Genomic DNA, 104606 nt, shown 5'->3' on the forward strand with positions numbered 1-104606 from the left:
CAGATTGAATTAACTGGGTTCGCTTAATTTTATCAGGTTTACCGTCCCATATGAAATTAAATATTGCTGATTGTATATCTTTAATAATATCATTTGGTGGGTTTGGGAGGACTGTTAGTGTATAAATTAATTTAGGGAGTGCAAACGTTTTCAACACCGTGTTTTTTCCAATTAGTGTAAGTTTACGATGCTGCCATGATTTTAAACAATTTTTAAATTTTTGTAATTTAGGCAATATGTTTTTTAGAATTGTTTCATTTTCATTGTTTGTAAAGGTTATTCCTAACGTTGTTGCTTCATCTGATGTCCAGTGGAATTTCATTTCTTTTTTAAGTTGAATATTACTTTGTTTAAATTTACCTACTCGTAGCACAGTGCATTTACTTGTGTTTAGTTTTAGACCTGATGCCGTTCCATAAAGGGTTAGCGATTCTATAAGGTTATTGAATGAGTCACTATTGTCATTTAAAAAATAAGTTGCATCGTCAGCAAATAAGGACTGTTTAATTTCGTCGTCAGGTTCTAGCGATATTCCTTTTATATGTTTATTTGATTGGATATAGTGTGATAGATACTCGATGCATATAATAAATAGCGAGGATGAAAGTGGGCATCCTTGTCTTACCCCTCGTTCGATGTTAAAACTGTTTGAAAAAAATCCATTGTTAATAATAATGCTGTTTATGTCGGTGTAAAATAGTTTTACCCATTTAATTAGACTTTCACCAAAATTCATATTTTCTAAACAAGAGAACATAAACGAATGATCTAGTGAATCGAAAGCCTTTTCGAAGTCTGCAAAGAAAATAAGGCCTGAATTGTTTGGTTGGTTGAAATAATGTATGCATTCTTGTATCAGACGTACATTTTCACCAATGTAACGTCCTTTTATGAAGCCAGATTGAGATCTTGAAATGATTGATGGTAATATTTTTTTAATTCTGTTGGATATACTTTTTGTTGCAATTTTATAATCATTGTTCAGTAAACTAATCGGGCGCCAGTTTGATAAGGATTCTAAGTTTTTTCCAGGTTTTGGAATGAGTGATATTATACCTTGTTTTTGTAGCGTAGTTAAGTTTTCGTTGTTAAATGAATAGTTAAGTGAATTAATTAAATGTGTTTTAATATCGTTCCAGAATATTTTATAAAATTCGATTGTGATGCCGTCAGATCCTGGACTTTTGTTATTTTGCATTTCTTTAAGTGCTAGTCCACATTCATATTCATTAAGTAATCCGTCACACAATATTTTTTCCTCTTGGTTTAAAGCATGATGTGTATTTTTAAACAGGGTGTTAGTTTCAATATGTTTTCGTTTATAGAGGGTTTCGAAAAATAAACGTTGTTCCTCTAGTATTTGTGTTCTGTTTGTTATATCTTTGCCATTGACTACTAATTTGTGTACAGTTTTTTGTTCACTTCTACGTTTTTCGATGTTTGCGAAGTATTTTGTGTTTTTTTCATTGTGTTCAACATGCTGTGCACGCGCTCGTAGTAATATTCCATTGAGTTGTGTATGATAGATTCCTTCTAATACTTGTTTGTTTGATGTTATTTCATCTTCAATGGCTTTGGTATCATTTGTAATTGTGTCATGCAATTGTTTTTCAAGTGTTTCAATTATTTTCATGGTCTCAGTTTCAAGTTTTTTTGTTTCTTTTTGTTTAAATGATGTGTATCGTATTGTTGTGTTACGTATATTACCTTTAATTATTTCCCATAATGTGTTGGGGCATTGAAATTTTATCAATCGCCATACACAATGATCAAAACATAAGTGGGATAAAAATAGGTAATATAGAAACAAAACAGACACTTTTCGCTGACGACGCTTGTTTTCTAACAAACGGTTCACACAAAAAAATTGAAAAAAAAATATTACAACGTTGGATAACTTTGGAAAAATATCCGGCCTTACATTAAATAGAACGAAATGTACCAATTTGCGCTTAGGATCTTTAAGGAATACTGAAATTAAATTTTGCAAAAAGAAACAATTTCATTGGAACTCAACAACCCTATTTAGGGTTCTAATTAAGTCAGAACTTTGCTTTGTCTGTTGTTGAATACTACTACATTAGATACATGTATAGGTTGGTTGCGCTACATGTTTTTTTTGTTTACGATTGGAAATCATAATTGTTAACATTCATATTGTACATGTACTTGTTTTCAATTTTGAAAAATAAAATGTGTCGACTTGGCACTGGCGTTCAAGTAAGCACTAGGCCTTCTAAGGACCTCGGACATTGGCTCCAAAAGTGTTACTTCCTATTTAACTCCACGGTACTAATCCGGCACTGCCTGTCTTACGGGATTTTAGTTCTAATGAGTTGCAATATCAGTTTTTAAGAGTTTATTCAGTTCTAATGAGTATAAAAAGCAGTTTCAAAGTATGAAAATTGCAGTTCTGATGTGTAGGAATCACAGTTTTCATTGCTTCTAAATTGAAGTTCTGATCAGTTATTATTGCAGTTCTGACGTCTATTAATTGCAGTTTTTAAGCATCAAAATCGTAGTTCTGAGGAGTAGATAATGCCGTTTGCAGTAAGGCATTCGTATTTGACCGGACTTTGTACACATTATTACAAACAAACTTCTTCTGTCGCTCTTATGTCTTTTATGTGCAACGGTGATCAACTTTATGCCACCACTCAGTTAAAGAATATTCAAGGCGTCCGTTTACGTCGCGACATCCTTTATATCAATATTTTGACGGATCGTTTTAAGGTCCCATCTGACATGAAATAGAACTTGAACTGAAAATACGCTAAAGTACAGGTGGCTGATTATTTAAAAAACGAACATATATTTAGGAACGGTAGGGCGAGTTAACGATCATTTCTTTCTCTGTCTCCATATTTTATCACCGTCTAATATACACCTCGAATGGCATATCGATTGATTTACAACGTTCATAAATGCCAACACGAAAAACTCTCGCATTTTCAAAGCTAAGCCTTTAACGCGCTATCTCTGCTTAACAACATGCAATTTTCCAACATAAAACTTTTATTTTAATTTATATTGAAATATATGTATAATAAGTTTTTTACACATTTTATATTATAAATTCAGAAATATTTTACAAAATCGTATAATCTCCCTTTTAAACAGATCAGTATTGAATAGTTCCCTCGATGTAAGCATTGAATTTTAAGAGCACTTAAGCTTTGCCGGTGGGACAAAATAATGGGGAAAATGGTGTATATTTACTTCGACCAAGTGTACATTTCTTTGAATTTCATATCACTTTTTGGAAATTGATGTTCATATTAAGATTGAATAAATGGTTCCATGGAGTAAATGATGGTGATGATAATGATCACAACGTTGATAAAGATGATGATTATGATGATGATTGCTTTTCTGTCATTCGTAGGGAACTAGTTTTCTTCGAACTCCGGTAACACCAGTCCACAGTCGCAACAACAAGCCTCGACACAGATGACAAGTGGATACAGTGGCGGTAAAAAATACCTTTTACCGTCAGCCAAGATAAAATAGTGCTTAATATTGTAAAACTATGTACAAAAGAATTAGCTACACGTGTCAACTGTCCAGCAATATTTAGGAAAATGATAAACCTCTTCGTACACTTCAAAGTTTAATTTATAGCTAATCAGTTTTATTACCAAACTTGATTCTCGATTTTAAGCAGACCTTCAAAACAATTTCAACACGTCAGACATCTCGCAATGTGTCCTATAAATGCATCAATATTTAACAGTTAATTACTTTTGATACAAAAAGCGTTAATGTTAAAATAAGCAAAACATATAACGTAATAAGTGTTTGAAGTTTTATTTTTTAAATGAATAAAGTTCGTAGTAAAATTTAAAAAAAGTGAAGTTTTGTTCTGTTAATCGTGTGCATACATGTACTTATTGCAACGTTCACCGGAAACTTATTTCACAGATCTTTTTTCAATCATGAAGAAACACAAGAAATGCAACAACTATACACACAATTAAAATGTAACATAGATAATTGTTATTCTTGTTGTATTGCATGTGTTAATTAGTGAACGTTTTCGTTTGAGTCGCGACTATAATTTTAACTTCACTCACTTTTGATAACAGATTAATAATCACACGAAATAACTGGACGCAGAATGTTAGAAACTGTTGATGACTTTATCAGATTGGACTTCGAGCATCGCTTTGATCACATGGAAAACTGCACTTTGAATAGTTGTAACTATTGAAGTTACTCCATTAGAGTGTATATAAAGCAGCGATTTGATCGCATGAAATTACTGTTCACTAAATAGTTAAAACCCTATGCGTCACATTACATGAAATAACTTTACGTTGCATAGTAATAAGAATAGTTAATGTTTTGTAATTATCATATTGTGTAGCAAAAGTCGTAATTATCCAAGTGAATAAACTGGAAGCTACCTGTGTGTATCTACCTGTATTCACCAGGTGCGATGGCGGGTCTCGCGTTCGCAATGCTGATCCCGGGCATTGTTATAGGTGCGGCCCTGCTATACTTCCTGCGCACCAAGCGACTCGTGCGCGAAGAACAACTGCGCATGGGCTTCATCCCCAGATTCGGAACAGGCGGCCGACGACTAAACGAGAAGATTGACGGCGATATGGAGCCCATCGATGATCCCCACGACGCCCCGCCAGCACATGTACACGCGTACGATTCGCCGCAATGATATTACCTTTTGTGATGTACGTGTATGGTGGTTAATACATAATTACGCTCATTCACAAAACACACTTGATGTTAAAGTTTATTTGCTTAAAGGTGATAAATGTTTCGGTTAATAACGCGATGTTTGTGATGGTGGATTTCGAAGAAAGACATCATTTTTACAGAAACTCTTTAAAATTGATTTCGTTCGTTCAGTAAATGAAGAAATTTGTGTTTTGGTTAACAGCATTACACCATAAAAGTATAGATGCGTTCTTTTGTTAATGTTGCAGACAATGTTTTATGCATTTAAATGGTCTTTCGGTCGTTGATATAATTTTTTGGGGGAACCCCAAACATGTCCGATATTTGTGTTTAATTATAGCTTATAAAATAGTAAAGTGCCAGATCCGAAGATTCCGATGCACAAACCGTCTGTCAATAAACCGATACAAAAAGAAACGTGTTAAACAATTGTGGATGAGCCTGTGATCTGTGATCAAGTCGCATTTGTGATGCATTTGCTATATTAACTAATTGTATTATTACTTTGACATTATTTTTCGAATATAATTAATTTTCTAAATTGTATAATAATGTTTCAGATGCCATATGCTATGTTTGCTTATTATGATGTGTGTTCGTATAACTTGTATTAAAAATTTCAATACTTTCACGTGGTATTATTAATTGATATGTCACAAATATTCACGTATACACACACTCTTTTTTACTGTAATCGTTGATTGCAAAGTTAAGCTGTTAATGATAGGACACATTCCAATATTTTAAAAGAAATCGATATTTGTTGAGGCGTCGACTACAGCACAACTGTAAGTGTCTATATCGATTATTGAGTCAATAAGCATACATGTACAGTCAGAGCTACAGATTAGAGGCGTATCTGCGTATTAACGCATTGAAAAAAATAAAAAAAAACGCATTAAAAATCGTTCCAGTACGTAACAAAACGCAATACAAATCTTGGTACGTATTTTTATTCAAATCGATTAAAGTGCGTAACCGGTTAAACCAATACTCCATTCGAGTTTTTATTGTAAGTTAACCTTTGAATCAAAAGTAAGTCAATCAAAATATGTTGATAATTTTTTTTTTATTGCGGCCGGTCATGTTTGTGGATCAAAAAAGGCGCGTTTAAAGCGACCAGCGGCTCCTGAGGGAATATTTTTAAAGAAAGTCTGTTCATATCTTCATTTTAAATTTATTCTGTTTGCATTTAATAATATCAATAACAAGTAATAATATTTCTAGATCAAACACGCATTTTACTTTGTCAGTTTTCTAAAAAAAATGGAAAATACCCCTAAACATTCCTAAATACCCTTTATGGCTGAAACAAAGGAGTAAAATACGCTTTAACAATAATATCAGGGGTTGAAATACCCTTTAGACTAAATCCTTATCTGGAGCTCTGCATGTACATTCATTTTCTATTCCACAAATAGTAAATTAACGGCACATCAAACATTAGCATGTAAAATGAAGCATCGGTCGAAAATGAATAACAATAATGTAATGCATACATCGATTACACAATATTATTAATAATTGCATAACCTAGACAACAGCAATACTTCAAAAAAGGATGTCGTGTATATTTTTAAACACTATGCTAGAATTTATTTTGAAGTATTTTCAGGGTTTAAATAAATGAATCAAGTGTGTTCTCAAAGCAAGTCCAATGAATCCGTTTATCGCTGTGTATATTTATTGCAATTCAATTCTAACACACCTGCATATATCCGTTTACATATATAATACGTCAAATTTCATTTTGTTGCAAAAATTTCCAATGTTAAATTCGGGAAATTTGAGGCAATCATTTTATTTGCAAAAAGTGTAAACCTCTGAACGTTTATATCGTTACAAAACGTACGTGATTTTAAAGCAATCAAGAACATATTTCATAAGCAGCAACATCAATGCTAGAGGGGAATTTGATCCTATGTCTAATTTAACTGATCATTTGCAGTCATTTTGTCACAACGAATTTTATTGCGTTTATGTTCGTATCGTAAGCAGAAACAAACAGAGCCTTAATCAAATTGGACACATAATGCTAAAATTCTAATCATGCCCGTTGCTGTTGAAAATAACGCTAGTGGAATGATCGTATTTGTATTGATAGAGTGTGAAGATTACCTAAGCATAATTTATCCTACTCCAATTTCGTATTTAAATATTAAGCTGTCAACGTTAAAATCCAATCATTTATTAATCCTTTATCTCGACTGTATACAGGTGCCAACCTGATAGCCGGTTTATCCATGCTGACTACAATATAAACTGAATGTATAGACGGTCGATGTATATTTACACAATTATCCCATTTTAATTCTTTAAGCTGGAGAATGTTAAAGAAAAAGAACCTAAGTCCTCTTTTGAATAAGATATACATAGAGAGAACATTAAATAACAATGTGGATCTTTTCAATAATTGAGGAACATTGGTTTGTGCGTGTTTGGGTTGGGATATAATTGAATCGAACAGTCGATAATTCGGTGTATAAATATTTAAAAACGTTGTAACAGGCAGTTTGCAATATCTATACGATTGTTAGATGAAGGCGTATTATTTGTTGAGCATTTTAGACTGGTGGCATGTATTTATATAAAATATATATGAAAACATATGTTGGTTGTTCCATAAATAATTAACGTTGGATACAACTCTCATTATTGGATCTAAATAATTTTCGGAAGGTTCGGAGCCAATATAATATCGGTGATAAATTGTTTTATTAACAAGACCGCTCTCGGAATAAATATACGCAACCATTAACGTTACCATGGAGGTTGCTATGCGAACAGACGTGACGTTACGCGAGGAGTACGTGTTGAAACTCTGGGATACGTACATTAACGAGAACTTGGTGCAATCAACGCCTTGCAAGGCGGCCATTTATGACGCCTGCTCACTAAGACTGATAATCGCCAGCGACGGATTCTATCTCCTTAACAACGAGATTCACAACATTTCTGAAGGAATGAGGTACCCAGAGGTAGCGTATAGAAACGGTATTGACATTCAAAGCCGCCATTTTGACGTCAGGTTAGCCGACGGCAGAAACGGCATCTACGCTAGAGATGGATCAGACGGCTGTACCGTGTGCAAGACGTCCACGTTGTTGATAGTCGGCGTTAGTGACAACAAAGTTAAAAGTGAAGAAAGTAATGAGCAGATAATGAAACTCGGGGATTACTTTAGAAAAATTGGATTGTAGTATCGGAACGATTCGTTCTGTTTGTAACTGTAGATATCAAGAGTATTCTTTTAAAATCGTGTGTGAGAAGACCACATAGTTAGCTAATAATCTATAGGATCATGATTGCTAGCGAAAAAAGAACAATCAGACTTAAAGATGAATAATATAACGAAATCATATACCGCTAATCCAATTTTCATACAATTATTTGAGGAAAGCTCATGCATGAATGCTGGGTTCCATAATATGAAATGTAGAACTTTTAATTGTACTAAATGAACCAGTATTAAACCTTTCCTTGGCATTTTGACTTGCTACATCTATATCTATATACTGTTATGTACGAGATTCAATAAAGGATTATTTCCTACCATGATTCATCTAATGATGATTTAAATAACACAGGAGTCCATAAATAAACAAATTGTATAACTTGATATTCCTCCTCGCGTGAACCGTTTTGTCACAAGATTTCGATCGTGATCGTGCGTACGTCGGTATTTTAGTCAAATATACTCTCGCTAATGAAGGTGTGAGACCAAGATCGAAGTATTGGATACTTGTACTACGAATGCATGTCTAGTCCAGTTCTCTTTAACAGTTTTTTAAACAGTGTTATAAATGCAGATTTAATGTAATTTTATAATTAGTTACCATGCGTAGAGTTTGGATAACGATTTTCTGTTCTTGTTTACTTTGAACGGTGTTTGCACGTGTTTAAATCGCTCGTTTATCTGCATGAATTTAGGTAAAAACAAATAATGCGAATTAAGTTAAAATATATGTCAATGGTGACAAAATTTAATCATTTTATTCAACTGACAAGTTTGGTAAGGTAAGTAGAACCATTTGTTAATACTTAATCTAAACATGTATGCGCACTTAGCACCATACAAAGTGTATTGACATTAAACAAAATGTACATACAGTCGATGTTAATATACGCGATTATCCCATTACATTGTTTATACTGGCAAATATTATAATAAAATTTATTTAGTTCTCTCAAAATCAAATGCTTGTACCGATATTACTATTTAATGCAATCTTCTGGATAATGATAAAACTAAGCGGTTTCGTTGAGAAAGGAAATAGAAGAAAATGGCATATATACGGTGGTATTAAGGTGACATTCACTGCTTGCAGTGTTGTTTATATACCAACATTAAACTGACCATGAATTAAATGGTACGCCGACAACGATACATATTTTGACTCCTTCAATTGCAGTTAATGCTAGTTTTGTAGAACATACTTTCTATCCATCGAGATTGTCAATACAACTTAATTGTATGATTGAGCGACACATGTTGCTGTGATCAATATAATATTGACTTATGTCTTATCTCAACATGTATGCCCAATTAGCAGCAATTTGGTATGTTTAAATAAAACACAGTTGAATTCATATGGCTGTTTTAAGCCAAAGCCTTCAGCCGTTTTATGTCAACCCAGAGCTTTGGGTTTTTCGATGAAAGTTGTAAACAACCTAAATTCATTATTATCAAAAGTTTGTATGGAATAGAAGAATGTTTTAACCAGTTACAATTGTACGAAAATAATCTACGATGTCATGCTTAATGTCAACTTAAGACAACCTTGGCTTGGGTTAAATGCTCAAAACATCTGATTTCACGTGCGACATTGCTTACATGGTAAACCAATAGACAAATTTGTTAAAGCGTGGTACAAAAGTTTAGCTGAATTCTTCTTCAATTAAAAAAGCTTCAAATATGACAAAAAAGCCTTGCTCGCATATCTAATAAAAGTCAACAATCCGAATGAGACAATTCCGATTAGGTTCCCATGGCCTTGAAATACGATAACGTTCCCATGACCTTGAAATAGAGGTTTGAAGATATAAAAGGTTGCCCCGGGTAAACACTATAACCAGAATGTTTGTGAATCCCATTATCACTTTTTTATGTTTCCCATTATATAACGAGTTTTATATAAAATATATTATTCGGACTCCATGGCCTACCATTTGTCAATACATATCAATGATGACATGCTAACAAATATAGTTGTATTTACACACATTTATTCTTTATGATTGTCATATTTTCTCATCTTTAATTGTTTTATTGTATGATTCCCTGTCTTTGCCATATTACTTTTGTATATATGTTCGTATATATGTTCTTGGCCAAAGGCAGAATGCCGGATTGCAAATAGACTTTGAAACGTGAACTAAAATATAATCGATTGTTTTAACATGTGTGTATCTGGTGTTGGCATATTTTAAAACCACATACAAGTCGATTTATATTTATAATAATACGTGGGTATTTTTAATATTTCGTATGTTATTAACTGTGTCATAACAATTTTTTTCACACCTTTATCGCTTTATTTTACAATGTGAAATAACCCTTTGCAATAAGTGGCACCATACAAGAGAAAACTCTAAAATATTTCGTTGTGGACAGGATTCGAAACTGCGCGGGAAGATTCCGATGGATTTCTTGTCCATCGCCTTAACAACTTGACCACGACAAATTTGAACTTTCACATTGAAATCTTATATACATAATGTCGATGCAAAGCTCTTAAACGTGTGTGAAATACGGACATCATGCAGTACCAATATAAATTATTGAAGAAAGTTTAGGGTTAAGGTTATTGTGCATAGCGAGTCTCCTAAATAATACATGTATGTACAGACCATTGACGTTTCATGTTGAAATGTTATTTACTTTCAGAGATATAGCCCTGCACAATTTGTAACAGCCGGACGGATGAACGGATAAAGCCCCAACGATATCTCTCTGCCTTCGTCAGGTGCTAATAATTCACAATTATATAAATATGATTTTACTAAAAGTATGGTTCTTCTGACCGAATCCGAACGCTGAGGTCAATAAACAGTTTGTTTGGGGCTGCCTGGCAGGTCACCATGATACCATTAAGAAAGGAGAGAAATCTTCTGTTTCTTATATTTTACCGAACATTCTGCTTATCAACTATTGAGTACGGAACGATATTTTCAGCACTAACACACATTAACAAAAATGCACAAATATTTTAGTATTCAAGAACATATTTTTCACGTTGGAATATGTGTCTTATACGATGTTTGATTTTAAAAATATTGTAAGTAATAGCTTATGATTTTTATTTTAGGGATAACATAAAAAATATATAAATCGCTGCCGCGTTTTCGAAACCTATTGAGATCTTCCCCACAAGTACGAATGCTGCCTACATGTTTTGAAACACCGCTTAACTGAATCGATTAAAAGGGAACAATGTCAAAGACATTACACGTTGTCCACGCAAATAAAGTTTGTTATTATGTAACTTTTATTTATAATGGTATTTTTAAATAATCCAAATTTCATATCTGTTTAATGAATTACCAAAATCAGTTTTGATGCAAAATATCTTGAGCATTTAATTTGGACTGTTAGCTATTCGATATTTATTTACACTTATTTACGTAAATATAATGTTTGTTATAATGAAAACTATATCTGTATAGATCATGTGTATATATTATCTGGTTTTGGCATATTTTAAAACCACGCAAATGTCGGTTTTAGATACTAGTACGTGATAAACGATTAACTAAAGAATGTTTCAATCAATATCTTGAATATTATCAACAGTGTGATGCACTTGATGTTATAATGTGTAATGACACTTTTAAACAAATCACACTAAAACATTTCGTTGTCGGCAGGAATCGAACCTGCGCGGGAAGATCCCAATGGATTTCTAGTCCATCGCCTTAACCACTCGGCCACGACAACTGCTTGTGTAGGTAAATACAACGGTAGCTCACACTAATATATAATGTTACATATATTTAAACTGTTACGCTATCATTTAAATATACTCTGGATATACTCTGGATATACAGCATGATCATAGTTGTCGTTGCCGTTCGTTCAGACCGATATAATCACTGCAATATGACGGTGGTGATAGCATCCTTACAAATCAGACATTGACATAAACTTAAAGAATCCCAGTTTTGCCCATCAGGAATGGAAAAACATAGTTTTTTTTTAGTTCATACAATAACATAACATGTGAGCCATTATCATTTTAAAAAGGTGAGTGTGGCGGATCAGTTAATTTAATTGAACGGTTTGTATACTCCGGAGCCTACAACGACTACATTACCTAAACTTAGAAACTTGAGCAAACCAATCAGAAGAAAAATTATTTTAAGATTTATCTGTTGCTTACTTGCCGCCTCCTGTAACAATAACCATGAAAACAGCGAAACTGCTAATTGCTGCAAGACTTGAAAGACATAAAGCAACTCCTTGGATCATGTAGCTTATGTTCTTCCACGTGATATTTTCTTCAACAGATAAATCGGATGATTGTTTCTCAAAATATTTAGCCTTAGAGATTGTCTTTACCGTTTGTGTTCTGATGGCTTTTGAAGTTTTCCTTTAAGGGACCGTCAACCACAAACGACGAAAAAAGAAAAGTTCTATAACACCGTATTTTTTACAATTATTAGTTTATATTGATTAAAAGAATATCACGACTGGATATTACATTACTTGAAAAAGTTGTTAAGTTTTCATATTTTCAGTATATTCGGTAACAATTTTTTTTACTATATATATATATAATGATCATTTTGCTTGCGTTATTTATAGTGTGTATATCGTTATGTCACATATTATTGCGATGTACTTTTCTTTTGATTTCACATCGCGTAATTTTATTACCGAATATACTGGAAAAAAATTCAAGTAATGTAATATACATCGATGTTGACAGTTACTGAACAAACACATTTGTAAGAAAAGTAGAACAATTCATGAAATCTTAATATGAACTTCAATTTCCAAAAAGTGATATGAAATTCAAAGAAATGTACACTTGTTCGAAGTAAATATACGCCATTATCCAATTATTTTGTTCCTACGGCAAATCATCAAGTTGATTAAGCTTAAGTGCTCTTAAAATACAATGCTTACATCGATAGAACAATTCAATACAAATCTGTTTTAAAGGGAGATTTTAGGATTTTGTCAAATATTTATGAATTAAGATAAAATGTCCAAAAAAAGTATTATTAATATATTTCAATATAAATTAAGATAAAAGTTAAGAAGAACATGTGTCGAAAATTGCGAAATAAGCCAGATATTTAATTCTTAAATCGAACATGTATGTACAGTCGATTTCGCCAGCATGTATATCATGCATGTACGATGTGAAACTAAATTTAGTTTTACGGATCATTTTAATTTTCTGCAACAATATCTATTCATACAACACACGAACACTAACTCCGATCCTACTAAAAAGACGAATGCTTCGGTTATTGTAGGAAAATATGTACGAAATGTCTTCGTCGCAATCGACTCGGGCGCTAATTTGTCTTTACTGCATTTATGAAATTCGTTTTCAATGTATATTTTTTCTTGCCTATTTAGAGTTATTGTTGGCGTCGCACTGGAGTGCGACGACTAATATGTAATGCGTTTTTTTTTTCGCTTATCGGAGGAGAAGTTATTTTACCGATCAATGTATATATTTTTATTTTAAGAATATCTTGCATAGTGGTGATTTTTGTGTAAATTAGTGTAAATAAGTACTGCATTTGTGACTATTACATTAATTACAACATGTTTTGCCAATAATGCAAAGCTAATTGTTTTAAATAATAACTGATCACAGGGGAAAGATCACAGAGACTGGGCAAATACGCGAAACTTTCTGGTTTTGTATAAAAACAAAACATAATCAAAATATATTAATTTTGTGGTTTTTCTAACAATAGCGCAGACTTTTGCTCTTCGAGTCTTGGTTAACGCGTATTTTCTTCAATTTTACAAGACGACAACTATTACTGTAAATACACGGTTTATTGCTCTATTGATAACCGTTACACTACAGTCACTTATTAAGGCAGTAGGTCCTAGTGAGATCGGGAATAGTCGGTCGATATCGCCGTATTCGGAAAGCGTTTTGGCTATAAGCGATATCTACGGTAAAGTCCGGAAATTATACTAAATACACGAAATAAATTTGTATTTTTTATTTAAGAGTTAAATTTGCTTATCTCTTTAAGATTTAATAACTATACAATACAAATATAAGTAAAATTAATTCTTTTCATAAAATATTTGTGTTCATGACGTCACGGTTGTTGACATTTTCTTAGCAAAATGAAAGTGCGAAATAAAAGCGAGCGATTTGCAAAATCGAAAAAGAAACAAACACCGATCGACAACGTTGTGTTCGATAACACGTATTCATTTACCGAGTTCTGCGATGGCGATTTTGTGAAAATGACTCACGTAAAAGCTATTCGCATTTGCTAAATGGCGTGAAAAGAGTAAGCAGAAGTGGGTGGGGGATGGAAGAAGATTGATTGACTCGTTGAGCTGGAGGTTTTGCTAAACAAATTACAGTATGGTCAGTTTTTTAATCTGCGTCCCATTCCTTTGACAATATAAAACATTGTTCGCGAAATACAAAATGGCCTCAGTGGTTATTTGTACGTTGTTTGTGAAAACCCTGACTGTACAGTAGAAAAGTAAACCGTGTTGCTTATGGAAAGCATCACCATCTCAAGATCAGGGGAATGCCATGCTTTGACGTAAATACCAAGCTTGGAACAGGTATGCATGTCTTCATTTTTCAACCTGCCATTTCTATCAATGTTTAATCATTGTACAATTGCCATTGATCTTTGGACTTTTTACACATTTTCAGACCCCTTAAAATTCCAAGTGTCATTCCCAGTGAATATTTGCTTATCATGTAATATATAAGGAAACATTCCGGCGTCCATCATATTCAGTTTTCAAATTTAGTTTCGCCTTTTTGTTGTTAAATCCAATTGATTGCTCATTCATGTTATTTAATAATGTAATGATGATATGAATGGATTTTATGAAAATACATTGTGACGTCATTATTAAGTAACTACGGCCTTATTTTGTTTTCATGTTCTTATCATTTTCAATTCTCTTTTCAGCAATGAAAGTCAGTTTGGGCTGGCCGGTGAAGGTAAATAACTTCCTAACCACTCTAAACATAACGCTTATTGCAAATAGAAATCTTAAGAAGATGGAGGCTCGTGCTGGGCAGGCCATCAAGAAAATCTCAACTGCGTCGTCTAACAAGGCTGCAATTGATGCTTATGAGAAAGAAATGGAGTAAGTGTAAAAACTAACTTTTAATACAATGTTATTGACTATACTAGTGCCAAATTATAGTATATTTTCTCATCAACTTTCTTTTGATTTCCTATTCCAGATAAGCATGAAACATATTAATAATAATTGTTTTATTAAAGGCACTGTGTTCATAGTTTGGTAAAATTATTTTTTTTAAAGATTTTTGGTTAGAGCCCCAGGGCAGGCACATTATTAAAAATATTTGTGTTTGTTTTTATAAATATTAAAAGCTGTTCCAAATATTACATTTTTTTAAAGAAATGCATTACTTTTAGAAATAAATCTTATGAAGGAGCAAAGGTATATTAAAATTCTTAAAATTCTGAGCTATTCATATAAATGGTGAATTCTTTTCACAAGCGATAATTTGAGTTCAACAACTTGTCAATATGTAATGTGCTTGTTGGGCTAAACATTGATTTTTTCTTATAACAAACGATCATATAAGGCGTCAGAATGAAACTTAAAGGGGAATAATAAAATTCATGAAATAAGCATTGTGTGAATTTAATTTTGTATTTCAGTTCGAGGTACAGTAATGCCTGATATTACTCAAATTGCTATTGTGCATTTGAAGACGGGTTTAAAGTTCTCGACATATGTGAAGACAACAGTGCCAATTTCTTCCGAAGCTCAGAAAGTGATTGGCATCTCTGTTGATGATCATGGCATAATGCGTGTAAATGGTGGAAGTGTTTATAGTGTATCAATTAAAACTTCTCTACATGATTGTATGATGTGGCTTGCAAAGTTTCCCAGAGCCATTTTTGTTTCTCATAATGGGCGCAGGTCTGGTTTTTCGGCTTTGGTTAGTGCATTGCTGAACACACACTGTTTTTTTCCATAACATTTTATTTCTGAAAACATACAGTCATAAAAACTATCATAGATGTTTGAGAATGTAATTTCTAACAATTGTAACTTTAAAAAGTGGTTTCAGAATATTATGGTGTGGAGAAAAGAAAGGAGTAGGCGGTCTTGATTCAGTTGGGTCTATTAAAAGTTTTATGTTAAGAAGAGATTGGCGTGTTCATACGGCTGTATTTTCTAAGAATAAGCTCCATCGTTGACTACATAAATTCATATGTGTGTTTTTGTGTGATATTGTTTCCTCTATTTTTAGCCTATGGGTTAAGTAGCTCATATATTGTGGGAGTTTAGGGGCGGTGCTTTCGCATTTACCTTTAAAGATAAAGTATTTGGCTAAAAGAATGATTAAATTAATTGCATTATTTTTTGTACCTGTGTGCACTTAAGATTACAAAGGGAAATAATTTCAAAGGTAATGTGCTTGTTATGTTCCAAACCAAATTTGTTATGTATTATGTGTCTTGTGATCGTATAAAAAGAAGAAAGCGTTGTGTCTAGTTCTGAATCTATTTCAAATTTTAATGTATATAAACAACAAACTCAACATACTCGGGGCCGCAAAATGTGAATAAACACATAGAAATACATCAATATGCACTTAAAATATCGAAGCATTTAACAAATAATTTTATAAATTCAACATTAATGTTTTATCAGGGACGAAAATACATTTTAAACAAAAACGTTCTTATCACGATTATTGTCTTTCACTACAACATTTATCAGTCAATTTATGACACTGTTTCGTCTCCGACCTCCAATGGATATAGTTTGGTAACTGGGCGATTCGTAATTCGCCCGTCAGTCCGAATGTTTGCGGCTCGTACTCGTCCGTCGTTGCCTTGGATGAGCGCCTCGACCCTTGCCAATTTCCATCTTGACCGTGGACCTTCATCGTGTACCATGACGATGTCGCCGACTTTAATCGTCTGCTCATTATGCCCGGAAATCCGCTGGTTTTTGCGTAAAGCTGTGAGGTATTCTCTTCTCCATCTAGAGCGGAAATCGTCGATGAGATTTGCTGCATTCGCGCTCGTTTGGAAATGTTCTCTCTGGTGATATTTTGAGAATCCAAATCCACGTCACAGCTGTAGGGGAGCACTGTGATTCAGAGACCGGACACAAGATGAGAAGGGGTCAGCGGCTGCAAGTCACTCTGCGCGGTGCTGATGTAGGTCAGAGGTCGATTATTTATAACAGCTTCTATTTCCGTGATTACAGTCGATAACATATGGTAGTAAACGTAAGAGCGTCCTAGCACTTTCTTGATAGACGTTTTCGTTACCCCAATCAAACGCTCCCACCAGCCTCCTTACCATGGAGCACGTTTGATGATAAAGCGCCATTCTGTTCCTCTTCTGCTTAGTTCCGTATCGATTCTCTCGGACGCGAAAAGATTCTTAATTTGGTTCGCTGCACCTACAAATGTTGTTCCTTTGTCTGAAATCATCATCCGTGGTACTAAGCGTCGACTACAGAATCTGCGATAGGCTTGTAAGAACGTCTCTGTGGACAAATCGGGTACCAGCTCCAGATGTACTGCATGGGTGGACGCATATGTAAACAGGCAAATGTATGCCTTCGTGTCCTGACCGTCTGTACTACGTACATGTAACGCTCCGGAATAGTCAACACCAGTCACAGTGAATGGGTCCGCTTCTTCCACTCTCACAGCGTTTAACGGTGGTGGATCCGGTGCAGAGTATGGCTTGCCTACAACTCTTTTACATTGCACGCATTTCTTAAGCACATGCTGTACTCATCGTCTAATTGCAGGAATCCAGTATTTCTGACGTATGAAAGTCACTATCGAGTTTGGGCCAGAATGTAGAATTCTTTCATGAGCGTCCATCACCACTAGTCGAGTTAATAAATGTCTCTGTGGTAATAGATACGGAAACTTCACAGTCTCTGTAACTGGGGCATTATGTATACGTCCTCAACATCGCAGTAAGACCCTATCATCAATGAACAATATCAGTTGTTTTACCAGTGTCGCTCGTGAATGACCATCTCGAAGACATTGAATTTCTTCTTTATATGAAGAGAGTTGAACACTCGATATCCATACTTTCTGCATCAAGTAGCTCAGATGCGGTCAATGATCTAGACTGTGATAGGCTTTTGTTCTTGCATCTCTCGATAAATCGTAATACATATGCTGTCACGTGCAGTAACTGCTGTAAATTACCGTATTTCTCCATGCAGATAATCGCTTGAACTCCATGAACGTCCGGTTGATCTGGTTCAATAACCGCTTGCATTGATGGATGGCAACATGTTCCCATATCGGTCAACTTCCGGGTTCCGTTACCCAACGTGGTCCTTTGACCTAAAGATCGCTTTGCATGAACTTCTCTGCTGAGATTCCGCGGGTTAACAAGTCGGCGGGATTATCTTGTGAAGGACAATATCGCCACTCATGATTTGGAAGAAGTGAACTTATTTAAGCAACACGGGTTTTCACAAATCTTGGTAGAGCACGTGTAGAAGCTAACCAGTGCAATACTATTTGACTGTCAGACCATAGTTGTACATTCTCAATCTGCAATTCTTTTTGTACGTGTTTGGTTAGTTGCGCCCCATTGAGGCCAGCCATCAGTTCCAATCGTGGTAGGGTAATGGATTTGAGAGGAGCGACGCGGGACTTCGCAATCAACAGGGTGCATTCATGTCCGGTACAGATATAAACTGCAGCACCATATGACGTCATACTTGCGTCACAAAACACTTGAAGAGAAATGTGTACATTATTTCTTGATGATGTGTTATTTAACAAGTAACGATTTACGCCAAGTCGCTCCACTACCGGTATAACTCTGGTGATACTGGAGTGTCCCATGAATACTTCATTTTCCACAGTTCTTGTAACAATATCTTTGCACGAATAGTCACCGGTGAAAGAATGCAAAGGGGGTCGTAAATTTTCGAAATATGCTGTAATATTTCTCTCTTTGTCACAGTTTCAACAACAGGAATGAGTCTTAGTGGAAAGCACAATGTGTCCTCATCTGAGTTCCACCTCATTCCGAGAATATTTGTCTGTTCATCAGTGTCGAGTACACAGTCAACACTAGCTATGTCACGCAAAATTTTGCTATTGGAGTTCCAGGAGCGTAGATTGAAGTTTGCAGTTGACATCAATTCCCGTGTATCGTGATAAAATTTCATGATGTCACTCTCCTCCTGGAAACCGGAAACGACGTTATCAACATATTTATCGCGGCGAACATGGTTACTCACCCAGTTTTCCTTGTTGTAGTCTAGGTGTTTTAAGATGGTCGCACACAAAATGAAGGGCGAGCATGTTGCGCCAAACAAAACCGTTTTAAACCGGTACGTCATCAATGGACTGTCTGGATCTCGAGGATCTCGTAACCCTAGGAACCGGGTAGCATCGCGATCTCCCTCATCTAGGGCAATATTCAGGAATGCTTTTTCCATGTCCGTTGTAACGGCGTACTTGTTAAATCGGAAGCGCATTAGAATACCAGTTTGGTCGTTCAGTTCCGGTGGAATCGATTGAAGACAGTCGTTAGGGCTGGGTTCGTTGGACGATCATTGACAGCTACAATCGTAAACGATTCGTATCGGGGTTGTCAGTGATTCTTTTCGCACGCTGTGATGTGGAATATAGTGAACCGGTTGGCCTGTCTTTAAATTTTCGTCAACGGTTTCTATAAATCCACGTTATCGCTGTTCATTTATAATATCGTCGTATTTCTGGAACATGTACGGGTCTGTTCGTAGACGTTTTATCATGTTCTGAGTACCACTGACGGCTACATCGTAATTCGTTGGTAAAAGTGGTTGGTCTTCTTTCCATGGCAGTTTCACGCTGTATTGGTTACCCTAGTAATATATGCAGACATCCATATATGTCTGAAGTTCTTTCGGACCAAAAGTCACCTCCTCTTCCGGCGTAATTCCTATGGACTCTAATTTCCAAAATCGCTTGATGTCAACGGTTTTCAAAGGTGACGTCATAATGTTCAGCATATGGTGTATTGTCCCTGCGCTTGTATATATCAGCGGGCCAGAAAGAAGATACCCCAGTTTTGATTGTACTGCCGTTGGTCCGTTGCCTCTAACAACGTGATTCTGAACTATCTTCAAATAAGCATCTGCACCAATCAGCATCGCAATATCAAACTTCTCATGAGCAGTAACTGGGTGTGCTAATTTGTAACCTCGAAGGTACTGTAAGTTCGGAAGCGGGACGTTTGGTGGTCGTAATAAGGACGTCAATCGGGAGCCGCTCCTTCCGGTCAGTGATAACGTGCACTGTGGCGGTTTCCATTATTAGTATATTTTGAGATGAATGACCAAATGCTGCCAAGTAGATTGTCTCTGTACCAGTCTCTTTAACATTAAATTCATTCGCAAGTTTCTCTGTGATAAAATTTCTCTGAGCACCTTCATCGAACAAGATATTTGCTTCAATAATACAGTTGTGGGTACTTACTTTGCCAACGGCGGTCTTCATGAGAACATAAGATCTTACCTGTGTGGAAGATTGCAGAATCGTATGTCCCGTAGCGCTGCCTTGGAATGGAGAGGCATCCGGATTCAGGGAAGAGCTCTCATTCCTCTGCTCACAGATTGCGGTATGATGTTTTCGCTGACAGTTGCGACATCTGTGGATTTACACAATGATACTTGGTGTGAGTTTGACAGACAGTTGAAACACAATTTGTTCTGTTTAACAATTTGAACCCTGTCGTTGGTTGTCTTGTTACAATTTGTTGTAAAATGTTATCCATCGCAGAAATGACAGGTCACCTTACGATGTTTAATGTCTTCATTTGATCTTGACGGCATGAGTTTTTTCCTCGGACATCTTCTTCCGGTATGGAATGACGCAGTCAGCATATGTGAGTCGTAAACCGGAAGTCTCCGTGTGTCGCTTTCTCGCATGATGGCAATCTCTTTCTCAATAGCACATCGTAGGTCGGGAAGCTTCCAGCGATTGGTCCCATGATCACGTGCCATACTTTGACGTACTGCGGTCGGTAACTTGTCTCTTATGATAGGCACCAACAGATTCCCATATGTCTGTTGGCACTCTTCTAGTGATTCTAATCCTCTTACGCTGGTCTCTAGTCTATCATAAAATGCTTGAAGACTATCCGGATTGTTCTTTGGTGGATCTTATTGGATCAGCGATTGCATCAGCACCTCTACTATATTTTCTGGCTGTCTGAATCGTTGTTTTAGTAGCTCGATAGCTTTCATATAGTTCACGTTTGTTAACTGGAATCCCGCTATACATGAACTCGCTGCGCCATGAACTAATGCACGAAGATATGCAAATTTCTGCACGTCTGATAATGCCTGGTTTTTGTGTACAGAACATTCGAAACTGTCCCAGAACGTCTGCCACTCTACTTTATCCCCGTGGAACGACGGAAGAGATAATTTCGGCAACTTTTGAAACGAAACACTGGTTGGTCATCTCCTTCGTGGTAAATACCTCAAGTGTGTGCCGATTCAATTCTCGAAGACCTGGTTGTATTTTGACTAATGCACAAACAATTTCTGTATCGGATTTCGGTTGCCAACTGTTGTTTTCGTCTTGTGAAACGTTCGATGTAATTTCTTTTTTGTTTCCGATACGTTTATTCAGATTATCTCTAAGTCTTTGTATCTTTAACTCTAGGTCGAATGAATATGATTTTCCTTCGACAAGTTCCGATAATAAATCTTCGATATCGTTATGGTTAACGATCTTATCGTTCAGCGTTCTCACTTCTTCTGCTCCTTCCATAATCAGGTGAAGTAATCTCTCGAACTCTGATGTCGTTAACTCGGTTGAGTCGAATCTCTCTAATTCTTCTCTGGATATAAGGCGACGATGACCGTCGCGCATCGCAATGAGCTTGTTCAGCTGCATATTTCGACTCTTGACTAGTTTGTAACGGCACCAAAATGTCTTGTGATCGTATAAAAGGAAGAAAGCGTTGCGTCTAGTTCTGAATCTATTTCAAATTTTAATGAATATAAACAACGAACTCAAAGATATGACGTTAACGTCACGTGACGTTCCGCGCAATGGCGCGAAAGCAACGTACCATATGCACATTCCCAACATCATGAGTGTTTCTTCCGACCAGAAATGTTGAATTTCATTGCATTCCCAATGTAAAAAGATTTTTTACATAAGGGTAAAATTCTATACTTTTGTTGTCGTAGGTAATCATAAACGGTACATGTGAATCATTTTTTTGTCAGTTATCGTGTTTAACTGTATAACAGGACTACGGCGTGCTGTGTTACTCCGGGATGCTGCGACTCATAACGGAAGTCTCTACCCCGCCTGTTAACCAAAGGTACGTCTTCTAGTAGCGGAAGTCTCTACCCCGCCTGTTAACCAAATGTACGTCTTCTAGACCAAGGCCCTCCTTAACCATACAGAAAAGTGGAGGTTCAAGTCCATATAAATTAACATTTTTTTTTTAATTTGCAATAACGATTTTTTTCAAATTAGCATTAGAAAGAAAATGTCATAACTGAAGTTAACATATCATAGATGTATGTGTTTAGCAATTTTACTTAAATAAAAAATTATTAACGCTTATTACGATGGTATATGAGACGGCATTGTACTTATATAGCACCATTGTCTTATCTTATACCCCCACAAACGAAGTTTAGGGGGGTAAATAGGAGTGAGCTTGTCGGTCGGTCGGTCGGTCGGTCTATCGGTCGGTCTGTCGGTCTGTCGGTCGGTCCGTTTTAAGTTTCCGCTCTCTAATTCAAGTTTTTTTCATCCGATTTTCACCAAACTTGGTCAGATGTTGTATCTAGATGATGTCTAGGTCAAGTTCGAATATGGTTCATGCTAGAGCAAAAACTAGATCATGGGGTCTTTTAGTGCGTTTGAAACATTCAGCATGGTGTCCGCTCTCGTATTCAAGTAGTTTTCATCCGAGTTTCACCACACTTGATAAGAACTTGTATCTAGATGATGTGTACGTAAAGTACGAACATAGGCAATGCCGGGCAAAAACTAGGTCACGGGGTCACTTAGTGCGTTTTAAACATTAAGCATGGTGTCCGCTGTTTTATGTAAAGACAACCTGGAAAATATTGTGTCATTGCCGCATGTGGGGGTATTCGTCAAGTCTGTTACAAAGCTCTAGTTTTTATTTGTTTTATTCCCAACAGCCAATCGTGTTTATTGTAAAGAAGTTACCATATCATTATTCTTAATTATTTTGATACTATGGAAGGTGATACTTATACATGAATGTTGTTATTCACTTAAAATTGCATGATTTCAAAAGTGCGGAGGTTAACATGTGTTTAGGCAAGGGTCAATTCTTCTTTTTACAATATGTTGCCCTCTAAGATAATTCCGGCGGCTTGACTTCAAGCTGTATTTGTGTCATGCGTCGGCGCGGAACGCCTGAAATTCGAATTCGTTGCAAGAACGAAAATGTACGATGTGAATCTAAATTTAGTTTTACGGATCATTTTAATTTCCTGCAACGATATCTATTCATACGACACACGAACACTTACTCCGATCCGAATAAAAAGACGAATGCTTCGGTTATTGTAGGAAAATATGTAAATATCTTCGTCACAATCGGCTCGGGCGCTAATTTGTGTTTGCTGCCTTTAATGAAATTCGTCTGCAATGCATAATTTTTCTTGCCTATATTGTGTTACCGTAACATATTTTTATCATTATATTACAATTTAAAACATATAAAAATCGTGCAGTCCAACTATTAATAACAACACAAATAATAAATTCATTGTCATTTTACCTGGCTTGTTCGCTAACGCTCCAGGTGGTTCTTCGACATTCTAGACGTCCCGCGTTCTAACTGCTGCGTACTGCTCAACGGACTGCTGATGGTGGCGACCTTTTTCTTCTTCCGAATGGTCACCATGCCGATATACTGGTACCAGATCTGGCTGATTACTGGCACAGAGGCTGTCTTAAAGCTTGGACACATCCAGCTGATCATGTACATACCATGCTTCGTTCTGGACGCGCTGAATCTGTACTGGTTTTACAAGATGTGTCGAGGATTCATCAAAGCGATACAATGCTTGAAAAAGCCTGTTGCAAACAATGGCGCGAAATTCAAAACGGTGTAGCTGCGTTTGAATTAAATTAAAGAGCATTAGAAATAATTTGATAATTTCTCTCATGATGCATGAAATTATTCACAAATATACTGTGTGACATTGCCGCATTCAAACTCTATGTATCGGGTAACATTACACATGTATGTATTTGGTTGCATAGACATATATATGATCCATATTTCCGTTGTATCAGTTAAGCTACTAGCGAAATATCATTGCGTAATATTCCTAAATGCAATGAATAATTTCTGTTATGTTCAGGGCATAATACTGTTATTTACAGCTATGATAAAATACTCTGTATATACGTTTACAATTGGTACATAATGATATATAATATTATACAGTTTAATACACTCTATGTGCTATATATATATTTATATATAGTACATAAAGTATATAAAAGTCAAGCTTATTTTAAATTAATGACTATAATGAAATTGTATAATATATATATATATATATATATATATATATATATATATATATATATATATATATATATATATATATATATATATATATATATATATATATATATATATTTATCACATGCGATGTATTTAATCATTAAATCATGTACGTAAAACCTGTGCAACACGCGCCAAATGTTAACTACATATAATTTTTCGTTCAAAAATAAAGTACTAAACGACAACATTCAAGACCTCACCATACATTTACATCATACTACGCCGAAAATTCAGGAACGTCTTTCCACAATAGTAGAGTATACACGAAATTATAAATGATGTATTTAAACTGATTTTTTAAAGACAACGTTTTGATAAAGTGATTTAAATATCATCAAAAATTGAATGTTTCAATTTTTGAATTAAAAGTGTTTGGGATTAATCTGTTAATGACTTGTTTACAGATTTCATAGCATTTATACAATTTTCATTAAGTTTTCGTTAAGCAATAACTTAGAATAAACGACTTTAGATATATCCAGTAAAATAACAGGAACAGAATCTTAAATAATGTTTTTTTTATATGAAATGCAAAGAACATCGTTGTTTTGTACCTGCTTACACATCCACCTCCAAATCGAAGTAAATGCACACTTTTTGCAGTATACATAATGGGTATTTATAATACAACTGAGTGCATGTAATCCTGCTCGCAGGACTTCCGCTTATCGCATGTTTAACCTTAACTTGACCTTGTTAAACATTGTAAGTTGTTCGCTTGCGAACAACTAAGGTTAAGAGCAAGTTTTGCAAGACAGCTTTGATCATGACCCGAAACCCGATCACTGACTGCATACGCGCCGAGAAATAATTTGCGGCGTTGTTTCAGTTCTTGAACTACAATCAGTTACAAAATGAAACATAATAAGCATATCGTGTTAAATGAAATAATTTTGAAAGGATCGTTCACATGGCTCAGGATCACGTGACTTTATGGGGTTCCCCTTTGAACTTTAATGGATGTTTACACGACGATAAGTGGTGCTTTATTTCAAATAAATTTTTAAAATTATGTTTCTTAAGAATTTCAACTTGTGCAAAAAAATATTTGTATGCAGCTTATGGCAATGTGAAATACATCGGAGTAACTTTAATAAGCCTTTGCTCTTGTTCACAAATTCGGTATCTACTGCATTCCTTGAAAACGGATATGCTTCACGCAACGTGAAATGTTGTCAACAATTTCAGACGTATTCAAGGATTTATTCCTATGCATTGATATAGCGGAACAAACCGCAAGAAAAGCTATTTTGTATGCACTAACGAATTTTGCAAATGCTTTTCAATAACTTGAGATATCTGCAAAAATAAAGTTCTTAACGGTGTGTTTACATTCTGTCCTTCCCGTGTGTAAAACCCGGGAAAACCCATTGATTCTACACCCTGTTTAAATTAATCAAAATAAGTATATAAGTCAAAAATCAATTTTTAGCTATACGTGTCGCGGAAGAGTATGTGTATGAATTATTTAAAAAGTCCACTGGGTGCTACGTCATTCAAGTGGTATTTTTGCGCAGCACAGTCCATTCCAAAGCAGGAGCTATTAATAGATCTGGGAAAATAAAACTACTTCTGTCGAGATTGCAATACATTATCATGCGTCTCTTGCGTAACCAAGCTGATAGCGCTTTACTGATTTCTGGTAGTACAGCTTGGGGTGGAAGGGAGATCTGATTTGGCTGCGAAATCTGCAGCAGGACTTTGAAATTCAACACATACACGTGCAGATATGAGGCTATTGGTTACCAACCCTAATAGCGGTCGACATTTGACAAGCCACTTAACAGTAATTTGTGCTGACAAAAATGCGTAACGAGAAAATCGCAGCAATCTGAACGCATCGGACAGTGGGCTACACCACACCGTCTCTCTGATGTACGTAGGCGGCCGTCATATTGGATTTGGAACTACTTTAGAAAACAAGATGGCGGCCCCCTCGTAAAGATGAAAAATTAAACGTGTGTTTTAGCTCGTCTTTTTCAAGATAACATTCTTTAAGTAATAATTTATTGTAGATCTGTGAATTCCCACAAAGTACTTAAAAACTTGTTGAAATTTAAAGATGCCATTACTGACATACGTGTAACTGATAGGAGTACTTATAAGTTATAGTATTGACATCGAGTAAATTTTAAAATTAAATCGACTGTTTTCGTTATATTTTGCGAGGTACGAGGATTGCTTACCTAAACTTGATTAAGTATGAAACACATCACTCATTGTATGAGCATGGATGGCCGAGTGGTCCAAACGGTAGACTCCATGGTGTCAATGGTTCGAGCCCATTTGACGTTTACTTTTGCTCGATTGGTCATTGTCGGCTCGGGTACTACTTACATGTACCCCGGGTACTCTTAATTATACTTACATGTACCCCGGGTACGGTAAATATACTTAATCGTACCCGGTCGATTTTAGACTGTACCCGAGTTATATTCCCGCCCAAAATCCGATGTCGTAAAACGCGCTACCGATTACCTTTAAAAAACTTCTCTTTTAACAAAACTGCATCAACATGCTTTTGAAGTATGAGTTTCAATAATATAGAGGCCATCTTAAAGAAAATTGACATACATGTGAATATAATAATTTTCAAAAAGTAGCCGACAAAGACCGATTTAGCGTTACATTTTGTGACCCGCGGGTCAGGGTCAAATTTGACCCAATGGGCATAATTTGAACAAACTTGGTAGAGGACTATAAGATGTTACTGCATACCAAATTTGGTAGCCGTAGTCCGAATGATTTTCAACAAGAAGATGTTTAAAGATTTCACAAAATGGGCGCTTTATAAGCGTTTACTCAATTTTGTGACCCCTGGGGCAGGGTCAAAGTTGACCCCAGAGGCATTATTTGAAGAAATTTGGTAGAGGTTTATTAGATGCCACTACATACAAAATTTGGTAGCCCTAGGCCCAATGGTTATGAACAAAAAGATTATTAAAGTTTTCACAAAATAGGCCCCATATAAGCGTATGTTCAGTTTTGTGACCCCCCGGGCAGAGTCAAATTTGACCCAAGGGGCATAATTTGAACAAACTTGATAGAAAACTATTAGATGTCACTACATACCAAATTTGGTAGCCCTATGCCTTATGGTTAAGGACAAGAAGATTATTAAAGTTTTCACAAAATAGGCACTATATTAGCATATAATCGATTTTGTGGCCCCTAGGGCAGGGTCAAATTTGACCCGTGGGCATAATTTGAACATACTAAGTAGAGGACTATACAATGTCACTACATACCAAATTGTGTAGCCCAAGGCCTAATGGTTATGGACAAGATTTTTTTTTAAATTTTCACAAAATAGGCATAATATAAGCATATGTTCAATTTTGTGACCCCCGGGGCAGGGTCAAATGTGACCCCAGGGATAAAATGTGAATAAATTTGGTAGAGGACTATTAGATGTCACTACATACCAATTTTGATAGCCCTAGGCCGGATGGTTATGGACAAGAATATATTTGAAGTTTTCACAAAATAGGCCTTATATAAGCATATGTTCAATTGTGTGACCCCCCGGGGCAGGGTCAAATTTGACCCCAGGGATACAATTTGAACAAATTAGGTAGAGAACTTTAAGATGTCTCTACATACCAAATTTGGTAGCCCTAGGCCGGACGTTTATGGACAAGAAGTTTTTAAAGTTTTCACAAAAAAGGCTCCATATAAGCGTATGTTCAATTTTGTGACCCCCAGGGCAGGGTCAAATTTGACCCCAGGGGCATAATTTGAACAAACTTGGTAGAGGACTATAAGATGTCACTACATACCAAATTTGGTAGCCCTAGGCCCAATGGATTTGGACAAAAGATTTTTAAAGTTTTCACAAAATAAGCACTTTATAAGCATATATTCAATTTTGTGAACCCCGGAACAGGGTCAAACTTGACCCCAGGGGCATAATTTGAACAAACTTGGTAGAGGACTTTATATGCCACTACATACCAAATTTAGTAGCCCTAGGCCCAATGGATATGGACAAGAAATGTTTAAAGTTTTTACAAAATAGGCCTTATATAAGCATATGTTCAATGTTGTGACCCTCGGGACAGGGTAAAACTTGACCCCAGGTACATAATTTGAACAAACTTGGTAGAGGACTATAAGATGCCACTAAATACCAAATTTGGTAGCCCTAGGCCCAGTGGTTATGGACAAGAAGTTTTTAAAGTTTTCACTAAATAGGCCTTATATACGCATATGTTCAATTTTGTGACCCCCGGGGCAGTGTCAAATTTGACCCCAGGGGCATAATTTGAACAAATTTGGTAGAGGACTATTAGATGTCTCTACATACCAAATTTGATAGCCCTAGGTTCAATGGTTATGGGCGAGAAGATTTTGAAAGTTTTCACAAAATAGGCCTTAAATAAGCAATTTTCAATTGTGTGACCCCGAGGCAGGGTCAAATTTGACCCAGGGGCATAATTTGAACGAATTTGGCCAGTGGAGCTAAAAACTGATTCTTTGTTTAGCATGCAAAGGGGATGGAGGAACATTTGTTGGTGCCTTTTTGAAAAGTTGTTTCATTGTGTGGAAAATTGAGTTTAAAAATGTATACACAATGCCTTATATGTGGCAAATTCCAACAATGTCTGTGGTTTTTCATGTAAAAATAAGAGATGTGTTTGTCAGAAACATAATGCCCCCAATTGCGCCGCTTTGAAGCCATACATTTGACCTTTAAGGATAACCTTGACCTTTGAGTACTCAAAATGTGCAGCTCCATAAGATCCACATGTATGCCAAATATCAAGTTGCTATCTTCAATATTGCAAAAGTTATAGGAAATGTTTAAGTTTTCGGACAGACAGTTAGCACATATAAGTTGGTTTTAAAAATTCACTGAGTGTAAACATTGGGCACTTATATAGCTCAAAGTGACCGGGAAACAAATTCTTGTGTTCTGATTTACATACATGTATTTACACTTGCCAAATTCAAAGTTAAGAATGGTAATTGTTCTCTTATTGCCAACAACTGCATAAATCTTAACATTGTAAACTGGTTGTTTTGTCTTTATTACTACTTTTGTACATTCTTTTGTATTGCCCTCTTTATATTAACTTTCAACATATATATTATATCCAGTAATTGTAGATATCAGATGTTTTGTGATGTAAATGTGTAGGGTTCTTGTTACTTGTCACACCCATTTCCATTTCATAATGCCTTAACACTGATATAGGATATTAGTGATTTTTTATTATTGTATTTATGTAAACTTATTCTATATGCTGATGAAAGTGTCATCCTTTATTTTTACAAAGATCCTTGTGTCATCAGTAGTGTTTTTTTGTAAAGGACTTGAAAATTGTATTAAATGGTTAGTGGATAACAAACCGTCATTACACCTTGGAAAAACTGAATGTATAGTGTTTGGTTCCAAAAGGAAATTATCTAAACTTCATAATTTTTATGTAAAATCACACTATTGTTTCTCAATCATATGTTGAACACCTTGGTTCAATATTCGACACTGATTTTTCTGCTACATCTATTGTTAATAATATTATTAAAAAGGTGAACTCAAGAATAAGATTATTCAGGGGCGTAGCTAGCATTTTTTGAGCTGTAGGCCCGAATATGTTACATGAAAACATACATCTAAATGTGATAACAAGATAATAGTATAACCAGTGCTCTCTAATAATACATGCTAATTACTATTTGATCTCAAGACTATCGTCTCAAGTTTAAATGAATGATTTTTTATGTGTATTAATGCCACCATTTTTGTACATTTGTCATCCATATATAGGACCCTATTGGAAATAAGTCGCAAAACTTTCATGGGACATCCTGTGGTATATATATCATGTCTTGATTTCAACATCTTGAAACTACTTGTTATTTCAGATCTCTGCTAAATACATTGACTAGTTACTTGTAACTGAATTTAACTGATTAACTTTGACTGTGATATTCAAAATGTGATATATCAATGCATTGTGATCCAAAACCTGTGATGATTGTTTTCCAATTGTTAAATGTTGTAAATTTATGATCGTATGATCTGTACTTGTATGACATATATATACATATGCATGAATAATTCAATATTTAGAAAAGTGTGACTGACACTGTTTCCAGACATATTACAGTTAAATTACTTCATGTCAGTAATGGCAGTCAGGGATGGAAAATATCTTTTTACAATTGTTGCCTGCACTGTCGACCATATTTAGTGTTTTTGTTTCCCATCTAAAGAGTACCGACCCAAAACCATGGGCATGCCTGTGATATGTATCTTAAAGTTTCTTTAAAGATAAATAATATAAATTTTAACAACACCACTGCTCAGTTTTAACATTTCCGATACAGTATGTCTTATTTTGAGAGGCCATTCTGAATTGAGTTCCTTTCCAAGGGCAAAGTTATGCCTTAATATATTAATATTACCAAACTGAACATTGTTACACTGTCCCTAATTTTAATGGTACTGGATTGTTTAAGGCTTTGAAAAGCTAGTTGCCTGGCCGGGATAACAACATCTGGAATTAAAATGCCTAGGATAAAATATAAACAATATCTGCCAGAAGTAATGAAGGGTTGCCATCATCAAATGTACAGAAAGAATCGTTTTTCAAATTCAATCAAGCCCCACACGATTAGTTCTCTGACATTGAGATACAGTTTGTGACTGTCTGGCTGGTCACTATAATGCCATTGGGAACAACGTAGAGTTTACTATTTCTTATATTACACCGAAGAGTTTTCTCTGTACCACTTTACAGTGTTGTACGATTGTTTATGGTATAAAACATAAACATATTGATTAAATCTCAAAGTTTGTCGCCTGAAGCCGAACATCAGCAATGTTGCAATGAATATAATTTAAGAAATACTGATTCTTTAAAATTTGAATAATGTTGTTGTTTTCACTTCAATAAACAACTAATTGGCTTTCTTAACATTTTATTAAAATTTGAATAGTTTGCATGCAATAATATCTAATTTTAAACAATAACATTAATAAATATTCTATTTTATTACTCCTTAAAGATATTGGTCCTTATATATCTTTATTATCGGTTATTTTAGTGAAAATTTACTGGTGTGTAACCCGAACTATATTTTCAGTGTAATATCTTCCGCCTAGAGGCGTTAGACATATCCTTCCACCAAATACACCCGAGAGACGATCGCCGTTATGGCGGAATTGTCCGAGGAGTCCCGATTGAAATCGCAGGTTACTCTCTACTATACAAATAGCCAAAACTTTAGATATAACAATTAAATATGGGTAACATCTCCATAATATAACGGCATAAGTTATGGTTCTAGCACTGTGCTTCCTTTTAATTAGGCATATACATATACGTATGGATTGCAGTTATGCTGATGAGTAGGAATTGCAGATCTTACTATTTGGAATCGCAGCTCTAATATGCAGTTCGTTATAATGTGTTACAATTTTAGTTCTAATGAATTATGATCGCAGGTTTTAAGAGTTTTTATTTCAATTCTGTTGAGTTTTAATTGCAGTTAAAGTTGAGGAAGTGCAGTTGTGATTAGTTTGAAGTGCAGGTCTTGTGAGGTTGCATTTCAATGTGTAGGAATCACAGTTTTGATTGCTTTGGATAGAAATTTTGATCAGTTGGTACTGGAATTCTGAAATGCATGATTTGCCGTTTTTATACATAAAAACGCAGTTCTGACGAGAAGGAGATGGATTTTGCAAAGAGGCATTCTTGATTGTATCTGACCGGACTTTCCACACATACATTTAAACAACATTCTTCTGTCGCTCTTGTGTCTTTAATATCTTGAAGAATCTTCAGAGGGTCCTTTAACGTCCTGACGGCAGGATTCGAACTGGCACGGAAAGATCACAATTGATTTCATATGACCATCGTTCATTCGTTTATTGGTGTGATGCCAATAACATATTTATATCGACTTTTTTCGACTATGTATTTATCTCAATTGGCACAGACATCTGGATATACAATATTTGTAAGATTTGCGCATAAATCTCGCAAGAATGCATTTGACGTTTGCCTTTGACTGATTTGCGGTAATATCTGGCGGTCATCTAGAACCTATATTAATACATAACTGAAGGCACGGTGAAAAAAATCTCTGTCGAAATTCCAACGTCAACAGTTTGTACAATACAGGTAAATATTTAAGAATTTAAATTCGCAAAAGATTATCATATATTTGTATACATTTATTCATGAATTGTTTTTTCCTGATCTATATCATGAATAATTGATGCATCGCATGTTCAATTGAATTCCGCCGTCTAAAGTATCATATAAGCAAGACAGTGCAGATTGTATCAGACAGATATGCACCCAAAAGTCAAGCACCGATATAGAAAATTTAAGAGTATTTATGTAATACATTATAGGGAATGTTTTAGACTCGTTTTCACATACATTTCACACAGAGTAATACAGAAATCAAACTCATTTGGTCATTTGTAGCATTGAACAACGGAGATTTGATTCAACTCATGAAGCATAACGTCAGTGTTATAAATATCCAATCTAGATAGATGATGTTGCTGTTTCAATACAAGTCGGCAAATCACATTATTTTGCCCCCAGCGCTCAGTCCGACCTCTGGGTATTTCAACGTGTTATTGATTGAGTTTGTTTAATTGGCGTGAGTAAAAAGCCGGTCTTAAATAGTTTGCAAAGGGATCGAATAGACAATTATTAAAGGGATCATGAACTAATAAACTATTCAAATAATTAATCTAGATCGTTATTCGCGTTAAACGTCAAAAAGCGTGAATATCTTTTTAAAAGATCACAAAGGCTTTGCACTGAGATACTAAAATCAGTATTATTTGACGTCCAGACACTGTCGTTGACGTTTGCGATTTTTATTGTAGTATTTTTTTTCAAAATACTAATGTTAGTGTTATATGTTATGCGCCGAGAACAAACTTGGCATACGATTGTTATAACTGAATATTAAAGTAACTGACACATACAAGAACGCTACTAAAGGTAAATGTGATAAAGGTTCTTGTTACCGCTATGATCATAAAGCCTGGAAACTATCGAACACGAAACTTACTTAAATGACGTTTTTTGTACACTGACAATATAGCATCAAAACATACAAGCATACGCAATATAACCATGGTAAGGGTTTCAGGTATCGCCTTGTTTCTCTGTGTAACATGCATTAACCGTGTTTCTGGAGCGATGATAGATGACACAAAGACTTTATTACGATACCTGCTTAGCGGGTACAACAAAAATGTGCGACCTGTACGAAAACAGGATGACAATGTTAACGTCACCGTTCAAATGTACGTCAAGTCGATTCAGGAGTTCGATGAAGTCAGTGAAAAGTTCTCGGTTGTGGCTGTTTTTTTGATAATCTGGAAGGACGAAAGTATGATGTGGGACCCTGCGTGTTATGGTGATGCTTATCAAATTCTGACATCCTATTATGACGTTTGGGTGCCAGAACTTATTTCGACGTAGCCGTCAGACGACGTCGAGAGCCTAGGGGCGACTTGGAATCGCATCCGGTATTATGCCGATGGAACCGCAGTTTGGAGTACGGTCAAATTGTTAAGGCCACGTGCGCAGTAGACGTCGAAATTTACCCGTTCGATATACAGATGTGCAAGCTCTCGTTTAGCGCAAATGGGTACGAGTTTAATGAAGTATTCGTCATTCCAGAATCGGACCAAGCTAACATGACGTTATTTACAGAGCACCCTATGTGGGACGTATTTGACACCCAAGCCTCATCCGAACAATACAGGCCAAGTTGGCAAGTGATTTTTGGTTTCAAACTCAAGAGAAAACCGGAATATGTTATCGTGAATGTATTACTGCCCATTCTTTTCCTAAGCGTCCTGAATATGTTGGTGTTCCTTTTGGTGCCGGAGTCAGGTGAGCGGATTGCGTACTGTATTACCGTCCTCCTTTCCATCGCGGTCTTCATGACAATAGATAGCGCTATGCTACCAAGAACCTCAAAACCCGCTACGATTATCTCCTTCACACTTATGATAGATATTGCTTTAAGTTCGGCTATTACCGTTATGGCCATTCTTAACCTTCGTATCTACATCAAGGATCCGGACAGTCCCGTTCCGAAATGGATGATCGCAATTTACCGGATATTGACCTGCGCCCTTTGTCGCAAGCGAAAAATGGGACCTTTGTAGATGAGAAAGTTATTCAGGAAAACATCAACAGCGATCAGGATACAAACTGTAAAGGCTATCTCTAAGGCTGAAAATGACAATATTTTTGAGAAACAACCAACAGATCTAACTGTTAGAGAGAGTATCACGTGGAAGAACATTAGCTACATGATCGACGGAGTTGCTTTATGCCTTGTCAGTCTTGCACCAATTGGCAGTTTCGCTGTTTTTATTATAATTGTTACAGGACGCGGCAAGTAAACAACCGCTAAATGTTCCAAGAATATCTGTCCTGATTAAGTTTCAAAACTTTCTTAGTTTAGGTAAGCTAGTACCGTAAGGCCTCGGAGTAAACAAACTGTCAAATTTTATCACAGTGTTATAGTGTTATATAGACTGAAAACAAAATCATTGAAATATCTAGTGATGATGAACAGAACGTGGACTTGAATACTTACTGTCCATGTCTGAAGTGCAAGAATGCTATCCCCACCGTCATTTTTCAATGATTATATCGGTTGTAGTCATATCTAAGTGATGTAACATTGCAAATAAATATAAATGCGACTTATAGTTAATTTAAATGTTCATATGTGTTGTTAGTTGCGTTAATGTTGCCATTCTTACAATAACTATTTAGCCGTGGCATAATTTAGGATATTTTGTTCCAGAACTATTTCCTCTCTGTCATAACTTAAAATGTACTTACGTTAGATGAAAGTTTAATTGTTTATTGTTAAATGCCTAATGTTTTGTTTATCTGCATATGCTCTTAAAATGGTATTGTTAGTTAAAATATTATGTTATTATTGAATATTTAGAGAACTATTGTTTAAGATTTGGGATTAATAAATGCATTTGATTGATTGTTGCAATCCTAAGTCAATATGATTGGATCAGCAAAATACTAAGTCATTTTCACTTCGGATTCGCAGAATCCTAAAATATAAGTGCTAGCGACATTTAGAATAATAAAGTGATATAATTCGTATTTAGCTACGTCCATGACTGATTTGTTATTGTATATCTTGCCATACACAGCAAATTATCAAACCCCTTTATCCCCCATTTTTTCAACGTGTACTAAAAAAAAGATTCCGGTGCAAACAGACTATACACCATTCTAAATAAAAATAATGAACAACCATTAGGTAAAGCACAATAGTGTGCAAACTTTAATAACATAATTAATGAAAAAGAATAGCATTGCTTTTTTAGCTATCCTTTTTAATAGACAGTGATGTAAAGGTTCAGTGGTTCTAATATAGGTTAATTCACAGGATATTGGGAACAAATAGTCTTTTGAATAAAATTAAAATACTGATGGCCTTTTATGTTCATTTTGCAAACAAAGTCAGGGCAATTTAGAGCATTAATTATCAGAATGTAAGATATCTAAAGCAGTTATTGATGAAATGTAACCAGAACATTTTTTTCCTTTCATTAACATGGCAATCTTTACATGGATATTTAATTAAGTCTTAATTAAGAGACATACATAATTTTATTTGGTTTATTAAGTTATAATTGTACAAGTATAAATTGAAAAAATGCATTCACGCATTAAAGGAGCAATGATTTTAATTAAGTATGAATATGATAACTTGAGAAAATTATCAATTTAAAAAAAAAAGTAAGATTCTTTTGACCGTGAATGGGAACCTTTAATGCTATTTGTCTCACAAACTTTAAATTCCAATTTGATGATTGTTGTAGTTTTAAGCACTTTTTACAAATTCTATTTAAAGTGCAAAGTTACTGTAGGACCTATTTAGTATAAACTATAACTATATGCACCTATTATTGCTTTGTTATGCCTTTTCTATCTGTTATTACAATATACACATTATGTGTTGTCCTTTCAGACTGGATGATGTTTGTTTCCTTTTTATGTACTTTGTACATGTTTGTTTTCAACACAAAACTTTGCTTTGTCTGTTGTTGAATATTACTATATATAACTTTAGATATGAGTTGGTTGTACTACATGCGTGTTTTTGTGTTTACGATTGCAAATCATAATTGTTAAAATTCATATTATACATGTACTTGTTTTCAATTTCGAAAAAAAATGTGTTAGAAAAAAAACACGAGTGAAATCGACTTGGTACTGGCGTTCTAGTAAGCACTAGGCCTTCTACTGACCTCGGACATGAGCTCCAAAAGTTTATCTGTCTATATACCCCCACGGTACTAATTCGGCACTGCCTGTCTTACGGAATTGTAGTTTTAATGAGTTGCAATCGCAGTTTTTAAGAGTTTATTCAGTTCTAATGAGTTTAAATAGCAGTTTCCATATATAGGAATTGCAGTTCCGATGTGTTGGAATCACAGTTTTCATTGCTTCGCAATTAAAGTTCTGATCAGTATTTATTGCAGTTCTGACGTCTATTAATTGCAGTTTTTAAGCATCAAAAACGTAGTTCTCATGAGTAGGTATTGCCGTTTGCAGTAAGGCATTCGTATTTGACCGTACACACTATTACAAACAAACTTCATCTGTCGCTCTTATGTCTTTAATGTGCAACGGTGATCAACTTTGTACCACCGCTCAGTTGAAGAATATTTAGAGCGTCCGTTTACGTCGCGACATCCTTTATACCAGTAATGGAACGGATCGTCTAAAGGTCCCATCTGACATGAAAAAGAACTTAAACTGAAAATAAACTTAAGTACAGGTGGATGATCATTTAACAGACGAACAAATTAAGGAATGGTAAGACGGTTTAACTATCATTTCTTTTTCTTTCTCTATATTTTATCCCCGCCAAATAGACACCTCGAATGGCATATAAATAGATTTACAACGTTCATAAATGCCAAAACGAAAAACCCCAGCATTTTCCGCGCTAAACCTTTAACACACTTAATAACATGCACGATTTCAACATAAAACCGCATTTTCCGAATCGAGAAAGTTCATTCTTCATACGCCTTTTTGAATAACTAGAAAAGTGTATAATTTTATAATTATTTGCATGTGCTTGATCTGTCAAAACGTTTATCGTTGTCGGTAGGTTTCGAACTTGCGCAGGAAGATCCCAATGGATTTCTGGTCGATCGCATTGACCCCTCGGACACGACAACTGATTTATTAACTTTTTTGGGTATGTTCACTTCAAAGTTTTTGAATGTGGAATTAGATCGGTTGAACAGAATTACGTCCTTTTCTACCGCATTTATGATGTATCTTTATATTGAGCGAATATCTTTGAGAAATAGTTGTCGTGGCCGAGTGGTTAAGGCGATGGACTAGAAATCCATTGGGATCATCCCGCGCAGGTTCGAATCCTGCCGACAACGAGACTAATTTTGACGTATTGTTACCAGCAGTTTATTGTAAATCAAGTATAAATAGTGGACATTCAAACTATCGCGTAGGAAATATACACTCATTATCTAAAATCAAAGTTTCTATTTCGAAATAAGCGACTTTCAGGTGAAGCGCACATATTATATTTAATCATTATCTTAAATTCAAAAGTTTAATTATGCCCAAACCACACGCATTAAAACACTGTTTATTGTGTGCGGACAGTCGTAAGATGTATAAGAATCTTCCCGCGCAAGTACGAAACAGTGGGGCTTACTATCGATATGTCATGTGTCTAATTCAACTTATGAGACATCACTTCCGTCACTTAATTTAATAAACCACGCCTTGGACATTTTACATCCCCATCTGTCTATAATCGTTAATATTGTTATTACATTATTTTGTCCTTTTTTATCAATGACCAGTGAAGGGTCGTAAAATACAATTAAGGCAATCAGGAGTATATGGACCGGTCACTAGTTTTTATATGGACCGCGCGTTCAAAATATTTAAGTGTGACGTCATCGCCCGGATCAAAAAAAGCATTATAAGTGCATTGTATGGAAGCGTTCGATATTTCAATGACGATTGTTTAAAACTAAAATAAAAGCATATTACTGAAAGTATTCTTAAAATCTAACATGTTATATGAAACATTTCAAAGCTTTAGTGGGTTATGAATTACTAAGATAGTTATATATAATTTTGTGATTTAGTGAATATGCTTTAAAACGTATTTTTCACATTTTAATAAAAAAATATATAAACATATAACAAGAACAAGCAACTTTATGTGTCTGACAGCATAAACATTTGTGTTCTGTATTCCCTATAAAGAGATTCATTTTTAGATTGTATTTCAACATATGTATCGTTGTCGACAGGATTCAAACCTGCGCGGAAATTTCGGAAATGATTTCTAGTCCATCGTCTGAACGAACGGCGGCGTCAACTATGATCATGCTGTCTATCCAGAGTTTATTTACCTGATATTTTAACAACTTAAATAGATGTAACAGCATTAATATTATATAATATAATAAAGTGTGAGATACCGTAGTGTTTACCTAAACAAGCAGTTGTCGTGGCCGAGTGGTTAAGGCGATGGACTAGAAATCCATTGGGATCTTCCCGCGCAGGTTCGAATCCTGCCGACAACGTAATGTTTTAGTGTTCACTCTTGTATGTAAAGATTTGTTGAAGAGTGTCATTACACATTGTAACATCAAGTGCATCACACTATTGATAACATTCGAGATATTGCTTGAAAATGGCTCAATCGTTTATCACTTACTAGTATCTAAAACCGATATTTGCGTGGTTTAAAAAAAGCCAACACCAGATTTTATAAACACATGTAATGTATAGAAATAGTTTTGATGAAATAAAAATTACAAAATAAGCAACTTTATTTGCGAAGAAAACACATTATGTCTTTAACATTGTTCCCTTAAAATCGATTAAGTTACGCGGTGTTTCAACACATGTATCGTTGTCGGCAGGATTTGTACTTGCGGGGAAAAATCTCAATAGGTTTTGAAAAAGCGGAATCAATTTACTTATTTTCTACGTTGTCACTAAAAACATTCTTCTTAAATTATTACTAACAATATTTTAAAAATCATACATCGTATAAGACACATATTCAATCGTGAAAATATGTTCTTGATTAATAAAAGATTTATGCAAGTTTTGTCAATGTGTGTTAGTGCTGAAAATATCGTTGCGTACTCAAATAGTTGATAAATGTTCGGTAAAATATAAAAAATAGAAAATCCGTGGTTTACGATATCATGCTGACCTGCAAGGCAACCCCAAACTGTATATTGACCTCAGCGTTCGGATTTGGTCAGTAGAACCATACTTTTAGTAAAATGGCATTTATATATTGTGAATTATTAGCCCCTGACGAAGGCGGAGAGATATTTTTGTGGCTGTATCCGTTCGTCCGTCCGGCTGTTACAAATTGTGCAGGTCTATATCTATGAAAATATAAGATTTACACATAAAACGTCAATGATCTGTCGATATAAATTAGGAGACGTGCTATGCACAATAACCACAACCCTAATCTTTCTTTAATAATTTATATTGGTAATGCATGATGTCCGTATGTCACACACTTTTAAGAGCTATAAAACGAAATTATGTATAGAAGATTTCAATGTTGTTAAGGCGATGGACTGGAAATCCATTGGAATCTTCACGCGCAGTTTCTAATCCTGTCCACAACGAAATATTTTAGTGTTTGCTCTTGTATGGAGCCACTTATTGCAAAGCGTCATTTCATATTGTAAAATAAAGCGCGAAAAGTGTTTAAAAATGATGCAATGACACAGTTAATAACATACGAAATATTAAAAATACCCAATCGTATACCACGCACTATTATAAATAAAAATCGACTTGTATGTAGGTTTTAAAATATGCCAACACCAGATATGCACATATTAAAAACAATATATTATATTTTAGTTCACGTTTCAAAGTATATTTGCAATCCGGCATTCTGCATTTGGCCAAGAACATTTATAAAAAAAGTAATATGGCCAAGACACCACTGAAGTATGTTCTTTTAATTCTTTTATCAACAAACCCGCTTGGTATAATACTTGTAGTGAAGATCTGTATTTAATTGTACTGTCGATAAAAAAAAAATTATTTCAATCGAACCTTTTATGTCCTTTCAATCCAAATTTTGCTGGTAATTTTGTAATGATATAATGGCGTATATTTGCATCGACCATATGTACATTTTTTAATGTCAACATAGTTTTGGATGCTGCTAATTGGGCATAACTATTGAGATCAGAGATAAGTCAATGTTCTACTGATCATAGCAAAATATGTCGCTAAATCATACAAATAAATAGTTGACATAATCGTCAATCTCGATGGATAGAAACTATGTTCTACTGAACTAGCATACATTGCAACCTTAGATTAAAGGAGTCAAGTAAGCAACCTGTTTTGGAAAAAGTTTTAGTTTATACCATTTCAAAATATCTATCGTTGTCGGCGGGATTTGAACCTACGCGGGAAGATCCCAATGGATTTCTAATCCATCGCCTTAAGCACTCGGCCACGACAACTAATTTATACTTCCTTTGACGTGTTGTCAACTCTTTGGAGTTCTTACAGCGTGTCTTGATCTTTCAAGTTGCAAAAGAAGTGTTTATCTAATATGTTCGCCGTATGGTTAGTCGGACTAGAAATCTACTAGGGTTGGAAGACATCGACTTTGCCGACGATCTAACTCTTTTCTTTCACTCAACAATAGATGCAGGAAAATACTTACATGATACTGGACAACTCAGCTAGACAGGTCCTAACCATCAACACAGGGAAGAGCAAGGTGTTCACGACCAACGCATCGAACGACACACTATCAATGGCCGAAGCAAGGCACTGGAGGAGGTGGACATCTTCCTGGACAACCATGGAGGAACGGATGCAGACGTCAGAACCAGCATCAGTAAAGCACGAGCAGAAGTCCATCAATTAAAGAAAATCTGTGGATCCAGCGATATCGGCATCACCACCAAGACTTGACAGACAGCAACTCCAACGAAGAATTATGGAGAAGAATAAAGCAGCAGGCGGTTATAGAAGACATCCTCCAGTGACATTGGCGATGGGAGGGTCACATCCTTGGCAATCCTGCATCCAATACTAAAGGGAAACTTTTCAACTTGAACCTCCAAGTGATAAGGAAGACATTGCAGCATAGAAACACGTGGCGCCGCGACCTGCGCGGATGCAGATGCTAACCAAAAGAAAAACGTGGAGGGGCAGCTGAATAGACTCGCCAAGAACCGAGACGCCTAAAAAAGCTGGTTGCCGGCCAGATGAGAACACATGCGAAGATGACGTGGTGATAAATTGTTAAAAATAATTCAACTTTAAATATTATAAAACGGTGTAATAACATTCGATAAACGCATGAAACATACTCAACCGCAGATCTTTCATCGGCTATGAAATCGGCTTTTACGTTGTTTATAAATATGCCAACGAGGGTATAATCCACAGATACAATAACATATGATTTATAATTTAAAACGTATAATCCATTATAAAGTCATATTTTCATAAACATATGTATACAAACACCAGATGTGATGCACACATGGCCTAGAAGCATGATGTATTATATAAAATATGTATCATCGAATTATAGATATACATGTCTGTAATTTTCTTTTATTTCTTTTCTCAACAAAACCGCTTGGTTGTATCATTATCCTCAATTTCTGCATTAAATAGTTATCTCGGTGCAAGCATTTTATTTCAAGAGAAATACATCTATTTTATTATAAATTTGCCATTTTAAACAATTTTAATGGGATAATCGCGCAATTAACATCGACTGCATGTACATTTTGTTTAATGTCAATACACTAAATGCGCATACATGTTTAGAATAAGTAATAATAAATGGTTCACCTTATCATATCAAAATTTTTCATTGAATAAGATGAATAAATACTATTGCCAAAATCGTTACCCTCGACATGTATTTTGACTGAATCCGCATGAATTGCAACCTAAACTTAACGCAGATAAACGTCAGATTTGAAGATACTTGGCATTATAACGTTAAAAATATCGAATAAAATATACTCACTCTTTTGAGTTCGTTATTTTAATTGTGTATTTAACACGTGCAAACATCGTTCGTAGTAAACAAAGCATATAAGCGTTATCCATACTCTACGCATGTTAACTAATTTGATTAATTATTATAATGCATAAAAGCAGCATTAATAACAATGTAAATTAAAAAATATTTTTTTTAATAAAACTAGATTAGACATGCATATGTAGAACAGGTATATTTTAAATACTTCCATTTTGGTCGCACAACTTCATTAACGAGGGTATATTTGACTTTAAATCATCATTAGAATTAATCATGGGAGTGAAATATCCTTTATTAAATCTCGTACATAACAGTATATAGATAAAGATGTAGAAAGTCGAAATGCCAAGGAAAAGTTTAATACTCGTACATTTAATACAATAAACAGTTCTACAATTCATATAATGGAACCCAGCATACAGGCATGAAATTATCTAAAATAATTGTATGATTATTGGACTATATGATTTCATTATATAATCGACTTTTAATTGTATTGTAAAAATAGCCAGCAGTCAGGATCAAATATATCATTAGCTTACTATGTAGTATTCTTATACACGACCTTAAAGAATGATATGATATCTACATGTAAAATCAGACCAAAGCGTTCAGATACTACAATCCAATTTTTCTGAAGTAATCCCCGAGTTTCATGATTTGCTCATTACATTCTTCACTTTTAACTTTCTGGTCACTGACGCCGACTATCAACAACGTTGACGTCTTGCACACGGTACAGCCGTCTGATCCATCTCTAGCGTAGATGCCGTTTCTGCCGTCGGCTAACCTAACGTCATAATGGCGGCTTTGGATGTCAATACCGTTTCTATACGCTACCTCTGGGTACCTCATTCCTTCAGACATGTTGTGAATCTCGTTGTTAAGGAGATAGAATCCGTCGCTGGCGATTACCAGTCTTAGTGAGCAGGCGTCATAAATGGCCGCCTTGCAAGGCGTTGATTGCACCAAGTTCTCGTTAATGTACGTATCCCAGAGTTTCAACACGTACTCCTCGCGTAACGTCACGTCTGTTCGCATAGCAACCTCCATGGTAACGTAAATGTTGTGTATATTTATTCCGAGAGTAGTCTTTATATATCCTTGTTAATAAAACACTTTATCACCGATATTATTAGCGTGCCGAACCTTTCGAAAATTATTTAGATCTAATAATGAGACTTGCATCCAACGTTAATTATTTATGGAACAACCAACATATGTTTTCATATATATTTTATATAAATACATGCCACCAGTCCAAAATGCTCAACAAATAATACGCCTTCATCTAACAATCGTATAGATATTGCAAACTGCCCGTTACAACGTTTTTAAATATTTATACACCAAATTATCGACTGTTCGATTCAATTATATCCTAGCCCAAAACACGCACAAACCAATCTTCCGCAATAATTGTAAAGATCCACATTATTATTTAATGTTCTCTCTATGTTTATCTCATTGTAAAGAGCACTTAGGTTCTTTTTCTTTAACATTCTCCAGCTTAAAGAATTAAAATGGGATAATTGTGTAAATATACATCGACCGTCTATACATTCAGTTTATATTGTAGTCAGCATGGGTAAACCGGCTATCAGGTTGGCACCTGTATACAGTCGAGATAAAGGATTAATAAATGATTAGATTTTAACGTTGACAGCTTAATATTTAAATACGAAATTGGAATCAGATAAATTATGCTTCGGTAATCTTCACACTCTATCAATACAAATACGATCATACTATTAACGTTATTTTCAACAACAACGTACATGTTAAAACAATTATTAGAATTTTAGCATTATGTGTTCAAGTCAATTAAGGGTCTGTTTTTTCTGCTTACGATACGAACATAAACGCAATAAAATTCGTTGTTACAAAATGACTGCAAATGATCAGTTAAATTAGACATAGGATCAAATTCCGCTTTAGCATTGATGTTGCTGCTTATGAAATATGTTCTTGATTGCTTTAATATCACGTACGTTTTGTACCGATATGAACGTTCAGAAGTTTACACTTTTTGCAAATAAAATGATTGCCTCATATTTCCCGAATTGAACATTGGAAAATTTGCAAAAAAATGAAATTTGATCAGCCGTATTGTATTTGTAAACGGATATATGCACGTGTGTTAGAATTGAATTGCAATAAATATACACAACGATAAACGGTGTCATTGGACTTGCTTTGCGAACAGACTTGACTCAATTATTTAAACCCTGAAAATATTTCAAAATAAATTCTAGCATAGTGTTTAAAAATATATACGACATCCTCTTTTGAAGTATTGCTGTTGTTTAAGTTATGCAATTATTAATAATATTGTGTAATCGTTGTATGCATTACATTATTGTAATTCATTTTCGACCGATGCTTCATTTTACATGCTAATGTTTGATGTGCCGTTAAATTTTACTATTTTTCGAATAGAAAATGTATGTACATCATCTGTACATGTATGCTTATTGACTCAATAATCGATATAGACCCTTACAGTTGTGCTGTAGTGGACGCCTCAACAAATATCGATCACTTTTAAAATATTGGAATGTGTGTCCAGTAGAGGTAAAATTAGGCTTCTGGCTCACGGACGTTTTCCGGTCGTTTCCCGTTCGTTTCCCTTTCGTTTCCCTTCCGTAAAGAAATATACTAAAGCAGTTTTCCTTTCATGTCAACATGAAGTAACCTCAAGTTTATAAATTTATGGTCTTTCCTTAACCATACATTTAAAACAAGAATTAAAACTTTCGAATAACACCTTAACCATGAAAATTCAATTTTCTTATTATCGTGACGGGGCGGCTGGAGGACTTTCGACCGTTTAGGCCTATGCAAAATATGTTCCTTTTATATGTTTAATTTCAAAGTCTTGGTAAACAATGTCGTTTTGTTTGATCATACCGAGTAAGAATGCCGTAGTAATAGCACATTGGCGATATTTTTTCTCCTTCATAACACACTCTAATTTTAATACGTATTTATTAATCAACCTTAGTTGATCCCGTTTTTTAACTTTGTTCCCCTGTGTTATTGACTCTTTAATGGTTGCTTCCATCTTTTCAAACTCATCTTGTTTTAGTCCAGAGCATTTGATTAAGTTCATCACGCAGTTGGACGCTGTATGGTTTTGGTATTTTAAACGTTTTATTAAATTTAATAAGGTAGACGTTCCATCGTCATTTTCAATAATCATACCACATTTTCCAAAACCAAGAAGTTCCAAATACCTCTTATTTTCCTAATCAGTTTCGCGCTTACTACATTCTAGAAAAAAACGGATAAAATTTCATTTTTTATATTAAATTTTGGTACTCTTAAATCAGGTTGATAAAACATGCAACTACATAACTTGAACTCCAAGATCTCCGGCTCCAGAACTTGCTGTTATATTGAGTCTATAATACTGGTATGCTTTAGTAGTTGAAACATCGAAAAACAAAGGAGCATTAGCAGATACAAACAATTTAGTTAGATGTCAACAGTGGTTCAAATTATTTTCCATGATGGCTTCCACTAATAGTCCATCAAGTTTAATTTTTACCATCTATAGCTCTAGCTTTTAACGCCACTCTCCAAATTGTCACGGGTTCAGGACATTTAATTTGAAGCCGACCAGGTTTTTAAGGTGTAACCAAGCTTCCATTGGACCCATCATCGTTAAGACTATTAAATGCACCGTTTGCTCTAAATTTATCATCAGTAACTGAACTTGCAGTTGTTACAAATCCAGTTCTACTAATATTATCCTCCAAAATTTGAACATAAACCGCATAACATTTTTTAGTTAAATTATTAGCATAATATTAAGTAACAGCATCTTGATCATCTATATACTGTTTATTATTATTAGTTGCTTCATCCGACGTTGTTAACATACATTTTTATATACACATTTCTTAATATAATGATTTTATTACATGTTGAAAGCTTACGCTCTCACATTGTTTAAGAATGTAAAGACACAGGTGTCCGCAAAACACCTCACCATCCGTCTGTACTCTTTCGCTATTATAATACACAGGATTCCTTATATAGTTAACGAGTTCAACTGGCGGTGCTAACCCATAACTGTGAAAGTACAGTTTTTCATGACCGGTTTTTAATCCATACAGTCCAGTGTGTACCATTTACTCGCGAGTCGCATACATTTAGAATTCCACATTCTACCTTTTTTGGGGCTTTTCGGAAGCTCATCGCGACATAGACACCTCTAAAGTTTTAACTTTTTAACTTTTTAGCAGCATCTATCAACTGAAAATTGGATAGAGGTTCGTTTGGTAATACAACTCCTTCAACATTAATATATTTTTCAGTATTAAAACTCATTGTATATAGTGCTATCAATGTTTTATTTTCATTTGATCGTTTAGATACACGTTCAAGTGGTGGCTCTAAACTATAAGTGTCAAAGTATATTTTCTTCATTACCGTTTTTGATCCATGCCGTCCAGTGTGTACCCGGCATATTGGGATGACGTGGATGGTTGTCACGTATATACCTTACTCTAACGTTTGAACTTTTTAGTTGCTTTGCAACGTCAATAAGTTGTGATGTGCTTGAGAACGTGCTGTAAATGGGTACGACACGCCCATCCACGCTCTTAAACTTCTTCATTATCTTCTGATCGTCTGTGAGATTATTGCTCATTTTGTTTTTTTCTTAGGAATTTATTTCCATAAGCCAGTGTGTGAATACCGTCTTTTTTGTATAATACGTTTATCATCATTTGCGCTTAGAGTTACTTTGTTAACCGTTACAGTATACATTTCATGCGCGTATGATCTGATAACGTTCATTGACCTTAGCAATTCTTGGCGAGAAACAGCGCGTTCTTATAATCGTCGTTTGTAATGGTGTTTTCGACAACGCTCTTTTTTACCCCCTTACACTTTTTGTTTTTCTTCCCTTCATACATTTTACACGAATATAGTTTAGCTCGGAATCCTACAAATTCCTCTATTTGTTTTCCAGCTGCCTCATCTTTGAACATTCCGAGAACCTTTTTGTTTACACCAGTTTTTATTCTGGAGGGGTGATCTTTTGGATACTCACTCGTATCAAACAGTTTTTTCAAAATTGTTTGAAATGTCTGCATAAAAATCTTTAGTTATTAGTTATAATTTCGCAGAGAAGACTATCTGTGTCCGTAAACAATAACTTTGCTCTATTTCCAAATTTAGCCTTGATGTAGTTATAGTGGAACTCGTACATTATTGTCTTGCTTAAGTCTGGAATAGACCTTCCAAGATAAATGGGTTTGTAATAACATAACTTGGTTCTTCTCATATGTAGCGCTGTTAAATTTTCATCAAATATAGTACAGCGTTTATAATTAACCTTTGCAGCGAGCTTTTTCGCTTGTGCATTATTGGTAACCAATCGGATATCAACACGATTCTCGATGTTCTCCATTGTTTTACCAAACACACTGTTGTTCATCAACTTGAAGAAGTCTTTTTCAAAGTTGTTAGTTGCAGCTGTTTGCAATTCAGTGTTCAAGTCGATATATGTTTTCAACCAAGGGCTTTCAACAAACTTAATTCCTATATGAATGTAGGTAACTATGAGCCCTAGCTTTTCGTACTGCTGCAAATTTTCATAATGTACTACATACTTTTGTTGTTCAAGTTTGGAATAAGCTTTTTAACTTTTGATCCCTCAGGTATAATGTTTTCAGGGGCTAGCGGATAGTCATTATGAAGATCATGTAATTCATCAGGATATTCCAAGTCAACTTCTAAAATACACCACTTATCTTCTGTGCATGAAATGTTTTTCCAATTGTTAAGCTTATTTTCATTCATCCACTTAAACTCCCCTGTTGGAAGTGGCTTACTGATCGCGCAGCCGTAGAGATTGTTAGCATCCAGATAAATTATAAAAGATGGTTCTTTGCTTTCATCATAATCATCATCCATATACTTATTGTTTCCACAACCAAGACGCGTTGAAATTGTACGAAACCCACCTCGAATACCTTGCCTTAACATTAGCAACACGTCATAATCGTTTACAAGCTCAAGTTTTACCTTTGTCAACTTAAGACACGCATCCATAGATACTTCTGGCGATGTATAATACCATGCTAGATCTAGTTTATACTATTTATTGCTAGCATCTCTGAAGTTTTCGAAAACGTCGGCTAGCAGCAAGACATCACTCTTTATGTAGATTTCAAGGTAGTCTCTTATTGTTTAACAGTCAAAAGCCTTCCATACTTTGTTTGCAAATTCATAATCATCATTACTTATAGCTTTACCCGTGAGCATTGAGTAGAATGCTTCCTTCGGGGGTAGTGATGTTTCTGCGAGTTTTTCAACAGAGCTCACATAATCATATGGAAAGAATCCTTTTTGTTTCAAGAGTGTAAACTCATCACCGCTATAGACCTTAGCCAGTTCAGGAAACTGATCGTCGGTAAGATTTCCTGATAAAGCATCCAAACTCGATTGCATAAACCTAAAGCTATCGATAAATCTTATTTTACGATAAATAGGCGTTTGTTTCCTTTCCTTTTTTGTTTGTATACGTCTCAACAACAATCTTCTTACAGAACGAAATATACTTCTCCTCGTTATTTGGAATGCAGCTAATTTGTCCTCCATTACCTAACTTTTAATAAATAAAAGACTGTCATATCCAGAAAGATTGTGTAGTAATACAGGAATAAATTTAGGAATTTTATACCCTAAATTACATTTTGAATGTGCTGCTCCTCTAAACTTTCCAGTCAAGTGACAATGATCGCTAACCTTTATATAGCTATCATTGTTGCCTTCTAATCGGAACTCCCCTTCAGCACCGTCGCATATATGACATGTGGTCGCAGCATCGTATTCAGTTTTATCATCTTTTGTAAATATCATTTCCTTGGGAAATTTAAACGTGTTGTAAATATCCTTAGTGGTTTGTTCAACAGAATTAACAAATAATTGCGCGACATCATCTGTTTGATTCTAAGCTGAATATGCTACAGGCTCTCGACTATACAATGAGCCATTATAGCATACTACGTGATAACAAAACGCGCTCGGTGTATGCTTCTGGAACTTGTGTGTAAACGACATCGTTGAATTTGTGTAACAAGAACTAATAGGCTCGATAAACGATTCGAAGTCTGCATATATCACACACGGAACCCTCATTGATCTACAGTTATGCTTGAAATACTCTGCGGTTCCCTCTGCTGGCATTACTATTTTTGTGTGCTGTGTAATGAACAATATTCATTGTGTCTTTGAAGACCCTATACTGTTCGATGTCCTGTTAAGCATCTTTTACAATAATACATTTTATTGTGACCGGTTTTAGTTCGTCCCGATGCAAATTTGTTAAAATTTCTTATCAAGCAATAATGCTTTGTTTTTCCATTTGAAATCAACAATCAATCAATAGCTTTTTCATTTTTGTTTTTACTAATAATTAGTGGGTAAATATCATTTTCTTTAGAATCATAACCGAATATATTGATGCTTAAGTTGTTGTTTCTTTCAAATTTACTTATAACATTTTCATCCACTGCAACTGGAAATTCAATACCATCCTAATGAAGCAACTTTGCTTGTTCTTTTAATTGTTCGGTTATTCTTTCGGAGTTTGTTACAACTGGATTTAATGATCTCGCGACGCACCACTTGAAACATTCGTCATCTTCATTCTTCATGTTAATAATTGCCTTTCTAGCAGCCAACTTACCCGGCAATGAAATGTATGATTTACCTTTTATTGGCTTATACGTTACGGTGTTAACTACCAGTCCAATGACGGACTTTAGTCTCCAATTGCTTCCTTTCATTTAAACATTTGCAAACGATTCCAAAATCCTATCTATCATTTGGGTAAATAATTCACCGACATCAGTTCCCTCCAATACTATTTTAGTTTTCGAAACAAACGGTATTTCTTTGATTTCACCAGTCTCAAGTACCATGGAATGCCGCTCCATTTTACACATGAGCACTATATTCATTTTTATTTGACGATGTTTACAACTTCAGGCCTAACAATATCTAAAAATGTTGGAGCATCAGTTCCTTCAACTCCATCAATAACATATTGTCTTGCAAAACGTCTAAGTGCATATTCACTTTCTCTAATTACTATAGAACTTTTACTAATTTCAATATCACGTTCACTTTTTTCGCGGCTTCTTATGGTAATATTTATTATATATAGATCTGACTTCTGCTTTAAACGCCTCAGCCTTTTTGCTTATCGTTCTCTTTACAGGCTCTGGTGTATGCTTAATTATCCAACCATAGCTATTCTTTACAGCTGTCTTTACAGGTCTAACAGCCCAATTAAATAACCTATTTATCATAGTAGGATTTTGAGTTGGTTCAGCCCTTGCATCATCCCTCGCATCTTCCCATACATCATCAGCCCTTGCATCACCCCTCGCATCTTCCCATACATCATCATCCTCATCGTTACGTGCGCTCAGCCTCGCTATCAGCTCAGCTTTTGTGAGCTTCGAATATCCGCGCAGATCTTGATCTTCTGCGGCTTTTTTCAACTTTTTCACAGTTTTGGTATTCATTTTATTCATATTAAAAATTATTAAAGTTTATTCCATTTTTATAAGCATATATTTTGCTTATAAAAACGTTACGTCATACCTCATTCTATTTACCACTTGTCCGTTGTTTTTCTTTTTTATATTACAACCAAGCGCTTTTATTGCTTGGTATTTTGAACTATAGGTTGTTTCCTCTCCAGTCTCAACATTCGTTAATATAACAATTACTTTTGGCGAAAACTCTCTAAGTCTACCTCGCGGTCTTTTTTCATCGGCATTAGGTTCTGGAATAACAATATCCTTTCGAGTCCAATCTAATTCGTTCTCCTTTGCAATCAACATTAACTCCATTATACTCTGATTAGTCGTTGCAGTAATGTTGATATCATTTAACATGATAATTAGCACTTTCTTCGTGTATCTTATTTTTTATAATAAAAATAAAATACTTTAAGTCGTTTTCATTTTTTAAGCTGCTTCAGCGATTCTACAGTACCTTCATCTTCATCTTCATCATCTTCATCATCATCATCCCATCTTTTGTCTTTTTCTTGTTGACATTGGTCGTTGTATGCCCAATCTTGCTATTCAAAATATAAATCTTTGTTCTTGTTTAGCCAATCCAAATATTCATCGTTTTTCTTGTCTAGCCAAACATAATATTATTTTTTGTCCCTTTTCTATATGTTTGTTCGTTCTTTTTCTTTTCTAGCCATTCCAAATAGTCATTTTTTCTTTTCCAGCAAATCCAAATATTCATCTTTTTCTGTCATGGGTCTGCCCCCGTCTAGCCATTCAAATATTCATTTTGTTTTTTTTTCTAGTATTTTTTTCACTTCCATTTCCCATTCCCTACATTTCCAATCATCATCAAAACATATGGAAGACCACATATACCTCGACGTGCTTCAGACCGTTGACGCTACACCACGCAAACTTATTACAATTCGATTCATTATTTTATAATGGTAAATAAATTACTTTAGTCAATTCAATTTTTTATTTCATCACTATATACATTTTGAAATCCGTCAGAGGTAAATTTTATCATTTGGTCGGAAATAACAACTGCGTACGCTTCTGTTCCCGCTGGCACATTCTGGTGAAATGTCGTTTGGATTTGCATTTCTACCGATACATATTTTAACCGCTCACTTTGTTTGCTGACATCAAACACCATAATTGGAAATAGGTCTTTGAAATCCGCCGGTGTAATGTTACTTTGTGTTATAAGCGGATCCATTCCATGAAACTTTTCGCTAAATCTGGCCGCATCATAGTAAGCTCGTGAGAACTTTTGGTTTGGAAAAGAAAAGTTGTAATCAGCTTCAGGGTATCGCTGATTGTTAACAGTCACATATATGTTATTTAGATTGCAATGATCGAATATCGATGTATTTCTTGTTTGATTATTTTTGCGATCAGTTTGGAATCCTACCAAACTGTATCGCGGTTCTTCGGTTGGTGTTCTATCACTAAGTCTCCAGTTGAACGACGTAGACTGTGGAACTGTCATTCTTTCATTATGTCTAGAACTTAAAGCGACGGGTACTGTTACCTTTGCTTGAATGGATTTGTATCGCTGCAAATTTTCCATATCTGCAGGTAAAATCTGAGGCATAAACCATTACATTTTATCAAGGCTTACTTAACCGTCATCTTCTCCACCTTCTCGAAAGATGGAATCGTTGTCAGGTTTTCTAACAAGTGCTAGCGTATGTTTAAATCAATACACAATCTTGTCATAGCAGTCGCAAAAGCCGAAAACACCCTCCCCTGGATGGGTATCAGTTTGCTCAAACTGGAATATGCATATGAGAGAGGCTTATTCGCAGCGTATAATTAACAAGTAATAAAACTGACCCCAGATTGTGCCACATGGCTAATTTATAGCATTCTGCTCTGGGAGCTTAGGAAACAGAACTCCTATGTTCTGATAACAGTTGCAGATAAAAATATCATAATTAAGTTCATACAACACTGGACAAGACAAATATGAATGCTCAGTCTCAAACAATAAATATGTGATTTTCATTTTGTTTTCATTTTGTGTTCATGATGAGAATGCTACATTTGAAGATTCAGCAGGTAAGTGCTTATTCAATATTTCTTTTTGCAAACTTTAATAGTAGAATTTCAATTACTGAATATTTAGCCTGATCGGATTTTTTTTCTTATTAAAATGAACAAGATTTGTTAATTTTAATGATTTCTCTTTAAAAACTTTTACCATATAAGTAAACACCACCAAGTAACATACTTTTAACGGATATTCCTTTCTATAGGTGGTTTCTATGTACATTTATAGAAGGAATTCCATGTGTCGTATTCGAATATTTAATATGATAAAATAATTGTAAAGTAAAATTATTAAGACTAACAAAACTTGTACATTTGTTATGAAATATATCTTGAATGGGCTGCATTCAGTAATTGAACCCCATGCAGACTGTGTTCAAGTACAACTTTATTTCAAATACAATATGACAGCCAGTATTAAGCCTGCATTAAGATGCGTTTAAATATGTTTGTAAATTTATTATCAGTAAAAACAAATCGGACATTAGCATAACTATATCTTTTCCGAAGTTAATAAATCACATTTTATTAACCAATATGCAAAATCATTGATTATCATTGTTTATGTTTAATTATTTCAGTTTTTCTGCAGATATCATAAGAATGAAATTCGCAAGGACTTTTGAAGTGTTTAGTGTTGAAAACAGTGATCAAAATTACATATATTGTGAAGATTGTTTTGATTTTTAAAAACAGAAAGATGATAGTGTTAGAAAATTTAATGTAAAGAGAACACTAAAAGGATAAAAAGGGGGAATAGACACAGTCTGCGGTAGAGAGGTGGTCAGTGTACAATCTATAATCAAATAAATATTTAATTACGCAGAATCGTGAACAGGATGTAAATTACTTGCAACTTGTGTTGAACAGGAGCTTGTGTGAAATCAAAAGAAAAACGAAGCTAAAAAACGTCGTTTGACCTTTTCCAGAAAATAGCAAAATGTGATTTCAAACAATCACAATTTCCAAATGAAAATATCAAAATAGAAGAGTCTATAATAGAAACATTAGTAGAACACCATAAATCATCATTTACATCACTTGAGTGGCATAAGATATGTTGGTTCGAATACCACTTTAAAAAATCAGCAAAGCAAACTTTATATCGCGTGAGCATGAAGACGTTATTTCCCTGAAATATTCTAAGTTTGAGTGTCTTCTGAGAGCCACGAAATGTGCTCAGACACTAAAAGGCATAACCCTAAAAAACATAAAGGACAGCTTGTGTCGAATTGAAAATCAAATGTTTAACATAGAGTAGATTTAAATTGCGAAAAGACACATATTGCCCATACACTAGGTAATGGCATTCTCTCTGTTTTACAGAAGTATTGTGGCAACAAAATACAGAACATAGTCGCATTTGACACAACTCAATCAGTCAAAAACAATATCATCCAGGTTGTTATTAAATTGTGTGATTCCAATCTTTGATTTGAGCATGACGATATATGTAAACGAATGTTTTACTTTGTACAACAACGACATTTTGTGAATGCTGAGACAATATTTTGTGTGTTTAATGACAGTTTGAGTGATTTCTATACTGGTGGTGATATATCCAGGTTTCATTAAAGGGATGAATTAGAATCAGGCGTTCAAGGATATTTTCATTACATAGCATGCTTATGACCTGATATACAGTGAAACACAAACGCATGAAAATGGTAGCTGTGAATCGTGCTTCCAGAGCACTACAATTTGGCCTCTGTTGCTGCGGCAATTTGACATTCTGCAAGAGTGGTACTTGGAAATTCCTCCAGAAATACAACTTCTACTTGGTGTATTTGCTAACAAAAAGCTCTCTTATCAAAGCCAAGGATTCAACTATTTTTTTGAACCAACAATTGCAAAAGTTATATCGCTTGTATGATGGATTATTTCATGTGTACAACAAACATTTCATAGGTATTTTCCAACAAGCAAATACTGACAGTCTGTTGATAGAACATAAGCATGTGAATTCTGTTTTCGATATTACAGCACAATCTGGAGCGACAACCTGCTTGTCAGTAGCTGAACAGAAAATTAAAGAAAAGGCAAATGAAGATTTGTGCTACTACAATACATATTTCAAAAAAACATGAGCTTTCATAAATATCCACCACTGGGCCTAAAGACCAAGCACGGCTCAGGGACTGTCATCTCATACTTATGCTTGACATCCTTGTTCGGTGGCGGTTTAAGACCGACCCACTTCCTGGGGTGGTGAGATCGAACCAGCTTTGCACCCTTCCTATCACACTACAAGGTCTCCCGTTTGACGCAAAAATCAGAATCATGGCACCAGGAAGACTGTGATGGGACATACAACTGTGTTTGTAAACATCAGAAGAATGTAATATACTTAAAAATGATTTGATATTATGGCACAGTCTAGAGGTTAATATTTTGCTTTATCCTGTCACATGCCTTTAAATCAGCCCGATAACCAGGTAACCTAATATCCCAAAAGATATTAGGCTAGATGACCACGTGACCTCGAATATCCGTCAGTTGCTATCCGCGCATGCGCATGGTTCGCATGCATTTACTATTTTCTATTAATAAAATATACATTTTTCTATTCATAAAATACCAAATTAATAATTATTAATTACAAATTACAAATTATGAATTTAAAGAACTGTTTGTTTAAACATTATTATTTAACTAGCATAATTTCGTCTTTGTGTATTGAATTAATAACGAGTTACTCGATTTCTGTGTGTCTTAACAAGATGGAAGCTAGCCTAAGCGCTTTGCCTGACGTGACGTCACCATGTTTTTTTCGCGCGTGATGTTTACCATATTAAATATTTAAACACAAAATACTCGAAAACTAGATATTTTAGAAACATTTCAACGAATGTTGTAAATGTGACACGATAAATAGAATAATATGTTGGTGACGTGGATGGAGAATGGTTATCTGGCTCGTCGGAGGATCTTATCAGGTTCGCCTTCGGGTCACCCGATAAATTCGTCCGACTTGCCAGATAACCATTCTCCATCCAAGTCACCAACCTATTATTCTCTATGTCTTTACTAAATTCAGTTTCTCTTACAACTAAATATATTTTTTTAACTGAAATTATATTTCACATTTTTCACTTCTTATGAACTAAATACCAGTAATCAAAACTTTTAAAATAATATGTTAAATATTAGTAGTGCTCGATTAGTCATTGTCGGCTCGGGTACTACTTACTTGTACCCGGGTACTCTTAAGTATACTTACATGCACCCCGGTAGCGGTAAATATTCTTATTCATACCCAGTCGATATTAGACTGTACCCGAGTTGTATTCCGTTGTCGTAAAACGCGCTACCGATTATCTTAAACAAACTCCTCTTTTAAAAAACTGCATCAACATGCTTTTTGAGTACGAATTTCGATAATATAGAGTCCATTTTACAGAAAATTGACATAAATGTGAATAAAATTGATTTAAATAAATAGCCGACAACGACCGATTTAGCGTTAAATTTCCCGGGTACGTTTTAGTATATTTACCGTACCCGGGGCACATGTAAGTATACTTTAGAGTACCCTGGGTACATGTATTACCCGAGCCGACAATGACCAATCGAGCACTAAAGTAGTATATATTTATTGACCAATCGAGCATTAAAGTAGTATATATTTATTGTTTTGTTAAAAAAGTACAACTTACTAGAAGTACAATGTGGCAAAATTACATACTTTACCTAACAACTGTATGTAACTACTGTTTAATATTGAATGTTCATTGTGACATTATTTTCATTGCTTTCACTGTACATCCGTGTAACGTCATCTATTAATTTAAATTGGATATTAAATTGTTCTAAAACAATTTCTTTGGTTTCAAATTCCTGCACATTTCATGTAAAATATACTCTGAGATCTGGAGAAACGCAATTTTCAAGAAAATGTCTGCTTGATAAGAGCATCTGGTAATCGCATATGGCCCTAAGTAAAAAAAATATGCCAACTGTCTTTATGGCGTGTTAATTATACGCTAATAGGACACTGCTGATAAGCCTCTCTCATATGCATATTCCAGTTTGAGCAATCCTTATACCCATCCAAGTTGAAGTGAAAATGTGTTTCAGCGGAACAACGAACGAGAATGTTCCCTTGGGGTTTGGCTTCTGAATAAAGTATGCCTGCCTGATAGCAAAGCCTATGTTGTCTGCAATAACCGCTGTTGCCGTCGAATCTTTAGTCCAAAGCTGATTGAGTCCTTGCGCTTTTTCAAAACCACACGGATACTTGAGCATTCCAATCATGGTCGTAGCCTGTCCAAGATGATTCAACGATTGTACATTGTTGATCGGATAGCTTATACGTAATATTGGAAAACAAATGCGTCCATTGTTTGTTAACGTTACTGCATTATCGTCTGCGTATGCAGTCCCATTAATTTTAGTTAGTCTACCTTCAATGAGTAGGTACGATTCCACAGGATGAGCAGAGGCATCATAAAACCCGATATCGATAGTTATGGTACCCGATGAATTTAAATTCGTACCATTTACAGGCTCATACGCCTTAAACTCATATTTTTCAATGGATTCGTCAATAGGTGCAGCTTCCGTAAAATTTAAAAATCGCTCGATATTGTTGCTATTTTAATTATAAAAGAAAAACATTCTTAAGCCAGACGAAGACCGGATCCTGTGTTCAACCATTTACAAGATCTAGAATTGCGTTTGCCCTTGCAGTACCTTTCTTCACCCCAACGCCGGAACCCGCAATCAAGTTGTTAATGTTTGTTGCTTTATTAGAACCCATATTTATGAGAGACGCTAACGCGTCCCTCGATTATTGCGTTATTTCGCGATTTTTTTGGTGCATTATATCCATCAATCAAAGCTTTAGCTTTGGCTATAGCTACATCTTTTCCAACATCAATAGCTTTTAAACCAACTTCTTTTACAACCGATTTTCCGGCTTCGATAGCCGTTTTACCTATTTCTGTTTTCGATGCGCTACTCACTTTTGATGCCACCGTTTTTGCGACATTAGCAGCAGTTTTCGCCGCTGTTAACCTACCATTCGCTTAAATTAATTTGAGACGGTAATAAACATTCCAGAACCGCCGATAACGGGTTTTTTTATATACCTTCGTCTAACAATCATTTTTTAAATACGTAACATTATTTTTTTTATAATATTCTTTATCTATTACCGCTTGTCTCAACAGTTCATCTGCTATGTCTATGATTTCATTTTTTACTCCAGTATTACCTGCATTATAACTATTACTCGTAATGTAAGCATTTCAACGAGTCTGTTTGGATCAGAAGGCATTAACGCCATTCCTTCTCCTTTCTTTTTGAATAATGTCGTTGTTTTAAGTGCCTTTTTAGGTTTTAAATATGCTTCATAGATTGGTTTAATAATTTTTCTGTACTTCTCTAACCTTACCCGTGTCAAGATTCACAATAGCATTGGTGTTTAGTAAAATTGTTTTGTAGGAGTCAATGTCTTGTGAAGTATAGTTATCAAAATCAGAATATTTCGATGTTCTTAGCTCCCAAAGTTCTAGGGTTCCATTACATTTTGTTTCTCCAACAATATCATCTCCAGATAGTTTAACCTCTGAATCTCCAATATAAAAAGCGCACCTTTATCATACAGTCCAAATGTGTTATCGGTTAATTGTTTGCCTGCCATCGATCTCAAGTATTCAGTTGCTATTGAACCTAGTTCTATTAATGTTTCTTTCGGTCTTTTATCCTCTTCTGCTTGTATGCTTAGGTATTGAGGGAAAGTAATGGCATTAGGTGTTGTAGCTGCTAATGCTGTTGGCAGTGCTTGTATCGCACTTGACGCTGCTTCTTTTAATTCTCTTTACGAATCGGTGATAGGTTTGTTAAGTTTTGTTAGTTCTCTGTCTTGATCAATGTCTCCTATCTTTTCAGATAAAGAGTCTTGAAGAATTTTATTTCTTAACATAAGATACTCATGCACCATGGAGTCCCTTTTTCCGGATCTGTTATCTTTAAAACCGACATTTTTAAAAAGAAATAATAATGTTTTTAGACGTGATTTTAGACGTAATTTTCAACGTGATTTTAAACGTAATTTTCAACGTGATTTTTGACGTGATTTTAGACGTTATTTTCAACGTGATTTGAGACGTTATACGTTGATTGAGAGGTGTTCGTCTTTTTTCTACTTAACATGTTTTGAAACGATAAATTGCATCTTCATGCCCATTTGCAATAAGAGACTGTTTGTCTCCTCGTCTATACCTACTCGTATTTTAGATCTTATTCCCTCTTTCATTTGATTGAATTTTTTACTTAGAATCAGTGAGTATTCTTCAGCCGAAATTTGATCGTCTGCTAACGCCTTTGATATAAGATCACTTATTGTATTCAACTTTGCATCTGCAAGTGTATTGAATTTTTTCGTGTTTTTCAGCTTTCATTGATAGCTTTTTATTGGTTTGAACTCCAACGATAGACAATAGTCCTAAACCTAAGGCAGTACCTTCCATTGCTATTGCAACTGGCGCTGCAATGATTGAACTCAATACTCCTATCCCCGTAGCACCTAACACCATTAAAGAAACAACAAGAGCGTTGTCTACTCCTGCTACAATTCTCACTGCTCTCTGATACTTTTTAGACAAGTTTGCACGCTTGTCTCTTTCTGCGGCAAGATCTTTCTGAATTTTGTTAATCTTTTGAAGTCTGTATGACTGAGCACTTCCTTCAACTCTAATAAGTTCGGGAGCCGACGCAACGACAACTGGTGGTAGAGATGGATATAGTTTAGCGTCACTAGCATACGTATCGTATGCGTTACATTTTAAATCTTTGTACTCCATTTTAATATTTTAAAAAATATTTTTTTAAACGACTGATGTGTAACAAAACATAAAGATTCACCTTCATCAATATCTACTGCAGCGTCTGAGTTGTTTTGAATTGTTACAATTATGTCGTTAACAGATTCCGCAATAGTTCCATCTTGTAAACTACATCTCTTTTCTTTTAAACTTTGTCTGAGCGATACCGAACAAACACCTTGAAAAAGCTTACACCTATTCCTTATGCAATAGTTAGTGCTGCTTTCGGTTGAATAGTGATCGATAGTTGCGCAAAAATGATCCACTTACCATACAGAGGTTCTGCAGGATGTGCAAGATTCTCGTGTGGTAACCATTTAACTGACGCTAGTGGTGGTCGTTTAGACTTGTGGATAAATTTGTGAATTGGCATACTATATCTTTGCATTTAATATATGTAAATATTTGTATAGAAGCATCCCTAATATTGGAATACTGGTAAATGGTGAATTCGGTCCTAGTAGCAATCCTGTTCCCGTTCTCATGTATATTCCTTTTCCAGATTTAAGATACAGTCCCTCTCCTAACGAACTACCTTTCTTCCATGGAGTTAAATACAATCCTTTACCTGCTTGTGTTACTTTACAACCTCTACCTTTTTTCTTTAAATACAAAACACCCGATCCACTTATTTTGTCGACAACTTTACTACCGGCTGCGGCGCCTACGCCGGTTAGTAAGCCGGTTGCAAGTCCTGGTAAAACGCTTGACATAAGAAATTTACCCGCGGTTGCCAACATCGGCAAATAGCTCCAATAAATCCCCCTTCAACTTTTCGTTGTGTTCTTTTTGTGTTTTTGACATTTTAATCGTCACTCCTTTTCCACTTTGGTACGCTTTTGTTATTTTGTTGATCTGTGCTTGAGTGAGGGCTAACACATCTTCTCCGGATATATCCTTATGTGATAAACGGATAGACACTGCCTCTCCTGCTAGAATAGCTTTTTTAATTGTTTCCCTCTGACCTTCGCTAATATTTACTTTTACATGCTCGTAACGACTCATTTTATATAGGATTTAATTTATTTTTATTTTTCTATTATATGAAATCTTATCGAAAGATCTTCACCGCGTAAATTTACAAGTTTCTCGTTTTGATCAGTGAGTTTTGTCTCAATTGACGAAATTGTCGATAAATGAACAGGTAGATGAACCAAATTAACTGGTGTTTCCATAATTTTATAACCAGATCCGATTGATGGAAAAAAAAACTATGTATAACGTTGTCAGTGGAATTGTAAACATATGATGAGTAAATTATATCACAAGTTACTCTCAAGCTACTAATACTTAATATATTTACAATATTTTCTGACTCGTGATATCCTGATGCGTGTACTTCTTCATTAAACCCCAATACCGTTCTGATAGAGTTTGCAGGTGTCAGGTCTATTTTATAATTTGGTGCTATTTTTAGTACTGTTTTAAGTTTGCTGTCGTTTGACTCTAGCGTTATAGCGTACTCGTCCCAGACAGAGTTGTCATGTCCATTTTTCCTCATTATTCGTTGGACGTAAAAGTTAATATCATCAACTTCGTATGAACCTTTGGGAATATTTATATCAACCCAAACTCCGTTGTCAGGACTATAGCGAAAATTGTTGTTTAACGAGTCTATATTTGGAAATGAATAGAAGGTCTCCAAATTAACTAAGGTCATTTCGTATTTTTTGTCTACATCTAGTTGAATTGTTGGACTTAATGAAGTACAAATTCGAGAGCTATTTCCTCTCGATATAATGTGAAAAGAATTCTTCGGACTTGTATTAATCCTAATTTGTTTTAATTCTGATAACATGTGTTCGAGCACTCTTGTTTCCATTTTTATATAGAAAAAAATATTAGTGAGGTATGTAAAAATAGTCAAATCCTGGTCTATACTTACCATTATTTTTTTCACTAGTAAGATCTATAACAGCAAATCCACGAGGACGGTACCAGGCTACTTTACAAAAATTTCTAAATTCTTCTTTTGACATATCAGTTGAAACGTGATCGTTGTAGATGTGATTAATATTTTTCATGTCCTGTGGGAACAAACATTTAAAGTTTTCATTTCCACGTATTGTTTGTCTTGGAAGTTTAAAGTAGTTTTGTGCGAGATAAAAGCAGTCTACATTGCTGTGGCGTCCTCTTATGTAATAAGTTTCACATTTGTTTTGTTTTTCCAACTGAAGGTCGTCAAAAATCAGTAAATTCTTTTTAGAGCTACACAAGTCTCTAGGATCAGGTACATCATCAGACGTTTCAAAAAAATTACATTCAATATCAGCTGGCCTATCGAAACATTTAGCCATTTCTTCAACTAAAAGAGCTGGTGAAACGTCATTCTCTATTATATAGTCTTGTTCGGCAAACAATTTCATAATCTCTTTATTCGGCAGCTTTTCTTCAAACGCTTTCTTAATAATTCTGTACTCCGGCTGAAATAGCGACTTGCCAAAATCTTGCAAGTTGTTGTAGTCTAACCATCCTGGTCGTAGTAAAAGGTTTAACAATAGTATAGTTTTTCCGCATCCGCTTTTACCAATAATACGACCTCGTATTGATCTCGGTAAAAGTCTACTGTTACATCTTTTTGAAATTACATCATTCCACGAAAGATCTGTAACTTCCATTTTAAATATAAATTATTTTTTCATTTAAAAATGTTTTGCGTAAAGTTCAAAAGCAAAACTGAAACAGTTGATGTGCAAAATGTTGTAAGTAAAAACACAAAACGAATGCTTCGCGGAAAGCGCGTCGTTTGCGGTTGTGTTAAAACACAGTTTGTAAAAATGCATACTAAAACTGGAGGAGACTTGGTTTCTTCGTTGAATTCGGTAACTAGTGAAGTAAAGCTTCCCTGGGCTAAATTTCCCGGTGAAATGCATATTCCAGGAAACTTTGCAGGACCTGGAACTAATTTAAACGAACGATTAACTTCAACGGGTGCTTATAAAGACTGGATTAAACCAGTTGATTGAGATTGATAATGCTGCCTACCATCATGATTTAGCTTACCAACACTTTCCAGATACAGCAAGTAGAAACGCAGCTGATAAAATTATGCTTGAACAAATGGATGCTATTAAAGACCCAACGATCCGTGAAAGAATTGAGCGTAGTATAATAAAGCCAATAATATCTACCAAGGCAAAGTTTGGGTTAGGTTATAAGGGGGAAAAAAGTCGTGGCTTAATAACTAAAATGGACTGATCAGCACGCAGACAAACTGCATAGACCCGTTGTAAAAAGTTTTAGAAAAAGAATAGTCGTTGCCCTTAGCATTGATAAAATATGGGCTGCTGATTTAGTAGACATGCAAGCTTTTGCTAAGTTTAATAATGGTGTAAAATACTTGCTAACAGTTGTAGATGTATTTTCAAAATATGGGTAGATTGTTCCATTAAAGAGTAAAACCGGAGTTGAGGTTGCAGAAGCATTTCACAAAATATTAAAGGAAAGGCAACCCCAAAAGTTGTGGGTCGATAAAGAAAAAGAGTTCTACAATAAAAATGTAATGGCTTTGGGAGTCGAGTTGTATTCCTCAGAAAACGAAGAGAAAAGTTCCGTGGTAGAGCGGTGGAACAGAACAATAAAGGAAAAGATGTTTAAATATTTTTCAGCCAACTCTACCAGAAAATATATCGATGTCTTAGATGAAATGATCAATGATTATAACAACACAAAGCATTCATCAATCAAACTGACACCTGTTGATGCTAGTGATAAAAAGAACGAAAGCTTTGTTTGGTTCAATTTGTATTCCAAACACCCTCAAAAGTACGGTAAGCCACTATTTAAAGTCGGCGATAAGGTGAGAATCACTAAGAAAAGGGGAATATTTGAAAAAGGAAATACGCCTAGATGGACTTAGGAAATGTTTACATGTGTCACAAGTTCAATATACGGATCCGCCAACGTATAAAATCACTGATCATAATGGTGACGAAATACAAGGTACGTTTTATAAAAGAGAACTTCAAAAGACAAGTCAAGAAGTATATAGAATTGAAAAGTTATTCGAAAACGCGAAAACAAGTCTTTAGTCAAGTAGCTCGGTTATCTCGACTCGTTTAATTCATGGGTTGACAATAAAAGCCTTATAGCCTTGTAATAGTCATTTTCAAACCCAGTTTGGGTTTGGAAATGAACCTTAATCCCTTTTATAATCTACTAAAGTCATAATACGATAATCATACATACAACTGTTTGTAACAGGTTTATGACTTTTGAATGTCATGCTTTTTGTGCAAATTTTAAATTTTGTAAAAATGTATTAAGATGCTCATCTTGTGGTGGTGGATTTCCAAATCCAAATACGACCCAGATTTTTTCAGAGTTTACGGAGATATGGCTTAAACAGAATGTTACTCCGTGGGTTGAAGCTAATGGAGGGTGGGAGGGCATAAACACGTTTCTTCAAGGTCTAAAGTCGATAGGCGAATATCTAAGGGAAAGCTTAACCTTTCTGTGGAACTGGAATAAATAATATCTTTTCAAGATACCCACGCTTTTTTACTCGGAATGATCAAACCAAACGACACTGTTTACCAAGACTTTGAAATTAGACATATAAAAGGAGAATATTTTGCATAGGCCTAAACGATCGAAAGTCCTCCAGCCGCCCCGTCACGATAATAAGAAAATTAAAGTTTCATGGTTAAGGTGTTATTCGAAAGTTTTAATACTTGTTTTATATTTATGGTTAAGGAAAGACCATAAATTTATAAAATTGTGGTTACTTCATGTTGACATGAAAGGAAAACTGCTTTAGTATATTTCTTTACGGAAGGGAAACGAAAGGGAAACGAACGGGAAACGACCGGGAAACGTCCGTGAGCCAGAAGCCTAATTGTACCTCTACTGTGTCCTATCATTAACAGCTTAACTTTGCAATCAACGATTACAGTCAAAAAGAGTGCGTGTATACGTGAATATTTCTGACATATCAAATAATAATACCACGTGAAAGTATTGAAATTTTTAATACAAGTTATACGAACACACATCATAATAAGCAAGCATAGCATCTGAAACATTATTATACAATTTAGATAATTAATTATATTAGAAAAATAATGTCAAAGTAATAATACAATTAGTTAATATAGCAAATGCATCACAAATGCAACTTGATCACAGATCACATGCTCATCCACAATTGTGTAACGTGTTTCTTTTTGTATCGGTTTATTGCATCGGAATATTCGGATCTGGCACTTTACTATTTTATAAGTTATAATTTAACACAACTATCGGACATGTTTGGGGTTTCAAAAAAAATGTATATCAACGACCGAAAGACCATTTAAATGCATAAAATATTGTCTGCAACATTAACAAAAGAATGCATCTATACTTTTATGTTGTAATGCTGTTAACCAAAACACAAATTTCTTCATTTACAGAACGAACGAAATCAATATTAAAGAGTTTCGGTAAAAAGGATGTCTTTCTTCGAAATCCACCATCACAACCATCGCGTTATTAACCGAGACATTTATCACCTTTAAGCAAATAAACTTTAACATAAAGTGTGTTTTGTGAACGAGCGTAATTATCTATTAACCACCATACACGTAAATCACAAAAGGTAATATCATTGCGGCGAATCGTACGCGTGTACATGTGCTGGCGGGGCGTCATGGGGATCATCGATGGGCTCCATATCGCCGTCCATCTTCTCGTTTAGTCGTCGGCCGCCTGTTCCGAATCTGGGGATGAAGCCCATGCGCAGTTGTTCTTCGCGCACGAGTCGCTTGGTGCGCAGGAAGTAGAGGAGGGCCGCACCTATAACCATGCCCGGGATCAGCATTGCGAACGCGAGACCCGCCATCGCACCTGGGGAATACAGGTAGATACACACAGTTAGCTTCCAGTTTATTAACTTGGATAATTACGACTTTTGCTACACAATATCATAACTACAAAATATTTACTATTCTTATTACTATGCAGCGTAAAGTTATTTCATGTAATGTGACGCATAGGGTTTTAACTATTCATTGAACAGTAATTTCGTGCGATCAAATCAGTGCTCGATAAACACTCTAATGGAGTTACTTCAATAGTTACAACTATTCAAAGTGCATTTTTCCCTGCGATTAAAGCGATGCTCGAAGTCCAATCTGATTAAATCATCAACAGTTTCTAACATTCTGCGTCCAGTTATTTCTTGTGATTATTAATCTGTTATCAAAAGTGAGTGAAGTTTAAATTTTAGTCGCGACTCAAACGAAAAAACGTTCACTAATTAACACATGCAATAAAACAAGAATAAAAATTATCTTTGATACATTTTAATTTTATATATAGTTGTTGCATTCTCGTGTTTCTGCATGACTGAAAAAAAACATCTATGAAATAAGTTTTCGGTGAACGTATTTATTTTCTAAATACCTAACCAAACGTGCAATAGGTACATGTATGCACACGCTTAACAGAACAAAACTTTACTCTTTTTTTAATTTATCTATAAACTTATTCATGTAGAAAATAAAACGTCAAACACGTGATACATTTTATGTTTTTAACATTAACGATTTTTGTATCAAAAGCAATTTACTGTTAAATGCTGACGCATTAATGCTACATATTGCGATATGTCCGACGTGTTGAAATTGTCAATGTTTTGAAGGTCTGCTTGAAATCGAGAATCAAGACTGGTAATAAAACTTATACGCTATATTCCAAACTTTGAAGTGTACGAATGAGGTTTATCATTTTCCTAAATATTGCTGGACAGTTGACACAAGCTATTCCTTTTATACATAGTTTTACAATATTAAGCACTATTTTATCTCGGCTGACGGTAAAAGGTATTTTTTACCGCCACTGTATCCACTTGACATCCGTGTCGAGGCTTGTTGTTGCGACTGGGGACTGGTGTTACCGGAGTTCGAAGAAAAGTAGTTCCCTACGAATGACAGAAGAGCAATCATCATCATAATCATCATAATCATCATCTTTATAAACGTTATGATCATGATCATCGCCATCATTTACTCCATGTTATTCTGCAATCATCAATTTCACCGTCATCAATATCAAGGTCTTAGACAACATAACCTGCGTTATCCTTACTTTAATCATCATTATCATCGCCACAGTTATCGTTATAATAAAATAATACTAAAATAATGATACTATTTAATAAAAATTATCATCATATTCACCAACATAATCACCATCACCATCATCATCATCGTCATCATCATCATCATCATCATCATCATCATCATCATCATCATCATCATCATCATCATCATCATCATCACCACCACCACAAGTCTCATCTACTCTTGGTGGAGTGAAAATATAGTCCTTGATCACGCTAGTAAAAAAGGCGATTTTTTTCCCTGAAACAAACATATTCTCAGTAAAAATAGACGTACTTGTGTATACATCACAGGAAGCGTTCGCGGAGATATTGTTCCGGTTAAGTTTCGGGTCAAGCGCTGTTATCACACAGACGGACGAACTCATACAGTACGTGAACGCCCGACAAGCGTCAGCTGTGTACTCCATGCAGAGTTTCGCGCATGCGTCCTTTGAGACGTTGCTGAACTGTAGGTCGACGGACGTTGTGAACACGCGGCCCGTGGTTTGGTCAAAGTCGCTGATGTATTTACCTGTTATGTATATAAACTGATTGAATTTATTATATTGGCTACTGTGAAAAATGAATTTCCAATTCTAATAAAAGAAAGTACACAAATATGTCATGGCAATCAGGCCTTGAGCGTTATATGCATCGATACGATGCCCTTATAAACATCATAATGGGAAAATTGCATACCGTATTATTTTCCCAAAACGAACAGTCAAGTTTACGGACACGCTCAAAACTTTCAACAATCGACAAAAACAACAACAAGATTCAACATGATGAATCTTAAGCCAGTCTGTGTTATCAACTTTTACATGGTCTGTAAACACTTCAGCCAAAAATCTTTAAATGTTGCTGATCGAAAATTCAGCTACACCTGACATGTAGAATTTGGAAATAAAAAACGTTAAACAGGCAAAGAGGTAGGTCTAAATTGCTTCATAATACACATGAGTTTAATTTCTCTGTAAAAACTCAGACAATGTATTTCCCCTTAGAACAGATTTTTATGACACATGCATGTAGATTAAATGTTTTAGAACCTCACCATGCGGACTTCTGTAATTTGTGAAACAAGCGTCGCTTCGAACAAAAAATAACATCGCCAATGCTTACAGGCCGTACAATCGTTTTAATTAATAGAACGTACGTGAAAAATGTGAGCACGAGCCACCGGACGATTTGAGGGTCGAGGATGCCATGTCCAGGAGATGCTTGCTTTTAAGAATGCACACGTTTGCCTGATAGCAGTAGTCGAAAGACTTGCACGCGATCCCGTCCCCATCGGCGGTGGTACTCTTGGAGCATCTTTCTGCGCAGAAGTTCACCGATTGGACGTCCGTGATGGTGACGTCACCTTGCGCCTGCAGCGTTTGTCCAGGGTAGGGGACGTAATTGTCGACGTAGGAGCCTATGAATTTAAAAACATTATAAGATTAATAAACAGAATAATGAACCTTTATTCGACACAATGAATTTCAACAAGCGAAGCTCTGAGCAAATTCCTGTCCTCATAAAAAACATGTGATTATTTTTTCGTATTTTTTATGGTCTTAATTTGTTAATTTCTGTTATTTGTTTTGTTTTTCATTTTTGATTGCAAATTATACATTTACAAATTTGATTGAGCATAAATGTTAAATCTTTTTTATTAAATAATTAACCAGATACAACAAAAAACATCAGTCAGTGGTAACCGTTAATCTACAGGGCAGGCCCGATGCGAGGAGTTTTTGATTTTTTTAAAGATTCTCTGACGTTTAAAAGTAAGACTTTGTGCCGGTTATTAATGGGATATACACGTGCGTGTACGTTGGTCAAGGTAGAGCTTAAACCTACATCAGCAGCGGATAAATGCCAATGTCAAGTGACAAACATTTGACAAATCAGCGCTGGCAAATTTTGATGACAATATGATCGAAGCCGACGATATCGTTTGGTCACAGACAAATCAGTTTCGAGGATTGTTGGCAGTATTGTTAACTTCACAGGAGTTACAAACAGTTACAAAGAAAAGGGCCCAAATGAACGCTGAAAATAAATTATTTTTTTCTCCATATACAACGAGTTAAAATCGCGGCATTATAACTTATCTAGCTTAAGTATGTGAAATTGAAAGTCGATCGACACCGAAGTTAAATTTGCGGACATTATCAAATCAAAGCAAAAACTATTTATCGAAAGATTTTTTTTACAGCGACGTGTTTACAGAAAATATTAAATACATACTTTACAATGTTATTATATAAATTTATGTTTAGCAAAATATTTCAATTAAAAAATATGTTCAAACGTCCGTCTCAGCTAGAGTCCTTACGTGAGTACAAATCACAAGGCATGCGCGTCTGCGTCACGTTCATTCGCTGATCCGGTCGCTGAGTGCTCAGGTAGCAGCGTCCGGTGTCGAAGCAGTATCCGAACGACTGGCAGTCGAACGTCGCCTCGGAGAGACACCTGGCGGCGCACTGGTCCACGGAAACGCCCGTCAGTTGCGCGTCTGGTGACGTCACTATGACACCGTGGCGCGCGGGAATGAAGTGCGCGAGATTTGTACCTGAAATAAGATGTTATTATTGCATTTTACTGTATTTTTGACCTTTTCTTTTACATGTTATTTGTTATGAATCATAGGACATTGTTGGTATAGTTCATACTGTTGATGGTTGTTCTCTCGGCTACTGTAAGAAAGTTCAAGATATCAGCAAACAAAAAAGCTTATGAATACAATACTCGTATAAATTGTAACTAAGACAACTATGTTTAGCAAAGGGCCTGCTTCTTATCATGATGCAGATTCTGACCATGGAAAAGAAGAAAACAATTGATGACTATGGCGATTATGAAGAATATGGCATGATTATTTATGAAAATGACTGTTGTTTTATTGTTGTTGTTGTTATTTTTAGTTTTTCATCGTTGTTGTTTATGATGGGGAACGCGATATTTACTTGTGGTGGCAGTGCTATCAGGTCTCAAGATGTCCTCGTCAAATAGAAGCGCTTTGTACACAACGTTCTGAAAGTTTAAAATGCAATGCTGTAAATTGTACTAAGCAAAAAGAGTTTAATCTTTGTGAAATCAAATGTAATGCAGTCACCATGCAGTACACACTGATAGTTTATGTTGTTGTATTTTATAATCTGAATTCAAAATAGTAATGCTTACATAGCTTGGAATACCAGAATATTTAAAGGACTTGTTCACAGAATTTTGTAATCTTAAAAAAAAATCTGTTTTACCTTCAAAACTTGAATATTTAATATAGTAGAAATTTATTATAAAATAATGAAGAAGAAAGTTTTGATAAACACTCTGCATTATTCAGGATTCGAACAATGGACCATCGGTAGAGAAAACAAGAGGCCCATGAGGGCCTGAATCGTTCTACTGCTATAAACACTGTGCAAGTTTGGAAATAATAAGATGGAAACTGTGTACTTAATCGCGCAAACAAGGAGTATTTTCTCAAATTCAAGGGGAGATTATTGTGCACTTATTTTTCCGATACTGCTCATATTCAATAGAGTTCAAGTCCTCATTGATATAAAGATACTGTGAAAATTTGGAAATAATTGGATGAAAACTGTGGAATTAATTGCGTAAACAAGCGGGATTTCAAAATTTTCTCATATTCAAGGGAAAGTCATTCTGGACTTATTGCTTCGATATTGCACTTTTTAAAAAAGGATTTGAGTCCTCATTGATACAAAGACACTGTGCAAGTTTGCCAAGAGTTGGATGTAAATTATGGACTTAATCACATTAAAAAAACTGAATTTTCATTTTTTTTTCTCAAATTCAATAGGAGATAATTCTGGACTTCGATATTGCTCATTTTCAATAGGGTTTGACTCATCATTCAGATAAAGACACTGTGCAATTTGGGAAATAATTGGATGAAAACTGTGGACTTTATTGCGTAAACAAGCCTTATTTCACAATATCTCAAATTCAAGGGGAGTTAATTCTGGACTTTTTACTCTGCTGTAACCCATTTTCAATAGGGTTTGAGTCCTCATTAATATGAAGACACTGAACAAGTTTGAAAAGAATCGGATGAAAACTGTGGACTTAATCGCGTAAACAAGAAAAAGTCTAACGCACGCACGCACGGACGGACGGACGACGGAAACCACGCCATGACATAAGCTCTTCAGGCCTTCGGCCAGTAGAGCTAAAAAAGCTACTCGTCATCACTGGAACATTTAGGCTTTTAAGTTTCCCTAAAAAACAGTCTATTTTAAACGCTATATAATAAAAAAGCGATGTGTTTGTGAAATACTATATCCCCATATATTTGACCTTTGACCTTGAAGGATAACCTTGACCTTGACCTTTCACCACTCAAAATGTGCAGCTTCATGAGATACACATGTATGCCAAATATCAATTTGCTATCTTCAATATTGCAAACGTTATGGCAAACGTTAAAGTTTGCACAAACAAACACACAAACCAACCAACCAACCAACAGACAGGGTAAAAACAATATGTCCCCCACTATAGTGGTGGGGGACATAGAAAAACCTTTTTTTATTGTCGACGAATAGCGTTGCAAACGCTTTATTGTTTCGCCGATTTCGATTGATGATTATTTAAATGACAGAAGAGACCTTTTATAACATTGTTCATAGTTAGACCTGTTATTTCGCTAGTTTGCATATAATGAACAATTTGTCTTGAAAATTGTCATTTTGCCAAACAGTGAACGAATTCTTTAAAAGCCCTTAAATATCATACCCCGTATATCACGTCTAATCATACATCATTATGTACAATAAATAAATAGAAATAGACTTTAAACTTGTAATTTCACATACTATTGTAATAAAAGTCAAGATGATTGCCGTCCATTTCAATCAAATAAGTTTTATATACGTCATAAGAACACATGACGTCGATGGTCTCACCTGTCCCGTGACGTCATCGTGTACGGTGACGTTGAGGCCAATGCCGTAGACGACGTCCTTGAGAATGATGAACGCCTCACCGACTGTCGGCTCCACTGGGGCAACGTTATCCACCGTCTCTACAAGCGAATGGCAACGCAAAAAGATTTTACTAAATTTGTTTTATAAAAACATCCTTTGCCTAATGGTGCTATTACCGCTTGTTAGTCAATGATTTTTTTCCACTTACCAATTGATATTTCATTGGGCAAAAATGGCTTATAGTTAAATAATACTCAATTTACTTAAAATTAAAACAACATATAATGCGGGTTTATATTAGTGCAAGTGGTTAATTCAGTCATTTCAACCCTTTGTTAATCAATTTAAACAGCGGATATATTTTGACCGAAGTTTGCAACCTTGTGATGTTGAACTGAACATCCGAAACTTATTCCAATCCAGATACAATTAAGGACATCTTCGCAATAAATAAATATGGCTAGTTGATACTCGAACAAAAATAAATTAATACTCGTTTGAAAACGCAAATTTAAATCACAGCCCGAGAAAATCTAGGTTAACTAAAAAAATGCCTAAAATGGGCCTTTTCACAGATTTTGGCATGTTTTGATGTGTGTCATTAAATGCTTTATATTGATAAATGTTAACATTGGATATACAAAGCTCCAGTAAAAAAAATCAAGAATAAAATTTAAAAAGAAAAAAAAAGGTAACCCTCAGCAGGGCTCGAACCACTGACCCATGGAGTCCTGGAGTAAAAAGTCTCCCAGTTAGACCACTCGGCTATAATTACGGAATCAATAACAGTTGTATTTTAAACTTGATATAACCAATCCTCGTAGGTTCACAAAATATAACGACAGCAACAGAACTCTTCAAATTATTCATTCGTTTCGCGTTGCAACGCTTTATAATTTTCTGGTTTTAAAATCGTCGAAAGCTGCACATAATGGCTATTTTAGAGCATGGTAAATGTTCAGTATTACTGTTTCCTCACAAATATCATAACTAAAACGAAAATTTGCGAATCTGAAACAACTTTTTTTCAAGTTTGTCAATTTACCCAAACGTGAAAAGGCCCCTTGAAAGGGTTGTGTATGTTTATAAACTATAAACAACGTCATGAAAGCTCATCACAGGCCTCAACATAACGGCACACCTCCAAAAAAATTGATAATCATCAGTACAATTTTGGCATGCGTACTTGAATAGTGATCACATATATCGCTGGGTCTAATCGCTTGGCCACTCTGGGCGGCGTGTTTCTGACTCAGCTGACACTTCCCGGCCGACTGGCAGTAGTCAAACCCCTCGCACGAGAACGTCGTCTCGTTACGACAAAACGCCGCGCACGTGAAGGGCGACGTGACGTCACTGATGATCTTGTCGGCGTTGTAGACGGCCACGTTGTTTGACGTCTTAGTAAAGTCCACTGGAATCGTATTTGTAGAATGTTTAAAAGATCTAGATTGGTAGTGTATTATTTCATTTCCAAAATTGGTAACAGTGAACGCTTCGTTTGCTGCCGAAATCGTGATAAGGGTTCTCACTTAAATTGACTTTTTAAACGAGAAGTCGTTAAACTTTACATAACATGTATTTCAATTAACTCATTTATGCCTAGCTTCTAGAAAAAAGGCCTTGGCAAACAGCGTAGACAAAGATGAGGCGCCGCACGATGCGGCGTCTCATCTGGGTCTGCGCTTTTTGCTTAAAGGAATTTCTGTAAGAATTATTCTAAATATAGAAATACATATACTAGACATCCCTAATTTTGGAAATAAATTGATCCAATTTAGAAGGATGGGAGAGTCCAATAGGCATAAATGGGTTAAACGTCTGACGATGACTAGTTTCAAAAGTAAAAGTTACGGTTCGGTCTATTTGTATCGGTATTTTAACATTAGTGTATAACAAATAATTGAAATCATAAACATATTTGTAAAACTTTGAAAACGAATTTAACGTTTAACGATGTAAGATTTGCAATAGGTTGAAGTTACAAAAGTATGCACTCATTATCGCCGCGGTTTTCTAATTCCGTTTATAATAAAGGCGAGCCATGAACACGAAAGAAGACAAAATAACAAATTGTTTGTTAATAACTAATACTCACATAAATACGGTGCTTGTTCCACCATCGTTGCTAGGTAATAGACGTAGCCGTCGTCCGAATACGTAATCGTCGGGTCTTGGAAACGTATGAAGGACGCCGTCGTGTAAAACGACAACATCTGCTGTACATTCTTTGTGAACTTCTTGAGGTTCGTGTCCAGAGTGGGGTGATAATTACCTAAACATGTGCATCATGCATGAGATGTTTGTAATGTCAAGTTCATGGCTTTCAGGAAAAAACGCATTATAAAACTTACCATTTCGTGTATACGAGTGAATGCACGTTGGTTTTACTAAAATGTTTGGCTATGTGAACCTTGGTGGCGATTAGGAAGAAATGTATAATAACAGCTGCACTGAATGATGACTGAAACATTGTTGTGGGAATGAGCAAAATACCAAACCTAGATATGGGGTCGGACATAATATGAACCATTACTATGGCATTGGCAAAATCAGTGCGAAACCAAACGCTGGGATAAGACTGTAACGGCAAACCTCGCTATGGCATCGGAAACAGTGCGAAACCAAGCGCTGGGATAAGACTGTAGCGCCAAACCCTAGCTATGGCATCGGAAACAGTGCGAAACCAAGCGCTGGGATAAGACTGTAGCGCCAAACCCTAGCTATGGCGTCGGAAACAGTGCGAAACCTAGCGCTGGGCTATGACTGCAAACCTAACGAGTGGTCTAAGGTGGGTTTATGCAAAATTGTTTTTCCTTTATGGAAATCTTTACGTCGGAGTCATAACGCTACCGAATACATTTGAGTAAAGTGCCGTGTAAATAACGCAGTGACGTTTCCGTTACTATTTTTAGTATGGTGACTGGCATGCAGATTGAGTGGAAAGTTGTTTGATATGGACATTAGAAACATTGAACATGTAAACCAGTATGTGAGTGAGGGAAACCATGTTATTATCAAACCGTGTTATTATCAAACCGTGTTATTATCAAACCGTATTTTTATCAAACCGTGTTATTATCAACCCGTGTTATTATCAAACCGTGATACTATCAAATTGTGTTATTATCAAACCGTGTTATTATCAAACCTTGTGATTATCAAACCGGGTTACTATCAAACCATGTTATAATCAAACTGTGTGATTATCAAACAGTGTTATTATCAAACCGTGTTATTATCAAGCCATGTTATTATCAAAACCGTATAACTATCAAACCATGTTAATATCAAACCGTGTTATTATCCCACTGTGTTATAATCAAACCGTGTTATTATCAAACCGTGTGATATTCAAACCGTGTTACTATCAAAACATGTTATTATCAAACTATGTTATTACCAAACCATGTTATTATCAAACTGTGTTATTATCAAACCGTGTTATTATCAAACCGTGTTATTATCAAACGGTGTTATTATCAAACCGTGTTATTATCAAACCGTGTTACTATCAAAACATGTTATTATAAAACCGTGTTATTATCCAACCGTGTGATTATCAAACCGTGTGATTATCAAACCATGTTACTATCAAAACATGTTATTATCAAACCGTGTTACTATCACACCATGTTATTATCAAACCGTGTTATTATCAAACAGTGAGATTATCAAACAGTGTGATTATCAAACCGAATTATTATCAAACTGGGTTACTATCAAACCATGTTATTATTAAACCGTGTTATTATCAAATCGTGTTACTATCAAACTGTGTTATTATCAAACCGTGTTGTTATCAAACCGTGTGATAATCAAACCGTGTTACTATCAAAACATGTTATTATCAAACCGTGTTACTATCAAACCATGTTATAATCAAACCGTGTGATTATCAAACCGTGTTATTGTCAAACCGTGTTATAATCAAGCCATGTTATTATCAAAACCGTGTTACTATCAAACCATGTTATTATCAAACCGTGTTATTATCCAACCTTGTTATTATTAAACCGTGTGATTATCAAACCGTGTGATTATCAAACGGTGTGATTATCAAACCGTGTTTTTATCAAACAGTGTTATTATCAAACCATGTTATTATCAAACCGTGTTACTATCAAACCATGTTATTATTAAGCCGTGTAATTATCAAATCGTGTTATTATCAAACCGTGTTATTATCAAACCGTGTTATTATCAAACCGTGTGATTAACAAACCGTGTGATTATTAAACCGTGTTATTATCAAACAGTGTTATTATCAAACCATGTTTTTATCAAACCGTGTTACTATCAAACAATGTTATTATTAAGCCATGTTATTATCAAATCGTGTTATTATCAACCCGTGTTATGATCACCTGCAAATTTAATAAGGAAGTGCCGTAGTTGTTGACCAGCGTAGCAAGGTCGAATGTCGAAGTTGGACAGATCTGGATGCTGTTCACTGAAGTCGTAGAAATCGTAAGTCAATGTGAACCCGCCCTAAAATGTATACATTTACAGTTAAGTTTCTTTAAAATCATTTTAGTGTATGCAATATAATGATATGTTGTATCATCGTTGTATACATATAAGCAATCAGATCACCATTAAAACGCCTGAAGTAGGAAAAACGTTTGTGCTACATGTCTCGTATACAATTGCTGTGCTGTACACATTTATTAAGTCGGTTATCAAGAACACGATTACGCAATATGTTCGCGGTTTCTTCCGACGTACCGACGACAGAGAGAGCTTCAATATCATTCCAAGTAAAAAGACATCAATACATTCTACTACCCTTGAAACCTTTTCCCGAAGGCTTATAAAGCCACAGACTTTCATGTCATTTAACTAAAATAATTGTAAGTGAAGCAAGTTTTACGTGATGTTTGGGAAACCCATTTAGGTATACAATATTTCTAGACACAGCTTTGCTATTGTGTGCAAACCTTCATTTTAGCTCGATGTAATAAAAAATCCAAGGGCAAGAGTGATAGAAACATTATAGAGTCCGTATCTTGGGTAGAACCCGTTTTTGCCACTTACCACTGAAGAGCTGATTACGAGTGCTATCGGCTGCGACAGAACGGGGGCCCCACTGTCCTCGGAGAGCTCGTGCCAGTCGGACTGAAAACACAGAAACGCGGATTCTTTCAAAAGTTAGACATTCGGAAATTATCGACACATGCGCATTTTGTAGAATAAGTTAAACACAACATGACGCGACCAACATTTAAAACAAAAGTTCACGCCCAGGTAAAAGTAATGACAGCTGAATGCCTACAAATCCTTCATCATGCAGGTATTTTATTATCGACAAGATATACGTCTGTTTAGCCCTTTACCACGTAGATACGTATGTTGACGCATTTGTAGTCCCATAGAAAAGAACATTTAATTAAATACCTTTATTACTATATTCAAGATTTAACGACTTTATTTCCAACCCTCATTTTCTGATGAGCATCAAATAAAAAACCTGAACAGACTGTGAGTTACTCACAGGCTGTTCTGGTTATATGCTGTTTGCAAATAGCCATTTGCACTTTGCTTCTGAGTGAGAAAGGGTTAAATGAAGGTGGTAACAATAAATAAATTGCATTGTACAGAGACCTTTTCCTAAAACCAAACTGCACAAGTTTAGTCAAGATAAGACACACAATTAAGTCTTCATGATTCTAGATGTCGATAGTTTTGCATTAATTTTCTTGAAAACAACGGGCAATAACTCTTATATTTGTATAACAGTCAAAATAATAAGTTTTGAATTCTTATGCTCAGCTAAGTATTTCTGATATATTACATTATTCCAAAGGTCCAAAATTAAAGGAAATTGCAAAACCTTTGTAATTTTCGTTCAAAATTCATCACAAAAAGAAGTATCTTAAGCGTACGCCCCCTCCATCAACAAAAAAATAACATTTTTGAATAAAATTGTATCGCAAAAAAAAACGTTGATACCCATGTTTGATGTTTCGTGCTGGGTTCCTTTGGACAGTTTTTAATTCTTAACCTGATCAACATGCCGTGAACGTTTAGCCGAGATGACAAATAAAGCTTAATTAACTTGTTTGTTACAGAAAAGGGGCAACAACTCTGGAATTACTAGTCCCACCCTTAATCACAATCGTCAAAGAATACATGGTCATTCACACACACCGGGGACATTAAGATTGCAGAAAAAAGGTGAAGTCTTTATTGTGTGCTTTGAAACAGCTCTGGCATAGCAAGGACAACGTCTAAGTGGTCTCGATATTAGCCTTCCACATGTCACATGACGATCATGTGAGCCAAGTATGTTTTTTTGTAAAACATGTTCGAGAACAATATGTTATTGATTAATTAGACTTAATATCAACTATTTTAAGAATAATTTAATGGTTTGCTATTACATAATTATCTTTTATCGAATATCTAGATCTGAACAGGTATATGAGGAACCGGTCTTACCGACATAAAATAAAACTGGAACACGGCTGGTTGGTTGAGGGGATTGTTTCCAAACCGGAAGTCGGTCCGGACAGTCTCAAACACATCGCATAATATACCCCGGATAGTTTGCTGGAATTGAGTTTTTTTAAGCATTGAAAGGTTTCACGACCATGAACGATTCCATTTCAGTGAAATGGTACCGTTGTGATTCCCGTAAAAAGTGGACTGTTTGTGCAATTCATTTTTTCTTCCGTCCGTGCGTTAGCCGGGAACACTTTTCCAGATTGAAAACTATCAGTCTTTAGCAAAAACAATCCATAAACAGTCACCATATGTCCGTACCTCTAATGTCAAGGCCATAATACAGCTTGTCTGAAAAGAATCTCTCCCATTTATAAGCCAATTATGTAACAACTTGCCACACATTATGACATTAAGAAGTTTGCATCGCGTGGACCAAATACATGTCTGCATAACAGGTCACGGTCATTGCCACGGGTTCCACTGTAGGCTACAAGTTGCGTCAAATGGTCATAATGAGAAGACGTACATGTACTGTCGCGCGAAACACCGGTCTCCCTAGCTCATATGTCATCGAAACGCTGAGATATCAAAGTGCAAATTTGTACAAATACAGTTACCGGTATCGATGGGACATCCGTGTATCAAATTATATAAATTTTAATGCTAGTAGTGTAATTCGTACTCGGTTGCAAATAACTTGGGTAAATAAATCGATGAAAACTGAAAACTTAAAGTATTATAAGAAAAAATGCTTTTCGTAAAAGTGCTTAATTATGGGGAAAATATCCGAAAATAATAGTTGTGTTTTAATTATTTTTTAAATAGTTTTTGTTAAAAAATGTTAACTCACTGGAATTGCTAAAATAATAGTATTTAAACGCTGAAACCCTGGCCTACCTGCCCGGCGTATTTGTAAGAGCCATTGAGGTAAAACAGATCCAGGGGGCTTTTCATCTTGACGACATAGCCGGCGTTTCCGGTGACGCCGACGTCAAAAGACGTATTTCCGATGGGCGCTATCGTGCAGTTGCCCTGAGCAACGTCCAGTGTATATGACAACCCTGTGGCCGGGGAAGGAGTCAGAAAAACAAATCAAACTTTGTTTTATATATGTATATACCTTCTGGCGCAGTTAAGCTAGTTCGGCCCCGTCAGAATATCTAGTTTTTCATATGGGCGCTACTCGTCGGATACAATTATTAAAAGAAGCACTTATTTTGCGTTTAACGTCTTATTTATTAGCCGACATGTTCTTTGTAGTAATGCTGCTTGATCCTGCTATGATTTATATTTGCCAGTTTAACCAATGATGTGGATGCTTACCTGTATATTTTATGTATTCGTTAGCCCATACATTTATTTTCAAAAATAAGTTAAAACAGAGCTTTATTTAATAAACATTACCGCACATGTGCCTTCAGACATATATTAGAACATCATTCTTCTTAAATGTTAAGTTTTTACTATACAACATCTTATTAATTTTCCATTGTATTTCTTATCGTATAATCTTTAACAAATATAATTTTCATATTTCTGAAACTATTTTGCAGCATTACATTTACTTTTTCTTCATTGTAAGGTTGGACAATGTTGAATGTAAAAAATCTTTTAGCGTCGATACATCATACAGAGTGGGATGTTGACTTATAAAGCGACTTGTTCACAGATAGTGGAAATTACAATATTCCACCTTTTTGTCACAAATGCAAAAAGACCACTACAACAAAAGAAGCAAAGTAACACTTATGAAGTAGACACATACTGAAAATACATTATCATCAGTAGAAGTTGGTACAAATTGAAAGCGTCAAAAACGAGAAACGATTCAATTATTTGAGTGTTTCGTTTGTTTGCGTTATACTTTGTGACAATACGTGGGTTGCTAATATTACGTACATAATTCATATCACTGAGAAAATTGACGGATATGGGGTAGTAAACTCCAAGTACCTGAGCTATAATCATGTATAGTGGATATAGGGTCGATGGTGAAGAGAGGAGGACTTGGTTGTGTGTTCACAAGGTCATAGCGCACCAGCTGGAAGTCCGAGTCGTAATAGATCTGAAAATATTAAGATTCAATACAATCTGAGTCTCAGAAGATACTTGCAGTATTTTTTTAAAGTTCTTTATATACAAAACAGACCATCCATACAAACTGCGAAAAAAATCAGTTTCCTTTGAAGCATTGGCTTAGAACTTTAGATTGTGCAGAATGATTAGGAGATACCCGGGTTCGAACCGAGACCTCTTGATCTTCAGTGGAATGTTCTACCACTGAGCTATATTCCTTTGTGGAGATTTGTATTTAGATAAAATGTTTCTTATCTGAAAACATAGTAATCGAAACGAGCACAATATGGCGAAGGGGTTATTGATGGCTTATGCGTTTTAATTCTACAAAAATGTTGTTTTCTGATTATTTTTTCATCTCTCGACTCGATATGTAATTTTATTTCTGACTAAAACAGGCATCATATTCAACCCATTTATGCCAAGTGTCTAGAAAAAAGGCCTTGGCAAACAGCGTAGACCCAGATGAAACGCCGCATGATGCGGCGTCTCATCTGGGTCTGCGCTGTTTCCTTAAAATAATGTTTGTAAAAAATATTCTAAATATAGAAATAAATAAACTAGACATCCCTAATTTTGGAAATTAATTGATCCAATTTAGAAGGATGGGAGAGTTCATCTAGGCATAAATGGGTTAAGTGTAAATGTTTTGAGGGTCATGAGGTTATTGACGTGCCTGCGTCTGAAATATATGAGGACGAGAGGCGTGATCCAGCACTTCTACCGATAACCTCATTTATAGCTACACATTCCGGATATTTAATTATTTACTGAAATCAATGCAGTTTCGATGTGTTATCGTGTTGTCGGGAACGGTGAAGAGACGGTAGTACCCGGTCAAAAGGAAACGGAACCTTCCATGTGACCAACAACCAAACTCACATAACACGCGGACGGAGATTGAACCAACGTGTAACTTCAATTAGTGGTCATCATACGCATTAACCCATCTATGCCTAGTGGACTCTCCCATCCTTCAAAATTGGATCAATTTATTTCCAAAATTAGGGATGTCTAGTATATTATTTCTATATTTATAATATTTCTTACAGAAATTCCTTTAAGCAAACAGCGCTGATATTGATGAGACGCCGCATTATGCGGCGTCTCATCTGCGTCTACGCTGTTTGCCAATGCCTTTTTTCTATACGCTAGGCATAAATGGTTAAAATCATTATTTATAATTGGTCGCGAATTGCAAACAACAAATAAAATTAATACAAAAAAAACATATGGGACATCCGGGTTCGAACATGATGTCCGAGTTTGTGGTTTTAGCGGCTCGTAGTTTTTACGTAAAAATAGGGAACACCCGGGTTCAGACCGGGGACCTCTCGATCTGCAGTCGAATGCTCTTGCACTGAGCTATATCCCCAGATGAAACATGAAATGTTAGCTATAAATATGTATATTTTATATCAAATTGTGTGTCATCTGTCGCCAGATATGAACATGTTCGCAAGCTCGTTTCATTCATGCTATAGTGTAGCTATCTATTGATAGTTGTACACGCGTGTACGATATGAAACTGTCAAAACAACCGTTTGCGTAAAGTGGGACTGCACGATTTTGTCAAATATTTATGAATTTAAATAAAATGTGTAAATAAATTGAAGAACATGTGTCGAAAAATGCGAAAAAAGCCAGATATTTAATTCTGAAATCGAAAATGCCTGTACAGTCGAATTCACCAGCAGTTTTGCGGATCATTTTAATTTCCTGCAACGATATCTATTCAAACGACACGCGAACACTTACTCCGATCCTTATAAAAAGACGAATGCTTCGGTTATTGTAGGAAAATATTTACGAAATATCTTCGTCACAATCGGCTCGGGGCGCTAATTTGTCTTCACTGCATTTTATGAAATTCGTTTTCAATGTATAATTTTTCTTGCCTATTTCGTGTTATTGTAACATATTTTTATCAATATATTACAATTTAACACATATACAAATCGTGAAGTCCCGCTTTAAGCAAAACGCTTTTTCTTTAGTTTTTTTTACTAAAATTACCTTTAACATAAAGTACATGAAAATTATTAAAATAACATATATTTTATAATAAAATTGAAACTAGACATGTGTCAGTAGGACTCGAATTCTCCCACAATCTACTGTTTTAATAAAAATGCCAATAATGTCGAAAAGAAAGGACCGTTATACAAATGTACTCCGTTGTGCACGTTTACGTGCATGTTATAAATATGCCAAAACAGTTTCACCACTTCTTTACCTGCGACGATATAATTTTTTTTTTTAAATGACCATAACACCAGTAATGTAAAATATGAACCAAAATATGAAGTTGTGCAAGTTCACATGCTTGTTCATAATTATAAGTGTGTAAGTTAACCCATTTATGCCTAGCGTCTAGAAAAAAAGCCTCCGCAAACAGCATTGACCGAGATGAGACGCCACATGATGCGGCGTCTCATCAGGATCTGCGCTGTTTGCTTAAAGGAAATTCTGTTAGAAATATTCTAAATATAAAAATAAATATACTAGACATCCCTAAGTTTGGAAATAAATTCATCCAATTTAGCAGGATAGGAGAGTCCACTAGGCATAAATGGGTTAAGCTAGTGCGTGCGGATGAAATGAACGAAAGACAAAGACAAAGATTCGTTGATGGGTCCCGCACGTCTGAAAACGGGGTCGTAAACAGAAGGGTGAGTTGACTCAAAATATGTGTGTGTTTTCCATTGCAGTACCTTAATCATTAAGAGGTACATAATGTACATTTCATTAATAACAATTGAACTGCACCACAGAAAACTTGTAATTATTTTACATGTAGTGTTGCTGCTACTTATTTTACCGCGCCCTAATGGAATCATCAGTTATGATTAAATATACTTATGAAAACATTTTTAAAATAAAAATACCATAATGGCCTTCGTCATGAACATTTACTTTAAGTATGACATAAAGAGGGAGAACACGTAACTTCAACGTGGTTCTATAAAAAAAAAAAGTAAACAGGGAGGGATCCGGGTTTGAACCGGGGACGTCTTGATCTGAAGTCGAATGCTTCACCACTGATTCAAATCCTTTTTTCGTATTTTAGAAAGAAGTTTTATAAAGTTCCACGCACATCATTTATCCGAGTGTTTGGTCACAGATGTAATTGCACACAAACCTGAAAGTGTCATTCGTCCTACTTCACCATATTTGATAAAAAATATCAAGTGTATCGTAATAAATTAAATACACACACATACCTTTTATTAATTAAGGAGACCAGAACTATTAACAAAAGATTTTATAACCATATTTAACTTTGGGAAGGGAAATTTGTCAAGCATAGACTACAAATGAGCCTCGCTCTGTGAAAATGGGGTTTAAGGCAGTCCGCACAGTCTTATCAGGGACGACACTTTCCGCCTATACTTGATTTTTGCTAAGAAGATACTTTCTTGAAACGAAAAATATCATAAAAGCGGAAAGTGTCGTCCCTGATTAGCCTAGGCTAATCTGGTACGACACTTAACGCACATGCATTAAACAACTATTTCACAGTGCACGGCCCAAGTATAAAGCACGTGACTTACGTGCGAGTTGAAGACCTGCTGGTACTGCGGCACGGTGATCTCGAGGTGGTACGAGAACTGTCCGCTCAGCGTCGGAAGGGGTTTAGGGGTTAGATAGCCTAGAGTGAAACACGATCCCTTGAATGCCAGCATTGTCATATAGCAAAAGTTGTAGCAGGATTAACGAACAGAATTCGGTTAATGTCTCCTGTCGCTGTTTGAAGTAAATATTTTAATTGCGTTTTTTCCGAAAGTTTTTGATAAGAAATGATACATTAATTATTTCTTATTTGTTAACAAAGTTATCACAACTAGCATGTCGAAGGGGTCATCGATGGCTATTACGTATTGATTCTCCAAAATAAACGTTGTTTGCAGCTGATTTCTCCCTTTTGACAGGAAATTCTCGTCATGACCATAAGCAGGCATCCACTGTGACACTCAATTTTGATGCCACATTTTTTTACTAACCTAGCGAGACAGTTCTATTATTAAATATTAAAATATCGTGCTTCGTTCTTCATTGTTGTGTATTGAGTTGCAATAGCGGGCGTTGTGTCTTGTGTCACGAACATTGCCACTTGTCGACATCAACGGCGACATGCCACATTTAATGTTACTCTAACCGTATTCCATAAAAAGACTTCAAAATCATAGTGTTCGTGGGTCATTGCTATTCTCCTATTCAAGTATTCCTGATTGAAAGCAGCCAAAACTGTTAGTGTCCAACGTAAAGAGGACTAACGTCGATAAAGCGGCTTAACTTTCTCAGACTTAACGCGGTCGCGTGTTTCCAGACACATATCAGAGATCCGACTGACGAGTTTGTCCCGTTTTTCTATTTTGTTATTGTTACTGTTATTGCAGCTGTTGCTACTGTTGTTGTGGCTGTTTATTAACTTGGAAATCAACGAAATAAAGTTCGTAATTTCAATTTTGCAGGTCGCGAATCGACCTCGAGAGAAACTTAAACTAAAGGAGTGTGTTGCACGTGTCGCATGTAATGTGTATCTTAACGTCGGATACGTGCTACTAATAACTTCCGTTACAGCTCAGTATTAGAATTACAGAATCTAATGGAATTGGTACAAGTGGCGTGGGTATCTGAAGAAGCTTGTTAATGGGGCGTGTCACATACATTGTCCATCTATTAGTTGTTCATGAATTTCGTCATAGTACATGCAGCGTCGTCAGAATGTTAAAAAAAATTAACCGATCATTAAAGATGTATTTTGGTATTGTGTTAACAACATATACATGTATCGTAAAAATCGTAGAGCACGTGTTCTATATGCCAAACACTTACCGAAAGTCACTTGGATATCAACGGCAGTGTACGTTATCTGAAAATACAACCATGTGTGGTTATTAATTTATTAATATAAAAGTGTATCGTTACGAATTCTATCGTTTTAAAAATAGTTTTTGGCTGCGATTTTATGCGTTCTTTACAAAATGCCAGTTTACTTCAAAACGTAACAAAATGATACATGACGACATTCTGTATATAATGCGTTACGAACATGATAATTGATGTAATTGCGTATTTATAAGGCGTAAAAGTTGTTGGTTTCAACTATCCCTACCGATCCAATGTTTTGTACCTACCAATAATTTGCTGTTTTAATCCAAGTTGAATTTCGGTCATTTCTGATCAAATCAGTAAACCAACCATTAAAGGTACAAACGAAACTTGACGACAATCAACATGGTTCCTCTTAAATTGCTGCAACAACATAGGTTAGTAGAACTTGAGCAGTAAAGGTCTGAGATATAAATACGTTATGCCAGTAGGCAAATGTGTGCCAAACGACTTTGGTTTATCATTCAGGAGAATAGTTAATATAATAAAACTAAGAATCATTGCCGAGTCATATTCCGATTCATCAAGCACACGAACAGTTTACAGCGGCATTTTTGTTTTTGTTTTGATGAAACAATATGTATTTGATTAAAAGCTCTTTTCTACTTCATTGTTTTATATTTGGTATTTTGATTAAATGTAAATCCAGACCATGTGGCGCTTTTTGTCTTGTTTCGCTGCTTCTGTATGGGACTGTCAAGGACACTTCGAGTGAAGGAACCGGTAAATATCCCAAATATTTTATATAATACTGCCCAGGTAAGTTCCATTTAATATATTGCGTTTCAGATGGTAGTTCTTTTAACAATAAAATGTTTTTGTTTTTCTGATGTGTGTTGTGGCGTTGTTGTGGGTTTTTTTCAAAACAAAACATGGTAGGTAATTGGAATATAATGTTAATGTATTTGTTGACTTGAATTTATCTGACTCGTCTCAGAGAGGCTTACGCGGATCTGCAAGCCTCACGCGTGTGTGAACATGGAACCATACGATAAGTTATAACCGCATTGTTATAGTTTGAAATATTTATATGCGCGTTTGTGTATTTTGATCGGTAAGATTAAATTTATTTTGTTTTTGTTTTAAGGGTTTTGATGCGTGTTTATTTCAGCTTGTGCACGTAAAGACAATAAATTGGAGAATGCATAAACTAAACATGAACGTTGTGAGACATATACACACCGGGTCGTCGAGCCCCTCGATATTGACGTCAGCGGTGATCTGACCGCCGTAGACGGCATTCTGGAGCATCGCTAACGTCGCGGTCAGCGAAGGCTCACTCTGCCCCGGGTTCACGACGGTCCCTGTATGAAGATATAGTTTAACGTTCCGTTTCGTTCTTTATGAAGAAGTTTGTTTTGTTTGTCTGGATTGTTACCTTGTTCATCTTTTTTTAATTGGGTGAAGAAGTAATGATACAAAAATAACACATACAATCATGCGTTTTGAGATTCAATTACAATTGAAAAGTATTAATCTGTAAGATTTTTTTGTTTAAGATTTGTTTTTCATTGCGTTTTGTATTTTTAGATTTAAAGTGAACTTTTCATTTATTAGTAAACGTTTAATATACAACAGTAAGATCAGAGTTTCGACGCGTTTAATAGTTTTTGAGACGTCAGTGTTTATAACGAATATGTAATCATAAAATTGAAACTTCTTCCCAGCTATTGCTAAAATAATTAAATTCCTCTTATCGCAAAAAGAACCCACCAAAATGCTCATTGAAATATAATAACACACATTTTTGCGTTTGAAAACAAATGTGTAATAGTTTATGGAAGGCGACTCATAAAGGCAACAATATACACATTTCAAGTCTGATATACGTTATGTTAAACTTAAAATTAAGTCAAACATAATTGTAACATTTTGCAGGGACCCCCATACTAATACAATATCTCAACCAAAAGCATTCTTTGCTTAATGAATTAAAAAAATAGAAAAGAGGGCGGTGGTCATTTTATATGTAAAAAATACTCGACATGTATTAAAGTATTTTCAGTATTTTTAGTTGAGTGCCACCCGCCTTCGCGCAAGTTTTCCCATGTAGTCTCATATCTAAAACAATAGTTGAGGAAAAAATTTAATAAATAGAGGATATTTGTTGGATTCGATTCAATATCGATTTTATTTCACGAGTGATCATATAAAATATATTTTTTATGATCAAGAATGAATTAAAATCGTTATTCCATTGAAGCAAACACATTTTTTTTATGCTTTTTCACCGATTAAGTGGACAATTTCGCTGGATTTATGACGTCATTTTGTCCAAAAATATGACGTCATTTCACATCAAAGAGTAAAAATATCAATATTTTCACTGTTATTTTTCACTGTTTAAAGCAGTGAAATATAAGTTTTATTTCACTGATATTGCCGTATAAACCACCGGAAAGAATAAAATAAAAGATGCCTTCCAGTTAATCTAGATGATTGCTTAGAGAGTTTAGCATTGGATAGCTAAATTCATTATTATAATGTGACCTGTATTATCATACATACGTGAGAAATGATTGCATGCGCTGGCCTTAACGACAACGCCTCCGTCGCCGATATGGGCCTTGCTCAGTCGGCACACGTTGTCCGGATCGAGCGGGCAGAAATCGAAACTCTGGCAGACGAAATCCGAGTAACCCACGCACTTCTGCGCACACTCCGTTACGTTATGGACGGCGTTACTACTGAACGTGAATTCGTCGTTTTTCTCGATCTCCTGGGCGCTCAGAAAGGTGAACTGGGCTAGACAAACAAAATTCAAATATAGACTTTCACATGAAATACGCATCAGCAACAACAAGGGCGTTAACAAAACAATAGAATTAGAAGCTTTTGTAAAATCAAATAATTAATGCAGCTTATGCTAATATGAATGTAATCATTCAATTTGTATGATTTTATACGTAAATCGTATGCGCACGTAAAACATGTTTGCAAATCTACGCATTTAAGTGAAACGCCCTCCCAAACTTAAAAGTGTTGTTTATTGATCATTAAACAACGATAAATTGCAAATTACTTTTTAAAATTTACCATGCCAGTATAGCGTAAAATAGAAAGACACTTGTCTACTAGTAAACCGACTTGCCCAGTCCTGGAGATCTGTCAATAATTGTTCCGGAGACAAACACCTGCGAGTTGTCATAGTCAAGGCGGATATCCTGTACCCGGATCGGATTGACGTTTGCGGCTGCGCGGATAGCACTTCCTGCGTCGGCCAAAAGTTGACCGGAAGTGCCCGTTTTGTAGGCGCCTGTTAATAATAATGAAACAAATATTTTATATACTTTAACATCCGGTTTTACAATTTAAGCCCGGAATTTGTATTTAGCCTTTGATATAATCGCGGCGTGAATACACTGCCAATGGGGCGAATGGAAAATTAGTCAAATCTAGTGGTATTCAAAATGCACTGAAATTTAGCTAGATAAATATGTTGTTTATGAAACAAATGTGCAGAAAATTTAATTTAAAAAGTTTTTTTTGGGGGGGAGAACATTATAACGTATGCAATCAATTGGTAAACCGCAAAAGACCTACCCGGAAACCGGATCTGGAACTGCAACTTGGCAGTCTCGGAGTAGCAAGAGGAAACGTCGAAGAGCGAGTAGTCAGGGTGACCCTCGTCGAAGTCCAGAAAGTTGTACATCACGTGAATGGCGAGCTAATGAGAACAAGAAGCGAGCATTTCACGCCGGCATATGAAGATTACTTTTAGCTAGGTTAGATTCCACTAAATTCAATAGTGTCCTAAAATTAACAGCCAACGCAATGCCTATTTTCGTGCCTCTCCTTCAAATCAGGAAGTGCAAGCCTGGTGTCAATATCCCCTTCCAACAATTGCCATCAAACGGCAGGTCATAACACTTCTAATAAAATATATCAGGACCAATAGCAGACAGTGACAGAAATGAAGTGTACTTCATGTGCTAGTAATACGAGTCTACTTCATGTAATAGTAATACGAGTCGTACTTCATGTACTAGTAATACGAGTCTTTGCGTTCGGATGTATTGTGAGAAGATAATGGCAGGTTTACACATTCTTAAGCTGACAAATAAGGTTTCGCATTCAAAAAAAAATGCAGAAAACACACAGGTTTTGACATGAAAAAAACGTTTTCCTTTAAAAGCAATACATGTCAAACAATAGCACAGCTACATAGTGGTTTTACAAAATGTGGTCCTATAAGGACTGGTCCATAGTTTTCCTTAAGGTTATATTCAACTAAATCCAATGTCTATTAAAAGATGTCGTCTTTGAAAATTTGCAGTCAACAAAGATAATTTATAGTTACTGCTTAGAAATGCATCATCTCGCCTTAATGCAAACACTGGTAGAAAACAAAGTTTCGGCGTTGAAATTTCAATTTAATCCGAGTACAAGTTTAAAAACACCCAAAAACTTCATCTTCCTACTTTCTCCTATGAAGTGCATAACATGCTGCAGAAACACACTCATCATAAAGGAAAAACCACACACAAAAACATGTCTAAGATTGATATATCGCTTTTATACTAAAAAGAAAATGAACCTTTTAGAATCAGTTATTCGTCACTAATCGGTCATTTTTGTTTGTATTTTATTGGAAACTCAATAATAAGCCCTCATATTATTTAAATAATGTTCTACATTATGTTGATAAATGTTAATCTAATATGCATGCACGATGTACAAACCGGTATATAAACATTTGACCCGTGTTCTTTGAAAAGGGGGTTAAAAGCATGTGCATAAAGTGTCGTCCCAGATTAGCCTATGCAATCCGCAAAGGTTAATGAGGGACGAAACTTTTCGCAAAAACTGAATTTTTGCTAAGAAGAGACTCTCTGTAGACGACAAATATTATAAAAGCGGAAAGTGTCGTCCCTAATTTGCCTGTGCGGACTGCACAGGCTAATCGGCGACGGCACTTTACGCATATGCATTAAAATCTGTTTTCACAGAGAACGGCTCATTTCGATTTAAAAATCAAGGCCATTAAGAGTTTCTTATAAAGATTTGACACGGGATGGAACATCATATACCAGTCTGATGTACTCACGTCTTGGACGGTTACTTCAAGAAACACGGGCACACCCTTCGGATACGTACTTCCGTCATCCGGGACCTCGAAATACTGATCCTGTGTGACGGCAAAAAAGTAAAACATGTCAAATGTATTCGATCCCCTCAAAATAATGCGGATATTTAACGCAATTGGGTCATTAACCAGATTTCTCAACAAAGTTGATCTCCGGCGAAATTTCATTGCAGTGGCATTTATTTATACTTGAACAAAAGTTTTTTTTCATTTGAACATTAAACTTTTCATAATTATTATACATTTCATACTTATGTTGCTAACTGTGTTTCTTCGGTACTGGTTACCTATGGAAGCGTATCTGGTTCAACCTAATTATATGGTCATGCCGGATTAGTTTATATCGACTTATTGTGAAATAACGTGGTATGTCGTCATAGTTTTGTAGGTTTTTTCCCTCTAAGTTTTACTTGTCATAACGACATTAAGTTTAAGTCTCAACGTAAATGTTTTCGGCTTTACCCGAAAAAATATTTGGTCGACATGATCTAAGTCGACAAATCAACATAATGTTTGGCGTCATGCTCTTGTGAAAATGACTTGCCATCATAGTTTTAGTCGACACGATGAGTTATTGTTTACGCCATGACACCTTTTTCATATCATGCCGTCATAGAATGTTGACATCATCACAGCATCAGGGTGTACCATATTCGACTCCATAGGTTACCGTGTATTGAGTTACCCAAGCTGACGCGCATGTTAACTAAGCCCCGACAAAAATAAACTGTCTTATCTATATCAACATTAAAATAAAAACAAAATGATCTTACATCAAGGAAATAGTACTCAAAGATGGCGGAATGACGGCTACCATCACCAGCATCGTAGTCAGGTCGCAGTGCCGTAAAGACCTTGCAAGTTAGGCCACGTGCCGTCCGCTGACAAAAAGATAGATATCCATTAGTGTTTTCCAAGGCGCTTTAGCGTGGTGCTGCGCCACGCCGCCGTTCTGATGCGCCAATTGGCCTTTTTCTAAGGCAAAAGCCGCCACGTGCCCTTATTGATCACATATTTATTGCCTCCTGGCAATACTTGTTAGATTAAATGTTTGCAAAATCATGTTTCTTAACTAATTTATGTACATGTGGTAACAATAGCAAGCGCTCTTTTCAGTGTTGTCTGAAATTATAATGTCGGTGATGATCTCGGTGATGGGGATTATAATGATGACGATGCTGATGACCTACAATAGAGTTCGGATTACCGGTATACGCGTACCTTCCCGGTGTAGGCGTAGTCGGAATTCAGATAGAACAGGGCCATGGGGTTCTTCATGTGGATGGCGTACACGTTGGTACCATTGATCGCCACCGTCTGCTTCTCGGAGACGTCGAACGTGGAGTTGACTAGAGCGCCGGATATGCACCGCCCGGTCACCTGGTCTTTCACGTAACGCACGCCTGTGTAAAGACGGCGGAGACAATACATTTTAAACACTCTTTTGGAATGTTTTGTTAATATCTTGGACGTCTGTAATTTGTAGACGTTTGATACTCATGCGTCGCAAAGATTGTGTATATTAATGTAAATAACTCCGTAGGGCCGATAATACTAAAGGAAGACATATCTGTAGAATAAAAGTTATTTGTTAACGTCATCTCCCGAATAATTGATTAACTCTTGAAAAACTAGCATAAAAAACATCTGTTATATAAAGGCCAAATGATGCAACATTTATCGCGGGAAGAAAGCGGATGAAAATGTTGAATTTATACCTATGAAAGGTAGATTGTTTAAACCTTCAAGAAACCAAGTAAACATATGTTTACAGGCCACATAACTTTAACATTGAAACAAACTTCATACAACAAGCATTGCTGTTTGTTTTAGTTGTAATAGATGTAGTAGACGACAGCTTACCGAAGTTGTAATCGTGAATCTCTGTAATTGGGTTGGTCGTGTTGAGGGGCGGACTCGGCGACAGCGTCCGGTAGTCATAACGGATGTACTTGTAGGTTTTGTCGTACCACACCTAGCAACGGATTTAACAACTGTAGATGTCGTCATAAAATGCATAGCAACACTAAAAATACGGGATATTACCTCACCGTATGGTTTACACACGAGAAAATCCGCTTTTTATTTGATTGCAGTCAATGTAAAAATTATGTTTCCTTTGAAAAAATGCGTTGTGTGTCATATACTTTTTTGCATAAAGTTGCTTATAAATATTTCGCCTGATCGAAAAAACTCCGTTTTATGCAATTATAAAAAAATATATTTGTTACGACGTGTGCATGTTGGTAAATTCCGTTTTTGACGCCATAAGGTCATCAATAGGTAAGACTAAAGTCTGCTTGTAAAACAGCTGGTTGGCGTCGTATAGTAGTTATAGTTATAAATTGGCGTCATTCTGTTAGTGATACCACTGTGTCTGCTTAGGAAACCGCTCGTACAAATACTGGTGATAACTTCATACTGATAATAACGTCTTATGAAAACCCGCAATAGAAAGTAGAAGGTACGACTTACGTCTGCTTGGAAAACCGCTGTTTGACCCTGAAGGATGATCTCTTGTCGATAGTGGAAAAAATCCGGAAGTTGTGGAACGGGTTGAGCGTCCTTCCGGTTTGCACAGATGACTCCTTTAGGGGTCTAACATTTGGAAGGAATTAGTATGCTATTTCTCTACATACTCCAGTTACATGTTAGGTTTCCATTTACAGTTTTGTACGGTTTCCTATCATCGTTTAAAACCCCTTATATGAGTCGCGTTCTGAGAAAACTGGGCTTAATGCATGTGCGTAAAGTGTCGTCCCAGATTAGCCTGTACAGTCCGCACAGGCTATTCAGGGACGACATTTTCCGCTTTTATGACATTTTTCGTTTAAATAAAGTCTCTTCTTAGCAAAAATCCAATTTAGGCGGAAAGTGTCGTCCCTGATTAGTCTGTGAGGACTTCACAGGCTAATCTGGCACGACACTTAACGCACATGCATTATGCCCAGTTTTCTCAGAACGAACAAAACTCGTATATAAAACAAATATATCACATTTATGTGAAAACAGATGTCATCCGCTACCCCGAAACTTTGGAAAAACTCTTGATGTGTAGTTCTAAACAACGTGCAGACCCATTTATAACCAATTAAGGTTATATAAAAACGGTTTCTTTATCACGGCCGTTAATTACGCGTGCAACCTCTTTTGCGATGCATTAATAAATGAGCCAATGCAACTTCCGAGGTGACGCTCAGGCCCGGATGTTTTGAAATTTCCTGGACAATTTTACAGGGTGATTAGATTTTACATGTTTGTTTTTTTTAACATAATTCGCATCATTTTTAAAATCGGACAATGTAGTGCAATTCAGCGAAGATTGATTCGTCTAAAAATGTACAGACACGTACATTCTCACCCGATTTGAAAACGTGAGAACCTTTATAAGTTCTGGCATGGTGGAGTTTTAAAAAGCATTTCAATGAGTTTTTTCCTGTGTGACGAGAAAATGTTCACCCATTTAAATCGCTAACGGCATCAAACGATTGCGTAAAACATACATTAGATGATGCATGCACAAAAATTTTGGCTTCTTGCCGACTTAGTAGATAATTTTGCATTTTTCCAAAAGAGATGGAGCCAATGCTTAGGAGGTGGCGCTAATGATAGGAGGTGGCGCTAATGATAGGAGGTGGCGCTAGTGATAGGAGGTGGCGCTAATGATAGGAGGTGGCGCTAATGCAGGATGTATCAATTAACAGTCGTACCACAATGACATTATCGCATGACGTAGATTTGAAAGATACTGTTATTTGTTATATTAAATTTATTTTTGAACGTACATACGAATGCCCATATCTTTACAGAACATAAACACAATCTATAATAAATAAGATGTCGTTTTTTATATAAGTGATGAATAAAACATATGGTACGGTGTATACCAAAAATGTGTAATACTCAATCAAACCAATAACTTAATGTTCAACATTATCAAAATAGTTCATCGACATCAATATTTGTATACAGTATGATAATTCACGTAGTAAGTATAATATGACACTTCTTCTTGAAACTATGATTTGTGGCTGTTAATCCAAATGCTTAATTTACTAAAAGGCCAAGGTCAACGAATCTAAATTAGGCTGATTAATGTTGTTTTTCCCACTGTCAACTCCAAAATAAATGAAGTTAGCTTGGTCTTTTTCCGTTAACATTTTTGTATAACACATGTTAAATGTTGTTATCTTACAAAGACGAACGTTTAAATCGATCAATACATTATTAGAAAACTACTTTTTCTAATTAAAACGCACGCGACGCAAATGTGCTGAAGTAATCAACTTACAAACAAATATTTAAGTCCTGTAAACATAATAGAAACCATAACATAAAATATTTCACTTTAAAATAGCTATACATGTGCATTGGCGCCACCTCCTAATCTGAGCGCCACCTCCTTGGCATTGGCTCCATCTCTTTTTGAAAAATACAAATTTATCTATTAGATCGGCTAGAAGCCGATGTTTTTGTTCACGCATTAACTTGCACAGTTTCAAAGCAATCGTTTTATGTAATGAGCTATTTAATTTGCAGGGAATTTGCTCGTCATACAGGCAAAAGACATCGATTTGATTTTACAATTTCTATCATGCCACAACTATAAAGGTCCTCACGTTTCCAAATTGGTTTTGATTGTATGTTTCTGAACATTTTTAGATGAATTCATATTCGCTGAATCGCACTACATTGGCCGATTTTTTAAAATATTGCGAAATGTGTTGAAAAACATATTAAACCTAATCACCCTGTTAAATTATCCGTTAAATTCCTAAACATCCGGGCCTGAGCGCCACCTCGGAAGTTGCATTAGCTCATTTATTAATGCATCTCAAAAAAGAGGTGGCGCGTGTGATTAACGGCCGTGTTTATACGGCATGTGACTTGAGTGGTATTTTAAGTTTGCAAACTTGTTATTTTTGCCCACAGATCAGCGGGATTTCCAAAGTAAAGCACATTAAGGATAATTGCAAGTAAAAAGAATTTATAAATTATTTAAATGCGCTACTACTACATCTTTTAAATAATAATATGTGTATTACTAAGCCTTTATCACCTCAAATATTGTGGAGTCATCGGGGATGGAGAATCGAAAATCAATGAAGTCGTAATAGTGCAGGAAACTGTAGGGGCCTCCCGACGTTGCCATGGTACCGTTAGCCACTGCTCGAACCGGGATCTGAGGGATGGCGATAGGGTCACTCCAGTTGCGGGCTGAAATCAATTCACATCAGGTTTTCAACACAGAATATAAGAAATCTCATATTTGGCAAGCATAAAAATTACACAATAGTGACGTACGTACTCCACTCAATTTTGAACCCTACATTCCAACTTCCTCGGCTCGTATTAACATAGCGACTTTGGGGGAAATAAACAGTTTGTTTCTTCTATAGCAAGACTGCTTATGTCGAAAACACGCTTGTTATGGCAATATTGCCTTTTTAACTCTAAATATGACCTTGACCTTTCAGGTAATGAGACGGGTTATACAAAACACACTCAGTCTCCTCATGATATAAATTGATGGTTAGAAATAATAAAAATAAAAAAAAATAAACAAAAAATAACAAAGTAATAAACTACAAAATCACAGCCCGGGAAAGCTGTTTTTGATTAAATTTTTCCTTTCTTGTCTAAGTGTGGCCATGACGTCTGAGGTAGGCTTGATTGTGCTCTAAGGAACTGATGCAAAAATAAGACTTGACACACAAAATTCAGATAAATTATGGGTTTTTTACTTACTTAAAATCACTTAAAATCAATGTATGGTGTTTTTTATTTTATTAAATGTATATTTGAAGAATTTATATGTTCTTAAAATGTAAATACATTAATTCATAATTTAATTAAATCGATAAAACATGTGCACGTGTCAAAATGTTTATTTTTAAATATTAAAATATATATTCTAAAAAAATGACGAAAAACGTATGGGATCGTGTGGATGTGGGCGAGCTATAATCATGAGAAGTAGTAGTCTTACCGAAGAAGTAGTAGTCTTACCGGAGAGAAGTAGTAGTCTTACCTGAGAGGTAGTAGTCTAATCGGAGAAGTAGTAGTCTTACCTGAGAGGTAGTAGTCTAATCGGAGAAAAGTAGTAGTCTTACCGGAGAAGTAGTGGTTATACCAGAGAAGTAGTAGTCTTACCGGAGAAGTAGAAGTCTAACCGGAGAAGTAGTAGTCTTACCGGAGAAGTAGAAGTCTTACCGGAGAAGTAGTAGTCTTACCGGAGAATTAGTAGTCTTATCGGAAAAATAGTAGTCTTACCGGAGAAGTAGTAGTCTAGGGTGAAGTTCGAGTTGACCTGGGGCCAGTATTGACAGCTCCGCCAGTGGTCCACCAGCACACCCCTCACTGTGGCGGTACCCATGTATTCCTGTGTATTAAGAGTTCCGTTATTATAAAATATAGAATTGAAATGTCAGGTCAGTGTTTGAATCTATCATTTTAGCATATAGCCAAAATTAATTAATAAAACGACATTGGATTGTATTTTGTGTGATAAGAAACGTTCTTTAACCTCTGCAAAGAGATACAATTAAAATTCTAAAGCTGTATCCCGTTTAAATGATAATATTAGCATTGTAACACAAATAAACATATGTTGTTCCTGCTTATGAGTAAATATTATATTTAAATGTACATCAGCGCACTGAATGAACAATACTGCATCACTGGTAAAAGCCTTGATCTGGGAACACGGGGTTAAATGCATGTGCATGTACGTTAAACGTCGTCACATATTGGACTGTGCAGTGCGCACAGGCTAATTAGAGACGACACTTTTTCCTTTTATTGTATTTTTCTTTTCTTCTTAGCTAAAATCCAATTAAGGTGAGAGTGCCGTCATTTATAAGCCTGTGAGAACTGCACAGGCTGATCTTGGACGACTATATTTATTTAGTTGCACCGACCTCGCCGAAAGTGCTTGCGAAGTGGAGGACCCCGCCGGTACTGAAAACGTGGGGCATGCCAGCTATGGTCCGGTTCCCAAAGAACACATTGTTCGAGTCAGTACTTAACTCCTCTGTGAGACAGGTACCATCTGCGTGTATAATACGAGTATATGTTATAAATGTGCATTTATCACATGCATTGATCAAGATAAGTATACATTAATTTTAAAAGCCAGAGTCCTTAATTCTAAATTGTTTCTTGTGTGATCCTAGAGCTCAAAAATATACATAGCATGGTCACACTACTGATAAAAAACACAAAAGTACCAAACCCGAGAACAAAATCATGACATATGGTTCTCATTTTAAGTTTACAAATACCAAACCATTACATTATCAAAATTTTCGCAATATCGTTATGAATAGGTAAAAAAATTCTTAGTCGTCCTTATGTATGGCTATTTAAGAACACGAGCTAAAGCGCTCGAGGTATAATTCCTATTAATTAGAAACCTTTTTTAGCTTGGGACATATTTACTTTTCGACAATTTTTGAATGATCTATCGTATGTGATTTCCTATATTGGTTTAATTCTTTGAAGATATATCTTACAAGTGTTCTTTACTCGCCAAAACTGTATACTTCAATTTTCCGTCTAACCTTTAGTAAGATATTTTATATTTTACCACGACCCTCGACATGTTTGATAGAAAATGAAACCTTTTTAAATAAATAATTATCACTTAACCCATTTATGCCTAGCGTTTAGAAAAAAAGGCCTTGGCAAACAGGGTAGACCCAGATGAGACGCCGCATGATGTGGCGTCTCATCTGGGTCTGCGCTGTTTGCTTTAAGGAATTTCTGGAAGATATATTCTAAATATAGAGTTAAATATACTAGATATCCCTAATTTTGGAAATAAATTGATCCAATTTAGAAGGATGGGAGAGTCCACAAGGCATACATGGGTTAAGAAAGATAAATCACCCGCCTTTCTGTATATGTTCATAGTCCGCAACACAATTGAAACAACCACAAATCACGTACTTCCATAAATATAGAACAGTTGATCGTTTTCGTAATCATAGACGAGCGTGAAGAGAGAGTTGTTCTGCCGCATCTGCAGGGTGGCCTGGTTTCCGGGACCGTCATAGTACTCCGCCCCTGTGATGGTCTGCCCCTTATCCACGAGGTTCACCTCGATCGTCGTCTGGTACTGGTCCGGAAGTTGCGGCAAGTCCGGTCCTGTCGATATAGCGATTTATTTTTGTATAATATGTTTAATTAACCCATTTATTCCTAGCGTATAGAAAAAGGGCATTGGCAAACAGCGTAGACCCAGATGAGACGCCGCATGATGCGGCGTCTCATCAGGGTATGCGCTGTTTGCTTGAAGGAATTTCTGTAAGAAATATTCTAAATATAGAAATAAATATACTAGACATCCCTAATTTTGGAAATAAAATGATCCAATTGTGAAGGATGGGAGAGTCCACTAGGCATATATGGGTTAACGTCCAAATAGTATATTTTGGAGATCAAACAGCATGCCTCCATTGTGTGTGAAGTTTTTCCAAAGTTTGAAATGTTTCATACACATTCAATTCCAATAACAAAAATGTCACACGGATACAAACATGTAAGTGAATGTATTTTTATGTTCTCTGCATATGAAAACTTAGGTGTACCACGAAGTTTCATTTAATAAGTGTGTCGGCTCCGATTATTGTAATTATTGACCGAGAACCAGATGAAACCATAAAAATTTGATTCATATTGACAGCCTTCGCAGCTTTATTCTGTCATATTGTACAAACAGTTGTGTTAGATTTGTTTGTTTGTTGCTTTTTTGTAAAGGCGCCCTAAAAGCCTACTAACCCGTGAATGATAAATAGTTATGACTTTGGTGTCTTTAAATTGAGGTGTTTTTTGTGTGTTAGAAACTTCATTTTTGCGAATATTACTTCATCTTAACAATAAAAAGCACTACGAGGTACTAGTATGTTAAGGGATTTAAGTTTTAAAATATTAATCAAAATAATTCATTCTAAAAAGGCACCCGTGTATGAAGCAGACATTTTAAAATACATGTACTTCTAACGATACTTTGTTTCAGGATATCGTAGACTGTGTCCTTTTTAAAACAGATCCGGAAATACAACATTGCCAAGAGGAAAGATGTGAGTTAATTACCATAATTTGATCAGCGTTCTTTCTCATTCAATTATCATTTTATATCAGTTTCGATGGCCCAGACATTACCTATATAGATACCGACATTAGTGTTAATATCACCGAATAGTATTTGTGTATTGAGCGCAAACAGTTGTGTATGTTTCAACTAACCCGATTGACTCTAATATTTTGTGCCGACCACTTTTTAAGTATTTCAAGTTGAGTTATCGCACATTGTTGGTTCATTCGATCATATGAACCGCGTTCTGAGAAAACTGGGCTTAATCATGTGCGTAAAGTGCCGTCCCAGATAAGCCTATGCAGTCCGCACATGCTTATCAGGGACGACACTTTCCGCTTTTATGGTATTTTTAGTTTCAAGGAAGTCGCTCCTTACCGAAAATCAAGTTTAGGCGGAAAGTGTCGTCCCTGATTAGCCTGTGCGGACTGCACATGCATTAAGCCCAGTTTTTTCAGAACAAGACTCATATTTACTCTATTTACCTAAAGAACTATAATCAAAAAATTATTTGGACGAGTTCTGCTTTTCCTTTCACGTTCTTATTAATGTGGAAAATTACACGGAAACTAAAAGGAAAACGAATTTGCGCCGACATACCTACTATATATTCTTGTGTGATAGTCATTCATTTGTATTTCACTGTTTTCTGTAAGTTTTAAAAATGATAGCAGCTCTTTATAAGATGTGTCCATTAGGAAAGCTGTGAACAGGTCTATTTAATGCCGTTTGCAAGTAGATACAGGTTATGACAGCCATGCATCGAATGCGTTTTAAAGTGACATACCTGTATTATTAAATCTCGTGCAGTATGGTGTCTGGCACGTGCTGTCGCGAGAACACAACGCGATCAACAAAATGGTGAGGGAAAACTGCAAGACAACAAGTTGTATTTGTTAAACTGATATAATAAAATATTCATGAATAATCGCAAAGTACAACATTACCGTGATACAAAACATGGAAGTATGTTGAATATACCGTGATATTATGGCAAAAACACAGATGTTCGACGGTGATACACCGCGGTATGATAATGAAAACGCAATGTCATGATGATAAAAACACGCTGATATAATTTCGGAAGTTTAAATTAGCTGTCTATTGTTGAAATTTGATAAACATGTTCGATGGGACTGCTAATGCATGAAATTAACAACGCTGTATTTCGAAGTAAATAACACTACGGTGCAATTAAAATCACTTTGTGTGCGATTATGAAGACAAGACTGCATTTAGACGTCGCAGTAAAAAGACCATAGGGGCGATGCGACAGCTAGATGAAACACACTTCTCGCTGGTGATGCGGATACTTGGAAAACGGATGGCACTTCGATAACAGAGAAAAACAAAAGCCATGCGCGAAATATTAGTTTCTCAGTTTTTTTAATGGATATCCTTAATATTGTTTTTTTTCAGACACGGTTCATGGTGATAAAAGTATATCCTTTGGATTGTGAAGGACGAATTTTATAGGGGCCTTATCACAGATTTTGGCATGTTTTGAAGTTTGTCATTAAATGCTATATATTGATTACTGTAAACATTAAATTTTAAAAGCTTCAGTTAAAAATAAAAAATAAAATTTAAAAAAGGAAAAAAAAGTAGCCCGCAGCAGGGCTCAAACCAGTGACCCCCGGAATCCTGAAGTAAAAACGCATTAGCCAACTGAGCTATCTTGCCACGCATACTTACGACGCGTATTTTATACCTTATATAAGCAATTTTCGTAGTTTCACAAATTTTACCGACAACAACAGAACTCTCCAAATTATTAAATCGTTTCGCGTTGCAACGCTTTATAATTTTTAGGTTTTTAAATCGTCAAAAGATGCATATAATGGATATATTAGACCATGGCAAATGTTCGATAATACTGTTTCGCCACAAATATCATAACTAAACCGAAAATTTGCGAATCTGAAACAACTTTTTTTTATTTTGTCAATTTACCGAACCGTGAAAAGATCCCTTTAAGAAAAAAAAGGTATGTATTTGCAAAAAAATAGAACATTTCATCGGGAAACAGCATAAACTTGATGATCAATTTTGATAGCTCTAGATAAAATATGAAATGTTGATAGTTCTAAATGAAATCTGAATGAAGATAGAGCATGTTTCAATAGGTGGTATGCATGATGGTGTAGACACTTCGATTTCCTATTGAAGGAGACGTCGGATAACGGAGACTTTAAAACTAATTAGGCACCTGATGTCCGTTGTTTTATCTTCTACTTAAAATGCGCTTATTTATATTGTTACTATTCTTACCACCTTACCAAGGGTGTTTGCTATTCCAGTATGTACAATAAGCACTGTGATTTAACCCTTGCATGCTGGGAAATTGTGTCGTCTGATAAATGTCGTCTGCTGAATTTCTAAAATAAGCATTTTCTTCGATTTTCTTTTTCAAGTAGCAATACTATCAGAATAGCAAACAGTAGGATCTGATGAGACGGCCCGTTTTGTGGCGTCCATCTGGATCCAACTGTTTGCACAAGTCCTTTCAATATTCAGCTCAGCGCTTTTAAGGGTTAAACTTGTGAAATGGTGTGTGGTGTTTGAGATTTATTACAGGTCGTCCCGCGTCCTTCGCGACTACAGATGTATCGACCTGCCCCTTGGACCCTTCAGGGGAGAAAATAAGTTCATAGTATACATCAGAGCACGATGGCCAATGAGACCTTAATGTGTCTAGATGCTTTGTTGTTGTTGTGTGTTTTGTTGTGTGTTGTGTTGTTTTTGTGTTTTTTATGGATTATGTAGTGGTTTGCCTTTTATCGAAATGGTTTTGGCAGTATTCCTTTTATCTCTAGATTAGCATTATCCATATTGGCATTAATGTTTATTCCTTAAAGTTTGTGTGTGGTTTTTGTGCTCTCCGCCCCAAGAGGTGTTAGTGGGGGTTCGAGCGGGATACAGAGGGCGCCCCGATTTTAAATACTGAAATGTTGATAGTACTCAATGAAATATGAACGAAGATAGAGCATGGGTTATGTGTTTAGATAGTATGCATGGTTTTGTAGACACGTTGATTCCCGTTAACGGACGCGTCGGATAACGAAGACTTTACAAATCTGGTACTCTGATGTGCTGTAGACGGCGAGAGTACCGGTGAAGTACTGAAGTACAAGGAAGCAGGCATCAAGACGAATATATATGTAAGCTTCAACGTAACAACCCATATGAAAAATGAATGAAACTTCACTCTAAAAGGGTAAGATTTTAATCCTCAAGATGTGTCTTCATTGAATACTCCTTGGAAAACTAAATCAGGATCATATTCCAAAGGGATGCGAAAAAATGAAACAAATTTTCGGTGAATCGTTATAATTTACGTCAGTACAAAAATGGTAAAGCATTGCCTGCTTACAATAGCAGTAATCACTAAAGAATTTTGTATCTGGTGTACTAGCAATTGTGTGTTATATCTGTTAAAAAGTGTTGAGTAATTGTTAAATTGTCATTGAGATGATCGGCTTAAGATGTGTCCATGAAAAGGTGGCATCGGACTAAAAACAGTTGAATTTCCTCAATACGTCATTAGTCTGCAAAGTTAAAATGTTGTTACATTTATAGACTAATTAAATTTTTAATTCATAAAGTAAACACGTTCTTGAGTAATTTCTAAGCATTTTCTAAGCAATTTATTTTGTTGAAATTTGTACTAATCATTCACTGCAGGTGATTTCGATGGAATTATATCGTCCTTTTTTATAAAATCGACCGTTTTGCCGAGAATTTCTTTCTTCTCAATACGCAGAGATTTACCATTAATCGACCAAGTTCCGTGTTTTAAACCCAATAAACAAAACATAAATGCAAAAAAGCTGAAGAACTCACATCTCGCGCGTGGCTTTTGTGTACTCTGTTCAAGTGCCATCGTTTTATAAAGTATCCGCATTACCGGCATACACTTGCAATACGACGATTAACCCATGTATGCCTAGTGGACTCTCCCATCCTTTTAAATTGGATCAATATATTTCCAAAATTAGGGATATCTAGTATATTTATTTCTATATTTAGAATATTTCTTCCAGAAATATATTTTCGCAACAGCGCAAACCCTGATGAGACGCCGCATCATGCGGCTTCTCATCTGGGTCTACGCTGTTTGCCAAGGCCATTTTTTCTAGACGCTAGGCAAACATGGATTAAAGCAAACCATGATGGAGACGCAATACTTACAGTAACTGCTTTAAGAATTGCCTTTATAGTATGAGCTCAACCTAATTGTACATGGCTAATTTTATGACTGGAAAGCACATCCTGAGAGTAGTTTGGTGCTTGCTCGTCATCGACGGAAAACGAGTTACTCAAATAAGCTTCTCAATTGACCATGGGGAATCAAGCAAACCATCGTATTTATGAATAATTCACCATACATCTCATCGGTTTATGTGTCAAACTCTGCAGGGAAATGCACCAATCAATCGTTTTAAAATCAATAAATTAATTTAGACGGTGCTAGCTTCGTAATTTATAACTTTATCGCACGTTATAAATGTAGAGACAACGGAATATATACCGTCGTTTCCGACAATGGCTTAACAGCGAAAAGGTTTTGTATGTGCTAACATACACTCGCAAATCATAAATACCTTCATTTTTGTTCTTTACAGATGAAATCAACTAATGAAGTCAGATCTTGTTTTACTGGATATTAAGTTCCACTGACAGAACTGGCGGCAACAATTAACATTCGCAATATTCCGTATGAACTTGTACCTTGGTTTATTTTGATATGTTTTGTAATGAGTTGATTAAAGGATTGAAAGGTGACCAATTGTAAAGAGATAAATGATTACAATTGACTTTTGAATCCCTAGTCAACCCGGGGTAGACATAATACACAGTTGAAATCTCACAACAGTTATCTTCTCGTTACATTATTCATTGATAACACATGATAGTTTGTGTCGAAATAGAGGTGCGTAAAATATACATACTTGTTGTACTCTCTG

The 104606-nt window shown here is 35.6% G+C and overlaps 2 protein-coding genes and 4 non-coding genes across 6 annotated transcripts; 2 read left to right on the top strand and 4 right to left on the bottom strand.

Moving 5' to 3' along the window:
- Positions 1-11553: 11553 nt before the first annotated feature.
- Positions 11554-11635, bottom strand: Trnas-aga (transfer RNA serine (anticodon AGA)). Its single transcript has one exon. It is a non-coding gene; the product is annotated as a tRNA-Ser (tRNA).
- Positions 11636-37842: 26207 nt separating this feature from the next.
- Trnas-aga (transfer RNA serine (anticodon AGA)) lies at positions 37843-37924 on the top strand. Its single transcript has one exon. It is a non-coding gene; the product is annotated as a tRNA-Ser (tRNA).
- Positions 37925-39015: 1091 nt separating this feature from the next.
- Trnas-aga (transfer RNA serine (anticodon AGA)) lies at positions 39016-39097 on the top strand. Its single transcript has one exon. It is a non-coding gene; the product is annotated as a tRNA-Ser (tRNA).
- A 1850-nt stretch (positions 39098-40947) lies between these two features.
- Trnas-aga (transfer RNA serine (anticodon AGA)) lies at positions 40948-41029 on the bottom strand. Its single transcript has one exon. It is a non-coding gene; the product is annotated as a tRNA-Ser (tRNA).
- A 2168-nt stretch (positions 41030-43197) lies between these two features.
- LOC127835937 (profilin-1-like) lies at positions 43198-43632 on the bottom strand. The gene has a single exon (XM_052362358.1). The coding sequence runs from the start codon at positions 43630-43632 to the stop codon at positions 43198-43200; it is 435 nt and encodes a 144-aa protein (XP_052218318.1).
- Positions 43633-64964: 21332 nt separating this feature from the next.
- Positions 64965-104282, bottom strand: LOC127834810 (uncharacterized). Its single transcript, XM_052360867.1, has 31 exons — positions 104244-104282; positions 100427-100511; positions 98493-98690; positions 97463-97593; positions 96816-96924; positions 95602-95759; positions 93018-93140; positions 92406-92517; positions 91764-91945; positions 91316-91423; positions 90504-90584; positions 89000-89123; positions 88548-88712; positions 87965-88201; positions 86639-86760; positions 85400-85436; positions 84115-84212; positions 80438-80549; positions 79382-79545; positions 78479-78589; positions 77075-77155; positions 76405-76528; positions 74136-74312; positions 73224-73451; positions 72017-72135; positions 70055-70121; positions 69424-69660; positions 68257-68517; positions 67393-67629; positions 66828-66914; positions 64965-65839 (listed from the first exon to the last, which is right to left on the bottom strand). Exons 1-31 carry the CDS (start codon positions 104247-104249, stop codon positions 65598-65600), a joined length of 4323 nt encoding a protein of 1440 aa, XP_052216827.1. The 5' UTR covers positions 104250-104282; the 3' UTR covers positions 64965-65597.
- Between the last annotated feature and the right edge of the window lie 324 nt (positions 104283-104606).

The sequence above is a fragment of the Dreissena polymorpha genome, chromosome 6, assembly GCF_020536995.1.
Source record: "Dreissena polymorpha isolate Duluth1 chromosome 6, UMN_Dpol_1.0, whole genome shotgun sequence".
Taxonomy (NCBI): domain Eukaryota; kingdom Metazoa; phylum Mollusca; class Bivalvia; order Myida; family Dreissenidae; genus Dreissena; species Dreissena polymorpha.

Bases quoted from the DNA above. Each gene is read 5' to 3' on its own strand.
- LOC127835937 (XM_052362358.1), bottom strand. From the start codon at position 43,632: ATGGAGGTTGCTATGCGAACAGACGTGACGTTACGCGAGGAGTACGTG.
- LOC127834810 (XM_052360867.1), bottom strand. The intron at 92,518-93,017 runs GTAAGTCGTACC...ATCCGTTGCTAG, and splicing joins CAGCGGTTTTCCAAGCAGAC to GTGTGGTACGACAAAACCTA. The intron at 68,518-69,423 runs GTAAGGACTCTA...TTAAATTCATAG, and splicing joins GCCTTGTGATTTGTACTCAC to GCTCCTACGTCGACAATTAC.